Raw genomic sequence first — 144,179 nt, forward strand, 5'->3', positions numbered from 1 at the left:
TTGCTCTGGAATATTACCTAAGTGATGACAAACATTTGCAGCAGGCAAAGTCCTAACCAGGTTGATGTTACCTCTGTTTGTGAAAATGGTGAAAAGGGTAAAAAGATATATGACAAGATCAGTAAGAGAAGCATATCTCCTAATGAAAAAGGAGAACCTGAATTTAAAAATTGGTCTCACAAAATTCTGCTTCTTATGACCTGAATCGGTAAAATGCCAGCCAGTGAAGAAAATATGCACATGTATTTCCCGCACCAATTTGAAACTTGTTTGTTTCGTCATAAGCAGTGTCACAGGATAGAAGTACACAGAGATGGACGTAATGCTTTTGTGTATATGTCAAGAACTGTAAGATAAATGTTGGTTACAGGAGTGTGCAATGTGTCCTGGTGCTGAAGTGATGACTGTTAAGCATTACACCTTCAGGATACTGACAGTGATGTAACCTATGTGTTGTGGAAGGGAGGAGAGTTGGTGAAGAAGACAGTAGAGCCAGAGAAGTTTGTTACAGAGGATGGGCATTGGCTTGCTAAAGGAGTAGCTTACCATCATATCTGGAGGGCCCAGACACAGGCCATGGCAGAAGTAAAATCAGCCAAATCCCAGAATACTGACACTTAGTTCTTCAGTTCGACTTTGCTGAGAACTGGTCTGTTACGTTACAGGACGGTATTCAAAGTTACCATTAGTACACATCACAGGTATCAATATTCATGTGTTGCTCTCTTCCTTGGAACATCACACTGTTTTGTTATTGTCAGTGATGATCTCATTTGTGACAGTGCACATGCATGCTACATTGTCATCATGAAAATTCATGACATAGCACCTAGAGGCCATGCATTTCCTAAACATGTGTATGTGACTGACCATGCAGCATCTTATTTTAAAAATGGTTTTCAGCTTTATGAGCTTGGTCAACACTGAAGTGCAGGAATTGAGACAAAAAATTGACATTTTCAGCTACAGGTCATGGAAAAAGTGCATGTGATGGGGTAGGAGGCCTCTGTAAACATTTTGCAACAAGATTTAATCTCCAGCATGGCAGCTGTTGATGCTATAAGATATGCTGCTGAATTTGTACACACCATACCAATATTAGTAACAAACATGAAACTCTTAATTCTAAATGAAAGTACATTAAGGGAATTTCGTTTAAAAAAAAGAGAGAAGATTGTTCTGCTATGAAGCCTGTGGTAGGAATTCAACCAAGTCACTACTGGGTTGTATCCCAGAATGGCACATACAATGCAAGAACAGCTCTCCACAAAATGCAGCCTGTTACTGTATGTGAAATGCAGAGACCACAGTATACATCAGAAGACTCTGTAATGAGCCACTTTATATTTTATGTGTATGACAATCAGTGATGGGTGGGACAAATAATAAGTGTCTCTCATGAGCTGCAAGATATAACTGTCTCCTTAGTGACAACCCCATAGTCCTGCTAATGCTTTCAAATGGCCATCATCAAATGATCAGTGTGCAGCTCCCATTTCCCAAGTACTGCTCTTGGTGGATCATACTTGTTTGTGTGGAAATTCAGCTTGTCTATAGAAGTTGAATGAGAAGCAGATGAAAAAACAAATGAACTCTTTTTCAACAGTGCAGTGTTGATTGTTACATTATAAGCAATTTTAATTCATGGGAAATTTTGAAGAAGTAAAATCATGATAGAAGAAAATAATAATTTGTGAATAATACAGGGTGGGGTGTGGTAAATTGCTGATTTGCGAATGAAATAAAAAATAATGAATGCTTAAAAACTTACATTTTTATTTTCTCATTGTGGACAATAATGGAAGTTTCTAATTACATAGTTTAAACAGTGTATGTGGCAAATGTCGACCTTCACAATCCACGCACTGCTGCAGTCATTTTCTGAAATTCTCATGCACTCTTTCAAGCATGTCTCCTGGTATTCCTGCAATTTCAGCCTCTGTATTGTTCTGTGGGTCTTGCAGGATGCTCGGACAGTTGCAGTATACCTTTGACTTCACGTAACCCCAAACAAAAGAAATCGCATGGGGCTAAGTCTGGTGATCTTGCAGGCCAGTTGAGATCCCCCATCTGAGAGATAAGCCTTGCAGTAAAAGTCTGCCCAAAAAAATTCATGGTAATGCCCACTGTGTATGCAGTGGCACTGCCGTTGTTGAAATCAGGTATTGCCTTGAAAGCTGGCTGGAAAAACTCTTGTGGCATAGTTAAGTAACGATACGAATTCACTGCTACAGCACAACGATTTTCCTGGAAAAAGTAGGGGCAAATGATACCTGTTCATGATATGACACACCACACAGTGACATGGTCTAAATGCAGGGGTCTCTGCTGAATTTGCCTGGGGTTTGTTGTCACTCCAGTACCGCTCATTCTGTTTGTTTACACAGCCACTGAGGTGAAAATGTGCCTGATTAGAAAAGAACACATTTGTGTCACAGGGTATGGTTGCAAGCATGTCTTCACAAGATGTTCTTTGTGTTACATAATCCCGTACTGACAATTGCTGGACCACACACATTTTATACTGGTGAAAATTCAGTTCATTATGAAGAATCTGGTGGAGAGGTGTCTTGGAATGCCAAGAATAAGCACGTTTCCGAGCTGAGCATTTTGGAAATTGCAGTACTGCTGCTCTAACTCGTTTGACATTTTGTGGAGTTATAACGCTTCTCTCAGGTCCTCTTCATACCGATGACACATCCCTTGTTTTTTTGAATGCATTCACCTGCATGGGGTACTACATATTGCAGACAAAAGGCACACTGCACTGCAATAATCTAGTAGGAATTCGAGAAATACACTTCAACACAAAATGAGGGCACCACACGTGTCCACTGCTTTATCGCAACTGAACAACTGAATACTAACCTCCCGTCAGTCACCATAAACCCCCCCCCCCCCCTCCCTCTATTCGACCAACAGTGCTGCCACAATGTGAATTTTAAAAAAGCAATTTACCATATTCCATGCTGTATCATAAAAAGAAAAATGAGTACAAATATTCTATATCTCATTTTTGTTATAAAATTCTTTCGAACAGAATTATGAATTGTTTTCCCACTCACTTACAATGTTGTGAAGTAATTATTTTGATTCAGAAATACCAGTTTTGCATGACATTTATTTAAATCAATGATCAATTTAAATATTTTAGTGTACATGATGTTTTGACCTTGAGAGTAGAGCTAGGCCTACCTAAAAAATTTCTCACATTTTGTACAGACAGGTATTACCCACTGTGTACATTCCCTAAGTACAATGACCAAATAATGTACCATGATATTTTCAGAACATTTAGGATGGGGTTTTTGGAGAAATTAATTTCTAAATAACCAAAAAATTTCAGATTCTTTCATCTTTATGTACAAATATTTTAACAGTTTGAGAATTTCATGCATTAATGTCATAGCTGACAGTTAGCAGTCCTTCCACTTAATCAATTCACAAGACAGTTAACATCCTGTGACTATTCATATTTTCAAAAAATAATTTTGAAATTCACAAAAGTTACAAATTTTCATAGTTTATTTAAAAAAATGAAAAAAAAAACCTCAGAAGGTATATGTATTAATCGTGTCTCATAGCACTGGGAACTAAGTATTTATTGAAAATAAATTGAGATCTCTATCACTTTTGGTTTCTTTATTACAATTTTTCAATTTTCCCTTTCGTTATGACATTTTCACAAATAATCCCTTTCAGAGCGGTCTGTAGGGTTTTAACAAATCACCAGAAAATCAAAATATTGTAGTTTTGGAGAGGTATCAAGTGGAACTTCAAGATATATATTTTTTTCAACATACTTTGAAATAGTGATGTGATGCATTCACTCTTGATCTGTATGATTTGAGATGAAATAACCCAGGGGATTGTAGCATACTCCTAGACTCACTATTTAAAGCCTGTTCTTAAAACTTTGTTAATAGACTTTCTTAGGATAGTTTACATCTGTCTTCAAGAATCTTTCAGTTCAGTTCCTTCAATATCTCTGTGGCCCTCTTCCATGGGTCAAACAAACCTGTGATCATTCATGCTGCCCTTCTCTGTGTACATTCAACATCCTGTGTTACTCCTATATGGGTACCACAGACTTGAGCAGTATTCTAGAACTGGTCGCATGATTGATTTGTAAGCCATACCATATCCACACAGTGTTACATCCAGGTATTTGTATGAGTTGGCCAATTCCAACAATGACTCATTGATATTATAGTCATAGGATACTAAATTTTTTCACTTTGTGAAGTGCACAGTTTTACAGTTCTGAAAATTTAAAGCAAGATATCAGTTTTCTCACCACTTTGAAATCTTATCAAGATCTGACTGAATATTTATGCAGATTCTTTCAGATAGTACTTCAAAATAGATAACTGAATCATCTGCAAGAAGTGTGAGATAACTTTTGATATTGTCTGCAAGGTCATTAATATACAACGTGAACAGCAAAGGTTCCAACACGCTTCTCTGGGGCACATCGGAAGCTCCTTCTACATCTGGCGATGATTCTCCATCCAAGATAACATGCTGCGTCCTTCCTATCAAAAAGTTCTTAATCCAGTCACAAATTTTACTTGATATTCCATTTGTCATACTTTTGATAGTAAGTGTAGGTGGGGTACTGAGTCATGGGGTATTGAGTTAAATACTTTCCAGAAATCAAGAAATACTGCATTTACCTGACTGCCTTGATCCAAAGCTTTCAGTATGTCGTGTGAGAAAAATGTGAGTTGGGTTTCACATGATTGATGTTTTCAGAATCCATGCTGGCTGGCATTGAGGAAGTCATTGTGTTCAAGATACTTCATTATGTTTGAGCTCAGAATATGTTCTAAGATTCTACAACAAATTGCTGTCAAGGATATCGGAGAGAAGTTTTGTGGATCACTTATACTACTCTTCCTGTAGACAGGTATGACCTGTGCATTTTTCCAAGAACTGGGCATGGGTTTTTGTTCAAGGGATCTATGATAAGTTATAGTTAGAAATGGAGCTAACTCGGGCACAAATTTGGTTAGAATCTTACAGGGATTCCATTGGGACCTGAAGATTTGTTCAATTTTTACCATTTCAGCTATTTATCAACACCAGCGACACTAATATTTATTACATTCATCTTTTCAGTGGTACAAGGATTAAATTGGGGCAATTATCCTTTGTACGGGAGCATTTGAAAACAGAGTTAAGCATTTAAGCTTTTGCTTTGCTACCCTCAATTTCAGTACCTATCTCATTTGCAAGGGACTTGACATTAATTTTTGTGCCTCCAACAGGCTTTACATATGATCAGAATTTCTTTGGGTTTTGTGAAATACCATTTGACAATATTTTGCTATGGCAGTCACTGAATGCATCATGCATTGCTCACTTGACAGCCAAATGCGTATCATTCAGCATCTCTCTACCTATTACGAACTGTTCTACTTGGTACATATCTATCCAGTGAATGGTCAGCTATTCTTTTAAACTTTTGCCATAGTTCCTCTACAATCTCCTGACCTGTGCTGAAAGTTTCAAGTTCCTCACTGAGATATGACACTACTTACTTTTTTTATAGTTTACAGAAACTGCTTGGTTTAGATGTCCTTTGTACTTTGGTAATCATTTTTGCCACAACTGCATCATGATCACTGATATCAGTTTGATGTGGATATCCTCATAGAGGTCTGGTCTATTTGTTGCCATTAGATCGAATATACACTCCTGGAAATGGAAAAAAGAACACATTGACACCGGTGTGTCAGACCCACCATACTTGCTCTGGACACTGCGAGAGGGCTGTACAAGCAATGATCACACGCACAGCACAGCAGACACACCAGGAACCGCGGTGTTGGCCGTCGAATGGCGCTAGCTGCGCAGCATTTGTGCACCGCCGCCGTAAGTGTCAGCCAGTTTGCCGTGGCATACGGAGCTCCATCGCAGTCTTTAACACTGGTAGCATGCCGCGACAGTGCGGACGTGAACCGTATGTGCAGTTGACGGACTTTGAGCGAGGGCGTATAGTGGGCATGCGGGAGGCCGGGTGGACGTACCGCCGAATTGCTCAACACGTGGGGCGTGAGGTCTCCACAGTACATCGATGTTGTCGCCAGTGGTCGGCGGAAGGTGCACGTGCCCGTCGACCTGGGACCGGACCGCAGCGACGCCCGGATGCACGCCAAGACCGTAGGATCCTACGCAGTGCCGTAGGGGACCGCACCGCCACTTCCCAGCAAATTAGGGACACTGTTGCTCCTGGGGTATCGGCGAGGACCATTCGCAACCGTCTCCATGAAGCTGGGCTACGGTCCCGCACACCGTTAGGCCGTCTTCCGCTCACGCCCCAACATCGTGCAGCCCGCCTCCAGAGGTGTCGCGACAGGCGTGAATAGAGGGACGAATGGAGATGTGTCGTCTTCAGCGATGAGAGTCGCTTCTGCCTTGGTGCCAATGATGGTCGTATGCGTGTTTGGCGCCGTGCAGGTGAGCGCCACAATCAGGACTGCATACGACCGAGGCACACAGGGCCAACACCCGGCATCATGGTGTGGGGAGCGATCTCCTACACTGGCCGTACACCACTGGTGATCGTCGAGGGGACACTGAATAGTGCACGGTACATCCAAACCGTCATCGAACCCATCGTTCCACCATTCCTAGACTGGCAAGGGAACTTGCTGTTCCAACAGGACAATGCACGTCCGCATGTATCCCGTGCCACCCAACGTGCTCTAGAAGGTGTAAGTCAACTACCCTGGCCAGCAAGATCTCCGGATCTGTCCCCCATTGAGCATGTTTGGGATTGGATGAAGCGTCGTCTCACGCGGTCTGCACGTCCAGCACGAACGCTGGTCCAACTGAGGCGCCAGGTGGAAATGGCATGGCAAGCCGTTCCACAGGACTACATCCAGCATCTCTACGATCGTCTCCATGGGAGAATAGCAGCCTGCATTGCTGCGAAAGGTGGATATACACTGTACTAGTGCCGACATTGTGCATGCTCTGTTGCCTGTGTCTATGTGCCTGTGGTTCTGTCAGTGTGATCATGTGATGTATCTGACCCCAGGAATGTGTCAATAAAGTTTCCCCTCCCTGGGACAATGAATTCACGGTGTTCTTATTTCAATTTCCAGGAGTGTATTTCCATCATGAGTGGTGTTCCTAACTCCCTGTTCTAGGAAATTTGCAGAGGAGGAATTTATTAAAGTTTCACAGGATGTCTTCTCATGCCCACCATTAACATAACTGTAATTTTCCCAGTTAAATTTTTGGATGTTTAAAGTCTCCACTGATGGACCTTTTTTTTAAGTGAACTGAGGTTTTCTCTAAAATTTTTGGCTACATGAGGAGGTGAGTCTGGTTGGCAATAGAAGGAGCCAATTATCATTTTATGCCCACCCCTGATACTGAGTCTTGGCCAAATAATCTCACATGCAGATTCAGTCTCTATCACAGTGGATTTGAGTTTATGGTCTACTGCAACAAATACACCATCACTATTTCCCAATCCTTTTGATATACACATAAATTTTCCCTAAAAATCTCACTGCTATAAATTTCAGGTTTCAACAAGCTTTTTGTACAAAGTGTTATGTGAGCTGTACTGCTTGTCATGAGTGCTTCAAACTCTGGCACTTTGTTGTGAATGCTCTGACAGTTTACTATTGGGATTTTAATACTTTCACCTATGGGAAGCATTTCTTTTGGTCTTATGCTGATATTTCTGGGTTTCCTACAGCTATTGTTATCTAGATTGGATTAAGAGTCACCTAATCTAAAAAGCCCTTGTATGCACCTCACACACAGTCAGCTACCTGAATAGCAGCCTCTGATGTGTAATGCACACCTGACCGATCTAGGGGGACACTACTGTTCTCAACCCTATGGCGCAAGTCTAGAAAGTTGCAGCCTAGCTTGTCACAGAACTTTCAAAGTCTGTGGTTCAGTCCTTCCACCCAACATGTACCACAGTCTACAGTTGGTTGCATCATGTTCCCCTAATGGCTGCCAGAATAACTTCTTCAACATTTGAATGTGGTCCCCAGGTATACACACTGAGTGCACCTGGTGTCCTTTCCTATCCCTTGCTGCCATTTCCCTAAAAGGGGTATTGTACTTTTGAACTGCTGAGGCCCTTACCTTTTCACATTTGTCTCCTCTTGGCATCAGACAAAACAGTTTCCTCAAAACAAGTGAAGTGAATTCCACTGGCTCAGTTTTGATTTCAGTGAAAGACAGTACCTCAAACTTGTTGGCTAGGGTGTTCGGTACAACACCCTGAGTCTTCCCGGGTCCCCATCCACCCCATACAGGACACCTAGATCTACCACCGACACACCACTCACAGTCAAGTGGACGAGTATGACAGATCCTACACTTTCTGCAGGGGAGACAGAATCAACAGGAGAGGATAGTGCTTGAGGTACCTCTGATACAGGTATCACAGATACACAACTCTTGGGAGCTTTTCCAACATAACAGTTCACAGCAGCAGCCAATCATTTGACAGTAGTCAGGACACCTGATTACAATTGTTGACCAACTCATCCTGTGTTTCAGAACAGCATTCACAATGTGGCTGCATTTTGGGTGGTACAATATGTTATAAGGCAGTGAACAAATAACTTTAAATTAAGCCCACTGGTTATCTTTTAATTTGTTGAGCTAAAAAGTTGCTAATTCCCTGCAAGAATTGATGTAAATATACAAAACAAGATTTCTATTAAGGCAACACAAAAACCTGTGGTAAAAATTACGTTTCCTAAAATGTTTTGAGATTAATTATAGCCTCTAGCAAACTCAAAAACAGTTAATTTATGATAAATGCAGATAATATATAGGGCTACTCCTCTTTAGAGGAAAACTAGATGTAACACAATATGTTAGTTAGAATATCTGCTACAGTAACTAAATCACAAACACCGATTTACTACAGATTGCTTGTAGATTATGCCAGGATAATGCTAGCTTCTGCAAATTCTCAAAATCGTACATTTATTTGCATTGAAATTCAGGGGTGCTGTATTCTTTAGAAGAACTGTGAACCACAAATGCTGATTTGCTATGAAATACGTTATGTATTCAGAACAATCATTTTGGTAATTTATGACAATATAGTTTCATTAAGTGTCTGAAAATTCTCAAAAAATTCTATTTCTCACATAATTCTACAATGAAATAAGAGAATGACTGTTTTGTACGAGGACAAGCCTACTGTCCTCATATATTTTAAAAGAGCACAATTAAGTTTAAGCCTACAAATGACTCACGGCACTCACAAATTTTCAAAATTTTGCAACATATCACAAAACAAATGAGAAGTGACACGATCAAACTAAAGATTGTGCAGAGGCAATGGGAACAGTAAAATGTGCAAATCTAAAACTTCAAATCAGCACATGAATCTTGTGCATTTGGTCTCACACAAAGGAAAATATTGAAGTCAGCTTTTATACATAAATAAATGTGCGTATTGCACGGATTTTTCGTGTAGCTGTTTCTGTGCACACTTCCTGTGTATTCCAGAAAATCCTAGGATATAGTAATATTGTCTGATATTACAAAACAGTAAATGTGTCAGCCTTTGTCACATAATGCAAAAAATTGCTTGACAGGCAACATTTACCACAAAACAACTGAGATGTTGAGGGGTCAACTGAACCTACCAACACCGGATGTTGGCTTTATCCCATAACCTTATGATGATGTGGCATGTGACATCAAAGCGCACAAACAGAAAGAGACTGGGACACAGACAACATTTCTTCTACATTTATATTAGTTTTTGACATGTAGGTTGTGGTTGCAGACTGAAATGTAGCGTACCCCAAAGACTAGTGTAGGTTAGAAGGTGACAATTTGGTAGTGAGTTGGCAAAGGAAACAAACATGATTACAGAATCTTTGATGTGATGATATACTGATCTGTAGTGTAGCCCAATGTCTATGCTAGATTGAAGGATGACAGTTTTGTTGTGAGTTGGCAAAGTGGTATCAAATAACTTTTGTTAATTCCTAGAAAGTGCTGATTTTTTTTCATCATTATCCCTCAAAAGAATCTCTCTACTTCTTTCTACACTGTAGTTTCATACTGCTTCCTTATGACAAGTGGTTGATTATCCTCAGATTACTTTTTTCTTCTGTACAGAATTTCCTGTCACTATATTTACTTGTAGTGTATATAGCTGAATCAGTCTATGCTATTTAAGATATCTTCTGTATGTATAAGGAGGGATAAAAAGTTTCTATTTGACGATAGCACGGTCCAAAATTGGTATGCCAATCAGGCAAAATCGTCCTGATCTTTAAGGCAATCATCCCAGTGACACACCAAGGTGAAGATAACCTTTCGGTAAAATGCCGTGTCCAGCGTGTGAAGAAGTGCCTGCTGCACATCCTCTCCGTGACAGAAATTGTCTACCCTTCAGTGCCTTTTTTAGGAAGCCAAAGGTGTGTTAATCACATGGAGAGAGATCAGGACTCTAGGGCAGGTGCTCAGGCATCCGTAATTTATGAGGGTGCCTTCCCAGATCGATGGGCGTCTTATGTCGAACTGTGACCAGCATGGAACTTGGTGCGCCTTTCCACAGTGGCGGTTTTTGACAGACATGCTGCTCCTTACACATTCTTCAATGGATGTTTACCAGTGTCTGTCCTTCAGCAGTCAAGGAAAAAAAAAATAACAGCACAGTGTTCCTGTTTGGATGCATTTGATAATAACACCGCCATAGTTCACGTTTCTGTATTTACCACATGGATGTCAGAAAGACATGAATCTCACACTAGCCCCATGCCTACATATTGGTGCTTATCTATCCACAATAGAGTCAGACTATGTTGCATATATGCTGCAGCAATGTTCTCGACTTTTTGATTGCCCCTTATAGACATTAGTGCATGCAGCCTGACCAAAGCAATGGCTTCAAGGCCACATAGTTGCAGTACCTGGGTTTGTCCACCTTGATAGTGTCAAGGAAAATAAATTTTCATTTTCAAAATGCACAGTTTTGTCTTTATCCTGTTATTTATACCATTGATACTCTCATAACATTCAGCGATACTCTTGCAAAGTCATGTTATTGATTTACATTTATCATCATTATTTCTATATAATTTTGGTTTTATTCTAAATGTGTGACTTCTTAATAATGTAGCAATTTCCTTTTCTATTAACTGAATAACTGTATAGCATGAGCATTTAATGAAAACAGAGTCTGGCAGAAAGTTTAGTTTAGTTTGTTTTCAGTTATTCAGATCATGCTCTATTAATTGTCATGTGTAAGAGGGGTGGGAGGACTGTGCAGTTACGACCCTCCGCCACACACCGTCTTGTGGAGTATGGATGTAGATGTAGATGTAGAAGTGTAGGATAAGATGGAACAGTTTTTTATGTGCTGGTATAGAACAGAAATTTGACAGAGATAAATGTTTTAATTTGCTTCTTCAGAACAGAAATTTGATGGGGATAAATGTTTTAGTTTGCTTCTTCAGAACAGAAATTTGATGTGGATAAATGTAGTTCACTGTTCTGTCATCAGTCTTCATGACCTGTTAGAAAATAAAACACCAAGGAGATGGAGGAATTATTTTCAAGTCAACTGTTTAAATTTCTTTCATCTTTTTAATTAATAATAAGGTCTATGTACAGTTAGTATGCAGATTTGTCCAAGTGAACATACAGTACACTCAGCTATTACTTTTCCTATACACAAGGGCATAGGCCAAACAAGTACAACATTGGGTAGGAATCAGTATCCCATTTCTGCTTAGTAATAAACAGTTCTAAAGACAAAGGAATCCGTGGACCCACTCACAGGCCTTATATTGTTGCAGTCCAAGGCCTTTGTGCATTGTCTCGGATGCCTGTTACATAATAAGAATTGCACAGTTTTTATAAATGAGACTTACAAGTTATTAAGTATTGCTTCCTTCTTAGTCAGGTAAAAACCTCTGAAAAAATATCTTGTCTTCACCATGGCATAAAGCGCCACACTCTTCGCGCGCTCTTCTTTATATATTTACATATGAGAATCAAAGGGCATGCATGTGACTGTACAGAACATTACATATGTATATATATAGTTTTGCTTTTGACAAACAATTATAGTGTGATACATTTAAAAAAATAAAATATAGGGGCATAAAGTGACAAATAAAAATTCGTAATCAAACATCTACAATGAAAGGTACATATAATTTTTTATAATACACATTAAATGAAAACTTTCGAAAATTTCACTTACAAGAAAACATTAGCATATAAGATTTATTAATTAATTTCACATTAAAACAGTGATAAAAATTCACTGAAATGACAATAAGAGACATATCTGTCACATTATTAAGCACCAAAGGCAGAAGCTTTTATGGATACACAGTAGAAAATAAAAGGCTTAAGCCTCTTCATATTCATACTAGAGCACATACAAGCTCCGTAACCTAAATGTCACTGTTGCAGCTAGACAAATTCCAGCATTATTTCCTCCTTACAACAAAAACAACTTTAACAGCACTGAGGAAACCATTCAAGGAAAACAATGTCTCACTATGAAATTTTGCAGTTGAGTCAATTCTACAATATTTCTAGTGCAATGCAAAAAATCACAGACACTGAAAGTTTCCATTGTCTATATATTGCAGAGACATAAGCACAATGAGGAACAGTTCCACTTTCTTCCTTGAAGTCTTTGTATGTGGATATATTCCACAACCTCACTATAAACAGCTTGCTATCAAATGTACATGCCTGAAGTATTCTCATTGCACGTCATGTTGTGTTAAATCTTGCAGACAATTTATGCATATTTGAGGAACTCACAGTGTTTATATTTTGCACCACATTTAATTTTGTTCCTCCTGCATCAACATCTACCCTGTTTCTGCATGTCAGCATAATATTTATTTTACACCACAAGACACAGTGATTCCTGCTTTTGCAATCCAGCCTGCATAAGTACGAAACACTTTCACCTTACATAAAATCACTCTTAACCAGTCTTCTTAATTGTGTTAATGTTGTAGGCCTATACATTCATTTTTTTAAAAAATGCGATTAACAATTGCCATTGTGAGATTCCAAATTATTTAATGTTTAGTATGCCGTGATCTGCAAGAAAAGGGCTCATAAAAATGCAATAATGGTGTTAAAATGTCCACCATATCCATAAATAAAAAATAACTTTAACATATTTACAGTCTCAAAAAATGTTCCTTCCAGTCTGTACAATTATTTGTTTTTCAGTCATACATGGAATATTGCTTTTTTTCTAGTGTGATTTGAATACCATTATACTCCATGTGTCGCACATATTAAAGTTCTTGCACACAAAATCATCAACAGCCTTATTTAAAAATACTTATTACTTCTGTGAAATTCACACACATGCTATTCAACAGTGTCTGCTTAGTCCTAAGCTATTCATTTAGCAACAATTAAAGTTTGATCATGATGCCTGTTGGTTACAAAAAGTGAACTGTGAAATGACTAGTGGTTGAATATGGAAAATATGGACAAGACTTCAAGTATGGTAATAACTGACCTCAGCTTTATTAAGTGTCCCAATTACTTGTGGCATTACAAAAGGTCATTTTTTCTTAAATGGGTGTATCATTAACATCTTCATGGATGAGTTTGTATTTTCTATCCTGGCACTACAAAAGTTTTGTGATATTAGAGTTTTTCAGGGGGATCAGCTTGTGGTCACTGTCATGGATTTTTTACTTGACCATCCCAATAAGATGCAAGGTACAAATGGGAATTGGGGGAGGGGGGGGGGGGGGGGGGGCAGGTAGCAAGGGGTTTCAGATAACTGCAGTAGTTTGATGAATCTTCAAGTTGGAACAAAATAAATGTACCACTACACTACTGGCTTCCAAACTAATGTATTATTGTAAACAAAAAGACAGACCCTTTCACTTGTGACTTAAGATGTAGAGTGTCTGTTTGTGTTGTCTGACTTTCAAGATTGATGGTCACAACACCAAGCATTAAGTGCAGATGTTTAAAGGAATTGATGATTGTGGATATTTTGTGCATCACGAGTCATGCCTGTGCCAGCGTAACCTGCGATTTCCACTCTTCCGTCGTTTACGTTTTGTATCTCGACGGAAAGCTACATTTCCAGGATCATCAGCAAGTTGTGGGTAGCGGTGTACACTATGAATATCAACCCCTTCATAGCCATCCACTCGTCCATGCAGTACTAAATCTTCCTTTTCTTCTTCAGTCCAATCACCACGACCCTGGAAGCCGGCAGCAACAAGTTGTTTCTCTAGTTCCCATGCTCTCTCCACAGCTCTCTTATGGGCATGTTTCAGTATTCGATGTCTTTCTTGTTCTGGATCTGCACCATACCTAATAAAGACTGCAGCATCAGGATTGTGAAGTCTCAGTTCCTTAGTGCCACTAGTACCATGTTCTGCTGATTCATGTGCTGAGATATTGAACATACCACCTAACCTTCGCAGTTCTTCTTGGTCATCTCTTATCTTCAAGATATTGTCTTTGACAAAATAAAACACATCTTGATCATGAAGACTGAAATGCAGATCAAGAAAGTAAGAATTGTTGAAAACTGATGTCACAACATCCTGCACAACGCTATTGACGCCTTCAACAACACTGACAATAGCACGACCCGACACACGAGAGATGAGAACACCTTCTCCAAACACAGCTCTTCTGTACGCTACTCTTGGGAGTAAGTTTCTTGTCTTTGGCTCCATTTTGAGCAGTGGCTTGGGAACAAAACCTAAGTCCCGGAATTTTTCGTTCACTCTGTCCACAATGCATTGCAATCCAGACATTACACCAAATTCAGGGGACAGTTGGCGTGAAGTGACCATTGCTTGTGGTTGGTACACTGTGCGAGCTGTGTAGGATGATCCAAGCATACTGTCGATGTCGTAACCATAAAGTTTTAACCAACTTGGAAGATCTGAAAATATAGTTGGAATATAGTTTTTATTTTAACAACTAATAAAAACTAATTAAATACTTTTTTTACATCAGTAATAACAATTAGATCTAGTAAAGAAAAAATAAAAAAACCATAACAATTATTACTTAACTTCATTTCTTGTTTTATTTTACTTTACTTTTTTAGGGGAAAGAGTAGGGAGGTTCTACATGACAACCAGTTTTCGATTATAAGGCAACAGAAATTGTTTTGTAAAACATTTTGTTATGCAGTTACAGCTTTCACTGGAAGTAAAACATCCATATCAGGAATCAATATGGGAAATATATTGTAAACTAATGAAACAGTGTCATATGAATCAACAGATACATGTGTGTGTGTGCAGATATTAAAGAGCTTGTACATGAATGACGGGCTTGTTGCAACTTCTAAATCTATGTAGTTTTATTTCTGAAAAACTTACTAGAGATAACAAAAACTGCACGTATTGCTGCAACTACATTCTAAGAATGTAACAGTACATTTGTTTTATTGTAGTCTGCATATCTAAGGTGTCAAGTCTGTTTTCCCGTTCATTGTTTCCTAACATCTGATTACTGCACAACTTGCTAAGCAAGTTAGGATTTTTTAAATAAATTATGGATCTCATTATTGTAGCTACACATTAGTTAAGCATAATGCTAGATTTCTTTTCTGATTTTATTTCAGGGAATTATCGAAACTTTACTTACTAGTGCATTAGTAATTGTTTTGAATCAAAGGAAAATTCAGTTGAGAAAACTAATAAATTAATAAATAAATTGCATTGCCACTTACCTGTCATGTAATTGATGACATGCCTGGGATTAATCGGGTCATTGTTATTAAACCTGTAGATGAAAATATCAGTTGGTGTTGTGAGTTGGTTTGCCATTTCTTCCCACGCTGGAGTCATCCACTGGCCAACAACTGGATCATAAAGTCTCTTCTTTATGTACACAAGACCAGTATTTGGATCAAAAAGGCCACCATGGAAGTCTACAGGAAGGTAGAAGTCTGGATTTGAATCCTTGGTTACTTTTCCAAATGGTGTACGTCTAATTTCCTTAATTATGTTTCCATTTGTGTCATACAGTGCTAGAGGGGAACCATTTTGATCTGAAGCAACATAGAAGCGCTGTTCTGATGTTTCAACGGTTATTAGAATTTGCCGTTCATCATAAAGTAATCTGAATGTGCGTCCAGATTTCGGAAAATGAACATGAGAAATTAGATCTGGTGTGCTTGGATTTGCATAGAAATACTGAGTAACATTGCCACGTTCATCATGCCAAGACACCATTCTTCCTCTATCATCATAAAAGTACCATGTTTGAAATTTATCTCTTTCAAAGGCGTGAATTAATTGGGCTCGTGAATTATAGCGATATTTCTGTTCCCCTCTCCTCACAACAAATCCTCGACCATCATAGCTGTTGAATTCAACATCGCCATACTGCACAACTCTGTCTCCACTGTCATAACCAAGTGAGATCTTTTCTCCTTGTTCAATTACACCAATAACATTGCCATTTTCATCATAAACATATTTCCAGTTGCTGTCACCTACAACTTCCATTACATGTCCATCTGCGTTGTAAGTGACTTTGTCTGTGATAGTAACTCGCCCAATTGTAAATTTTTGTGCCTTAATCCTGTTCCGGTTGTCATACTCTAGTTCCATTCTGTAAACATCAAATGTTTTAATGTTTATAAGTATTGACTTTATCCTTCCATGATTGTCATAATCAGTGATGCTGAAAAACTGTTTACTTGTATCCTGCATCACAGAGCGATTGAAAGTGTTCCTGTAAATACGCAGATCTGTCACTCCTTCAAGCATGCCCAAATTTTGATTGTATTTCAATCTCAACTGTGGAAGCTCTTTTCCATTTATTTCAACATCAATGCCTGATATTCTTGCATTGCCATCATATTGATAGCGAAAATGTGCATTGTCCAGTCCACTTTTACTGCCAAATTTAAGTCTTTCATCTTTCAAAATTCCAGCATGGTAGCGATATTCTTGTTTCAGTTCAAAGTTTGGTTCCACAATGTCAATACTTTTCACCAAACTTGTAGTTTCTTGGTAATTGTAATGGATAGATGACAGACCTGCAAGAACTGTTTCAAGTTTGCCGCTCTGGTCGTACACATAGGCAACTTTACCAGACTGATGTGGGTAAACTTTTGCTAGAATCTGGCCATCATCATTATATAAAATTTCATATGGGTGCCGATTCATTGGTGAGAAATACTGATATTTGAAGAATCCAAGGGATGTCTGTAAAGAAAAGGCATGGATATGGCCTCTGGGTGTTGTAAGTGATTGCAGTGCTCCGGCTTCATCATACTGCAGCAAGTAATCACTTCCTCGTGGTGTTGTGACTTTCAGTGGCTGTGAAGAAAATGAAAACAGATTAATTATAGATTTAGTAAATTTATAATACAGTGTATATTATGTAATGCAAATTTTATATATTTTTTTCATTACTTAATATATATCACATTAAATTTTTTAAGCTCTTTGTGAAATACATAAAAAACAAGTAACTCAGTTTTCATACCAGGCTGCTAAACATATCCTTGAATGCGTAAATCATTGATGATCCATCACCATAACGAATTTGATTGAGACGCCCAGCTCTGTCAAATGCGTAACTTTCGTTGAGTTCTCCCCATCTCCAGCTTGTAAGGCGACTAAATCTGTCATACTCAAGTTCGACACCAGCAAATATCCCATTCCTGCAAAAAATTTAGTGTTTTTTTTTAATATGTTGGTATGTTTTATTCTTGCATTAGCATATTTTTGGGTGATTGTGGCTGAAATAATGAGTTTCTTTAGGAAGAAAACAGCTGAAAAGGTTAGCAAAAGAGATTAGCAAATACAGAGGGGTCCAGAAAAATGTAGACACTCTTTGATAGTTAATATCTTTGGACCAGAAGACATATTTGTGTGGTAGTGTAGCCCATTCTTTTCTCAAAAGATCTTGATGCGCAATTTCCAGCAGATGACAGAGCGGCAATGAATGATGTAAGATTGTCATTTGAGCAATACCGGGCCATCGTATTGAAGTGGTACTGGAAGTCGGGTAAACATGATAGAGGTACAACCTTTAAGTGGCATAATGTATACAGAACTCAACCAACAACATGTTCAATTCATCATATTCGGGATAAATTTGAAGCCAAAGGTACCGTTCAGGATGTGCGTAAAGAAATGTCTGGCTGACTAAAAACATCCAGCTTCCTGCACTGCTGTGTTGCAACATTTTACTGGATCACCTCAAAAATCTGTGAAGCAGGGTGCACATGAAAGTGGGGTAAGCCAATCAAGCCTACAATGACTTCTAAAGGCTGCAAAGTGGAAAGTGTACATTCCAAGATGGCTTCACACTATGAATGAAGACAACCCGTATTGAAGGATCTAGTACTGCGAGTAGTTTGAAGGCACACTTCGCGAGGATGAACAGTTTGCAGGGATGGCTAAAACTTCAAATGGCTCTGAACACTATGGGACTTAACATCTGTGGTCATCAGCCCCTTTGCAGCTGGATGGTTATCTGATCTGACGAGGTGCAATTCAAACTGAACAGTACTGTAAACAGCCACAATTGCATATACTGGGCTCTTGAAAATCCTCACATTCATGTGGACAAACATGTTAATCTACCAAGTGCTAATGTGTGGTGTGGTTTGTTATCATGCAGTTTGACTTGCCCATTCTTCTTTAAAAGTACCGTAACTGGTGAGATGTATCTACATATGCTGAAAACATCGATTTTACCTGCCTTCTGAGAGGTGTTTGGAAATAAAAGATTTTACCTACAACAAGATGATGCCCTGCCTCATTACCATAGAGATTTCAGAGCCTACGTGGATGAAAATCTACCAGAGTGATGTACAAGTCAAAGAGGGGCTGTTGAATACCCACCAGTCTCCAGACCCTATGCTACTTGACTTCTACCTATGGAGGACCATGAAAAATGAAGTTTACTAACAGAAGCCAGCTATGCTAAACAAGATACAAGAAACCATCAAGGCGTCCTGTGTGGCTATCACACCGGCACCACTGACAGCCATAGTTCAGTCAACAGTTCAACACATCAAAGTTATCTAGCTGCTAATGGGGGTCACTTCGAACGCATAAAATCATCTTCATCCCCCAGGCAAGGATTGTAACGATATGTTACTTTGTTCCCTTCATATTGACTATCAAAGAGTGTCTACATTTTTCTGGACCCCTCTATATCTCCTATAGCTGTTGTAACAGTAACATCAGCTGGTAAAAAAAGTAAAAGATAACAGTTGGTTGCAGAGAGGAATATGAATCCCTAACATTACTACACAGTAATGAGGAAGAGAAACTGTTGTTACTATACTGACCCTCACTGCTCTTGCTCATTGCTGATTCTATAACGACAGTAAATTTTTGCAATCATGTTTCATAAATGTGAGGTGTATAAGGGGATATTGAAAGAAGTAACAATTTTACAATTAATGCAAACTAGTGATTTTTAATTAAACTATTTTGACAGTATCTATTTATCAAGAGACCTATGTAAATTCAAGGCTGTTTTAAAAATGAAGGCAGCCATGGATAATATAATGAATCATCCTGACAATGGCTGAAAGTGACTGACAGAAACCACAGAAACAAAAAAGAACGATGATTGGACAGGCATTCGAGTCCTACCTTTCCTGAATTCCATCACCTGGCTTTGATGACTTATGAAGAATGAAAACACTCAGTGGGCTGTTTGTCAATCACAAGCCACATGCCACTAGTCTTCAAAATGGTGCTTCTGTCTTAAACTAATTTAGCTAGGTCTGTAACACTCCAATGTCTGCTAGTGTTTGTGTACGTGTGGATGGATATGTGTGTGTGTGTGTGTGTGTGTGTGTGCGCGCGAGTGTACACCTGTCCTTTTTTCCCCCTAAGGTAAGTCTTTCCACTCCCGGGATTGGAATGACTCCTTACCCTCTCCCTTAAAACCCACATCTTTTCGTCTTTCCCTCTCCTTCCCTCTTTCCTGATGAATGATGAAGCAACCGTTGGTTGAGAAAGCTTGAATTTTGTGCATATGTTTGTGTTTGTTTGTGTGTCTATCAACCTGCCAGCACTTTTGTTTGGTAACTCACATCATCTACATTCCACGTGGGAAAAATATATCTAAAAAGAAAGATGATGAGACTTACCAAACAAAAGCGCTGGCAGGTTGAAAGACACACAAACAAACACAAACATACACACAAAATTCTAGCTTTCGCAACCAACGGTTGCCTCGTCAGGAAAGAGGGAAGGAGAGGGAAAGACGAAAGGATTTGGGTTTTAAGGGAGAGGGTAAGGAGTCATTCCAATCCCGGGAGCGGAAAGACTTACCTTAGGGGGAAAAAAGGACAGGTATACACTCGCACACACACACACATATCCATCCGCATATACACAGACACAAGCAGAGCTTTTGTTTGGTAAGTCTCATCATCTTTCTTTATATACACTCCTGGAAATTGAAATAAGAACACCGTGAATTCATTGTCCCAGGAAGGGGAAACTTTATTGACACATTCCTGGGGTCAGATACATCACATGATCACACTGACAGAACCACAGCCACATAGACACAGGCAACAGAGCATGCACAATGTCGGCACTAGTACAGTGTATATCCACCTTTCGCAGCAATGCAGGCTGCTATTCTCCCATGGAGACGATCGTAGAGATGCTGGATGCAGTCCTGTGGAACGGCTTGCCATGCCATTTCCACCTGGCGCCTCAGTTGGACCAGCGTTCGTGCTGGACGTGCAGACCGCGTGAGACGACGCTTCATCCATTCCAAAACATGCTCAATGGGGGACAGATCCGGAGATCTTGCTGGCCAGGGTAGTTGACTTACACCTTCTAGAGCACGTTGGGTGGCACGGGATACATGCGGACGTGCATTGTCCTGTTGGAACAGCAAGTTCCCTTGCCGGTCTCGGAATGGTAGAATGAACGGTTCGATGACGGTTTGGATGTACCGTGCACTATTCAGTGTCCCCTCGACGATCACCAGTGGTGTACGGCCAGTGTAGGAGATCGCTCCCCACACCATGATGCCGGGTGTTGGCCCTGTGTGCCTCGGTCGTATGCAGTCCTGATTGTGGCGCTCACCTGCACGGCGCCAAACACGCATACGACCATCATTGGCACCAAGGCAGAAGCGACTCTCATCGCTGAAGACGACACGTCTCCATTCGTCCCTCCATTCACGCCTGTCGCGACACCACTGGAGGCGGGCTGCACGATGTTGGGGCGTGAGCGGAAGACGGCCTAACGGTGTGCGGGACCGTAGCCCAGCTTCATGGAGACGGTTGCGAATGGTCCTCGCCGATACCCCAGGAGCAACAGTGTCCCTAATTTGCTGGGAAGTGGCGGTGCGGTCCCCTACGGCACTGCGTAGGATCCTACGGTCTTGGCGTGCATCCGTGCGTCGCTGCGGTCCGGTCCCAGGTCGACGGGCACGTGCACCTTCCGCGGACCACTGGCGACAACATCGATGTACTGTGGAGACCTCACGCCCCACGTGTTGAGCAATTCGGCGGTACGTCCACCCGGCCTCCCGCATGCCCACTATACGCCCTCGCTCAAAGTCCGTCAACTGCACATACGGTTCACGTCCACGCTGTCGCGGCATGCTACCAGTGTTAAAGACTGCGATGGAGCTCCGTATGCCACGGCAAACTGGCTGACACTGACGGCGGCGGTGCACAAATGCTGCGCAGCTAGCGCCATTCGACGGCCAACACCGCGGTTCCTGGTGTGTCCGCTGTGCCGTGCGTGTGATCATTGCTTGTACAGCCCTCTCGCAGTGTCCGGAGCAAGTATGGTGGGTCTGACACATCGGTGTCAATGTGTTCTTTTTTCCATTTCCAGGAGTGTATATATATATATATACCCAAAAAACAAAGATGATGTGACTTACCAAATGAAAGTGCTGGCAGGTCGACAGACACACAAACGAACACAAACATACACACAAAATTCAAGCTTTCGCAACAAGCTGTTGCCTCATCAGGAAAGAGGGAAGGAGAGGGAAAGACGAAAGGATGTGGGTTTTAAGGGAGAGGGTAAGGAGTCATTCCAGTCCCGGGAGCGGAAAGACTTACCTTAGGGGGAAAAAAGGACGGGTATACACTCGCACACACATACATATCCATCCACACATATACAGACACAAGCAGATGTCTGCCGAATTGCTCAACACGTGGGGCGTGAGGTCTCCACAGTACATCGATGTTGTCGCCAGTGGTCGGCTGAAGGTGCACGTGCCCGTTGACCTGGGACCGGACCGCAGCGACACACGGATGCACGCCAAGCTTATATATATATATATATATATATAGGGAAACATTCCACGTAGGAAAAATATATCTAAAAACAAAGATGATGAGACTTACCAAACAAAAGCGCTGGCAGGCCTGGAATGACTCCTTACCCTCTCCCTTAAAACCCCCATCCTTTCGTCTTTCCCTCTCCTTCCCTCTTTCCTGACGAAGCAACCATTGGTTGCGAAAGCTTGAATTTTGTGTGTATGTTTGTGTTTGTTTGTGTGCCTGTCGACCTGCCAGCACTTTCGTTTGGTAAGTCTCCCTTAATCTTTGTATATATACACTCCTGGAAATGGAAAAAAGAACACATTGACACCGGTGTGTCAGACCCACCATACTTGCTCCGGACACTGCGAGGGGGCTGTACAAGCAATGATCACACGCACGGCACAGCGGACACACCAGGAACCGCGGTGTTGGCCGTCGAATGGCGCTAGCTGTGCAGCATTTGTGCACCGCCGCCGTCAGTGTCAGCCAGTTTGCCGTGGCATACGGAGCTCCATCGCAGTCTTTAACACTGGTAGCATGCCGCGACAGCGTGGACGTGAACCGTATGTGCAGTTGACGGACTTTGAGCGAGGGCGTATAGTGGGCATGCGGGAGGCCGGGTGGACGTACCGCCGAATTGCTCAACACGTGGGGCGTGAGGTCTCCACAGTACATCGATGTTGTCGCCAGTGGTCGGCGGAAGGTGCACGTGCCCGTCGACCTGGGACCGGACCGCAGCGATGCACGGATGCACGCCAAGACCGTAGGATCCTACGCAGTGCCGTAGGGGACCGCACCACCACTTCCCAGCAAATTAGGGACACTGTTGCTCCTGGGGTATCGGCGAGGACCATTCGCAACCATCTCCATGAAGCTGGGCTATGGTCCTGCACACCGTTAGGCCGTCTTCCGCTCACGCCCCAACATAGTGCAGCCCGCCTCCAGTGGTGTCGCGACAGGCGTGAATGGAGGGACGAATGGAGACGTGTCGTCTTCAGCGATGAGAGTCGCTTCTGCCTTGGTGCCAATGATGGTCGTATGCGTGTTTGGCGCCGTGCAGGTGAGCGCCACAATCAGGACTGCATACGACCGAGGCACACAGGGCCAACACCCGGCATCATGGTGTGGGGAGCGATCTCCTACACTGGCCGTACACCACTGGTGATCGTCGAGGGGACACTGAATAGTGCACGGTACATCCAAACCGTCATCGAACCGTTCGTTCTACCATTCCGAGACCGGCAAGGGAACTTGCTGTTCTAACAGGACAATGCACGTCCGCATGTATCCCGTGCCACCCAACGTGCTCTAGAAGGTGTAAGTCAACTACCCTGGCCAGCAAGATCTCCGGATCTGTCCCCCATTGAGCATGTTTGGGACTGGATGAAGCGTCGTCTCACGCGGTCTGCACGTCCAGCACGAACGCTGGTCCAACTGAGGCGCCAGGTGGAAATGGCATGGCAAGCCGTTCCACAGGACTACATCCAGCATCTCTACGATCGTCTCCATGGGAGAATAGCAGCCTGCATTGCTGCGAAAGGTGGATATACACTGTACTAGTGCCGACATTGTGCATGCTCTGTTGCCTGTGTCTATGTGCATGTGGTTCTGTCAGTGTGATCATGTGATGTATCTGACCCCAGGAATGTGTCAATAAAGTTTCCCCTCCCTGGGACAATGAATTCACGGTGTTCTTATTTCAATTTCCAGGAGTGTATATATATATAGATATATATACAGCGAGTAGCAACTTTCCTTTTCATAATATTGTTATATTCCATCCTTATTTTCCACTGTTTGAATGTAACACACTGATAACTGACTATCAATTTAAGCATAAATAATGGTTGCACATAATGTTTTTATACAACGCACAAACATATATTACTTTCTAGATGCATCTTGTATAAATAATGTACTGTGGAAATCTCCACAGAAAAATCAGTTTTATAGGCTGTTGAACTTTTGACAAGAAGTTGAAAAGGATCTGCTCTCTTATTCTTTAAATAATTATCTGACAACAATTTAGGTTCTTTAAAAGAAATATAGAAAACCAGATTGAATGTTGTTCTTCCTTAGTGATGTGAAAAAGAAATGCCAAATTTTGAACACATTTCCTTATAAACACTACCTGTGAAACACAATCCCATATAAAACAAAAGAACCCTTTCAGAATTTTGTTTTCTATCTACCATATGGAGTTAACATCAGTACCATACTGAATTGGCAAAAACATGTTGATCATGACTGTGAAAGAATATGACTGTGAAAGAATATCATTAGTCCCTTCCCTCACATGGAATCTATAAGATAATTATTTGTCAATAATGAAAGCTATTTCAGTGTAAATAATAAGTGCTGGTTGAAGGATCTTGGTTCAGATATTTGTTTGAAAAAATAAATAAATAAATAAATAAAAGAAATCATTACACCTTCCCTAAACATCAAAAGACAAAAGAGATTACATTCCATAAATTCATAGTAAACCAGCTTTTGTGGGATAGGACAACAAGAAAATGAATAAGGCAGCCTCCTAACTACAGCTCAGTTGTGGCACTGATATATGTTATTAACATGAGGAATACAAGGTGTATTCAGACAGTGCTTTGCCTACATAACAATAGGTGTCCCAAAACTGAACCCAAGGTAATTTACGTATAAAAAAATATTGTGTAATTTTATTGGCAGCTGCAGTTATAAGATACAACATGTTAGATTTGGCATTTGGTATTTTATAACCTGTTTTGTTTGTGTGGCAGTGTAACATTCCATGTCTTAACTCATATGAAAGTACAGCATGATATTGAATAATTAACTATAATGAGACATCCCATGTTCATCTTGACAGAAATAAATTCACTTACTACCATATGCTGGATGCTGGAGTTATACAGAAATGGAACTATATCAGTACTGAATGTGGGAAACCTTGAACAGCACAGACAGCATATGAACCCTATATTTCACAAATGTAGATAATTTTCAGAAGTGATGTGCAACCACTGATTCTGTTTCCTATTATACTCATACTGAGCTGGTGTCTGAAATGACCTCTTGTTGGTAGAATACTATACACATTTAACATTGAGGAAATAATTCATACTCAACATAGGGAATATGTACGGTAAATGTTAAATTTATTGCACTAACCTGGAACCCCATTTAACAGGGCGTGCAGTACGATCATAAGTGACATTCAGCAGTTCTACACGATCATCCATGAAAACAGCAACAGTGCCAGTTTCACGATCATATTCCATTGTTAACAGGTTCTCTCCATTGACTCTCAGTTTGCGTCCAACCTGCACTACTGATTTACCACCACTACCGCTTCCACCACTACTTCCAGCTCTCTTTCCACTGCCTGATGCACGTCTCATAAAATATCTCCATTCAAAACGGTTTGCCAGGTCACCACCAACCTCTGTTCTCTGGCGTGCGGGAACAGGAAAACTTTCACCGAGAACTGGATCAATGTCAGATAATACTGGGTATGGCACTGTGTCTGTGGCTACAGCATGGGACCATGGTGTTGTACTGGCGACGCTACCATCTGCTAGTACCAGGATTCGATGTTCTGCATCACCTAAAAAAAGTGTGACAATTGTTAATCTTTTCAGAAATATAAATGAATCAGTGACTTGTTCAAATGCCTTGTATAAATTTTTTCATGATATTTTGAGTAATACAATGTAGAATAACATAGATTGTCCCACACTGTAATACTGTTCCTTAAGGAATTATGCAGATAGTTAAGGCAGGCAAAAACTTAATTGTAATGTAGGACTGGAAGTCAATAGTAGGAAAAGGAAGAGAAGGATAAATAGTTAGAGAACATGGACTAGAAGAAAGGAATGGAACAGGAAGTCGCATGGTAGAATTCTGCACAGAGCATTATCTAATCATTATTAATGCTTGGTTTTAAAATTATAAAAAAAGGTTGCACATGAAAGAAACCTGTAGACATAGGAAGGTTTCAAATAGGTTATATAATGGTAAGACAAATATTCTGGAACCATATTCTAAACTGCATAACGTTTGGGAAGTGGACTTCTGAGATGTAAGATAATACTGGGTATGGTACTGTCTCCGTGGCTCTGTTCTCTGGTGTGTAGGAACAGGAAAACTTTCACCAAGAACAGGATCAGTGTCAGATAATACTGGGTATGGCACTGTGTCTGTGGCTACAGCAGGGGACCATGGTGTTGTACTGGTGACACTGCCATCTGCTAGTACCAGAATTCGATGTTCTGCGCCACCTGAAAAAAGTGTGACACGAAGTGCAAAGCAGGAATGGATAGATGAGAAATGTAAGGATGTAGAAACACACATAATGAGGGGAAAGATAGATGCCACCTACAGGGAAATTAGGAAGACCTTTGGAGAAAACAGAAGTGGCAGCATCGCTATGAACTGCTGATGAAAACTGAAGAAATTGCAAAAATGTGGAAAATTAAGGAGATGGGGCCTGGATAAGTTGAAAGTACCAGAGGTTGTTGAGAGTTTCAAAGTAAGCAATAGGTACTGATTGGCTGAAACAGAGCAAAGTAACATACATGTGAGTAGCCTTGGTAGTTGAAATAGTGAAGGCAGCAGAGGATCAAATCAGGAAAAAAACAAAAGCCGGTAAAAATCCATGGAAAATGCACGAGATATTGAATCTAATTGAGAAAAGAAGAAAATATAAAAAATGCGGCACGTGAACTATTACAAGGGATTATAATTGTCTAAAATATTAGATTGACATGAAGTGCAAAGCAGGAATGGATAGATGAGAAATGTAAGGATGCAGAAACAACATAATTATGGGAAAGATAGATGCCACCTACAGGAAAATTAGAAAGACCTTAGGAGTAAACAGAAGTGGCAGCATGAAAATTAAGAGCTCAGATCGCAAACCATTACTAAGAAAAGCACGAAGTGCTGAAAGGTGGAAGGAATATACTGAAGAGCTATACAGAAGGAAATAAACTTGAAGAAAATATTACAGAAAGGGAAGAGGAAGTAGATGAAGATCAACTGGGAGCTACGATACTGAAGGAATAATTTAACAGAGCACTGAAAGATGTAAGTTGAAAGAAGACCCCAGAAGACCCTGTGAGAATTATTGAAATTCTTGGGAGAGCTGCCATAACGGAACTATTCCACATGGTGTGCAAAATTATGAGAAAGACAAAATACCTTCAGACTTCAAGAAAAATGTAAGAACTACAATTTCAATACAACAGGTGCTGACAGGTTTGAATATTACCATGCCATCATTTTAATAAGTCATTGTTATATATTGAAATAAATTATTTACATAAGAATAGAAAAGTTAGTAGAAGCTGATCTCAGGCATAGATTTTTTATACTATTTATATTAAGTAATCTAGATGATTTTATTCAGAAAATATTTGCAGTCTTGTGGACTCATACAGTAAATTAATTTCCTTTATTAGTATGCTATTCTTTAAAACATAACAATTCAGAATCCATGCAAAAATTACTTACCAACTTTTGTAACAACTGTTGACCCTTTTATTAACATTGAAACTGGTTTCCGGTTATTTTGTGTTACTTTCACTGTTGCTCCTTTCACACTGAGATCAAATGACAAACTAATAACTTTTCCTGTAGGAGTTATAGCAGAAGTTAGTCTTCCAAATTCATCATAGTTGTAAACATAGCTCCGGCCAGTGCTATCAAGTTTGGTCTTAAGAAGACCTGTTGGTCCATGATAGTCAAAAGTAACATTATAGTTGTCTGGTGTGCTTAATTCGTGGAGCATTTTCATGCGTGACATTCTCAATCTACACTTTTGGCCTTTAGTATTTTCTATAGAATTCACTTGACTTGAATAGTCTCTCAGGAGGAAGACCTTGTTTCCGGCAGCATCTGTCACTGTGCTAAGTTTCCCATTGCTTGTATTTACATTGTATGTAAACAAATAACTTGTTTCTCCTGTGAGAATGTTGCGAGTTGCGATATGCTGACCGAAGCGATTGAACACATAAATCTCTTGAGTGTCAGGAGAATATATCTCATATTCTCTTGAGACACTGGCATCTGGGATACTTGCTGTCACTGAACGAATCCTGTAGTTTGCTTGATCACATATGTGCAATATTCCATCGGGAGTAACTGCGACAGAAGAAATTGTATTGAACTTCGAAGTGGATGCAAGGAAATGATCTTCCTCAAAACAATCACAGCCTCTATCTAGGCAATTGCATTTTGATTCCGCTCCAGCATAATGAGAAATTTTTCCATCTGTACCGATGATTCGCACCCTGTTTATTCTTTGAGAATCACTCTCAGCAACATAAAGGTCTCCAGATGGTCCAAATGCTATACTCTGGGGCATTACCAAGGTTGCATGTGTAGCAAGTTCAGTGTCATAGCCACCTGCTGGAGAGGGACAATGCAATGGCCGACCAGCTACAACTTTCACTCGGCCATCTGGAGCCAACTGAAGGATCATATGGTCATCAATGATGTGAAGAGAATTGTCAAGAGGATTGATTGCAAGCTCTGTGGGCCAACGAAGATGAACCTAGACATAAAAAACAAAAAAGAGGTAAGTACATAATATACACAAAATATGGTTAGAGCATCTATTAATGCTTATTGTTTGAAATGTTGGTTTCAGGAGAAGGAAGACAGAGACAAGAATGTGGATGTGTACTGTGAACATAAATGGATAGCTAGCTAAAGAGAGAGAGCGAGAGAGAGAGAGAGAGAGAGAGAGAGAGATATTACCATTGTTGTTTATCAGTATTTAATTATTATATACTCTCATATGGCACCTATTTGATAGTCTCACTTACCTTAGAAATGTTCAGAATGTAACTGTATGTACAAATTAATTTGTGATGTGAATGTAAAAATGACTTGTTCCATATCAATACAATCTGTCGTGCAGAATGATGCATATAGCATGTAACTAACTAACTAACATAAACTATTACCTTAATTTAGCATGGTAATAATATATGACTTTCATCTACATCCACATCTACATGAATACTCAGCAAATCACACTGAAGTACCTGGCAGAGGGTTCACTGAACCACCTTCACAATAACTCTCTGTTATTCCACCCTTAATCAGTATGTGGAAAAAAAAATGAACACCTGTATCTGTCTGTGTGAGCTCTGACTCTCTTTATTTTATGATGATGATGATGATTTCTCCAATGTAGGTTGGTATCAAGAAAATATTTTTGCATTTTAAGGAGATATTTGGTGATTGAAATGTCATAAGATCCCTCCGCCATGAGAAATACCTTTGTTTAAATGATGTCCACCCAAAATCCTGTATCATATTCATAACACAGGTTTTACTGTTGCATCAGAACAAAACTAAGCAACATTAGGAATAATGAAAGTGAGATATGTATTTTCCATTTATAAATTTACATTATATTTGTTGATGCATAACTAGAGGGCCCATAATCTGCAACTTCAAGCTTGCATATATTCCATCTTAATTCAGTAATGCACTAATTTTCTCTTCTCTAGCATGTGCAACTTCATACAGCACAATAACAAATAATGTTAGTTTTAAAATGTAATTTTTACCTTGGCTTGGTTAGATGAAAGTTGTTTTAGCTGCTTGGTGAAGTGAATATAATACCCTGTTTGTCTGTTCTTCATTCTCTCCTTGAAATCCCCCCCCCCCTTTCCATACCTCAGTCTGTGAGAGACTGGTAAACTGTATGCATAACGTGTGTGCACTATACCTCAATTTTAGTCCAGTGCACTATATCACAATTTCATTACATGTTAGTTATTCCTTATCTGGTGAAATATTTCCAACACAGTATAATTCAAAGTCAACAAACCTCTTCCACATTTAATGTCCCTTCACAGGGAATTGGTTTCCAGTGGGACTTATGCATGTGATCACCAATGACTGTTGTCACAATTCCATCCCTGTCAACCATCCTGATATTGGTTCCATCAGCAAAGTATAGAACATTGTCAGCCGATACAGCAACACCTGTTTACAAATGACTTGATTTAGTAAATAAATCTTCCAATATCATGTGGAATAGTGTAAATGGATTGTACATACCTTTTGGGTATGCCAGCTTTGCATCACGTGCCAGAGCACCATCACCACAGTGTGCCTCGTCTCCCGGAAGACATCTTTCCCCTGAACCAACTGCTGTTTCCCAGTTATGCTCTGGATCTGAGTAATCATCAACACTCCTCACACGTATGATCTGGTGAGATTCAGGGTCTGATATGTATAGAACGTTGTCTAGTGGACTCAGAGCTAAGTGATAGCGGTAAGACACCCTCGTGGCACTGAAAATAAATCAGAAATGTTTCCTTAGACATTTAAAGTACTTCTGAAGGAGAATTCAGGAATCTCTGGGTGTAGCTTTAATAAGGTAGCTACTGATTTCTAATGAACATTCCTAGAGTATTATATCCTTCTGCTATGAACTGAATTTCAAGCTAAGAGTTTCACATGTGCCCAAGCCTGAACTGCATTATCATTAAATGTACAGCTGTTTTCCTCTTTGAGTCTCCAAAGACAGTTTTTTAAAAAGGTTGCCAATAATGCCAATAACTGTTTTTGCAGATTAATGGATCAATCATGTGTTCAGAATTCCAATATGATCTATTAAAGCCATGGCTGTAAACAAATGCGTCATTTTATAGCGCTTGATGTGAAAAATAATTATATGCATGGATAGCTGAGCACATTAAAGCACATTCCTCCGGGTCATGAGGAGCTGTGCCAGCCCCATATCAAACCTGCCTAATGGATTAATTATATGGGCTGGTGTACAGGCCAGCCTGGATGTGGTTTTTAGTAGTTTTTCCACATCCACTCACGTGAATACTTGGCTGGTTCCATTCCAACTACACGACGTGCAAGCAGAAGGGATCCATAGATTCTTAGCCTTAACATGCCTTTTGGAGCAGCAACCAACCCCTCTGTAACAGTATTCTCTATAAAGGTATGGTTCTCGACATTGGGGAACTACCACACCAATTCTGAATCTGGCACTGGCCAGATATACAGCACTGGTTTGGATTGCTGGATAGATGGATGGATGAACAACAAATATGCATTTTTACAATTTGTGTCAAGTTGAAACTTGCTACATTAACATGTGGCAAAACTTCTGGAAGACAATAAACAAATTTTGGAAGACTTTTTTTGCTGGACTGATTTTAGCTATCCCAGTTGGACATTGATTCTCTGATCTTGTCAGTTGTTTTACAGGAACGTCCTCTGGAAATCTGCTGTTCTGAATCTGAATTTAGTCGTCAGGGTGGTGGTTTCTCTTTAATTCAATATGGGAGATTTGGTATGTTTTCTTCCCCTGTCTAATATTTCTTCTTCTTCCTTGTTGCTCAAAAAGTCACTCCATCATTTTTAAAAACAAGGTAAAACCCAAGCTCATTTTCAGAATGACTGAGCTTGTACATGAAAGCAAAAATCTATTTTGAAGGAGCAAATCTGTCAACTACAACCACATTTTCAAACTCAGTATTGGAGGGTTTACATAAGTAATCAGAAACAAAATTATGACACTGATTTATGGATACTGGCTTTGGGAGTACACGTCTACTGCACCAGCACTCAAACCATAAGAATTATCATCTGCAGCGAGAGCTCTTCCAGTTGACCCACCTGAGTATACTTTGCTCCATCCTGTTACTTTTAAATGGCACAGAGACCCTAGCATGGTGCTGAGAGCTTCAATACTGTTACAGCCTCAGTTTTTCTTTTGGCTATGCATATGATATGTTGGTCACTTATAGAAAGTTAAAATTGCATACTAGGCAAGGACTTGAAATTGACTTTTACAGGGTACCCAAATTATTTATAATCTCTTAGAGATACTTTTTTGTGTTATTTAGTAATCACTGTCTTCACAACCACTTTTGGAACTGGCTTTGTACTCTAAAAGTAGGTATGCCACATAGTGAGTCATCTATAAAAGTATGTATCATTGTTAGGGGAGGAAAAAAATAAACTGCTGACATGCTTTTATAATGTAGTTTCAAACTGGATGTTCTGAGAGACTGAATATTGAAGCAAGAAAAATCTCTATAATTAGTAATAATATTTTGTTATTCTGGGAAAACAAACATAATGCTCTCAATTTTTAGAATAAGTTATGAGCTATTTGTTGCCCGTAAGAAGCTGTAATCAATATATTACAGTAGATCGGTAACTCATGCATGATTTGTAGAAGCAGCAACAACTGTGAAGCATGTTTTACAGTAGGTCAGTGACACTTGCATAATTTGCAGCAGCAGCAAAACAACAACCTCTTACACACACACACACACACACACACACACACACAGAGAGAGAGAGAGAGAGAGAGAGAGAGAGAGAGAGAGAGAGTTAATTTGTTTCTATAGTCTGAGCAGAAAGAATACTCACTTGAGTCTAACAAGTGTTCTGACAGTTCCATCAACCAATATTCGCCTCACTAAATTAAAATCACCAACAAATATTGATCCATCAGCTGCAGCAGCAAGAGCAACAGGAGCTAAAAGCCTTTGCTTAGATGCTTGGCCGTCACAGTCGAAACAGTCAAGGGGCCGCTGGTGCCCATCTCCCATTGTCGTCAGTATCACACGTGGCTTATGTTTTAAATAAATGTTGGATCCATCTCCCTTCTGCAGTATGCCTATAAAATTATGAGTTCAAATGATGTTCATACATCTGCTTGTTCTAGCATGAGATTTGGTCACATACACACACTTTTAATCTACAGTTCCATGAAAATTAAGGCAAGTCTTTAGGCAACTGAAAGTGAATTGATGTACTGAACAAAACTACATAAACATGTACCACATTGTGAAACAATTTAAAGCCACTAGTATGATTCACAACTTACGCTACAAAAGACAACAGTTGTGCTTCTGCTAATTTATAATAGTACATAAATATTTTGCTGGAATTATGGCTTGTTCTGAGAAATTCTGTTCCTTAGTTGGAAACAAATTAAAAAATAGAATTTTATGAATAATGGGAACTTTTACAGCATGTAGATGACATGCCAAGTGAATAATTTAGTGTGTTGAGGATCAAATGACTCTATGATAAAAACATCCTATAAATTGTCCAAGATACCAGCAATTTGTCTCAGTCACAAAAAGATACACAATCTGAATGTATTTTATGTAGTGGATCTTACTAACTAAACAAAACACCCAAAACACCATTTTTCACAGAAGTGACTCATTTAGTTAATACATTATACAGTTTTTCAATAAGAACCCACAGGAGACTCAGTTGAAACTGGACTTTCTGTATGGAAACACATATGTGCTACATATAGGCTGGATTTTCCTTTGTGGAGCACAGGTTACTGTGGAAGTCAAACTAAGTTAGACAGAGTATTTTACTTATGGCAGTGAAAGGAAATGGAACATTTACCGTATTTACTTGAATCTAATCCGCACTTTTTTTCCGGTTTTTGTAATCCAAAAAACCGCCTGCGGCTTAGAATCGAGTGCAAAGTACGCGGAAGTTCTGAAAAATGTTGGTAGGTGCCGCCACAACTAACTTCTGCCTTCGAATATGTGTAGCGCTGCACAGGCATGCTTTCCAGGCACAAAGATAAATACTGGCGCCAAAACCTCTGCGTCAGTAAAAAAATTAAAAAAAAGGTGGAAGACGAGCTTTTTTCTCCGCCCAGAGTTTCAACCAATTCATTTTCATACATTATCCAATGAAGCAAATACAATTTCCGTATTGTTCATCTCCGAATGTAGCAGCATTTCAATGTACTACGAAAATCCGACTGGCAAGACTGGGATGTTTGTCAATATGGCCAACTTTATGTTCTGAATTTTTTCCTACCTGTGAGAAGAGATGGTTGCTAATAGGAACTTCTATAAATTGTGAATCACACGCAGTATTCTCTTCACCATAAGAATAATACGAATATAAACATTTTACCATGCATTCTTTCGTATTTGCTGCTATCTCATTTAAATCCTGTCTGCCTAATAAACTACGAAACTAGAGTGAGACAACAACAAACGCGGAAGAATATACATATCATGTCATGTTTATATTCGTATTATTCTTATGCCTAATAGTGATACAGTCAGAATTGAAGCACGGCAATTGACTAGATTTTTAAATCTAAGATGACTAATTTCTGTGCAGAATATAATGTACTAAAGAGGCGTCTGCAAAGATTTTCAAACGGAGAAAAATTTTCGCTAAACTCTCGTTCAGAACATCTTCTATCATATGCAGCCTATTATTAGTTCTTCTTGATCATTATCAAAGAAAGCAGCAGTGTAGTAACAACAAATAGCAGTCTCTTGCCATTGTTTCTATAATGAGACGATTCCTCTCTTTTTAAAATTGTAAGCGGCGGTAGCGCGCACAAAAGCAAGCCATGCCGCAAGCGGCGACAGGCCGTGAGGCGTGAACTCATTATCAGAATGCGACAAACAATGCATGACTGTACAGTAATGCATTTTCAGCTTAGAGTGACGTAAACACCTATAACAAAGAGAACGGCACTTATCAGATCAGAGAAAAATAAGCAATCAATTCAAACCAGACGAAGCACGTGAAAAAGGAAGGGTACCCGTATAAATACGGACGGAGCGACTGACGCATAGCAATGGCTACCTGGTACAGCTTAACTGCTAAGCTTACGACTCGAACCAAACTACTGTAGCTGTATCGTCATTTATTCGACCTAAATTGTGTCTCATATTACAATGTACGAACTTTGTTTCGATTTGGAGGTGTGGCCTAAAACTTTTCTCTCCTCTTGAATTTCGAGTCTCAAACTTCAGGTGCGGCATAGATTCGGGAAATTTTTTTTTTCTTGATTTCGAGTCTCATTTTTCAGATGCGGCTTAGATTCGAGTGCGGCTTAGATTCGAGTAAATACGGTAATGCTGTGGATGATACATGAAGCAAATTGCTAAATGTAATGCTTCCAGACATGGTATTCCCTTTAAACAATTTCCTGAGGCACAAAAAATCCTGTTGATTTCATAATAGAAATGGCAACAAAGATACAGAGTTCCAGATAGAGCATACATTCAAATGGCAGGTAAATTACCAACAATTTTGTTAATAAATCAGAGATAGGTGATGTGTTCAGTGATGCAATCAGTCAAAGGATGTAGGAAAAAAGAGAGTATTATTTTTTGAAAGTTTATTAGGTATGTTTGGATTTATTTTTGATTGTTCTGTAAGGTAGTATTCATGACAGTATTATTAAAGAGAGATAAAAAGTGACTAGGATTTAGAGATGGCTGTCATTATTCCATTGTAGCCCTTTAGTACAAAGCATATAGGTCTCAGTTTCCTGAAAAGATCAGAGGCTGAAATTTTATATATGGAATTTCATAAATTTCCTACTAGTGAGATTAAATGATGTGAGCTCTATTCTTTGAATCATTCTTGTGTATTGGACCAATTTTCACCCATGTTGCATTGTAATTCATTACAGTCTGATCCTTAAATAAAGTGTTTATATATTTTTTAGTAGGTTCTTTGATTATTTTGAAAGATGAGCACATACATGTTAGCAGTAATTCTTAGTGATCAATATTTAAGTCATTTGCAGTGTTTGCTACAACACACAAACCATTATCTTACCTTCATGGAAATTATATCTATGGTGGATATCAAGATTCCAGCCTCCAACCTCTGATATGCTCATATCATGACCACTGAGCTTTGTTGTTTGCACATCCCAAATTATATCTTTGCAGTCACTATATTCATACCCAACTTTAACCATTGCAGTTGTGACTCCATAAACACGTTGCCTGAAAAGTATAAGAAAAATATTATCTACCATTTAAATTTTACTTTTTGCATTCGACGAAACATTTTTTATGCTCCGACAAATTGTAAAATGGATGTTGCAACAAGACACAGTGACAGTGACACAACTCTAGGAATATTCAGTCTTTTTAAATGTTTATAAATATGTTCATCGCAATATAAAACAAAAGAGAAGTAAAGTTTCAAAATTAATATGCTTTATTAAGAAGATGATGAATATCTTCCATCAAGGGAAGGTCCAAAAGAATCTATTGCAAAAAATATAAAAGTGGTGAAACAGCCAAGAAAAATAAAGTAAACATTGTATCTTGAACTGTATATGTGGAATTGTATACATCATCATCATCACTGGTCATGCGTCATGCGCTTCTGTTGCTGTCATACTGCCGACACCCATCCAGAACTTTACCTCGATAACCAAGTATTTGATGTAGTGGAGACTTACTGCTTTTTGGGACTGGTCTTCGATGCCCACTTATAACTTGGCTTCCCCATCTTCATCAGCTTAAGGACAAGTGCTAGCAGCCTCTTAACATTATTCAATGCTTGAGTCACACTGCCTGGGGTGCTGATTGTCCTACACTGTTACAGCTGTACAAAGCCCTCGTACAGTCCTGTATTGACTATGGGAGTCTGGTGTATGGTTCAGTATTGCTCTCTGCACTCTGTCTGCTGAACCCTATCCACCACTGTGGAGTTCAGCTCACGATGGGAGCTTTCCGAATGAGCCCAGTGAATAGCCTCTTCGTGGAAGCTGACGTTTTTCCATTGTGGCTCCAGTGGCATTCATAGTTCACCTCGTCATCCAAATTACTGTCTCCTTTTCCCTAATATGGTGATCCATCTCCCGCAATGGCAGCCCAGAACTGGGAATCCCCTTGCTGTCTGTGTCTGGTCACTTCTTAGTGAACTAGACACTTTCCCTCTACCACCTCTCCTGCGGGTCCACTTAGATATACCTCCGTTGTCCATGCCTTGGCCACTGCTTCGTCTGGACCTATCGCAAGGCCCAAAAGGCTCAGGCCCTCTGCTCTTCTTGGCAAATTCCAGGGCTCAGAAATAGTCTACACTGATGGAACAGTAGTTGACAGTCTTGATACTTTGCTTACACTCATGTTGGGCATACTGAACAGTGTTCCTTGCCTGATGGCTGCAGTGTTTTCACTGAAGAGTTGGTAGCCATCTATTGTGCACTTGAGCATATCTGCTCCTGCACTGGTGAGTCCTTCGTCATTTGCAGTGACCCCTTAAGCAGCCTACAAGCTCTAGACCAGTGCTTCCCTCAACAGCCTTTGGTAATGACTATCCAGAAACCCATTTATGCCCTCGGCAGGTGGTCATTCAGTGGCCTTCATTTGGACCCCGGGACATGTTGGGATACTGGGCAATGAACTTGCTGACAGGCTGGCCAAAGAGGCTACTGGTAAACCAACTCTGGAGATCGGTCTGCCAGAGACTGATTTCTGATTGGTCTTCTGCCATAAAGTTTTTGTGATTTGGGATACTGAATGGCGCACCCTCAGTACACCAAATAAACTCCGTGTTATCAAAGACACAACAAATGTGTGGCAGTCATCCATGCAAACCATTCGCAGGGACTCTGTTGTCCATTGCAGGTTCTGCATCGGCCATATTTGGCTAACACATGGTCACCTCATCTGTCACAAGGACCCACCTTGGTGTCACTGTGGCTCCCGTATGACTGTCGTCCATATCTTGTTGGACTGCCCAATTTTAGCTGCTGTGCAGCAGACTTTTAACCTTCCCAGCACCATACCAACAGTGCTTCAATGGCTGATTTAGTTCTACATTTTATTCATGAGGTTTTTTTTTTTTATCATACAATCTAAGGTTGGGCATCTGGCCTTCTCTCCCAGGCCTCCACCCTTCCTCCATTTTACATCTTCATCACTCTTTCTTTGTATTTTGTTTGCTTTGGTGTTTCTCTTCTTCTAGGCTAGAGATTTTTGTGTGTTGCATGGTGGCTGGCTCATCCTTTTTTATTCTTGCAATCAGCCAGCCCAGGCGATCTGCTGTATGATTTTAATACATTGCTCCATTTTTCCTTTTAATGTATGTTTCTTCCTTTTGGTTTGCTTCTTTTGTTTTCTCTTTCAGTGTGATTCCATGTTAGTTTTACACCCTTTTACTTTCCCTAACTCCTTTTTGGAGTTGTTCTACCATGAAACTTGTTTGGATGAGGAAAAAGGAACTGATGACCTTGTAGTTTGGTCCGTTTATACCCCAAACTAATCAAGCATCACGCAGTCAACCAACAACACTGACAGACATAGGAGAAAGATTCTCTGCAATGATGACAGTACTTGCAGTTTGCATTTTGTATGAATCATTTGTGGTGGAAATGATTCTGTGTAGACAAATTATATTGTGTAGACAAATTATATTGTGTAGAATATTAAAAAAGTACACTAATAAAGTACCCTGTCTAACCTCTACCAGAGATGATACAAACCAGTGTCTTGAATATATAGACCGCTCTTCACTAAATTTACACAAATCAGCCAGGGCATTATGACCACCTACCCAATAGCCAGTATGTCAACCTTTGGCAAGGATATCAGTGGCAATGTGTCATGGCATGGAAGCAGTGAAGTTATGGCAGGTCACTGGAGGGAGTTTGTACCACATCTGGACACACACATCACCTAATTCTTTTAAATTCCGGGGAGAGGGGACAATGAGCTCTGAGACCATGTTCAATCACACCCCAAACACGTTCGATTGGGTTCAGATCTGGCGAGTTGAAGGACCAGCACATCAACTGCAACTTGTCACTGTGTTTTGCGAACCACTCCATCACACTACTGGCCTTGTGACATTGCACATTATCTTTTTGAAAAATTCACTGTTGTCGAGGAACATGATCATTATGAAGGGGTATATGAAGTGTGTGACCAGTGTACGATACTCCTTGGCCACCATGGTTCTTGCATGAGCTCCACTGGACCCATGGATGCTCACATGAATGTTCCCCAGAGCATAATGGAGCCACCGCCAGCTATTCTCCTGTAACACATTTAAGGTGTCTAGGAGCTGTTTCCCTGGAAGACAACAGATTTGCGCCCTCCCATCAGCATGATGAAGAAGGTATCAGGATTCAGAAGACCATGCAACACTCTGCCACTGTGCCAATGTTCAGTGTGGATGGTCATGTGCCCATTTTAGTCATAGTTGCCAATGTCATGGTGTTAACATTGGCATATGCATGGGTCACTGGCTGCGGAGGCCCATTGATAGGAGTGCTCAGTACACTCTGTGTTCAGACACACTTGTACTGTTTCCAGCATGTCTGATGTTAGTTCCATCACAGTTTGCCACTTGTCCTGTTTTACAAGTCAGCCCAGCCTATGTTGTACGACATCTGTAATGAAGGGTGACCACCCAACCCCACAATGTATAAATGTGGTTTCACCTGGGTTTCACCATGTGTTGAAGACATTCACCACAGCATCCCTTGAACACCCAACAAGTGATGCAATTTCTGAAATTCTTGTGATGAGCCTCCGGGCCATCACAATCTGCCCTTGGTCAAACTCAAATAGATCGCACACATTCTTCACTCTACACACGGACAGCATGTTCACTTATACTAAATGCACTGTGTATGTGTCTGTCTAGCAGTCATTCATCACCAGGTGATGCTGCTATTGCTTGGATGGGTTTATATTGATAGTAGGTCGGTGGTCATAATGTTCTGGCTGAGCTGTGTATGTTCTCTAAATCAGAAGCCAAAATGTAACTTTATTGGATGAAAACCTTGAAAAATAAAAATATGAATGACATGGAATGACTGATGTATGACTCAAACACAAGTTTGGTACAATATGTAAAAGTCTTATTGGCTCCAGCTGCCCTAGTTCCACTCTGAATATTTCAAGAGATACCGTGAAATCTGACTATTGTAGAGTTTGCAATGTAATAAGAATTTTAAGTATCCAACAGGCTAAATTTAATTCCACATGAATTACTATGAGTAAGTACTACTCCCCACAAATACCTGAGGTGGACGACTTTGTACTTTATCTGCAATATATTAAGCTATATTTGTTTTGATTTTTAACTGCCTCTTCAAATCACGGTAATTATTATTTTTCCCCCCTTTGAGTCACATTTCAGGGGTGCGGCTTGCATTTGAGATTGGTTTACATTTGGGTAAATACGGTAAATAATTAATGAAAGCACTCCAATAAAGACCAAATTTGAACACAAAAACCCCTTTAACAGCCCAAGGAGTGGAAGGAGCACTCAAGGAGCTGAAAAATTACAAGGTATGTGAAGAAGACTTAAGTATTTCACAATATGTGTGATATGTCAGTGACACAGTTTGGACCTCACTCCACTTGGCTACATCAAAAATTTACATAACCGACAAAAAATTCCCAAAACATTTGACCATGGCTATAATCCATAAGAGCAGTCCAGATAACTGCAAAGATATATCTCATTTGGACTAAACATACAAGATTTGCTTTAAAATTCTACATGGTAGGATTACATGTTATTTGAGTTAGAATTAGACATATTACAGGAGAAGCTACACAGAACAAATTATCACTTTACAATTAATCTTGGTGTATTGAAGGAAACAAAACAAGCCTTTTGTAATAACCTTTGCAGATTTTATGAAAGCATATAATATATAACTGTGTCCATGTGTCTCCAATTCTGAAAATCTTAAAAAAAATTTTGAACTCTACCCAAAATTATACAAACTAATAGAACCCACTCTAACGGACAAACATTCCAGTGTCAATTTCAGAGGAGATTTACAGAACCACTACTCATAAAAACAGGCATGAGTCTGGGAGACTGCTTGTTACCAATCTTCTTCAACTGTGTGTTGGAATATATAATGAGAAAATGGCACAGGTTGACCTGAAAAGCATCAAAATTGGAAGACCCAAAGAAAACATAAAAATAAATCATTTGAGATTTTCTGACAACCTAGCTGTCCTAACCAACAACATTTAGGAAGCCCTCAACATTAAATCAAAAAATTACTGTAACTGATCCACCACCCATAAAAAAAAATTACAATAGAAAAACAGGGAACTAAAACCATAGACAAATTTAAATCCTTTGGAGAAATCATACCATAACATATTACCTTAATGTGAAACCTTTGTGGCAAAACAGAATAAACAAACTGACCAAAACACAACACATCACCAATTAATACACACAATAAGGAAAACCTCTAAATAGGTACAAAATTAAAACACTACAAAATAGTTACACCACCAGAAATAACATATGCAAGTGAAATCACTTTCAAAACTACTAACATTGTAGAAACAGACAGATACTTAAGACAGAAAAAAAGAATAGCCAGAGCATGCATAAACAGAAAAGACTAGAAGGATTACAGAATTCAAGGCAGGTATGAAGGAACTACAAATTGCAATAGAAAATTTTAAAAATTAAATAGTTAAAATTTAAAAAATTCAAAGACAAATAAACTAGATAATGAATAAAAGTCAACAAACATACAAAATTTCCTAGCAGATTAAAATTGTTTGCTGGACTGAGACTTGAACTTGGGACCTTTGTCTTTCGCAGGCAAGTGCTCTACCATCTGAGCTACCCAAGCACGACTCACAACCCGCCCTCACAGCTTTAATTCTGCCAGTACCTCATCTCCTACCTTCCAAACTTCACAGAAGCTCCCTGCAGACCTTGCAAAACTAGCACTCCTGGAAGAAAGGATATTGCGGAGACATGGCTTAGTCACAGCCTGGGGGATGTTTCCAGAATGAAATTTTCACTCTGCAGTGTTTAATTTGCCAGGAAGTTTCACAAACATACAGTCAGGAAGGTGATTTCAGAGGCAGACAGATAGTTGAGAGCTGAGAGAACAAAAAGGGCCATGCCAACAGAAAACTGAAAAAAAAAAAGCTTTTCATAAAATTACTCAAAATAATAACAATAAAAATAATTCTGTTTACCTGTAAACATTTAATCTGTTCCATGCATAAGTAAATTTGATCACGGGATCTGCTTCAAATGTTTTTTCAAAAAGTATGCCTTCAATGGTGATTCGCAAGTGAATCAGTTTCAAAGATGAAGGTATAGTTTCTGGTGTAAGCTGCAACTGTATTGTTGAAAGATAACCAGCAGCTCTTGAACTATGGTATACTAAATTAAGACCAGTACCAGGTATCTGGAGGCTTTCTTGTACAACCTGAAAAGTGAGAAGCAGTGTCTGTTAGGACTAAACTTTAAAGGTTTGTTTTTTCTTTGATGATGTCTTCAGGTTTCCAGCAATGATTCCTTGTTAGAAAATATACTCTAGATGTATTTATGTGAGAACAAATATAAGCCTACATACAATAACCTGGATACTAAGTGAGTAACAGCTATGAGAAATAACAACAAATGGGCACATGCAAATTCCACTGGTGATGTTATTGGCTGTCAAAGTACATTGTTTACTGAAAATATTTTGTCTAGTTAACATTAACTCTTCTCTTGGCTTGAACCAAGTAGTATGCCTTCATTAGGTGGTACAAACATGTATAAGTATTATTATTCCACTGATAACAATTAAACGAGCCTGTTTATGACCTATTAAAATGTCAGCTTTTCATCTATGCAAAATACTTGACCAGTAGGCACTTTTCATTTGAATACAGTATGTAGCATTTATTTATTTATATTCCATAAGTAATAATATTAGGGAAAAATGATGGTTAGCAACTGATGTGTTGAAAAGAGAATTATATGTTCACTAGCAATGTGAATTGTTTTCAAGTTCCAAAACACTGATTTTCCTTTGCCTCATGAAGACATAATAGAAACAGAGAAGGTGATACAGTGCTGACTTAATGAGGGAATGGAGAAGACTACTCTGACCAAAGTGACTGTGGTCTTATGGAAGTTTTTATAACCAATTAAATGTGGATATATTTTGTTATTTGAATCTGTGTACACAAAGAGCAATAAAGTAACACCTGGTAATATTTAGCACAGATTACATGATTCACATATACATGTGACAGCAACTTTCCTTCCCAGGTCACATTTAGGTGATGTAATGTTAGGAGAAACATGAACTTTTGTAAGAGCCCACAGTAAATAAAGGCACTATTGCCTTTTTCTGAAGAGTACAAACATAACATATCAGTTAAAATTTTAGCAGAATAAGGGATGTGTCATCGCAGTGATGTAATAAGATGTATTTGCCAAGAAACAAAAAGATTTAAATGTGGTAAAGTATAGTGTTATCAGTTTTCCTGTTAACTGTGATATCAAATCTTGACTTATTAGTGATTTACTATAAAGTTAATCAGAATAAATTAACCTACACTTATCCAGATAGTTTGTTCCAAATTCTCCTAATAACATACGATTAACACTGATGAGCAATGGATTTAGACACAGCACTTATTTTGGTGAGACAGTTTAATGGAAATGAGACCAATTTTATGCACTTGACATGCGTAACATGACAGTGCAGCATATTTTACTGGAACCAGATAAATTATCTACATTATTCAACAGTTTACTCATTGAGTAAAGTGGTACAGTGGTTAAGAAACAGATTACTGTAACAATCAGTATGAGTAGAGTTTAAATCCTTGTTCAACCATTCAGATTTAACTTTTCCGTGGCATCCTCAAGTCAAGTAAAATTAATGGTGCAAAGGATATGACCAATTTCTTATTCTGTCACTGTCCTATATGAGCTTGCGCCATCTCTAATGATCTTGTCATTAACACAGCTCTAACCCTTCCCAACAGTTTATTAAATATCATATTAGACACAACAAAAACACATTAAAAGTGCTCTTTGTATGTAAATATGATTGGTAAATTAGTACCTGTGATTCAGCTAAAATAGCACTCTTGTCTGGACATGCTCCCTGAAAGCCATGTTTCCACGTTGCCAGAACAACAGGCTTCATAAGATCATAGTCATGTGCAGCACATGAATGAGGCACAGCTGCAACTGGTTTCTCATCGCCAGTGCTCATGACCACCGTATCAATTATTACAACCTGTAAGATGAAAAAGATAATGGAATAAAAGTTTATATAGTAACATAATTTTCACACATTAAAATTTTATTGTTTCCCAATATAACATAATTATCATTTAAGTGTTGTACAGTATACACAAGCTGTTGGATACCTTCAGAACATCAAGTTCCAGAACTCGAACTGATTTAAATCTATATAATAATTTTTGACACATTTTGGGAGGAACACACTAGAAAGAAGACTATCAAAATATAGTGTGTTTGTGGCTGAAAGTCTTCTCACATGTCAGTAAACTTGCAATGAGAAGTACGCAAAGCACTCACAAACTAAGAAAGAGTCAGAAAATCATTATCAATAATATATCCTTACGTCAAATCCTAGTAATTCTAGCCTATCAGGAAATATACCAACTTGTATCACAATTCTGATACAAATTCTGGATTTGGGCATTCGTTTTGGTACTTTACTTGGTGGAGAGTTAACAAAAAGTTTACACATTTTTGAGAATGACCTAATTAGTTGGTGCCTGTTGTGTTTCTGTTCGAGTTAATTTGATAAGTGCTTGGGTGGAAGTGGATTAATTTTAGTACTGTGCCAACCCTTACATTTATTGGTGATGTTCTAACAGTACACGGTTTTCTGTTTATTGTTTGATCTATTAATGTATGCTCTTTCCCTTTTTAAACACAAACCAATATTTTACACTACTTAGTACAGCAGAAATTTGCTGCTCTATTTCTAGTAATGCTCCAATGTATACAGAACAACTGGAATAAATATATTTTTATGGTGTGATTACACACAGATTCCTCAATATTCTAACTTCTTTCCACTAAGTTGATAAAGAATGAGAAGATTCCATAATTACTCCTGTTTCCTCACTTATTGTAGGAGGACTGTAAGACAGGTCAGCAACACTGGTTATTTTCTTGACATATCTGCAGGGTTGGTTCAAGAACATCTGGTGTGCCCTCCCTCCCTCCATATCCCTCATACATTTTGACCAATGTCAGTTTTCACTACTAACTGTGATATACACTGTATAAAAGTCTTGCACTTGGATACCCCTCTACGCTCGGTGCCCTAAGCACCTGCTGCTAATTGTGATACATCCTGTACATAAATCTTACCATTGTGGTGCCTCTGATACATCTCTCAGCTTGGTGCTCAAAGTGGTGGCTTGTATCACTTGGCCTCAAACCGGCCTTGCACATCTTCAGTTTCCTATTTCTGAGTTAATGTCACATACAGTGCAACATCATCAGATCTGTTATTAACTGTTACAAAACTGTTTTACTGCAAACAAAATTCATGTGATTCTGCTGCTATGGAGCGTTTCTTGTCCAGGCCCACAGGATTCCCCTGATTAAATCTACTAGATTCTTGATAATTGTGGTATGCTTTCCCTTTAGACAAATTTGAAATTCTAATTTAGAAAAATATCCAGTCCACAGTTCTAATTTATATATATTTACTCATAAGATATTATTTTATTCCCAAAAAGATTTTCTGTACCTCATTCCATGGAACATTGACAATATGACTTTGTGGTCTGAAAGGGCTTCGTCCAAACTGCAGTGTGACTGCGCCTCCACCATTCACCAAAAGATCAAACCAGCCATCTTCTCGAGTCAGTGTAAATCCTTCCAGAGGGGTACTAGTGCTCACTCGGACACCCATCAGTCCCATTCCCATGGCTGTGACAACTTGCCCACGTACAACAGCAGATCGACTGAAACAATTAGGGATCACTTCAAAAAGAATGAAATAAAATGTTAGACTATGTTTTGACATCTAGTATTGGTTTATTTTAACTCTTGCATATTTATTGTCCATTATTATTAGCACAGCAGAATTTAAAGAGAATTTTATCTGATTGTTACACATTTTCAAAAACCTGTAGCTTTTGTGTTACTATTATATATATTTACAATTGTCATATAAAAGCCAAGAACTATTTGCATACTGTACTTCCTTTGTTAAAGTCATGTCTCATGTAACATGCATGATGATAGTAATTTTGTGTAACTGTATACTCAATTACTGATTAATATAGAAACAAATAATACCTACAGCTATTTAATTTGTGTTTAAACAAATTTGCTATAAGTCACTATATCATGACTAACTTTTTTCAATCTATTACTAAATATCTATATGTGAAATGACAACACAAGATACAGAGTGAGGATGAAGCAAACTTAAAAGCCACGAAAGACAACAGTAGGTCAAAATTTGAAAATTAACCATGCAACATTTACAAGTGTCAAACACTAAACACAAATTTATCAAACACTACTGTAAAAACAGTAAGTGCTTTCCCTAATTTTCCTAATATGAGAAGAAAACCAGAGATGCATTACACATGTTCAAAACTACCCCAGATCATTGACTGTATGAATGTGTAGGCCATCTGCGTATTTGAAGATCTTACCTTGAATTGAAGTGATTCCAGAACACACTGTGGCAGCACAGGGAGAAACAAGCCCACACAGTTAGCCAAAGTGGTAAGATATTACCCTCAGTTATCATTTACAGAATTAATTTACAATTACCCCTAAGTTAAAGTAAAGGGCAATATGGGTAATTAGGTTTACGCATCATGATCAGGACTTTGCGGCCATTTAATCAAGAATGGTTAAAATTGTGTATTAAAAAATTAGTTTTTTGTGTCTGTGTTTCATTATATTTTCATTAAAAGTATTTTTACTGTATCTGAACCCTGAAAACTGGTTGTTTATAAAAAACAGGGACAAAAAAAAAAAAAAATCTTTACCGTACTGAAAGGAACAAAATTCTGATGATATTATCTGGCCGATATTTTTCATAAAATTATAAAGCTGACGAGTGATAGTTTTCATCCAAAAATTACAGGGGACAAACAGCTGCAATAGGACTGTATCAATTCTTAAATGTGCTTCCCCAGTGTGTTTCCTTCTATCTCGTGTGGTAAATCTTGAATTTTTCTTAGTTTTCTGTGCAGTTCATCACAAGAAATGCGAAATCACAACTCCTGATCACAGTTAAATACGAAATCTTAACTGTCACTAATAGTTTTTTAGTGCCACATTAAAACAATGGCACTGAAACACAGTTTTCTTTAAAAATAAGAAACAAAATCAGTGCTGTCAGTTCTGTGACACATACACACATATCTCCTCTCTCACACAAGAACAGATAGACATATACTAACATACAAAACAGGATCGGTAATTTCACAATGGGCACAACAAAGCAGATGTAAAAACTGGTGAGCATCAAGTTCAAGTAAAGGGTCACAGAAGAAGAACACACAATAAGGACATGTTTATCACTTGACTATTGTTTGAAAAGAAGCATGTAACACAAAACATGAACTGAATGGTTACAATTGTCCTACCTTTCATTGAATGATTCCTGACGAGCATAATTCTGTAGGCTTCCTTCCTCAATGAGGAACTTCATTCGCTCAAAAAATGAAGCGGTTATAGCTGGAGGCTGTTTGCGCAGCAGAATATCAATAGGCTTTGGTGACATCACACACAACTGGCTACTGCGACAAATGTGATTTGTGCAACATTCTGGATCTTCACAGTCCACCAGGCCATCTAAATAAAGTTTGTTATTAATCATTCCTTATGACTTGCCAGACAGAGCAAAGAGTATGCTGCATTCAATAGAATTACTTTTGTTACACACTACATTCTTCAACATATGAAGAGACAAGAGAAAAAAATAAAAATAAAAAAAATAAAAAATTAATAAATGGGGAAGTTATGTAGAAACCATGTAATGAGACAACACTCAAAGAAATTTGAAGAAAACTAACAAATTAAATTATAAATTGTTGGATTTAATTATCAGTAGTTTTCCCCCTTACCCTTTTCTTCTTTTTAATTTACTTAAAAAAAGGTAGAGATTCAAATATCAAACTTATTCTCATAGACGTACATCACATTACTTAGCTTATGATGTGGAGTTATGTTTGTTTAGTGTTGGTCATCCTCTTTTTCCACATTTATTTACTGCAGAATTTTAGTCCAAAATGATTTACTCATTACAATAATTTTACTGACCTCTGTCATTATCCCGATTGTCATTGCAACTTTGTTCCAGTGGTACGCTGCAATCATGTCCATCCCAGCCATCATGACAGCGACATTCCCAGGCACCATCACCATTTACACGACACTGTCCATGAGCACTGCAGCTGTTTGGACATCCTTCCAAAGTACAGTGACGACCATTCCACCCCGTCACACAGAGGCATGTGCCATTCTTGCATTGACCATGTTCATTACACCTAAAAACAGTACTTCATGTTAACAATGGAATGTTTAATTTTTAAGTCCAATAATAATTAATATATCTTGTACAACAGTTAATCATTAACAGCTTTCACATCACCATGAAAATTAATTTTTAACTGCAGTTTGTGTGATGACATAAGTTGAAACAGAACAGAAGTGTCAGATGGACAAGAACCTGCGCATAATTTTCTGCAGAATTATCTGCTATAATTTACTGAAAGTACAAAAAACTAGTTCAAGGTAGTTGGATAGAAATCTGAGATCATATGCCGAGTATGGAGCTACGCACACTGTAACTAGTCTAATCCAGTCTTTGTTGTCCTTACGAGAGTGATATACAGTATAAACCCACTTTTACGTTCCTGGAATTAACGCTTTCCCTCCATTTACGACATTTGTTATTGTTCCTATCAAATTTTCCATGGTAATTTGTACCCAATTTTGTGTCAACATATTTATAATTTTCCTGCGATTAACACATTACAAAAAATATTTGTCAAGAGGAACAATGACACTGGCATGATATTGGCCACCCAGTGGTGTTTACAAATATTACATGGTTAAGTTTCTTGACACCAGGGCGCTCTACTCTGCAGATTTGACCCGGTAAACATGTCAAAATTGGAACAATTTGTGCCATATCTCCTGCTGCTGCCAAGCACTACTTGGTGTGATGGCCAATGGGAGTAACTAGGTTCGTTCAAATAAAGATATCATGACCATTCATAACCATTTCCAAACTCTCTACCGTGCAAATGCACTGTTGAGGTCATCGTGACACATTTGTCGAACCATATTTAGCGTGTTTCGACGTTCGGCATCTTGTAGCCCTAGTTGACACCGTCATCCACTTTGCATTGCTCAAATGTTTTTAGTTTAATCACAATGCCAGTTAAGAATTATTTTTTTTTTTTTTTTTTTGTGATGTTACACAAACAGTATGAGTGATAGTTTGTATGTACGAGTTTTTTTACATAACTGAGGAGGCACAGTACCCGATAACCTCAAAAAGATGACTACAGTGCACGAGAGGCAGAATAACACATATTCAAAAACCGCACAAAATACTTATGTACATATTTGCACCTGACAATGAGAAAAATTCTTGAAACACATCTTTAAGCGTGAAAAATATGTAACTAGTGCAGTATTTTACAATCTAAAAAATGAATGATAGCTGTAGGCTTTCCAAAAACATCGATTATGATGTCTGAAATTAAGTCAAAAGTTGCTACTTCCCAGAGAGTTGTCAATTCCAGTTACATCAGTGGTTTTTATTAGATAATAAACCTCTATTAGATAGTAAATCTTTATTAGATAATAAAAGTGTCTCTGACAAGTCTTTTGATGCCTGTTACGTACAACTATCATATATAAATAGCGAAAATGCAAGGGGGTATCCTATGCATAACTTTTATAGCTTAAAACGTTATTTCCCATGTGTTACATTTTCCTGCATTTTACACCATTATTTTGAAGTGTAAAAGCTGGGTTTCACTTTATATGAGGTTGTAGTATATTCCTAGACTCCTCACCGATTCTTGAAACTTCATAACTTTTTTGTAAGATACTTGGTGTCTGACAGTTCCATGTTTATAAGCAAGGTGCAAGGGTTGAACAAAGCTGTGATCTATAGGTTCTTTGTCCCTTGTTAGTCTTATCTGGTATGCATACCACACACTGCCTGCTTGCAGGTGGGCGGAATCTAAGATATGCCAAAGCAATTGCCTGCCCTCAGGCACTAGAGCAGCAGCAGAGCACCACTTAGCTGAATGGATGTCAAAATCTCTATGCAGGTACAGTTTTAAAGTGCTCAATGAAGGTGTGCAGGTGGCACTGAGGGTGTTGTTGAACTGGCAGGTCTTAGAGGGACACTTTGCCATTTTATTCATCCACATGCCAACATTGAACAATCCAGATTATGCCACAGGAATGTGTGAAACAGGAGGGTTGAAAACACATACACAGCTTTTGCTGCTTCAGATGATTTTGAAGGGTCTCTAGTGGCTCCACACCGTGTACCAAAGCGAAAATTGTAGTCACACTATACTCCAAAGGTATTGTTTTCAATGGAGAAATGTGTGGGAATAAGTTCCCCTTGGGAAGGGGTGGTTTCATGCCCTTAATGCCACCTCCAGGAGCCTATTCATGTCAGTTTTGAGCAGTGATGTGTCTGAAATGTTTTCCTCAGCCACCTATAGTAAAACTGTAAGATTTCAATGCTAGGCATCACAGTTCTGATCTCTGTAGCAGAAGGGGTGAAATATGGATAAGAGGAGTGTGACAACCTTCCTAATGTGTGACATGTCCACTGTGGCATTAGGCATAATCATTGTGAAGTTTGGTGCCAATGTGACATCGTAACACATCTTACACCTCACATGAACCTCTGTACCCTGGCCTTTTTTCCTCATGTGTCGACACCTTGCTGTTTGAAGTGTCACCATTCAGGGCACCACACTTTTTCACCATTACAAAGGCAGGTTGTAGACATATTTGAGCCAAATTTACAAACTCCTGCATCATACTGGCAGACAATTAGAGGGATTAAAGAAGTGACCCTATAATTGTGCTGCACCCTCTGTATAGAACCCGACAGGAATTCCACTGAGCCCTGTAACCTTTTACAATTTCAGCAATTCAGCTGTTTCTCAGTGCCACTAACACTACTATTCTGTAGCACTCATTTTTGTAGTGATGCCAATATTACGTAGGGCAGCAGCACTCTTGGATTTTCCTTTGTAAAGCACTGTGTGAAAATGGAGTTCATCAGTTCTGCTTTTGCTTTGATAACCTCAATTTTGGTTTCTATGTGATGTATGAGTGTCTGGACACTAGCTTACATGCCACTTACATCCTTTACCGACAACAATTGTAGAGATATTCTTCAGGATTGAGCCACAATAAACCAGTCTGTTTTCTTACTTACACAGTCCCACAGTATTTTACAAAGGAGAACATTATCCATCTGGAGTGGCAGGAAATATTGTTCTTTTAAAAAGAGTGTGATTAGTGTCTGTATCTATCTTTGTAATAAGAAAGACATTTTCGTAAAGAAGTGTTTATGTTCCCTGCAGCAATGGAAAGTCCTAGTTGATAATAATAACAATAATAATAAAAATAATTTGATGAGTAAAGGTAATAACTATTTAATTTTAAAGGCTGAAACAATCACAGAAGAAGAGAGGATGTTGTGACATGATATCGCTCCCATTTAATTTATGAAGGAGTACTAAAATGTAGAGAAAAGATGCTGAGATGAGTAATATATGCAACAGTTTCTTACTAAATTTCCTTTGAAGAAAGATTCCTGTCATCAAATCCACATTGTAAACATATGCTTGTGCTGGGCATTAGCAAAATAATGCAATCAGATTAAATTGCAAGCAAGAAATGAGATGCTTACTGGGCTCTCAAAGGTGATGGCTGTTAAGTCATGGGATTCAAGGGGCAATGGATCAAGAACTTTGTTGTTATCAGAAAGCACAAAGCTTATGGTTACATTTTTACAGGAGTTATATTTATGCAACAAACCATTCTGATTTAATCAATGGATAATAATAATTTTTAAACAGTTCATTTGATTATTCTCAAAATGATGTTAAGTCTCAGTTTAAAATACTAAATATCAAAATCTTCCTGTGGTAGGCAGGACTTCAGTTCTGTGAATGATATACACCTGGTATTATTCCACTGTGCTATCAGGTTTGCATCAAATTTAGCAGACATGAGACCTCAAAATTTAGCAGACATGAGACCTCATGTTGCTCTTGACATAATAGAATCAGTATGTAATTTAACTGACAATGACTCTGTAATATTACTACAATGAAAACATAAAATTTATGACAGAATTTGAACTAAGTTAATTAGTTTGCAATAAGACACAGTGTGTTGATTTTTTCCATCTGTGTTTTCAATAAATACCATTGTAACTTTCATCAAGCAGAAATGATGTGCTGATTATGAAAATGAATGAGTACATTAAGCCACACCAGAATTATTTTTTGTGTTACAAACAGAATTTATGGAATGAAAGTTTCTTTTATTAATTTCTAATGCATACCTTGGATCACACTGCTTTAGATTGCAATATTCCCCAGACCATCCAGCATTGCACATACAGGAATCTCCCACACAGTGGCCATGAGGTCCACAGTCAAGATCACACAGTTCTGTAACAAAATAAAAATTTATTTTACATTTACATGTATATTCCACAAACCAAAGTACAACACATGCCAGAAACAGTATCAGCTATCCCCTTTCACGTTGAGGGGGCAGTACAGCTTAAAACAGCAAAAATTTGTCAATGTTCAATTTTTTATTTTACCTACCACAGTAAACCTACAAGAATAAAAGTTGATCATTGTCTTCTTATGTGGAATAAATATATAATCTACCATAAATAAACTATGTGTACTCCCTTTTAAATATTTCCAAAATGGTAACTGTTCAACTGTCATACTATATCATTTCCCTCATATGTAGAGTAGTTTTAAACTTGTTAATGTTGTTTTTGGTTTACTTTATTGGTGAAATAAATGCTTACAAAACATAGCTCTTTTAATTACATAATAAAATAAATAATATTTTGAATTATGCTTCAAATCATGAACAGTAGAGTGACCTGATTTTGCTTGATTCTGTTGATATTACATAGCCAAATATACCCCAAAAAATTTCAAAGATTTATGTTACTTAGTTTTTGAGTTATGAGGGAAACAGATCAAGAAGTCTGGGAAATGAGTGTTAAACATTGCTAATGCATTTTTCATACCTTTGCTGTTGTAAATCAAAAACCACCAGCACAGTAGCTTGTCCCTTCTAATGACTAGTGGTCTGTCTTCCTATCTGAACATTCTCCTTCTTTTTCTTGTTGTTTGTAGCTTTCTTTTCTCTCCTGACTTTATTTGCACTGTATCCATTTCATCCAATGCAAGTTTACAAAACTTCCCAGGTTCAATTCCCAATTACTTAATTATATCCAGTCTCCATTTCATGTCTTCATTGAATGTAATCAGTGCATCATTAGTTGCAATCTTAATAATTGTTTTCCTACAAAATCTAGCTTTGAGACAACCTTTGTAAGTTTTTCTGTTCAGTAAGTCATTAAAATTTTGTGTATTGGCACCAACACATGTTTTTAAGAGCTCCATGGTAACTAAATTTTTAAACACTGGCTTGATAGGTTCCATCACTGCAGCTGGTAAAGTATTTTTGTGCCTATAGCTATTATCAGTTCCTTCAGACATAGCACGTTGATATAGACACCACAACTCATTTCCCGTGGAACAAAAATAAGCATCAAGTTGCAATCAGAAGAGCATTTGTGATCAGCACAGGATTTACGATATTTACGAACCGGGACTAAAACTTGATAGCAGCGACCCCCCCTCTCACTGGAGTGTTTGAAATAGGACATAAAAAAAAGATTTTTCAAAAATATGTTCATTTTGTGATGCACATATTTCGAAGAGTTTGATATATGATACATATATGTTGTATAGTCTTAAGTGTCTCAAAGTGCAGTGTCATGTGTCTTCAAACAGCATTTTTCTATCTATCACATGTCACTGTATTTCACTCTGTGGAATTCAAACATGTATATTTTGTAATGGAAGCCATCAAACCTATATTCAGGACAGTGAAAATTAAAATGTCCTGAGGTGCCTCTTTTACTCCCAGTCAGACAGCTATATTCTACTCCCACTTAAAAAGAAGCATAACTAATACTATGTGAGATTATTTGTGACTGGGATCATAAGAACTCTTCAGAAAATTTCCTCTCTTTATTGTCTATATAGCAAACATAAAACCAGTAAAGACAAGAGACAAGCAAGACAATATGCGTTTCTTCAATCCTTAGATCCCAGCATTCTTATCTCTCTAATCTTGCTACAGCTTTACACAGCATGCTTTCCTTTCTGCAAAAGAATCTATTACCTCATCAAAGCTTGTAAAACATTTTGCTACATGAAAATTGAAATGTTGTTGTCTAATACTGAAAAAGCTGTTAATATGAATAATACCCAAGACTTGTGGTTTCTCAATTTGATTACGTCTATTTTGTCACTGTCTGCTAGATAAAACAAAATAGGCATATCTAATACTGCAGCAATTGTAACAAAAGCCAAATAAGCAAGACTGTTTTGGCACAAATGTTCTTTTTATCTACCTCATTTACATAAATAACATGAAAGAATATAATTCACGGGGACCAATATCAAAGGCCTATTAGGCCTATTACAAGCAAAAAATTTTATGTTGGGAAGTAGTTTCACATTTCAGTCATATACTGCAGTTTCTCAAGCATGAGATCGAAAAGTAGTAGTAGTACTTTTGTATAAATTTTGAATTGTCCATATGATTTGTGTGATATCCCTGTTTCTCCTCCTTCCTTGTTCTAACAAACAATTTTGTCATAATTAATTCTGTGACTACTCCTGCCATTCACAAAACTTATTCTCCGGTTAACTTCCATAACTGTGCCAGAATCACCAGTTTAGTTATACCATGTTTATTCGCCTGTTTGGTGTTATTACATGTTCGTACAATGTGTTTTTTGCACTATTCCGAGAAGTAGTGTAAAGGTCGGGCAAAAATTTTCTGCCAAAATTTCATTTTCTTGGTTGCACCTAGAAGATAATATGTAATCTTTCTTACATGTTATTCCTGTTAGACATTTATTTCCACTCTGGTACTCTGACTCTATGAATTTTGGTAATAATTATAACAGTGTTTATCATTCACATACCCAAGCACGTAAACAAACAGCGACTGGTATTCACCCGTTTGTGCTTATTCATCTGAGTTCATATAATCCCGTCCCCTTTTGTCTGTGGCAAAGTTTTTTATTTCTTGATGTGATAGGGTTCCCCTGTCAGAAGCATCACAGACACTATGCAAACACTCAAAAATCAACTTATGATTCATTCAGAATTCAACTTAGAATGTGTAAAAAATATTCAAATACCAAAAAGGGGACATTTCAAAATAATCGATAGACCAATGTGTGCTGGAAGTGGGTACTTTGTGAAACATGGGTTTTCTTCTTCAAGAATATGATTTTGGTGCCCCCGAAATAACTGCCTGGGGAACACACCCCATTTTGCATCACAGACACTATGCAAACACTCAAAAATCAACTTATGATTCATTCAGAATTCAACTTAGAATGTGTAAAAAATATTCAAATACCAAAAGGGGGACATTTCAAAATAATCGATAGACCAATGTGTGCTGGAAGTGGGTACTTTGTGAAACATGGTTTTTCTTCTTCAAGAATATGATTTTGGTGCCCCCGAAATAACTGCCTGGGGAACACACCCCATTTTGCCCCCCCCCCCCCCCCCCAGTCCCGGCCAGTTTGTGATATCATATAGCCTAGCCCATGTATGGCTGCTGTCATGTTAATAAAACAATCAGAATTTTCCTTAATTACATTCCCATAATATTAGGCTGTTGTACTTATGGCAGCATGTCAGTCACTTTTTACCACATAAGAGGTTTTCCATCAGAGAGCTTTTTACCCTAACTTTATTTTTCTTAACTGTGCATCCATCCTCTTTTGGACATGGCCAACACAGTGCGGTTTAGTGATAGGGTTATTAAGTCCATGAGGCTTTAACTGAGAAACAATCATGAAGGATTTGGTATCACCATCACCAGCATAATTAATATATTGTGCACTTCGCCTGATCTCCAATTGTAGAAAAAAACTTTTCATTCTTTCCACTTCATAGCATCTGCAGTACCCCTATGGGTAAGTGAAAACATTAGTTCATGTCTTTCCATCCATTCTGCATAAGCCATATAATTTTTTTTATCTTTCTACCTTTCATAACCCTTGCAATAAGAATAATATAAACATGTGATCTGTTTAAAAATCATAAGGAAATGTTTACAGTTTACTTCACACAAGGTGGCTGCAAGTATGAGAAATTTAGCTTCCAACTGATGACTACAAGTATGAGAAATATAGTTTCAAAACTGTATGCAACAATATGAGAAATTTTGTGACACACAAAATTTGACTCGAGGAAAATAGAGAGTTACTCTCAGGGTATGTGGCTATGACTGACAAATGGAGGGCATGGCTATACTATTTAGTTAATAACTTCAAAACTATTACAGAAATTAAAAAAAAATTAAATATTGACTTTTTGAAGATTTTGGGATGTATCTGCCCTCTTAAATCCCCAAATGAAGGTATAGGAGAATGAAATTGTGCCCCTTTACACATCCTTATCTCCCCTGCTCATATGCACCTTACATGATAGATATGGTGCCAGTAAGATCATTGTATAGTTGAACCTCAAACACTGGCTCTCTAAACTAATTCAGCATTTCATTGAGAACTTTGTGTAGCTTCCAATAATTCTCTCATAAGTTCTGTCAGTGTTTGCAAAATGCTTTCATATTGGCTCAACCAGTTGGTTTATCTCTGGCAGTACACACCAGTATTCCTTATATTAGTTTAACCTTGTATGGAAGATAGCACATTTAAATCAGCGGAATACAAGAGTGTGGATGACTCACAACTGTGTTACTGATTTATTACTGCCATTCATTCTGGTTTTCATTGTCTTCAGAGAGTGTTAGTAACTTTAAGTACATTTGCTAAACTGTCTTGTGTACAAGTATTAATTTTCAAGACATTTTTCGAATGTAATATGCACAATTAGGAAAAATTATATGCTGCTATCCTGTGCTATGTGCTAACTTGTATTTAAATAATAAATAATACCCATGTAACACATGATCATAGTTTTCCTGGCAAATCAGTAATTTATATTGTTTCAAACTGTCTACTTATGTCACATCATCTGCACTTCATAATATTTTAGCATTGATACTTTTAGAGGTCTGAATGACTGCTGTTAGCATTGATAGAACTCAAATGTATGATTTCATGTACACTTATGAACCATGTAAACAATTTGCATGTAACTGAGTACTACATAATAAACCTCTTCAGCTTGTTTCATGAAAATTTATGTGAAGAAGTTGTGGAAATAATTGAAAAACTGTAGTCTCACCTCGTGAACAATCATCACCAGACCACATTGGTTCACAGCTACATGTCTGGGTCTCAAGATCAAAGTTACCATGCCCAGAACAATCTGGTAGACACTGAAGTGCATCATTGTCCATCTGACTGCAGTCAGCTCCTTTCCAGCCTTTCTTGCAAATGCACACACCCTCTGCACAAAAGCCATGTCCTGAGCAAGTTGGATGTGGGCAGTCCACTGAAAAAGATACCATTAATTGCAATAAATCTGCTAGTCTGTGGAGTAAATTATAAGATTTTATAGTGTTTCTACCAATTAAATGTACACACTCCTAGAAGGGAAAATGTGCCATCAAAGCCCATTGTATAAGAAAATACTGAACGGCTAATAAAGATTCTTATTCTTATTCTTATTCTTATTCATCAAAGTGGAGGCGGCGGGAGAAGCGAAGACAGAAAATAGTGGGCTAGGTCAATAAAATAAGAACTGAATATGAAAGATAACATCACGAAAGAAATGGTATAGCATCAGGGACTTGAGTTATAATTGGGTGGATATCGAGAATGCAGGAAAACAGGTTCATATTTGCAAAATTTTGTGGCATTCATGTAGGAAAGAAGAACTTAAAGGAGAGCTGATGTAATTCTGTGCTGCAGTCTTGCAGAAGACATTCTGTAAAAGAGTATTTCTTCTTTTGTATGTAGATCATCTACAAAATGTTCATGACTATTATGGGAGGAATCTAGTAGAACCACGAAGTCCTACAATTTTGTAGTGAAGGTTGAGAGAATGTTAAAAGGGTACTCACTGAGATGGGAGGAGATTTAATTAATTCAACTGGAGGTTATTCAAAGGCTGTAGTCAGTAACACACCTAAGCACCGACCCCTGGATCTTTTATATAAAGTTAGTACGTAAAAAGATATGCATGAATTTCAGGTAAAGTTGAATCTGGTTGTACACAATACCTGCTCTGGCAATGGACAAGTTAATGTTAATGAGAGGAAACTGATGCACTGAAGAAAGTTTACCATTCACCTAGTTCTCTCTCCCGATCTATGTCTTTTTTTTTAACTTTCCCCTTGTCTTTGTTTTCATGGTGTTTCTTAATTCAATATCTAATATGTTTCTGTTGTCACAATTTAGTACAGAAATGGAAGAAAAAGCAGAAATGAATGATGGTGGTATCATCTAACCACTTGTCTCAAACGTCAAGTAAGTTTCACCATACATAATTTCTTCATACTATTAATAGTCCATCATTAGAGGTGTGTTTTGTACCCACTTTTTTCAGAAGTTATAGACAATTTTTCAATCCAACCCAAAGCAATGTTGAATAATCTGATGCTCGGAAAATGTACTGGTAATCCTGCCCTCCTCTTGCTCCTCAAATTTCCATAATGGAAGTTCTCTCCACATCCACGATTTGATCATGCTATGAACATAGCCAACATAGTTCAGTGATATCAATCTAGGAGATAGATTGTAGTGAAATGGTCGGTTAGGAACTGAGAGAAGTAACTGAGTTACACTACTGAGCACCATTCTTTACTTGTATGTGGCTTCTGCAAAATACATTCAGTTAGTTCAAACAAAGAATGCAGTTCCAAAACACAGACAATTGCATCACAGGATTAATTTTAATGTGGGCACTAAAGGAATCAGCAAGGCAACACTATTTGGATCATGAAATATTGAAGTCCGATGACTGCAGTCCAAGAAAATGTGAGAGTAATGTTTATGGCTATTTGATGCAAGAGATAGTTTCTTATATCATTTAATAAAGCAACTTTACTGAACTTATTGAAACTGACATACCTTCCTCACAGAATTTTCCCATGTATCCACGCACACAGGCACATTTACCATTGACACAATGACCATGTCCATTACAGTCTGGTACTTCACATTCATCATGCCTTAAGCTACATTCCTTTCCCTTCCAACCTGGATTGCACTGACATTCTCCATTTATATATTCTCCTCGTTGACTGCAAAGTACGGGACAAACACCTGAAATAGAAAATATTCACTAATAAGAATAATGTGTTTGATGGAAAGCATACCCCACAAACATAAAACAAAATTATCAAGCTAGTTGGGTACTCATAAATATATGTTAAATTTTAAGCTGCAGTGCTATAATTCTGAATAACACTGACCTGCTGAACTAGAGAGCAAAATTTATATTCCCTCTCATTCACAGAGAAAGCATAGGACCACGAAAATAAACTGATTTATGTTATGAAAGGATTCTAAAAGTTGTGTGTGAAGTCTTCATATGTCCAGACAACATGACATATTTCATCCACTGGTTATCTCTAGGGTGTCCAGATCTTTAGTATTATTAATTACACAAGTAATAGAGGACCCTAAACTGAAATTTTTAAGATAAGCAAGCAATGGTCACAGATGAATATTTCAGGCAGTTTTGAATAAGCTATATGTATCACGCACATGTTTGAAAGCTGCTTGTGTTCCACAAAAAATGAGTGCCTAGAGCACTGACGTTGGTGGTGGTGGAAATAAGCATCACTACCTTTTTTAAGTGATCATATTTATTTATTTTCAACTAAATCCAGCGTGCAGCACTCATTTAATATCTTTTGGGACCATTTTCAATCAAAGTATGATTGACGGAGAATGCAGTATAAGAAATGAACTGTATGGCTGTAAAATTCCAATAAAATGAAGAAAAGTGGCATAATTTGGCCAGTTACAAGTAAACAAGTGTTAACAGATTTATTCACAAACAGATGGGAACCAAATGCTGGCTTTCAGAACTAGAGTGTCCTTTATGTGGCAAAAGACAGGGTGCTGTTGAAGGAAATGAACTGAACTATAGATCTTGAGTTAATGATGAAGGAGTAGAACAGGTCAAAAAGGGAAATTAACAATGGAATGTCAGACACAAATGGGATATGTAAATCAGAGAAACTAGATAGAAGGAATAAAGATTAGGGTTTAATATCCCATCTACATTGAGGTCATTAGAATGGAGCAAAGACTCATGATGTTTCAAGGATGGGGAACAAGTGTCTATTGTGGAGCTGCATGGGACAGCACATGCATTTATATAAAACTTCCTCCATACAGACGACACAAGGGCCAACTTGCATGGAGTATTGCTGTCCACCTGACACTGTCATTACTGACATTTCATTACATAGCTAACATGTTGAATTACAGTTGTATGGATGGAGAAAGCACAGGCATTGTTATCTGGTCACAAATCAGTGATCAGAAGGACTTTTATCATATTATATGACTAGTTTTCAAGCAGTACACTGAAACTAAAAAAACTAGCAAATTAGGCCTACTCAATGTTTTCCACTCTTGAAAGAAATTATATATGTGCCCTAAAACTTGGAAGGGTAAACTGATGTAAGCAAAATGTATGTGGGGCAAACTTTCCCTTCGTACACTGCGAACTGTTCGTCGGAAAATGATGAGCATGACAGAAAAAAAAAGTTTCTCCTTGTGCACGTCACAATCATATACCTGCAGTAGTATATGAAAGTGTCCAAGTGGACAAGAAAAAAAATCCTGCCTTTTCCAATTAGAAATACATATTTTCTTGCATGAAAATACACTATACCGCAGGCAAAAGTACATTTTTTTCCATGTTCAGTGACAATATACTTCCCACCAGAGCTGTTAAATTTATCAATCATTTGTATGGTAAAGATTATACACACTAGCACAGAATTTTCTGACATTTTACAAAACAAGCCCAGCAACAACAATGGATTTGGTAAGATCTTTGATGTGTGGCAACATGTATACTACGTACTTTCACAATATGAAAGCATAAATATGAATTCCATCAAACGCAGTATGGTAGATCCAAAAGCACTGAAATCGAGATTGCATTGCACGATGCGCTTTTGTCAGCCAAATCATGGCTCATGTCACATGATCTCGCATTCCAGTGACAGCAGATATTCAGAGCATAGCACATGTGATGTAGTCAGCCAATAGCAATATCATTGTTAAGTAGTGCAAACACATAAATGCAAAACATTAATGGTTTAAATTAACATACATACAGTACAGTTGCAAGAAAAGCTAAGCTTTTACATATATTACTGGTTATCAAAAAATTTTGCTGTTTTTTCCAAGGGGTTGATTAGGCAGGATCCTAAGGGCACAGCATAAATCGCAGCAGGTAAATATTTCTGACAAGACAATTATAAATTTCACTGTTGTGCACCGAACAGTTTGTGGGTTACTTGGCTGAATACATGTTCTGCTGTGGTGCGGTCTACCACACAGCATGAGTGACCGAATGTCTGCTGCCCACAACATTCAAATGAGTGCAGCTCCACTCATATTGCACAGATCAGCACTATGTCCTGCTTCAACGGGACTGCTCTGCAGTCAGCGAAAACGAAATAATCCTCTGTGAAGTGAGTATTTAAGCTCTCGCTGAAGCAGCAGAAAGAGTGACATTGCTTGCCTGGAACTGATGATCATCACCAGAGCTGCCGCTACTGGAGCTATCATCATCCAGTCCACCATTCACCACTGCTATTCTGACCAAGACATCGTGCTACAAGGGACCAGACACTACCAGCTACGTGGGTCTGGACTAGGACATCATTTCGTGGATTGTACTGAGGAAATTTAACTCGACATCACTCATACTCATAAAAGAATGTTGCATTCAATACGAATGGACCAGTAGTGTTTCAGAATTAGTTGTTTCAACTATATAATCTAGCAAGTCACTTCATTCTTGACAATAGCAAGAATAGCCTTTACTGCCACCTAAAAATTACAGAAGAAGTGTACGTTTATTTGGTGTTTACTCTGGAAGAATCTCCAAGCACATGTTAAGTTGTTTGTTCCAATAATCAGAATTGTGTGAACAAACAACCAGTCAAGTCAGTCAAGCATGTGTTTTGTGTTGGGCATAAAAAGATTCCATCATACACTTCAACTTTTCCATAGAAAAGCCAGTTACATGGGAAATTGCTCAAGAACTCAGCAAATACTTTTTTTTAAAAGAATATGTATGCTTTATGTCATCATTATTGTACAATTTGTAATCTGTGAAAGAACTAAAATGGCTTGTCTTCCGGGCCCAAAATTTTTCTAAGTGGCTGCCCTCAAAGTGTTATGTTTTGATTAGAGTCACACACTACACAATTTATGAAATTCATCACACATTCTTACACTTAACACAATTCATATAATTCATCTTGCATAAAAGGAAATTTACTTTTAAAGTAACACTTCTCAAACCACTATTCGCAAGACCTGTTAAAGATGTGAACAGTTGTGACATCACGCTCATTGAAAGTAGTTAGTTGTTTTGAAGTGTTGGACAGTCTTCGTCCTAAAGCCTTTTAACACATTTTGCTATCAGTAGACACTTGTGTGTACACTGTGTTTCATTGTTAAAAATGACACAATTTTTCTCATTTATGTTTTATTGCTGGACTGTTATTCTGCCGTAGCAGGCTAAAATAAAATTCTTCATTAGAGCATCAGTTTCTTGTCAATCAAAATTTAAAAAATTTTAACTGAAAATTAAAACAGTGAAAAGTTCCTGGAATTCTAAAAAATCTCAGGTTTTTCTCAGATGAAAAAATTTCTTGGTTTTTCGTGGATTTCCCAGTTGTCCTGGGGTGTATACATCCTGTATAACAATCTGAGATGTAAACAAAACAAATAAGATGAACAAATCCTAATGTAGCAAACTCTTGAATCACTGTTGAATTACATGTGAAATTAGTATGGATTTGCCATAATTACTTTTATTATAGACTTAACACTAATAAAACAATGGAAAATCAAGGATGGATTAACACTAAAAAGTATAAACTCACTTTCACTGCAGTCATCTCCACCAAATCCAGGATTGCATTGGCAATGTCCTAACAGACACTCTCCTTTGCCACTACAGCCACTGGGGCAATTCTGTGTCATTTCTTCTGCAATAACTGCAATGAATGACACTTCACGTGCATCTCCATCGTCATTGTAAAGTGACAAAAACCAGTGTCCTTGTTCCATGTAATGTGTTACATCCTTTTTCACTGCCATCTAAGCAACAAGGAACAAATTATTTGTTATTAGAATTAAAATATTTAGATGACAATAAAATCATCAGATCCTCCATAGACAAAGAAGAATAATGATTAGAATACTATAGAATTTTCTGTGCAAAATAAAACATGACAATAAATCAAGTTTTCCCTGCTTTTTAAGAACCTCCTTCAACAGTGCCGTTTGCTGTACAGATATGACATTTGTGCTCTAAATAACCATAATTTTCAGTTATTTAAACAAATAGTAAATGAATTTGAACAATATAAAATGACAAGGAGACAGTATGGCCAGCCATAACTTTCCTTCAGGAAGCAAAATTCCAAGTACTGCTGATAGATTCATATCAACACAGAAAACACTTCCTAGTTTTCAGTACTGTTAGTTCTGTCATTAGGAAGGAAAGAGCAGTTGGTTGGGAAATGTTAGAAGGGAGGGGAAGGTCATTCAGACCTCAGGATGACAGGAGAATGTGTGCTGTGAGGACAGGCATCTGAGGCAACAGTGTCTGCTCCAACACTGTATGCCTCAATGCTTATGCCAACAACTCCCAAGACTTCCTCTCCCTGTTGATACTCAAAGCTCTTGTCCACAAACAAACCTCCCAGGCAATCTCATCCTCTCACCATCTGACAAACACAGCTCCTACTTCCAGAAAACTCAGAAGCACCACACCAGCATACAGTACTACCCAGTCTTTAAATGCTTTAGTACTTTACTTTGCCACAACTGTGATTTTCTCAATTGTAGTCATGAAATGAAATTGTCTCTACTGATGCCCTTTCCAGACCACCCACCAACATCTTCCCTCACCCTCCTAATCTATATAGGTCTTTGCTTATCCTCAGAACAGGTGTGTCCCTCCCAACCTGGTGTCTAAGTAACCTAACTCTCCTTTCCAAGCATCCCCAACCTATCCCTCTTTCCTCTTTGAGGAAGAAACTAGCAGATCTGAAAGCTACAATATCTTTTCTACCTTTATATATCTCTGTTTCCCACTATTTACAATTTTGTGTTTTGAAAATAAGTAGTTGCTAACCATTCTGTCTCCTTGTAATTTTCAAAACTGAATTTTTCTTTTGACACAATTATCCCAGAATAAGATAGCTAGTCTCAATTTTTATTTCAACCATGTCTTTCCAAATACCGTGCCATTTTTAAGTCCACAAATAAGATTCTACAAAATTTAAATGGTAAAATTTGCTAAGTGGTATTTTCTGTGATATGTCAAAAGTATCTGGTTGTGCAGTTCCAAGAGAAACTCAAATACTTTGGGTGCAGACATCTTGCTTGTAACTGGTTTTCTAACTGAAATAATGCAGTGTTACATTAAAGTACCAACAGAGTCTAAACAATTTAACTGCACTGTCAGACTGAGGAATAATCAATGCAGATTTACTACAGGGATTGAGATTGGAACCAGTGTTGTTTTTGAATGTGCCATCATAATCCAACTACTTGTAATAGTTTGCTGATGGTACAAGCATTATAATCAAGCCTAATGGCAGAAATTCAAAACATTTTAAAAGATAAATAAAATTTACTTAGATCTTATTAAGTTGTTCTGTGCAAACACACTGTCATCAAAATTTGATAAGACACAATATATCCAATTCTGTACTGCACAAATCCTGGCTACATATTTAAAAACAATGAGTAAGGGGGAGTCAAATAATTGAAACAGAATATTCTACATATTTAGAGTTTATATTACCAAAAATATGAACGGAAGTCACACATTACCAGTCTTCTTAAATGTCTAAATTCTACAACTTTTCTGTTATGGGTAATAGCAGATTTTGAAGATAAAATTGTCAATAAGTGGACTTACTTTTCTTGTTTTCATTCATAATGCCTTATCATATTATTCTGGAGCAACACTTCATCGAGGAAGAAACTGTTTGCTGTACAGAAGCATGTAATGAAGATAACATGCGTTGTCCACAATAGATTGTCTTGGAGACAGCCCTTTAATAGTTGGGCATACTGACAACTGCCTCACAGTATATTTATTCGCATAGTAAGTTTGTTGACAACAATCAATCACCTTTAGAAATGTAATACTAGAGGGGGGAATGACATACACCATCCATCACTCGAAACACACTATGGGATGTAAATGAGGGAGGATGATCACTGGATATGAAAAATCCAATAAATGTTAAAATTAACTTCTAACACAAACTAAAATCGTGTCTGATTGGCAACTTATTCAGAAAATGCATTATATTTGTAAACTAAATGATTTGTTGGACCACTCAATAGTAAGAGATAGCACCAATGCTTCACGTAACACGCAGATAACTAAATCCACTTCATGTGGACATCTGCAACATTTCCCATGCCAAACACTTCTTGTAGAACAGTCTCTTCAACACAGAGTCCATTTCAGATGCAGAATGACTAATTACACCACTTTTCTACTTTTATTAAGGCAGATGACTCAGTTGTTCCTTTGAGAAAGTCACTACTGATTTCCTTCCCCATATTTACACAATCAGAGCTTTTGCTCAGCTTTAATGACCTCATCATCAATAAGACATAAGATCCAAAGCTTCTTTCCTTTTTTTCTTCTGAATGTATTCTCTTCTAGTAGTTAGTGTGGTAAACTCGGTTCATCATAGGCTGAGTCATCTGAATGGAGACTTGCCTAAATGCTAGTAGACTAGTTTTGTTCTTTTTATTCACTAATAGCTGACAAAACCAGCACTGCACAGGTATTCAGTTTGCCAATTTTCTATCAGAAACGAAAACAAAAATGAACTTTGTTTGAATGTATCATAAGTAACCATAGACTGTAGTAGTTTCCTAACAGTCATGATTACCTTTATGTTAAGTGTGTTGCATACCTATTGGACAGTAACACATTTCAATTGCTTTGTTTGCACATGTAATCAGTATCTTACTAGATTCCCCCAGAAGTGGTGAACCATCCAGAAACTGTGTAAAGATATACATAGGGCCGCATAACCTACAGAACACTTTTATTCTCCATAGTTATCCTCCTGTCTGTTACTCACAAATGAACAGTACCGTATTTATAGCAAAACTGAAACTGCCACATTTAATTCAAGTTTTATTCAAAAATTGTTGATATGTAACATGAGACTTGAGGCTGTTGTAGCAGAAATAAAAAATGGTATACATTTACTATATAGTACTGGGAAACACAGTTTCCTAAAAAAAGTAAAATTCAGAAAAAAACCCAAAACAAAAACGTATCAAATATCACTTCTTTATTTGGTTGAGCTTCTAAGAAACATGCTTCTGTTATTTATGAACAGTGTTCACACTTATCAATAATAACAGGAGACTCTTGCCTTTGATCATGATAAAGAACATTCATTGATGCAGACTTTACTTGTGTCAAAAGTATTTGCTTGATTACATGAAAGTGCAGAAGTTAAGCAATCAGTTAATTTTTACCACTTATAAAATGCAATTTATATTTTATAAGGATATAAAATACACAATGGGCTAACACTGAACAATGTGCAGTTCTAAGCATGTGCAAAACAAAAAACAAACAGAAGACATCTGCTCAGAGTTTCTCTCTCACAAATTTATTGTTTTTTCCCTATCAATGCTACCAATACATACTACATCATTTATGCACTGTATCAAACCTACTAAACTGTAGCTTTGGTAGAGCGCAACTCTAGCAATTTCTCTCCACAGCTCAGTACACAGCTATTGTTTTCATCTACAGCCGTTTGTGCTTTGCAGTTGAAAGCTGTCAAAAGTGCTGCCAGATGTCAGGGATTTCCTTAAGATTACTTGACTGTAGTTGTATCTTAGTAGTAAAGAATAAAGGTATTCAAACTTCATGCACAATGTGGCTTTTTTCACACATTTCAGTGTTTATGGCTACATATTTCTTGAATTACGTGCCGTACAGTTATATATTTGTGTAGGTACATTCAGTGGCATATGTGGATACTGTCTATGAAATATGTTGTGAATACAGATAGTAGGAAACAATTAATAAATTTAAATGTCATGCACAATGTGGCAGATTTTCACGCGTTCCAAGTATTTATCAGGTCATATCTTCTGAACTGTGATAGGTAAGTGATTTACACGCAGGCTGATTGTTGCCTGACAGTAAAGGGTATGTATATCAAGTTTGGTTGAAATTGGTCCATTTGTTTAGGAGGAGATGTGGAACATACGCACACACACAACATACTTCCATTTTTTATAATATGTATTGATACTGACTGTATTTTAAGCAGTTTTCTTCACAGAGAAACAACTTTTCAGCTTTTAAGTAATCCCTTTAACATGTTTGCCAAGTACTATAAATGTCCAAATTACATGTCTTGTTTGTGCTTGTATGACTGCTTGTATTACCATCACCACTGCAAAGTCTGTTCCTTGTAACCATTTGCCACCTCCTGCTTCAGGCAGTAGGTACTCGTATTATCTGCCAGCACAAAACAGAGGACTGGCATAGTTACTAAAGCACTTTTTATATGATCTAATAGCCAAATAAATGTTCTATTATCAAGAATACATATTCTGGGTGTAGCAGATTGTATTACCAAATGAATCACTCATTGTGCATCCCATTATACACTGTTAGTTGAAGATAATCTGTTCTTGTTTCTTTCTTGTTTCACTGTTACTGCTAGTATGGAACTATTATTTCTACTCCACCTTAGCATGTTTTCTCCTTGGTCTGTTTGCTGATGCACTTGTTTATTCATTTTTTTCCATCAATTCTCTGATGATCTTGTCATCCACTACAGGATATTAAAATTTTTAACCCCCTTTCACATTCAAACTGATCCCCTACCCATTCTCTTTTCTAAATTATATGTTGATAATTATCTTTTCTTATATTACTGCCTACACTCCAGCTATGATTTTTCCATCATTGTATTTTCTGCTTATCATTGTCAGTATCCAGTGATCAGCATTAGGTATGGGATATATGTAAACAGCAATGTTTAAGACTAATCAGATACAGCAATGCAAGATGGACACACACACACACAGGACTTCCAAAATAATGAATGCAAACCACTAAAAGGAAAATGATTTATTTTATAAGTGTTAGAAGCAAGGATAATACTGGTATATTTTTACAACATATAGGAAATATTACTGAATTTATGTCTGTAGCAGTTGGAGATTGTATCTAACATTATAGGGTGATTATATTTTGTCATACACAAGCATGGGCATCTGAACACGATTCATTGATATGAATGCAGAATGGCTTCATTGGAAAACATTAAAGCCTTCATTTTCAGTGTGAAGTCACTGTGCAAATGCTCATCAGGTATTATACTAAAAAAATAAAATATTTATCATTTATGCAGAGGGAAAAAGAGAAGTGTAATCTTTAAAAAATAGAACAGTAATGTGTCAAAATGTAAAGAGGGAAATATGGGTCTAAAGCATCCATATCCGTGGATTCTGAACTCAGAAATCACAAAGAAAATGAAGAAAAAAAGTGAAGCATGAGTCCTTTCTAACTCTGATGGCAGTGTGTTTGTGTTTCTGTTGGTAAACTATTGTGTTTCTCAGCACTTATTGCACTCCTTTGATTTGTTAATTTCACATTTTGTATTTTAAATCAAAAAAAGACTCACAGTCTGTGGTTCAGCATTGCTACCAATGAAGTCACTTTCTTCTCACAATTCAGTACATTCATCAACTTATGACTGCGTTTGCATTTCACTTTTATTTGCAATAATTTGTATACAACCGAAATCCAAAACTATATGTTACTAAATTCTAAATTCAATACTTACATGTGCTCCTCTTGTCGTCCTTGCTTTGAATCCACTAAGAACCTCCAGAATGTCATACTGAGTATGAGTTGGAAGGGCATTCCTACGGGCATACACTCCTATACTTGCACCCCTTGGGATGCTGTAATCAAACTTGACATACGCGGCTTCAGACTGGTAAAACTGCATGTTCCAGTAACTGTATGGAGGTATATCCTTAGATAGTTTTTGGCCAAGAGAGATTTGAGAAAAAGTTGTCCCATCAGGTGGAAAAGTGATCCCCGGAAAAGTTCTAGCACCTGAAATATTCCATGAGATATAAATGTACCACCACATTTACACATTAATCTCAAGAGCTCCAGATTGCAACACACCAAGAGACCGTTATGTCAGTTAGCAGATATGAAACCACTGGATTAATCTATTGCAGTGAACAGAAATAATTTTAGTTTAATATCTAAATGGCTTGAAATATTTTTCATGGAGTTAACTCTAATTTCAACTCACTGTTGAATTGCTGCTCTTGCATGCATAGTATTGAATATAAGTAAATTTGTAGCAACTGTTACAGAATTGAAAATATAATACGAGTTGCTGTAGCGTTATCCTTATGTTAAACATCACTGATGCCCAGAAATTTAAAATAGAAGCCTACAAACCACATAAAAATTTATATGTGCAGAAACAAACTACAAAGCAAGTGAGATAAAACTACAGAAATTACTGAATATTATAATTTTTTTAAAAGTAGTAACATAATAACTTACAACTATCTACTAAAAAGTTTTACTTATTCAACCATAACCAAAAAATTGCTTCTTATGCGGCATGCAGTTTCTTACAGTGTAGGAAAATAAGTATTTGTAAAGAGAAACGCCATCATATAAATTTGATTCCGTAGTATAAACGATGGCTTTTCTCTTTGTTTCTGTTTCAGTGCAGCACCAAAGCAATGCCCATTCCCGATAAGTGAAAGTTAATTTACTCACATTTTGCATGCAACATAGAGAAGTCATCACTGAGAGGTTTCAGAAATAACATTGAGCAATTTCTCAAATCACTGGCATCAACCAATATAAATTTCTAATTAAATACTGTTCACAAAAACTACATACACCAAAGTAAGGGAACTGTTTTTGTATGTGTTGATTTCTTTCTCCTTTTTTCCTTTCTTTTTAGCACATTTGAGGATTAGTATTTTCAAAATATTAACAGTGAAGAATAATGACTTTTCCTACAATTCAGATTTCAAATTAGTGGTGACTTTTCTTTAATATATTTTGTTATATTGTCCTTTCCTTTCTTAAGGGTAAGGAAAGATCCCTCTTGTAGTTTAGTACTGAGAAATATTGAGTTATTGCTTGCTCTTGCATGACAGCCGAGGAAGTTCTTCCTTGAAAGCTGCCCAATTAACATGTTAGTTAGTTCTGATTTGCGAATTATCATGTCAAATCTGAGCAGTTATGTGTTCCTACCATATACACAGAAGTGAGGCCCATTGATCACTAGGACTGAAACCATGATCAATCTCAAATCTTCACATCATACTGCCCTTGTGAACAGAAAAACAGTAATTACCAGTAGCTTAAATTCACCTTTTTAATGTGTTTTGTTTAGTTTTTTTTTAGCTAGTGGCTAAGAATACAAGCACGTCTTATGGAATGTAAAGTGATATGGATTAATAATGAGTAGGAATACTGCTAGTACCTATCATTTTGGTGAAAAAGGTGCAATATCTGTTTGATAGGGAAAAAAAAGGAAAGAAGTTTAGGATGTAATGTCTTGTCAATGACAAAGATTGAGTACAAGCGAGAATAGAAATAAATAGTGGGTTTCAAAGGGACCATTTCAGCAGTCCCTTAAAGTTTAGAGAAGACACAGAAAACTTTGATAAGTATGACTAGATTGCGATTGAGACTAGGCTGCTCCTGATTGAGAGTCTGGTCCTTTAACAATTGTGCCACTTGCTTGGGATTTGATAGGAAAGAAGGTGATAATCAACAGTGAGCACTTTGCACCATGAACTATGCTGCACGCTGTCACTTGAGTCAGACAAAGAAATGTTTCATATGAAAGAGACATGTACATGTATACTTATACTCTGCAAGTCACTGTGAAGTGCATGGTAGAGGGAGTGACCCATTGTACCAGTGGCAACAAATGATTCTGCGGGATAAAGCAGCAAGAAACAAAGGTTTAAATGCATGATGAATGACTTGCTTTTTCCTGTGTAATTGTTGGTATAAGGAGAACAGCAAATTCATTAGCTTTGAAACTTTAATAAAATAGATAACCATGTCACTGCTCTTAATAGCAGCACTAAAACCTCTATTTTGACTGGAAATGTAGTGTGGTGATAAGAAGGGAATAGAAAAACAGCAGGAGTAACAACAACAAATCTGAGGTGCAATAATATAAAAATGAGGAACAAGAGATGAAGAATGAAAAGATCAAATATGAAAGATGTCTTTTTGAACAGAAATAAATGGGTGATCTGAAAGCAAAATAATGCAAGTAATAAGAGAATGTGAAGGATATGAAATGTTAGCCTATACCTGTCAGTTAAGCTACAATTATTTTCCATTTATGTGGATATTGGCTACCATAATTACTTCCTTCTCACTTCCAATTCTTATAAGCTTTCTATGATATTCTTCATCCAGGATCCCTTGCCAAGCTTAATGGAATAGTTATTCATGGTTATTATCAATGTAAAAATACCAAATTTTGTTTCTGAGCACAAAGCAGTTTAGTTTTATTACATGCTTATCAGTATGGTGTTAGGAACTGACTGTTTATAGAAATATAGCCTCACCTTCAAGAATTAAGATGGGTGGAGTAGGAGGCGTAGTGTTCACCAGCAATGATCCACAGTCCCGACTCGTAGAACTCGCTAAGCTGCTTGTCTCAGTAGATGACCAAGTTGGTGCGCTATTTGCCTGTGTTGTTACTGTGGTGACAGTAACAGTCTCTGTCTCTGTTCTCTCTCTGGATGGAAGAGGGTCTTCAGTATTTGTTGAATACATTGTAGAAACAGTACCCTCATTACCCTCATATGAAGTACTCGTTGGGAGATCTGAAGTATACTGTCCTTTCTCATCACTTTCAGTGCTTTGAGTTATGGCTGGAGTTGAAAAGAACTGATGATATTCAGAACTCTCTTTGAGCGTAGTATGTTCTTCAACTGATGGTTCAGTCCCATTACTGATTTCTCTTCCTGCAATTATTGAAGTGTCAGTGTTGATAGAGGTGGGTGTATTTATTTCTGTGTCATCATAATCAACTTCCTGATCCAAGCATGGGCAAGAGCACTCACACACGGCTCCATTCAGATGAGGTGGTGCAGTTGTGGTGGTTGTAGTGGAGCTAGTAGTGATGAATGGGGTCGTGTGAGAGTGCTCCTGATGTGCTAACAGCATTTGGGTGTCATCTGAAGTGTTCAAGCTGAGAAGCACATTTGCCACCTTTTGAGCAGGATGAACAACATTTACTTTTGTTGCATCACTAGTGGCATTGCCTGCAGCAGATACAGACATGGAGAATACATATACTGACTGATGTGAACCAAAAGTTTCATCCTGCATAGCTACTGTTACGTTAACAAGCACTCGTTTTGGTGGTTTAGGTAAAACACTGTCAACAACAGGCATAGTCACAAGGCGCACATCTGATGAGCTGTTTGCAGGATAGTTATGCGATGTATTTGGAGAAACTGTAGTAAGAATTTCTATACTATAGTTGTTAGGATCACTCATTTTTATGGGATGCAGTGTTAATAAAGAACCATGCTTCAGGGATGCACTTACTTCTTCATGCTCTGTCAAATTCTCTGAGAAATTTTCATCAAGGCCAGTGAAATAGGTGCTACTTTCTGTCACATTTTCTTCTGCTGGGTCACTGCCATTGAAATTAGAAAAAAATGAATTTTCCATACGATGTTCATGACTAGCATTTTCATTTTGAAGTGCCAGAATATCTGAATGGTGTTCGTGAGTTGATGTTGTAGTAAGGTTAGTTGTGCTGGCATTAACTTTCACAGCTACTGAAGGCTGTTTCTCATTTTCCATGTTCTTATCCCACAAAACACCAGGTAACACATTTTCACTTTTATTTTTAAGTTTTGGTGCTTTCTCAGTGTTATTGTTTTCATCAGTTTCGTCTTTGTCCTCATCTTTGTCTTCCTCTGTGAATTTACCTATAATGTCTTTACTATTAAAATCTCTTGGGTGTTGTAGAAGAGGTATGTTACCGCGAATTTCATTATTCAGTTTGTTGGCATCAGGACTGGTATGAGGAGGAAGCTCATTACCACCTGGTTTCAGAGTTACAGAATCATGCGTTAATCTAACAATCTTCACTTCATCTTGCCCATATGCAAAAACACCATAGTCATTTTGGACAGCACTTGGGACAGCAGTATCCATAGATGCTGCATCACTGCCACTTTTATTCTCAAACACCTGTTCACTGGATGGGGAGTTAGTGTTGACTTGTTTCAAAGACAGTGGAACAGACACATCAGCATGCTCATTTGTGCCAGTTTGGGCTGTCAATTTTTCAACATGCACAGAACCCGGAAGAGCAGTTATATTGTCATCATGCACAACATCAAGGTCTAGAGCTACTTCACCACTTTGTGCTATAACATGAGGATCAACAAGAGAAATGGCAGGGTGTGGTGCATGCTGGGTGACAGTTCTACGCCAACGCTTCCGTGCTGGCTCTACTGGACTGGCGTCATTGGCAGTGGAGAGAACTTTACCTCCTCCTGGAGAGGGCCGAGGACGAGAGGATGAGCGGTTAACCTCAGCAGAGGCTTTAGGATATACCTCAGTGTTCTCCCCAACAAGGACCTTGCAGGTTTTGGCACTCTGATATGACCAGTTTAGTAAGTTAACAACTGAAAATAAAAGCAAAAGAAATTAGTCACTCTTTTACTCTATAAAATATTATTACTCTATCACAACAGAATACTACAGCACTTTTGCTGCACTTTATTTCTAACTGCTAATTAGTCTTGTATGTGTTATATATGAATTATAAGACTCAGACAGTAAGCTAAATATGCAAGTGAAATACAAAAAAATTTTCCATCACATGAATACTGGAATGCAACTACGGAAGTTGGAGAATTATTATAGATTGATCTATTCACTAGTTCATGAATAAAGTTCAAATATAGCAACAAGATAAACAGTGCAATAGTTACAAATTATGATTTAATAAAGTAATTATACACTCACTGTGGTTTTGTTACAAATACTACACATGCTCGATATACCCATTTTTTATGATACAGCACATATTATGTCATAACGTATTTCACTCAGTGTAGTTCTTCATCAGTTCATAGGCAACAAAGCTACAGCAATCCTGACACATTTTGAAGACATACTAAATTAAAAAATGAATGGAAATCAACAAACAGTAGATTGTATAAAAATAAAACAAAAAAGAAAAGAACGAAATAAAACAAGAGAGTTAGCTACATTTGTATCTGTTTATTGTGTGGAGCCAGATAGTTGTCTTGTAGGAAAATTAAAAATTTATGCCCTTCAATAACTGCAACACCATCCCGGCTACCATCTACATCTTCAGCTACATCTATACTCTGCAAATGACCGTGAAGAGCATAGTAGAGGGTACGTCCCATTGTACCAGTTATTAGAGTTTCTTCCCTTTCCATTCAAATATGAAGCATGGGAAGAATGATTGTTTGAATGTCTCAATGTGTGCAGTAATTACTCTAATCTTATCCTCACGATCCCTATGTGAGCAATAAGTAAGGGGTTGTAGTATATTCCTAGATCATCATTTTAAGCTGGTTCTTGAAACTTTGTTAACAGACTTTCTTTGGATAGTTTACATCCACCTTCAAAAAGCCTTGCAACTCGGTTCCTTCAGCACCTCTGTGACACTCTCCCATGGATCATAAGAAACTGTGACCATTTGTACTGCCCTTCTCTGTAGACATTCAATATCTCCTGCTAGTCGTATTTGGCATGCTTGAGCAATATTGTAGAACTGGTTGCACGAGTAATTTGTGAGCAATTTCCTTTGTAGACTGATTGCACTTCTCCAATATGCTAGCAGTAAACTGAAGTCTACCACTGCCTTACCCACAGCTGAGCTTACGTTATCAATCTATTTCATATCCCTACAAAATGTTCCACACCGGTATTTGTATGTGTTCGGTGATTTTAACAGTGACTCGTTGATATTACAGTCATAGGGTACCACATTTTTTTTCATTTTGGGAAATGCAATGTTTCACATTTCTGAACATTTAAAGCAAGTTGCCAATCTTTGCACCACTTTGAAACCTTGTCAAGGTCTGACAGAATATTTATCCAGTTTCTTTCAGACAGTACTTCATTACAGATAACTGTATCATCTGCAAAAAGTCTGAGGTTACTAAAAAATGTGGTCTGCAAGGTCATTAATATACAACATGAACAGCAAGGGCCCCAACACACTTCCCTGGGGCACACCTGAATATTCTTCTACATCTGATGATGATTCTCCGTCCAAGAGAACATGCTGTATCCTCCCTACCAAAAAGTTCTCAATCCAGTCGTGAATTTCACTTGATATCCCATATGATTGTACTTTTGACAATATGTGTAGGTGTGGTGCTGAGTCTAAAGTAATGCTTTTCGGAAATAAATACTGCATCTACCAGACTGCCTTGATCCAAAGCTTTCAGTGTGTCACGTGAGGAAAGTGGAAGTTGGGTTTCACATGATTGATGCTTTTGGAATCCACACTGGTTGGCATTGAGGAGATCATTCCGTTCAAGATACCTCATTATGTTTGAGTTCAGAATATGGTCTAAGATTTTACGACAAACTGATGTTGAGGACACTGGACGATAGTTTTGTGGGTCACTTCTACTACCTTTCTTGCAGACAGGTGTGACCTCTGTTTTTTTCCAAGAATGGGCACAGTTTTTTGTTTGAGGGATCTATGACAGATTATAGTTAGAAGAAACGCAGCTGCAAATTCAGTATGGGTCCTGGAGCTTTGTTCAATTTTAACTATTTCAGCTGTTCCTCAACACCACTGACACATACTTATTTCATTCATCTTTTCAGTGGTTTGAGGATTAAACTGGGGCAATTCTCCTGGATTTTCCTTTTTAAATGATCAGTTGAAAACTGAGTTAACCATCACTAATACCAGTTTCGATGTGGACATCCTCAAAGATGTTTGTTGCCATTGGATCTAATATATTTTCATCAAAAAGGCATTTACTAATCTTATCCCACCAACCACTAACAAACTATAATTTTCCCCACTCATTGTGTGACAACTAAAGTCTCCACTGATGATTACAGAGTGACTGGAGAACTTATTGCACGAGTGAACTGTGGGTCTCTCTAAAGTTTTCAGTTACATCACAAAATGAGACCGATGGGTGTTAGAAGGATCCAATTACCAACCCCTGATACTGAGTCTTGCCCAAAAAATCTCACATGCAGCTTCAAGTTCCATCTTGATGGATTTGAGTTGCATTCTTTCAATATACTCTTGAATTTTCCACGAAAATCTCACTGCTGTCAATTTCAGGTTTCAACCAGCTGTAGTACCTAGTATTTTGTGGGCCTCACCATTTTTCTGGAGCACTTCAAATTCTGTCTCTGTGTTGTGAATGCTTCACCAGTAAGCGATAAAGATTTTAATACTCTCACCAGTGGAATGCATTTCTTTTGATTTTACACTGATACTTCTGGATTTCCTACAGCTATCATTATCAGGACTGAGGGAGAGTCACCTAATCCAAAAAACCATTGAGTAACTGATCCTTATGATGTTTGGTTTCCCTAAACAAAATGTCATGAACATTTCCCCTTTCAAAAATTGCAGAAGTATATTTCTAGATGAGTTTCACAAGTCCTGTACAACTTACGACACATTTGCAGTTGCCAACATACACACAAGGAGTCCTAGTTCATGTGAAATGATTGCTCACATTTACCTACTGCATACCTATAATTACACAATGGAGCTTTTCGTTGTAGACATGAAAAAGAATGTGCCTCAGTTGTATTTTATTTTTACTGCTGTTGTAAAGCGACATTTAAGAGCCTTTAAATAAGATACACTACCAGTACATTTACTGTATTCTGTAGACACTGTGAAGGCGAATCTTCAGGAATGTGAAATGAGTCGAGATATAAGCTGAACAAGTGAAACAGCTGTTAGAAACAGCATTAATAATTTACTATTATTAAATATATCTAAAAACAAAGATGATGTGACTTACCAAACGAAAGCGCTGGCAAGTTGATAGACACACAAACAAACACAAACATACACACAAAATTCAAGCTTTCGCAACCAACGGTTGCTTCATCAGGAAAGAGGGAAGGAGAGGGAAAGACGCAAGGATGTGGGTTTTAAGGGAGAGGGTAAGGAGTCATTCCAATCCCAGGAGCGGAAAGACTTACCTTAGGGGGAAAAAAGGACAGGTATACACTCGCGCACACACACACACACATATCCATCCGCACATACACAGACACAAGCAGACATTTTATTATTTTATTATTAAAATGTTATATACTATTAGTTCTTGCTTCAGTCAGGTTGAACAAATAAAATTAACAGGAAAGCTAGTAAAAAGACTCTTAAAAAGGAAAAGAAGTTACTGTATCCTATTATTGACAAAAAGAAGTTACTCTGATTATACTGTGGAATATTCGTAACAGGAGAAGTTACAGAGAAATTTCATCAATGTGTTCAAAATTCTAGTGAGAAGAGTAGTGATTGTCGGACAAATAATCATGAAATTTGATGAGAAAAGTTGCAAATGTGGTGAAAGGGGAAAAACAGAAGAATAAGGAGTCACCCCAGATTCCAAATGACAGAAAGGAGGCTCTCAGCTAACAGAAGCATTCAGTCTTCAGTAAATAACTGAATAAGTAAATGAAAGCTACACTGTTGACCAAATGGCATTAATTACTTAATGATATGACTATATTATGCAAGTATCAACAACACATACACTGCAGCACTTCATAATCAAAACAGGTTACCAGTTCGTATTTCATTCAAGAAATTAATTACCTGACATGTAAGTCAGTGCAGTAGTTAATACAACTGACAAAATGATGAAGACAATTGCTGTGCACTTCCATGTACATTTCGATGTGATGCCTTTCCTAAACTGAAATCGTGACGGTGGGAAATGACTGGAGTTTGGGCGGCGCAGGTTATTCCGGACGGGCAGAACAGGAACAGGAGTCCCAAATGGCAATGAACACCTGCAATAATTATGATATTGTTTCAGTTACTGTATTTTCTGTTTAGCTCTGTTTTAACACAACTAGAATATCTACATTACAATTTAAATTTACATGAAAATTAAAATTAAAATATTCACAAAGTATAATAGTCTTATGACTCTGAAATTCATGCAGCTTCTTAAGCATGACTGAGTATGAATTTTTTAAACTTTAATGTTGCAAAATATATATACCATGAATATGTTAAAATATATCTTTTTATTCACTCAAAATAACATTGTCTGGACAGTGACAGAAGTATCCTACACATGCTAAGGTAATTATATTATATAACTGAAAGTAAATAAACTATACAGAGAGAACATAATGAGACTTCACAGTGTTTGTAAATACAATAATTATGAAACAGTGCAAGGTACTGGAACTTAATACCATTTTTACAGAACAACATAGTCTACTTAAGCATAAAATAGTACTCAGCTTCTTTATTTATTTATTTTTTTTAATAGTGGTTAACACTGATCATTTGAGGACTGTGGAACTCTTACATTTTACATAGTGTCTTCAGTATTGCAGCAGAATATGTACTATGCACAGCAGAAGTCTAGGTGTCAGTAACCTTGAATATACTGACAGGGTACATATTGTGGAATGGATGCGATGTGACAGTGATTTCAAATAAATAATCCATTCAATGGATTGGGCAAGCACTAACATTGGTAAGTTTCTTCTGTTCAGTGAAAAGAGACTAAACCGTTATAGCACAACTTTATATAAGTGTGAAGAGGGTACAAGCCAACACATCCATATATTGGGAAATTGTATCTTTGATGAGTGCAGACAAACATAAGCAATTATTAGGAAATGGTATCTTTGTTGGGTGCAGACAAATTGTGTCATACATATAGCAGGTAAACTGTGCTAAAAATATTATACTGAATGAGAATAGTAAACCATGAGTAGAATGAGATTTTTCACTCTGCAGCGGAGTGTGCGCTGATATGAAACTTCCTGGCAGATTAAAACTGTGTGCCGGACGGAGACTCGAACTCGGGACCTTTGCCTTTCGCGGGCAAGTGCTCTACCAGCTGAGCTACCCAAGCACCACTCACGCCCCATCCTCACAGCTTTACTTCCGCCAGTACCTTGTTTCCTACCTTCCAAACTTTACAGAAGCTCTGCTGCGAACCAAGGTGAGCTTCTGTAAAGTTCGGAAGGTAGGAGGCGAGGTACTGGCGGAAGTAAACCTGTGAGGATGGGGCGTGAGTCGTGCTTGGGTAGCTCAGTTGGTAGAGCACTTGCCCGCGAAAGGCAAAGGTCCCGAGTTCGAGTCTCAGTCTGGCACACAGTTTTAATCTGCCAGGAAGTTTCAAACCATGACTAGTTTATTCATGATCAGCTAATACAGACAAAAGTAAAGTAGCTGGGGTGTGATATGGGACCCCACCCCATCACCCTTCATTTCCTGAAATCTTGGTTGTTGTCATAGACTTATTAATAGCATAACCCATTGTCTAGATTAGCCTGAAAGGTAATAATTTGGTTTTGGGTTGCCAAAGCCGAATGTGAATGCCAAATAAAGGTTGTTGATCTATAGCACCATATTTATGTGCACACTGCCATATTTAATGCACTTTTCATCATGAAAACTAATACTGCAAGATAAATTTAGAAAACATACTGGTATTTATTTAATGGAGAAGTCTAACAAGTATTTTGATGCACATTATGTACATATATCCTACAAAGAATGCAAGCAAGGTTCAACATGTAAATTTACAAAAAAAAAAAACAATAATCGTATTTGGTATTTTTAACAATATGAAAGAACTACATTACTGTTTGTTGAATAATACTGAACTGGATAATGTATAAATGCCATTTGCTTTCCTTTGACTGATTGCAATTCATTTCATGAGGATCCGAACTTAGGCAGATCCACGTAACGAGTAAATAATATCAGTAAAACACTGGGAGAGCACGAATCAAGGTTGCTCGTGAGAAAAATATTACGGACTGTTTAGTAAATCTTATGTTACATACCTTTCTGAGTTCTTTTGTATGTCTCCTTTCGATGGGCTGCTACAGGAGGAGTTGGATTTGTAGTCCAGGGCAGAGTTCTTTGGTATATCTGAAATGTTTTACAGAAATAAGTTCACTAATACTATTAAACAAATGAAAAATAGTTTGCATTAGAATTTTGAGTTGATTTATAGTACTTCAACAGCATAAATGGCCAACTTAACTGTAATCAAGAAACATAATGAAACGAATGAGGCACAGAATTTTAAAACAGTTCGATATTATCTCACATTGAGCACACCTTACACATGAGGGATCCTCGGTAATGTGCGCAGTATTCTTCAGTGTTTATTAAAGTTTTTTCCTACTCCTACAACTCACTCAACTGTGGGATTAACTGATCTGCAACCGCTGTTTTTTTCTAATATTTTTCCGTTGCATGCGATTTTCAATGGTTTCATTTCAGTCTGTTTCAAGCCCACAAATTTTATTTACTCTTGGAAGAAAGTCACAGCTAAATACCCTCGCCCATCAGTTTCAATAGGTCTTTTATCTTCCTTATTAGAACTGTGTGAAACACGACATGAAAATCCAGGAAGTTTTATCTACCTCAATTGTTTCTCCAGGCCATCATTTCTCAATAATGTCTGTTTTTGCACCCTGAAACTCACATTTCAGTCCTCCACAACTAACAGATTTTTAAATAATTGTACTAATTGGTCGACTTCCTCGTATAGTTTATCTGCTCTGTCAGTAAGTTGATAATCTCGGCGTTGAGTGCCCGTAAGCTACACACACAAACACAAGCGCGCGCGTGCGCGAATGACCACCGTTACACAATAGTTCATTCAACAGAGCAAACGTATCTTCCTTCCTGCTGCTGGGTCATTTTACTTTCTCGTTCAAGTCTTTCATTCTACTGCTGTGCGCAACTAGTTTGGTCATGTGGAATACCGGTACATTGTTTTCGATAAACAGGTCCGTAGTACAGCACTTTGAAGTAAATGTCACGGCACTTGTTTATACGCTTTGTTTTGCTTACAAAACGTGTACGAATCATATTAGATTTCTACACACAGTACAACAACGCATCTGTACACTTTTCTGGGGGAGGCAGAGTCGATTGAAGTCGGATGACTTCGGGTCGGTACGAATTGTTTCCGTTGCCAACATTAGGAAATAATACAGCGCGCCGAATCAATATGGATTGCAGTAGACATCGAGAATGCAATCACGATTCCAGTGTTTTGTGTACTGGAATAGAATTGTCTTCACTGATGATTCCCGCTTCGAATTGAGCCCCGATGACCAGCGAAGACGTAACTGGAGAAGGCCTTGACAGAGGTGGGGTACCAACCTGTCACCCACCATACGGCTCAACAACCAAGAGTGGTCTGGGGTGCCATTGGTTTGTCATTCGTGGCACCGTTACAGCGGAACGGTATGTCGACGATATTCTACGAGGGCAGTTCAATAAGTAATGCAACACATTTTTTTCTCGGCCAATTTTGGTTGAAAAAACCGGAAATTTCTTGTGGAATATTTTCAGACATTCCCGCTTCGTCTCGTATAGTTTCATTGACTTCCGACAGGTGGCAGCGCTGTACGGAGCTGTTAAAATAGCGTCTGTAACGGATGTGCGTTGCAAACAACGGGCAGTGATCGAGTTTCTTTTGGCGGAAAACCAGGGCATCTCAGATACTCACAGGCGCTTGCAGAATGTCTACGGTGATCTGGCAGTGGACAAAAGCACGGTGAGTCGTTGGGCAAAGCGTGTGTCATCATCGCCGCAAGGTCAAGCAAGACTGTCTGATCTCCCGCGTGCGGGCCGGCCGTGCACAGCTGTGACTCCTGCAATGGCGGAGCGCGCGAACACACTCGTTCGAGATGATCGACGGATCACCATCAAACAACTCAGTGCTCAACTTGACATCTCTGTTGGTAGTGCTGTCACAATTGTTCACCAGTTGGGATATTCAAAGGTTTGTTCCCGCTGGGTCCATCGTTGTCTAACCGAACACCATTAAGAGCAAAGGAGAACCATCTGTGCGGAATTGCTTGCTCGTCATGTGGCTGAGGGTGACAATTTCTTGTCAAAGATTGTTACAGGTGATGAAACATGGGTTCATCACTTCGAACCTGAAACAAAACGGCAATCAATGGAGTGGCGCCACACCCACTCCCTTACCAAGAAAAAGTTTAAAGCCATACCCTCAGCTGGTAAAGTCATGGTTACAGTCTTCTAGGACGCTGAAGGGGTTATTCTGTTCGATGTCCTTCCCCATGGTCAAACGATCAACTCTGAAGTGTATTGTGCTACTCTTCAGAAATTGAAGAAACGACTTCAACGTGTTCGTAGGCACAAAAATCTGAACGAACTTCTCCTTCTTCATGACAACGCAAGACCTCACAAAAGTCTTCGCACCCGAGAGGAGCTCACAAAACTTCAGTGGACTGTTCTTCCTCATGCACCCTACAGTCCCGATCTCGCACCGTCGGATTTCCATATGTTTGGCCCAATGAAGGACGCAATCTGTGGGAGGCACTACGTGGATGATGAAGAAGTTATTGATGCAGTACGACGTTGGCTCCGACATCGACCAGTGGAATGGTACCGTGCAGGCATACAGGCCCTCATTTCAAGGTGGCGTAAGGCCGTAGCATTGAATGGAGATTACGTTGAAAAATAGTGTTGTGTAGCTAAAAGATTGGGGAATAACCTGGTGTATTTCAATGCTGAATAAAACAACCCCTGTTTCAGAAAAAAAATGTGTTGCATTACTTATTGAACTGCCCTCGTACATACTGTTTTGTTGCCCTTCGTGGTAAACCATACTGGGTTTACATTTCAGTAAGGTTCTTCAGCACACAGCAAGTGTTTCTACTGCTTGTCTTCGTGTTTGCCAAACCCTACCGTGGCCAGCAAGCTCGCCAGGTCTCTCATCAACCGAGAACGTTTGGAGCAATATGGGCAGGGCCGTCCAACCAAGTCGGGATTTACCACTACCTGCCAGTAGTATGTAGACATCGAGCCAAAAGGGGAAACGTGTTCAAGTGGGTACCACTACCTGTTAGTGTGTAGGCGTTAAGCCACAGGGAGAAGAGGGCTGGGGTGGCTACCGCTGCCTGTCGGAATGTAGACGTCAAGTCAGAGGGAGAAACGTGCTAGAAAGGGTACCACTACCTGTTGGTATGTAGACGTTAAGCCAAGGGAGAAGCGTGCTGGAGTGGGTACCACTACCTGTCGGTATGTAGACGTTCCCGGAGGGCGTGCGGACGAGGCAGGACGGCTCGAAGTCGCCGTCCCTGTCGGCGGGGTTGCCGGCCGCCACTCCGCTCGCGATGCGCCCGTTGAGCCGGTTCATTGACGGGTTCCTCGGGGGCACATCAGGGGGAGCGCTGTCCAGCAGGCAACCTGTAGGCAACAACGTAACCAACCCACACATAAGCTAGAGCACCAGCAGTTTACGGGGTCAGTATTAAGTGGGAGATGAAAGAAATAATAATAATAATAATAAAATCATAACAATATATGTACGGAAACGGACGGCGAGTCACTGATGAAGCAGTTAGAATTGGATAGTGACAATCCAGATTACATGGCATTAAGGTCTTCCACATCATACAATTTATTAAAAGAGGTCGCTGTGGGATGCAATGCAAGTGTCACCCATCGCGTTTTGGATTGCCTCACACTTTCGAATGTTCCAGGCCGCAGCCCAAACCGCGTCAATGACTACACAGACACGCTGTGTAAGAGTCTACAGAGTAGACCCTGGTTCACCATATACAGATGTGTCCCACAGTTAAAATGAAGGGTATTTAGGTCTGGTGATCGACGTGGCCAGGCACAAGGGGCTCCTTGCCCTGTCCATCTGCTGCTGCTGATGATGTTGAGGTGTTGACGTGCAATGAAAACGACATAAAGCACTTTCTTTCCCAACTTAGGAGAAATGAATATATGGCGACAGAAATGGCATCCAATCACAAATACACTCAGTGGTCCACTAGGGTAAAAAATAAGCACATGTTGTTAGATAGTGGCAAATGTTTCTTATATCATTGTGGCAATCTGGGTCTGCTGACTACTGTTGGCAAGTGGGGTGCACTCAGCCCTTATGAGTCCATTAGAGGACTGACAAGTAGCAGCTCCGGTCACGAATGACCGGAAGAAGCGGGGATATTGGTACCTGTGATTACTTATTCAAGAGCGTTATCCAAGACATGTTACGTGAACTCCAAACGGAAGGAACATTGGTCGCATGTCACGAATTTTGGAAGAAAAGTAATTTATTCCTACCGTCAGAAGGGATATGAAATATTGGTGTTAACTTTCGGTTAGCTATTCGTCATAACCTTGTCTTTCACAATTCCGTGATTCGTTCATGTAGTTTATTTTTACCTCGATTTTAATAGCTACCTCACGTTTGTAACACTGTCGTGTCATGCAACGTTTCGTAGGAATTTCGTATCTTTTTGTCGCGATCGGCACTTATCTTGGTGAATGGACGTAGGTGCTTTCCCTAGGTCATTGAGATACGACATGAATCGACTCGTTTTCACCGGTATCAAAATTCTGGCAAGTTTTTACGTGGTTTAGGCACGTAACATCAATCTGACATCTCACGCTTGTAAACTGATGACTAGAAATTTATTCAGAAGTACGTAGAAACAAGCTGAAGAAGTGCTGGACTGAAGGTAAGGCTCTGGCACAACAAAAGCAAATCAGATGTTGCGCTTAGTGAGGAAAGGGAGAATAAAAAGAAAGAACAGATTTGAAACTTCCTGGCAGATTAAAACTGTGTGCCAGACCGAGACTCGAACTCGGGACATTTGCCTGTTCAAAGAACATATTGTTTTGCAACGTTTTTTGAGGTAGAGAAAGGTGTTGTCAATGTACAAAGAACTAAGATGTTCGAAATATGGTGAAATGCGGCAGAAGCACTGAGAGGGAAAGTAATCTAAAGTTTGCTAAACTATTTGGGAGTTCAAAACGTGGAAAATTAAAAAAAAGGGAAGCTAATTTTCGAGAAGATATGAGACGCGGTTGCAGTTTTTGTCTCCATTAATGTCTAGCTCTTACGTCGAAGAGGCAGTATTACAGATGTAGTAAGATTACAAGGACAAGAGATACCACTATTAAATTCATTTCATCCATCGTGCACTTTGTGGAACTCCCTGACTGTGAATTTGATTTTAGATTTCGTTTCAGGGAGCAGCAAACAGTCACTGTTTAATTTTGTGATTTGCTTATTCAGAACCACAAACTAGAGCACTTTATTTCGCATATTCACGTCACTAACGCAACACATGGTGGACAATGTTGGTACAGGATTTTGTGGGTGAAAACACACATACACTAATACAAACAGTAGCACAATTCAGTAATTACCAACAATTTTACTTTGTGTTTACACTATAAACAAAACTTAAAAGCTTGGTTGTATCACTTGCACGTATCTCTTACTTTATCCAATACAGCAATGGATGATATGCATACAAGCTGCTTTTGTTTTTTATTTATAACTAGCTGTTTCACCAACTGTGTCCAAATACTAATTTATTTCAATTTCCTGTTACACAGGAAAAGACATAAATCCTATTTAGAGTTGTATATATATAACTCGCATTTGTATCGTATTAGCACCAGCCTCTGTACTTAAGCGCACCTTAATCTGAAATATAAAAACGGAATGAAAAGATGAGATGAAAGTGTAATGAAAGAATTTTACAGTTCGTGCAACTTGTTCAGAAAGCCTTGGGCCGATAATGTGGTTGATAGTGCGTACACGGTAACGATCCGGCTGGCCACAATAATGTGATGGATGTTACTGTACGTGACTATCAAATTTCGGTAACGGTCGGAAGGAAGGATATGGAACGATATGGAGGGATCACAATATCTAACGAACGGGAATAGGCGCCACGGGGGAACATGGACTTGGATTATAGGAGGGAGTTGTGGCCGAGCGGTTCTAGGCGCTTCAGTCCAGAACCGCGCTGCTGCTACGGTCGCAGGTTCGAATACTGCCACGGGCATGGAAAGTGTGATGTCCTTAGGTTAGTTAGGTTTAAGTAGTTCTAAGTCTACGGGACTGATGACCTCAGATGTTAAGTCCCATAGTGTTAGAGCCATTTGAACCATTTGAACTTGGATGATACGAAAAGCGAGCTATGAGATTAGGAGATGCTGTGGATAATGGAGCATTGACATATGGGCAAAATAGGACCCTTGCGACTCTGTAATTGTTAGGACGGTCTATGGGACGTTTTGATTACATGAAGATATTCGTGGAATTTCAAGGGAGGAGGGAATCTGATTAACGGATTAAAAACGTGCACAGGAGAACGTAAACGAATATTAAAAGTGAGATGGAATATGGGAAAAATAGGGTTTAACGTCGTATATACGGTGATGTAAAGCAAGGCGAGATGGATAGCGTCTTGAAAAGAGGTTACAGGATGAACATCGGGTAAAGTAACATAAGGGTAATGGAATGTAGCTGAAGGAATCTGATTGGGGTATGAGACATAAAAGCAGTAGATTAGTTTTGAAATTTGGGCTATAAAATAACTGATGATGACCGAAGACAGAGAATATAACACAGAAAGCATTTCTGAAGGTATCTGTCTGGAGTATAACGAACGACAAACAGCTCAGACAATATTGTACTACAGAAAAATGCTGAAGATTAGAAGGGCAGATGGTGTAACTAATGAAGAGGAACTGAATTCAATTGGAGAAATCAGAAATTTATGGCGCAGCTTCATTAAAAGAAGGGATCGGTTGACTGGACACATCCCGAGACATCAATGAATGGTCAGTTTGGTAATGGACGGAAATGTGTAGGATAAAAATTAGAGCTGAGTACAGTAAACGGGTTCAAATGTATTTAGGTCGTAATAGTTATTCGGAGATTAAGAGGCATGCACAGGACAGAGAAGCGTGTAGAGCTGCATCAAACCAGTCTTCGGACTGAAGACCATAAGGACAATTAGAGACAAATCTAAGTCAACAAGGATGGGGATGGAAATCGCCTTACTCTGTTTAGGGAATCCACGCAAAGTTTAAGTCTGAGCGTCTGACGGATATTTGATTCCCATTCCTCACAAATGTACGAGTCCAGTGTCTTAATCATGGCAATGTGGGGAGTGAGATCTGCCTGCATGGGAATGTATGAAATACAGACAACTTGCCGTTCCCTTCGCAGGCTTTTGTGGGATTTTAGTAGTCGTCGGGGGTGAGGAGGGGGGGGGGGGAGGGGGGCAAAGGAAGTTGTAAGCTGTTTTTCTTATTACCAAACAGTGGGATAACATGCAACATATATCACAGCATATGTGTTAAAGTGCTTTATAAAATGACAGGTGCTTATAACGGTCTTTATTGCTATAGACTATCAAGAATGTCAGTTTTCACAGTTAAAAAGTAGAAAGATTGAACAATAGCGCTATGTCTGTTCATATGCTGAACTAATGTTAATCCGGAAGGCTTGGTGACCACTGATACTTACTGTTTGGTCCAGGTCTTCTGACATTAGCCGATCGAGCACTAGATCGACATCTACATACAGGGGGTTGGACAAAAGTACGGAAGCATCGTTTGCTTGAACAGAAATGCAGATGCTGGCTGCCCAAGCTTGCATATTGCGCTGTTGTTTTAGACCATGAACGGCAGCTGTGTAATGTCCTCAATTCGTTGCAAGCACCAGTCATGGTCAGATCAGTTTTCGGTGTAGCTGTGAGAGCTAAGCGAAGTTCAAAAACGGTTCAAATGGCTCTGAGCACTATGGGACTTAACATCTATGGTCACCAGTCCCCTAGAACTTTGAACTACTTAAACCTAACTAACCTAAGGACAGCACACAACACCCAGTCATCACGAGGCAGAGAAAACCCCTGACCCCGCCGGGAATCGAACCCGGGCGCGGGAAGCGAGAACGCTACCGCACGACCACGAGCTGCGGACTACATTTTCCACAGATCAAGACGATTCTTTTATTGAAATGATATGGAGCGACACAATTTACAGGATGTGTATAAATATTAGTGCTAACATTAATGAACACTTTGTTAATCTTACTCTTAGTGATGCCACTACACTCAGTAATTTTTTATTAATTTTTTACTGGTTATGAGTTTTAAGCAGAAATTCGTCAATGGAATAGCAGGAATCGTCCAGCAGAAATGTTTTTAAATTGGATTTAAAACTTGCTTTGCTACCTGTCAGACATTTTATGTTCCTTGACAAATGATTAAAAAAAAATTTTTGCTGGATATTGAACACCTTTCTGAGTCACTGACAGCTTTAACACTGGTTAAGAAAGGACATCACTGTTATTTTTTTTCTTTTCAAATTGTGATGGATTATTTAAGACGAATTTCATTACCGAATACGCCTATATGTATTGTGACGGCGCAGTTCAAATGGCTAGCTTCTTCATGAGGTATCTACATGACGTTCGTGGGTGAACTCTACATATTATTCTTACTGATCATAACCAACTAATTACTGGCCTGTACATTATGATTCTGGTTGAGTAATTAGAAAATGAGTGAAACTATACTTTCCAAAATTTCAGATCTCTATCTGTCAAAGGTTCTGATATATTGGATCGTCAATACTAATTGTTTAACACTACTTGTATAGGATGTACGTACTTCCCTGAAGCCGCAACACACAGCAACAGGGGCAGTGTTGTCTCAGCAGTGCTTGCACCAATTCTTATGCCATGTGTTTGTTGGTCTCTTCTGTCGGTGTTGTTGTTAAAACAGCACTCATCTCTTATACCATTTTCTATAATAACGCAATATTTCAAAACAATGCAAATTGACCGCATAAAAGTTGTCCTTTTTTAAGAATGATTTATTTAAAAACGAAAAATTTTAGCACTGCTGCTAAGCCTAATCGATGTTCGGTTTTTTACTCGGTTATTGGTAAAAACAATGAAAAAGTGTCTATTGTAATCGAGACCAAACAAATAACGAAAAATATTGGCTGTTCAGAACTAAAATAGAGATATCGGTTTCAAGCGGTCGGTTTTTCCGGTCCCTATAACAGCCACCCTTCGGCTGGGCGGTCACACCGAAAAGGAACGGGAACTACGTTAAAGGAGAGGCAGCTAAAGTGTGCACAGCACGCCGAGGTGGACGGTGTTTGCGGATGAGCGTGCAAAACGGACGGAGCAAAGGCGAGTCGGTTGTTGCGTGGCGGCGGGCCATTAGAGCTGGGTGAGCGCGGCTGTGGCGTGGCGACTTCGCGACATCCGTTGGCTCGGCCCGCAGCGGGTCGGTCGCTTTGATCACGCGACGCATTACCAGCGCGCCCGGCGCTCCTCACGCGAGACTCGCCCTGCCGTACTCTGCTGTACGAGCCGGCATTCCTGCACGATGAGCAAATCGAGATCGCGGTCAACTTAACGATCACGCGGTGCTGTGCGATCGAGGGATTGCTGTACACAGCTGATGGAGGGAATTATAAGGGGCGATCAAAAAGTTTCCGTTTGAGGGTGTTGCTGTAGAGCGTATGCAACGTAACGTAACTCCGATAGAGTATTTACACATCGGCATGTAAGCAGGGAATTAGTGTGGCGATCGTGACTTTTCGACATGCGGTAAATGCGGAAGCGTGAACTATGACTACGTTATTACCAATTGCGTCCAAGCAGGAGCAATAGCTTTCTATTCTTTTCTTGGCTGCCGAAGGACAAACACCGGTAGGCATCCATCGAAGAATGAAGAATATGTACACTGAAGAGCCAAAGAAACTGGCACACCTGCCTGACATTGTGTAGAGCCCCGAGAGCACGCAGAAGTGCCGCAACAGGACGTGATACGGACTCGACTAACGTCTGAAGTAGTGCTGGAGGGAACTGACACCATGAATCCTGCAGGGGTGTCCATAAATCATAAGAGAACGAAGGGGTGGGGATCTGAACAGCACGTTGCAAGGCATCCCAGATATGCTCAATAATGTTCATGTCTGGGGGAGTTTGCTGACCAGCGGAAGTGTTTAAACTCAGAAGGGTGATCCTGGAGCCACTCTGCAGGAATTCTGGGCGTGTGGGGTGGAGTATCGTCCTGGCGGAATGCACAATGGACATGAATGGACGCAGGTGATCAGACAGGATGCTTACGCACGCGTCACCTGACAGAGTCGTATCTAGACGTACCAGAGGTCACATATCACACCAACTGCACACGCCCCACACAATTACAGAGCCTCCACCAGCTTGAACAGTCCCCTGCTGACAGGCATGGTCCATGGATTCATGAGGTTGTCTTCATATCCGCACACGCCCATCCGCTTGATACAATTTGAAACGAGAGTCGTCCGGCCAGGCTCAATGTATCCAGATATCAATTGTCAGTTGTAGAATTTTGGAACACGTATTTTGTTCGAGTATAATGACTTTTCTGGAGACTAGAAATCCACTCTGTAGGTATCAGCACGGGTTTCGAAAAAGACGATCGTGTGAAACCCATCTCGCGCTATTCGTCCACGAGACTCAGAGGGCCATAGATACGGGTTCCCAGGTAGATGCCGTGTTTCTTGACTTCCGCAAGGCGTTCGATACAGTTCCCCACAGTCGTTTAATGAACAAAGTAAGAGCATATGAACTACCAGATAGAGCATATGGACTATCAGATCAATTGTGTGATTGGATTGAAGAGTTCCTAGATAACAGAACGCAGCATGTCATTCTCAATGGAGAGGAGTCTTCCGAAGTAAGAGAGATTTCAGGTGTGCCGCATGGGAGTGTCGTCGGACCGTTGCTATTCACAATATACATAAATGACCTTGTGGATAACATCGGAAGTTCACTGAGGCTTTTTGCGGATTATGCTGTGGTATATCGAGTGGTTGTAACAATGGAAAATTGTTCTGAAATGCAGGAGGATCTGCAACGAATTGACGCATGGTGCAGGGAATGGCAACTGAATCTCAATGTAGACAAGTGTAATGTGCTGCGAATACATAGAAAGAAAGATCCTTTATCATTTAGCTACAATATAGCAGGTCAGCAACTGGAAGCAGTTAAATCCATAAATTATCTGGGAGTAGGCATTAGGAGGGATTTAAAATGGAATGACCATATAAAGTCGGTAAAGCGGATGCCAGACTGAGATTCACTAGGAGAATCCTAAGGAAATGCAATCCGAAAACAAAGGAAGTAGGTTACAGTACACTTTGTCGCCCACTGCTTGAATATTGCTCACCAGTGTGGGATCCGTACCAGATAGGGTTGATAGAAGATATAGAGAAGATCCAACGGAGAGCAGCGCGCTTCGTTACAGGATCATTTAGTAATCGCGAAAGCGTTACGGAGATGACAGATAAACGCCAGTGGAAGACTCTGCAGGAGAGACGCTCAGTAGCTCGGTACGGACTTTTGTTGAAGTTGCGAGAACATACCTTCACCGAGGAGTCAAGCAGTATATCTCGCGAAGAGACCATGAGGATAAAATCAGAGAGATTAGAGCCCACACAGAGGCATACCGGCAATCTTTCTTTCCACGAACAATACGAGACTGGAATAGAAGGGAGAACCGATAGAGGCACTCAAAGTACCCTCCGCCACACACCGTCAGGTGGCTTGCGGAGTATGGATGTAGATATAGATGTAGATGTAGATGTCGGTGTTGACGGGCCCAGAGGGGGCGTAAAGCTTTGTGTCGTGCAGTCATCAAGGGTACACGAGTGGGCCTTCGGCTTCGAAAGCCCATATCGATGATGTTTCGTTGAATGGTTCCCACGCTGACACTTGTTGATGGCTCAGCATTGAAATCTGCAGCAAGGGTTGCGTTTCTGTCACGTTGAACGATTCTCTTCAGTCGTCGTTGGTCCCGTTCTAGCAGGATCTTTTTCCGGCCGCAGCAATGCCAACGATTTGATGTTTTACCCGTTTCCTCATATTCACGGTACACTCGTGAAATGGTCGTACGGGGAAATCCCCACTTCATCGATACCTCGGAGATGCTGTGCTCTATCGCTCGTGTGCCGACTATAACACACGTTCAAACTCACTTAAATCTTGATAACCCGTCATTGTAGCAGCAGTAACCGATCTAACAATTGCGCCACACACTTGATGTTTTATATAGGCGTTGGCGACCGCAGCACCGTCATCTGCTTGTTTACATATCTCTGTATTTGAGCCGGCCGCAATGGTCTAGCGGTTCTAGGCGCTCAGTCCGGAACCGCGGGACAGCTACGGTCGCAGGTTCGAATCCTGCCTCGGGCATGGATGTGTGTGATGTCCTTAGGTTAGTTAGGTTTAATTAGTTCTAAGTTCTAGGCGACTGATGACCTCAGAAGTTAAGTCGCATAGTGCTCAGAGCCATCTGTATTTGAATACGCATGCCTATAGCAGTTTGTTTGGTGCTTGAGTGTATTATCATTATGAGAGGTGTCTGTTTTGCTAAACTAGTGTATAAAACATAAAACGAAGTCTGCAGACATCAAAAGATGTAAATGTAAAAAACTGTATGATGACAAATACAAATACTTGTAGAGTACGATCACCTTCATCATATTATAACCAACTGTAATCACACGCCTGTCTCCAGAAACTTGCCAAGCGAGTTGGCGCTGTGGTTAGCACACTAGACTCGCATTCGGGAGGACGAGGTTCAAACCTGCGTCCGCCCATCCAGATTTAGGTTTTCCGTGATTTCCCTAAATCGCTCCAAGCAAATTCTGGCATAGTTCCTTTGAAAGGGCACGCCAGACTTCCTTCCCCATCCTTGAGACAAACCGAGCTTGTCTTCCGTCTCTAATGACCGGTGTTACCACTGTGACAAGGCCGTTGGCTGTTAAGCTCAATTAGTACGCAAAAATTTGGTCAAATGCAGAACTTATTTAGACCATCGCGTAAAGCTTATAATGTCATTTCGTTTCAGAAAATCGTAGTAGTATCACACACTAACTTCATGACGCCGCCATCTTAACTCGCCAAACATCAGGTTTCACTAAATGATGCGCCTTTGCCAGTCTAGCAATATGTGTTTGTGGTCAAAATTTTGAGAACTTTCCTTTATACAGTGACATGCGCAATGTGTTTCTATCCTGTATAAAAAAATGGCTCTGAGCACTATGGGACTTAACATCTGAGGTCATCAGTCCCCTACAACTTAGAAATACTTAAACCTAAGGACATCACACACATCCATGCCCGAGGCAGGATTCGAACCTGCGACCGTAGCGGTCGCACGGTTCCAGACTGAAGCGCCTAGAACCGCTCGGCCACGCTGGCCGGCTATCCTGTATAGTCTGTCTGTAATAAACAACTGAAATCTGTTCTTTCTTTTTGAATTACCTGGTATATAGGTCCAACAGGGAAAAAAACCACGAACAACTCATTACTTTAAAAGTGAATACAAAAATTATCGTAGTGCAGTTTTTCTGTGTAGTTCATAACCTGATAGTGCAGCTAAAATGAGAAGTGGTATTTTAATCATTTCCTTTTTCGATTTGTGTCTGTGAAATGCGGAAACAAACCGTGAAAATTTCCAGTTAATTCACTTTTTACTTCATTGGAATGTCTCCAGGATGGAGCCCTGCGAAACCACTCCAGCTCATTTGAATGTTGTGGAAATATGCATTCAGCAACAAAAGGAAAGCTGACTACGTCCGAAATGGCGGTACACGACTGAAGCTGAAGCGAATTACGCATTCCATTAATAACATCCGCTCTCACAAATATTTTAATTTTGCAAGTCGTTTCTAACGAACAAAGCCCGACGGATTCCGCTGGTACTTCATTAGAGATAAATTAAGCCCAAATTAAAAAGTCGTAATTGGAAATTTTTGAAGAAAGACTTCGTTCGGGCTGTTACTCGTAGGTCTTTAATTGCTGTGGTCTGTTCGGGAAAGTTCACTGCCTAAGGCTATACCACGAGGACTCTGCAAATTTTTCCGTGAAATTCCGTTTGTAATCGATGTTTGTCAGTGATACACTCGTTTCGGACGACGTCTAAATAAAATACATTCTGAAGAAATTTCCCTCGAGTCCACTGATCTGATAGAGACTGCTTCTTTTCGGTTCACCAAAGTTTTTTTTCTTATTTACTTTCTTGTGTACACATTTGTTTACGACTTAGGATGATGAGGAGAGGGGCCACGATAGTAGACAACACTGTTCTGTTGGTGAGGCTCTTGTGGAAATGATTTAGACACTGTACGGAAAAACTAAAATAGCATAGAAAAACGAGGTTCAAATCGTGCCGTTGTCTTCGTTCAACCTGTTCGTTCAACACGTGTGTCGCATACATACTGTGTTTAGTGTTTGCACAGAACTATGGTCTTGTTGTTGTGGATGATTGTGAGTATGCAAGGAAGAGAAAACAAAAACTTCTCTTTGTGACATACATAATTGTGTTTTGATTTGTAATCTTGTTACTCTAGTCTAGATATTCAAAGCAAACTGCGAGGATAGATGCGGCAGGATTTTTGTTTCGCTGTACTGTGACGTCCATCAGTACATTGAATATGAGACGCAGAAACCGTTGGCCCTTTTTCTCTCGGCGCTTCTGTTGTAGAATCCAGAGTGTAAAGACATTTCCAGGCCGCGACGAGGCGCTACGGCGGTTGGGAAAGCAGACGAAAAACATTATAATGAAGCTCGTATCCAGAGATTCGATGTTCGTTAGGTTGAAAATAATTAAATTCATGTTTTAAGGATACGTTATCACAGAAGTGTGGTGATTTCGACCTGTCCTACTTGCTGGGTTGACGTATCATGTTAAAACTGTACAGGAAAGCGAATGGCTCTATAGTATACCTCACTGAACTTTGGTGTCTGATCTAGGCAGCAACATCTTAAGAAGTCTGCCAAATGCCTCCCTGACAGATACCTCGGCAAAAACAGTGTCTCCTACGCAAGAAAGAGCACAGACAAGAAATAAAAAACTATACATGTATCAATGTGCTCTCTCTAATGTACAAGATACGAAGTCCGCGTTCAGAACATGAGGACCATATGATGCCACTGCCGTGACATCCTCTGCCGATGGCGTCATTTGGATGTGCTATGGATGTGCATACAGCTCTCCGAGGCATAATGTACAAGAGATTTATTAAAATCATTACCAACCGCATATGAAGAAAATCATTAGATTTTAATCAGATAAAGGGAGAAACTGGCTTCAGAAAAAAATAACTCAATTGACCGTTTGCAAGTCGTGAACGAAATTATACAAATTATAAAATTAATAAATTTCAAGAATGTTTTTGAAATCATTTCAAGAATGTTTTTGAAGCCATTTCAACGAAATCAGTACTGACAATCTTTTAGAAATAAGGCATTGTTTCAACCTATGTTAATATACTCAAGAATGTACGTCGGTGCTACATCTTCCATGAGACTTCTTCAGAATAGTGAAAACTTCAGACCTTGAAGACAAGTCTGACAAGGAGATTCCATATCATCAAAACTATTCTCAGTAGGCTGAGAAGGAATTTCCAGATTCTTAAGCTATAAAACGAAGAAGGAATTCGTATTAGTGGGACATACCACCTTCTTCTCACCCGCTGACAGCGCGCATATTCCTGTAGTTCAGATATACTTCAGTAACGTATGAGAGAATTTAATAGGGGAAATTTGGAAGTAACCTTCATAATCAATTGTAATGATTCTAAATCAACTTACAACTCATATGTCAAAGAAAATTGTACAGATTAATAATAAAATCTCAGAAGCACTTGATGAGTTTTGTATTTAGGGCAGCTTAAGACGAAGAATGGGCGGACAGAAAATAATGAATCAGAAGCCTGATAAAATTAATAAGGTTTCCAAAAGCAAGTACCCATTATGTCTGAAAAGGGAAGTTTGAAGTTAGATTTAGCACTGAATTTTCATGCGAAAAGCATTCAGGGACTGATTTTTACTCAGCGAACAATGGAGAGGTATGTAACGGGAATTATTTGGAGGGACAGGGAGACAAACAAATCGATACCGAAGCAGTCAGGAGTGGAAGACAGAACTGTGGCTGTAATGAGAATTGACTGCAAGTGGACGGGGGAAGCAGCTACGAAAATGGGTGGCTGATGGACCAAGGAAATTCTTTAATGGAAACCAAGAGTTAGTAAAAGACTGAGACGACGAGTTAACGAAAGATTGGTAGGTGACGTTAAAAATATGCAAAATCAGCATGCATACACACACCAGATGACACAAAAAACAATGGAAGTACATGAAAGGGAAGCAGTAGTTGACAAGGGAGTGAGATATGGTTGTAGCCTATCCATGATATTCAATCTTTGCATTGAGCCAGCAGTTACGGAAAGCAAGGATAAGTTTCGAAAGGGAATTAAAATTCACGGAGAAGAAATTAAAACTTTGAGGTTTTCCGATACATTGTAATTCTGTGAGAGACGCGAAAAGCAAAGATCAATCGCACGGAATAGACAATGTCTTCAAAAGAGGTTACAAAATGAATGTCAACAAGAGTAACAAAATCTAGTAGAATTAATCCTTTCGTGTTTGGTGGTATACGTATGCCCCACTAAAACAACACGCAGTTTTGACCGTTGGGACGTCTATATCTCATATCTGTCTAGCGTTAGGATGTAGCGACATGCTTTCGCAACTTGGAGAGTGATCAAATAGGGGGGCGTCTGTTTATATTGTGTCTGTATCACGAAAATCAGATTAAAACGCCTCTTCTCCAATCCATGAATGTCTGAAGTGACTAACTGTGTTCTCTTATACATCATAGACATTGTTTTGAAACTTTACTACGCATCTCAATAATTCTGCTGGTTCATATGGCTCTGAGCACTATGGGACTTAACGTCTCAGATCATCAGTCCCTAGAACTTAGAACTACTCAAACTTAACTGACCTAAGGACATCACACACATCCATGCCCGAGGCAGGATTCGAAGCTGCGACCGTAGCAGTCGCGCGGTTCCGGACTGACGCACCTAGAATAAATGTGTTTTGCTATCGATTTGTTACCCTTTTCTCCATAATTGGCCTCCTAATAAAATCTCTCTAAAATTAAAAATTTAACTCTGAAAATCCTAGGTTCACAAGAAAACATGGATCTAATTAGATTTGTGGGACACGTGAGTTCCACTTCACCGATTTTCAAAATCTTTGGTCGTGAAAGTGTGTTATTTGTCAAAAAGGAAGACAGTTTTTGCTATTTTGTTTTTCAAATACATGCAAAATAAATTTTAACCATATAAGATTCAAGTAAGGCGATACTGAGGGAGGACTAACTTGAATTGGGGAGAAAGGATTACTGGACAATGTTGCCAAAAGAAGTGATCGATTGACAGTATGCATGATGAGGTATCAAGGAATCATAAATTTTATAATGGAGGGAAGTCTGGTAGCAACAATTATAGAGGGAGACGAAGGCATGACCACAGCACACAGGTTCAAATGGCTGTAGACTGGAGTAGTTATGAAGAGGCTTGCAAAAGATAGATTAGCTTGGAGAGCTTCATCAACCCAGCCTTTGAACAGAAAACAACAACAACAACAAACTGTTGAATGTAATGTGTGTAAAAGTCTAGCGGAAACCATCGTCAAGCGGTGGTTCCCAAAGGGCTTTGCTGCTGCTGACGATGACGATGAAATAAATTTTTGCTGCAACTCGGTTACCGACATAAATTATTTTCTTTCGGACAGCGGTTTTTGCGTTCGTCTGAAATCTTACTTGTTTATTGGTATTACAGCTTTCGTTAGTATCGGATACGTATTACGTCGTATTAATCCATCGAGGTTCTGCAATTGCTTGTCGCCCAGCCGAAGTTTCAGCTTCCTGCTCAGTGCCAAATACTACAAGCACATATTGCAGTATACCTGCTGCGCTTTCAATTCCGTTGCCTCCAGCTATGTCCGTGGTGCAGAACACCATGCGAAATGACGAGTTTGGTGTCCGTTTATGACGGGGCCGTAGCGTGAGACGTCAGTGTGTGCTGTTTCGGGAGCAGCGGGCCGCGCCATTAAAGGGATCACGAGCAAGATGTCTGGCCCTGGCAGCAGTAATAACAAGCGTGGGATGACATCGTTAAACCTCGACGACGGAGTAGCAGGGCCTCCTCATTAGTGCTGCCCTCGTCACGGGCACCAGCTGTGCGCTGTTTCTGTTGCCATCGATACCTGCGTTGTCAACGTCTGGCTCGCAGCACTGCATATCCTAGCAGTACAATCCAGTGAGAATAATCTGGCTGTTAGTTCTCGGATGAGCTGCAGGAAAGAAGTGTTCCCTCACACTATGAACACCTTGACCAAACGCTGCCAGAGTGGTACTGTACTCTCTTGGGTATTTTTAATGCTACTGGAACTTTTCGGGTTGAGGTCACAACATAGAATGCCATGGGGAAGTGCGCGTGCAGATTATCACGAATGTTTATGATTTAGGGGAAGGTAGAACCACTGTATGATAGATATAGGAACACTGGCAGATCGCACAGACGCTTGTCGGTAGTGAAATCACTGCGGAACAAGTGGTGTGGAGACGGTGTGACAGGAAGATTAGGTACAAGTCCTTCCGGAAAGGCTACACCACGAGAAGATGGTGGGATTGTTCGATTACTGTGATGAAAAGGCGAACAACAGCTGAATTCTGGGCAGAGGGTATGGGCAGTGTCACAACGAAACGGCGGAACAGACTACTAAAAGCTTGGTTGGGGTCTCGAGCTGCCATGTGTAATTTATGACTGTAAGCTAATTGCCAAGAACTCCCCTCCCTAATCTTTCCATATGGAAGTGGAAATGCTGTGTGGCTAGGGCCTCCCGTCGGGTAGACCGGTCGCCTGGTACAAGTCTTTCGAGTTGACGCCACTTCGGCGACTTGCTTGTCGACGGGAATGAAATGATGATGATAAGGACAACACAACACCCAGTCACTGACCGGAGAAAATCTCCGACCCAGCCGGGAATCGAACCCAGGCCGTTAGGTATGACATTCGGTCGCGCTGACCACTCAGCTACCAGGGGTAGACAATCTTTCCAGATAGTACTCACTACAGCCATTAAATAAAATATGGCGTTTCAGTCTTCGATCGCTATTCTTTATTTTCAATTACCGGTTTGGGGCTAGCTGCCCATCTTCAGATCTGTTAGACAAAGTTAAAAATGTAATTAATAAGAGAGATACAGTTAGTGATAGAAATATCTTAGTTTACAAAAAGAATTTTGGAACGTATTAAATGCCAACATACCATATATTGTAGTTGCAGAGTAACTTGTCCGCACAGAACACTCGGTTCAATCTGTTAAAACCTTATATCGCAGTTTTTAAGAGTAACCTGATTGGTAACAGTAAAAAGTGCCCTCTACCTATAACGATTGTGCATCTGTTATTATTTCACCGTATATATTAATGGCGAATATTCTTTTTAATAAAACAATTTTTAAGGTAATAACATATGAATAATCTTTTTTGAGTAGTCCATGAAACGAAAAATTTTTACATTAATTTAAAATTTCTTTATAAAGAAACATAAAATATAATTATAATGTAGATATTCTTCCGAAAATGTGCGTTTCTTCTTCTTTGTTTTGATTGGTGGTGTAGTGGATTTCCCTACGTCAAAACGTATACAGCGCCACGCCGAGTCCTCTTCCGCCGCGCCCAATTCACCTCGCCGCCAGTACGCTGAAGGCCGTTCCGCTGCAGCTGTTTCTTACTGGGGCGTGCTGTTGCATTCAAGAGTAAGCCTAAAACAGGTCTTTAAAAATCTCATAATAATTCCTGTGCATAAAATCACTTTGCTCATATTTTATTTAATGAACGATCGCGGAATTCCCATTGAGACAATCATATCTAGTTTTGACTACTGCGAAAAAAAAGTGCCTGTCAGATTTCGACATCCATTCACTTCAGTGGTGCCTTGCAGCTGCTCTATTGCCTGAGGCTGGGCAACTCCACCTGATAGATGTCAAAAGGGTTGCCTGCCCCAAGGTGCTAAGGCAGGTGCGATGCCACAGTTTCTGGCAGGTACATCTCTAATGTCCTCAAGAAAGGTGTGTGGGTGGCACCGAGGGTGTTACCAAACTGCGGTTTGTTAGACGGACCCTTTGCATTTTATTCGCACACATGTCATTGTTGCACACCGCCGTGATCACACTACAGGAGGGTACGAAACAGGAAGGCTGAAAATGCATAAGCGCCCTTGGTTCAGAGAAAAAAATTACGGTCCTGCTACACTCCAAAATGTTACAACAGCGTTCAATGGGGATGTAGTCCCACAATGTTCTTAGTGAAGGATGAAACGACTGGGTGTGTCAGCAATGTCTAAGGTCCAGAATGAGATTTTCACTCTGCAGTGGAGTGTGCACTGATAAGAAACTTCCTGGCAGATTAAAACTGTATGCCGGACCGAGACTCGAACTCGGGACCTTTGCCTTTCGCGGGCAAGTGCTCTACCATGTGAGCTACCCAAGCACGACTCACGACCCGTCCACACAACTTCAATTCTGCCAGTACCTCGTCCCCTCCTTCCAATCTTCACAGAAGCTCTTTTGCGAACCCTGCAGAACTAGCACTCCTGGAAGAATGGATATTGCGGAGACATGGCTTAGCCACAGCCTGGGGGATGTTTCCAGAATGAGATTTTCACTCTGCAGTGGAGTTTGCGCTGATATGAAACCTCCTGGCAGATTGAAACTGTGTGCCGGACCGAGACTCGAACTCGGGACCTTTGCCTTTCTGGGGTAAGTGCTCTAATGGTTAGAGTCTCGAGTCTCGAGTCTCGGCCTGGCACACAGTTTTAATCTGCCAGGAAGTTTAATGTCGTCAAGAATGTCGCCCTGTTGATCATCGCACTCTCAACTGTTATTTTCGGCCACAAGATATGTGGAAATCAATATCTGGATGGTTTCATTGACGCCCTTTGTGCCTTCCTCTGAGGCCTTTTCGTGTGGGTTCTAGGTGGTGCTGTGTTTGAAATGTTTTCCTCAGCCACGTATAAAAAAAAAAAAATATCGCGTGCTTCAACTCTGGGTTTCACGGTTCTGACCTCCATCACAGAAGTGTCAACAGAAGGAGTGAAATGTGAGTAAGAGAGAGTGTGACGACCTTCATATCGAGTCACACGTCCACGATGGCGTTGGGCAGAATTATGGTGAAATTTGATTCCAATGTGACACCATGGTTACCTTACACTTCACACGAACTCTTGTGGCCTTTTTTCGCACCTGTCGACGCCTGTCCGGAGCGTCGCCGAGCTTGAGACTGACGTTGCAGGGCGTCATGCTTTTGCAGCATTACAGAGGAAGGTTGAATGCAAATTTAAGCTAAATTTGAAACTTCTGCGTCGCAGTGGGAAACAGTTATGGGGCTTCGAAAAAGTGATACTTTTTTGTGCAGTGTATATAACGTCGACTGCAGTAACCATCGAGTAAGTCATCGACTTCACTGTCACTCACACGACATGCACACATTACGAACTGATGTTTTTAGAATAGCTCTAAGCCCTCCCCCCTCCCTTCTCCGCCCCCCCCCCCCCCCCGCTTCCCCAGTTGCAGCAGAGGCTTTCGGAAGTTGCTCTTAGTCGTTAGACAGATACAAAAACTGTTAATCCTCTCTAATGTAGCACCGTATTCCGTCATGGTAACTCCACGCCCCCTCACCTCTCTCTCCATCCCAAACTCAGTTCTCTGTGCTCTGCTTAAAAAAATCTCTATCACCATTTCTGAACTCTTTCTTTCCCATCACTTTGCTTCCTTCGCTTCTTCTGGTTTGTACATACAGTGACACTACTTTGTTCGACCTGCTATGTTCTGATCGCCGTGCTGTTCGGGGCGCTCAGTCCTGCGAAATCGTAACTGCTGCCTTAGGCGGCGATCACTTGCGGTTGAATATGAGAACAGTTATAGAGTAAAAGTCCTGCCGAAATGTTCTGATGAGCCAAAACATTATAACCACCGACCTTCTGTCGATATAAACCCGTCCAGTCGATAGCAGCGTCACCTGGAGAGGAATGACTGCTAATCAGATGCACGCACGGTGCGTGTAGTATCAGTGAGCGTCCTGTCCTTGTTTAGAATGGTAGATCTTAATGCTGGGCAGAGTACATATGTGTCTGAATACAGAGCGCACCGAAAATTTCGAACGATGGGCCTCCGCAGTCGTCGACCCAGGCTTGTGCCAATGTTAATCAACATCGGCAATTACGACTGATATGGGCACTGTACGTTGACGCAGTGGCAGAGCGTTGCTTGGTCTGATGAATCCCTATACCTTCTTCATCATGACGATGTTCCAGGGGAACAGCTCCTTGACATCTGTTCTGCGAGATGGAGAAAAGTTGGCGGCCGCTCCATTATACTCTGGGGAACATTCATGTGGGCATCCATGGGTCCAGTGGAGCTCGTGCAAGGCACCATGACGGCCAAGGAGTATCGTACACTGCTTCTAGAGCATGTATACCCTTTCATGACGATCATGTTTGCCGACGGCAGCGGCATTTTTCAACAAGATAATGGGCCACACCACAAGGCCAAGAGTCTGATGGTGTGGTTCGTCGAGGAACACAACGGCAAATTCCAAATGATGTGCTGCCACCCCCCCCCCCCCCCCACCGCTCCAGATCTGAACCCGACCTGCCAAAGCCTCATTGCTTCCTTGCCCCACAACGCATCGCCACTGTTTTCCGTGCCAAAAGTGGCCATACCGACTATTATGTCGGTGGTCATAACGTTCTGATTGATCAACGTATAGTTCGTGTTTAAAATGCTACCCATTATCTCGAATTCTGTAATCGCGACTACGTAAAAACTGCAGCAATCTTACAGTTTGATGTGGATTTGCTATTTGCTTCGATCAAGTACTTCACCGTATGACCGTTATTGACAAAGGAACTATCTCGATATTCATGTGCTCTCATTTTGGATGACGTCACTATTGTGCCACCTCTCTTGCTAGCATGATCTGATCGCTAATGATTTCAAGTTAGAACAAAAGTGTACACAGACAAATCAAAGTATGGAGTTCTCTATCAAGTGAAAGACTGAAACAACCACTCTCGGTTAACATCCAGCCTACACCACAACTATTAGATAACGAACATAATTTCATGATAAATTACAACTGTTCATTGGGAATATGGATTCTTCAGTTTTCAGTACAGAGCTACCGAAAAAATTGACCCCATTCGAAAAACATTCCCTACTAAACCGCCTCAGGGCACCGCTGGTAAGAGACGAAGTAGTGTGAGAGTCGTTCATAATCTATCAGGAGAGTCACGTTACTGGAATATCTTATGGGAGAACAGTCTACGGAATGACAGTGATCGGTGATCGACTGCCTGTCTGCCTTGATTTTAATCTTTGACACTGAACTGTTGGTAGTGGGAATCACTCAAAATTTTATTACAACAAAACCAAAGTAATGACGAAGAAGAAACTGCCACTACGTAAACACTGAATGTGATATCAGTACATCCATCCACGTCCTTTGGAGCACAGGCTTGTAGATTTAAATTTGATTTTCTGAATTTTGTCCTCGTACTCTCTAGGATAGCCTGCCAGGTATTCTTTGTGTTTCTACAGAAGGGTAAAAAGAAATGGAACGAAATACGAGTTACATATTGTGAAGGCAGTTTCACGCAATTATGTGTCCACTTATGCACTCATCCGAGCCGTCCTTTACGAAGCCACGCAAATCATCTCCTCTCTCCGATAGACTTGCTCATTTCTTTCGGACGTTCATACATTCTCTGAACACTTCTCACAAAACCGTTAATCTCATCTACTAGAAGTGAAGTTCGTCTTCCCATTATTTTTGTACATTACATACTCAGTCACGCCTGCAAGTACAAAGAAGTACGTAGGGAATAATCTTCGTTGTCATTTCCGGCTACGAACCAAACACACTATAGACGAAGTGTTAAAAATGTTGTTTTGTTTCTTGTTTATTATGGCGAATTAAAAAAGCAAACAAAGACAACTGTTGTGTTGCTGCTCAGAGGCAAAACTCAATAAAGCGCATAGTATGTATTAAATTATCAATAACGAACGACAGAAAATATATGGAACTGATTTACAGTACATAATGGGACGTAATAATCTAAACGAAATTACAGAGCGTCCCATCAATTTACATTTTGCAAGCCCGTAAAACTGTGTTAGGAAATAACATTCGTGTTTACAGTCCGCCAATTAAGGACAAAAATACACGCAACGAATCGAAACTTTATAGCCGAGTAAATTGGATTTATTAGATTTGACACAAACGACGAGTTCTTTCTATATTTTTCGACGTAGTTAACGGTAATGCGATTTACTCTGTGATGGTGCCTAATAGTTCGCAAATCCACTTTGCTACCTGTTTTGCGAACATCATGAGATCAATTCGATACGATAATAATTCACAACCGTTTATCCCACCGATGGGTAACATCGTTTAGTTCGTTAACCGCGTGCGTAGGAACTTTTGCAGGGCGCCACATTTCCACGAACAGTTGTGTTAGTAGTGAGGAATCCATCCGATATGCGACCTCGGAAATTCAGGAGTTAATTACGCAAATTATTGTAAACCTAATTACTTACGCGGGAAGTGCGTTCGTGGAATCACCCAACAAAGTAAATTTGCCGATTGACTGGCTTCATTGGGAGCGCGTTCAATTTTATGAGGCGTAGAAGTACAGATTGAAAGAGCGGAATTTGATTAAGCGATCGCCCGAAAAATGTCGAGAGTCAATAGAAATACTGCTCTACACTCACGGAGATGGGGAACAAGCGAGTATAGTCTGCTGTCAGTCAAGATTATACGCAGAAACATTGAAGAATCGGATTAAGACGCCTTGAAATTCCTGAAATAAATAGTGAAGGCCAGATTTTAAGGGGACCTGGACGTGAAGAGGAAGAATTTTCACCCCATACTTTGACAATAAAGTAATCTTGATCTACAACATCTAGAACGGTGCGGTTGTATGTGAACACTGAATTACATTAGATAAAGGTGTATTAGAAATCATATTTACTTATCTGTGACAGTTTAATTTTAACTACAGTCAGTCTCCGAGATGAATTTTGAGAACACGTTTACCTTTCGCTGGCATCATCTACCGCATCATACATGTAATATCACTCAAATTGTGGCACGCTAGATATCACCGTGGAAGGTATTTTTTTAAAGTATATAATGATTAGGTGAAATAAGTTTTTGTTATTTCCTCAGCTGTATTCCGAACTACAAGACGTGAGCCGTAACACATTTATGTGGACGTTGAGAGAAGCCAGACACAGTTTGAGTGATATTACACGCTTGATGTCCCAGATAAAGACGTTGAGAATTAAGCGTGGATTTAAAATTCATCTCCTAAACAAATTGTTGTAGTGATTGATTAAAATATCACAGATAAATATGCATAATGCTGATTTACCTAATTTTAAGCAATATTGACGTGAAACCGCAACGTCCTGAGCGTTATAGATCAAGGGTAATGTATTCACAAAGCGTGGTGAGAGAATGCTATCAGTTCACATCCAGGCTCTGTTAACTTCCCGTCGACGATGGAGGTATTAAAGAAGGAGCATTATTTCGAATTGGTGAACGATAGAGACGGATGTCGTCTGTGGCCTTGTCCCAGAAACCACTCCAAAACGAACTTGATGTGACTGATTGAAACGACGGAAAATCTAACACAGGTCTGTCTGGGATTTAAATCATACTGCTTCCAAATACAAGTGCATTACAGTAACAAATACATCACCAGGCTCAGTAAGTTCGAGAAATGTTACCTAAAATGTTTCAGTGACGAAACGACTTAACGTCCGAGTTACCTGTAGCAAAGTTTTGGTAATGAAGGAAACTGTAAACGAAAATTTGCGCATTATTAATTCTCGGGGAGGCGGGGCAACAGACTTAGTGGCAACAATGTAGAACTTGGTATGGTAATTATTCAGTTAATTAATAATCTGACAGACAATATTAATAGCAATCTGAGACGTTTTGCAAATGGTGCGGTTATATATAACGAAGCACTATATCAAAAACTAGCACAAACATTCACTCATATCTTGATAAGCTTTCAAACTGTTGCTGCGTTTGGCAACCTGCTTTATGTGTTCATAAATGTAAAATTGTGCATTATACAAAACTCCAAAATGTTGTATCCTGTATGTTTTACAATAGCAGTAGGCTACAAATGGCGTCAGTCAAATCATACAAGAGCCTGGGGGTAAGAAATTGTGGGGATATGAGATGGAATGATCACGCGGGTCAATAGTGTGCGAAACAGGCGGTAGCAACGTACACAAAGAAAGGCAACACGGTTTGTCTCAGGTTCGTTCGACCAATACCAGAAAGTCACGAAAATGCTGAGGAACCTGAACTGATATAAGCTTGTCAACTGTTCCTTATGAAGTTCTAAGAACCAGTGTTAGGTGAGGAAGCTGAGAAATCAGTCCCCTGCGTATCTCTTCTGTCTGGACTGCGAGTAACAGATTAGCTTAATTAAAACTCGCACAGAGGCATCTTATTAGTAATTATTATCACAGCCCACTCATGAATGGAATACCAAGAAGCCCTAATTCGTGGTGCAATGCTGAGTACCATCTGTCATACGCTTCACAATGGTATGCAGAGTACAGACATAGATGTAGTTAACCACCACATACGAGGACTAATTGAAGTAGGTCAGAAGAAGAGAAAGTGAAAATAATCATTTTCTCAATGAATGACTAGTTTTGTTCGAGCTCTCATCCCGAGTATGGATGTACAGGGTCATTCATAAGTAACTCTGGGGTTTCAGAAGAAGATAGAGTGAAAAATACACGATGTACAGAAAATAGAGATCTGTCAGTGGACAGAACATCTCTCCGAGATCTTAATTCACATTACACGCGGTGCAGTCACATTTATATGAACACCGCCTGTGTTTGGCGTCAACATGAGATTACCACTCACAGACGACAGATGTCAGCACTAACGTGGAGGGTATATAAAGCATTGGGGGTGGGGGCAGAAGAAAACAATCCAGTCGTTGCGTAATGCGGAAATGATGGAGCGATTTATCTGTCGTCCAAAAGGGTACGATCATTGACTTTCGGGGCAAGTGAGGAAACATTTCCGACACGGCTAAGTTTGTAAATTGTTCGTGTGCCGCTGTGGTTAAAGATTACCGTGCAGGGCAAAATGGCGCTTCCAAAATTGTCGCCGAAGCATCACAGGACATAGGCGACGGGGGTGAACGACGGCTGCAGAGATTTGTGCGGGCAAATAAACGTGCAACTGTTGAGTTACTGATCGCCCAGTGGAACCAATGGGCTACCAACAGTGTCTCCTTAACGATCGTTTAGTGAACGTTGCTGCGTAAGGACCTCTGCAGTAGGCGCCTGGTTGATGCATCCATCCCGTCCGCTTTTCGTCAGCGACGAAGGCTGTAATTTGCACGCCAGTACCTCAACCGTACATCCACTGAGTAGCGACTGGTGTCCTTTTCAGATGATTCACGTTTTAAGCTCCATCGGACAGATGGCTGTTGGCGTGTAACGCTTGAAACCTCGAAAGCAAACATCCGTTAACAATGATCGGAAGAGTCCATGAGGAATGTTTTCGAGGCATTAAAAAAAAAAAGGTTCAAATGGCTCTGAGCACTATGGGATTTAACTTCTGAGGTCATCAGTTGCCTAGAACTTAGAACTACTTAAACCTAACTAACCTAAGGACATCACACACATACATGCCCGAGGCAGGATTCGAACCTGCGACCGTAGCGGTCGCGCGGTTGTAGACTGTAGCGCCTAGAACCGCTCGGCCACCCCGGCCGGCTTCGAGGCATTCCCTGGGTGATCTCCTCAAGTCACAATGGATCAACACAAGTATGCATCTGTCCTTGGGGGCCATGTCCGCCCTACATGCAGTTTGTTTTTCCTCGGCTCGATTTTATTTACCAGCAGGACAGTGCAATGTGTCATACAGCTCGCAGTATACGTAGTTGGTTCGAAGAGCACCAACATGTGTTTACCTTGCTCCCCTGGCCACCAAACTCCCCATATTTAAATTCAACCTAGAATTTGTGGATCACCTCGATCAAGTTGTTCGCGCCATGGATCCTCAACCGCGAAATCTAGAGCATCTGGCCACGGCACTGGCTTCACATCCCTGTCGGTACCTTCCCGAGCCTGACTGACTCTACGAGAACGTCTTGCAGTGGTCTGCGCTGCAAAAATGTGGTTATTCAGGCTTTTGACAGGTGGTTACATTAACGTGACTGGGCAGTGTAGGTGCTCAACGCGGGCACAGTTTGTGACGTACAAACGTCAGTAAGTGTATGCAGTTCATGAAAGTCGCTGCTGCTGCCGTGTGGGAAGGCACAAGGACAGAGCTCGGATTGGAAGTCTGTTCGTTTGGTTGCCTATCTTCTGGCGTGAACTTATTCGATGCGACTGTACGGAGCGGATGATTTGTCTAGGTTGTGTGACACGGTTGCCCCCTAGTGGTGCACTCTGCAGCTACGTCACGGCGGGTATTACGAAGCGAAATTTTCAGGGAGGTGCTCTATCCACTAATACGTGTCATTTTGCTGTATTGTGGTCCATTGATAGTGACCGGGCCAAATATCCCACGAAATAAGCATCAAACGAAAAAACTACAAAGAACGAAACGCGTCTAGCTTGACGGGGGAAACCAGATGGCGCTATGGTTGGCCCGCTAGATGGCGCAGCCATAGGACAAACGGATATCAACTGCGTTTTTTTTTTAAATGGGAACCCCCATTTTTTATTACATATTCGTGTAGTGTCCGCAGCTCGTGGTCTCGCGGTAGCGTTCTCGCTTCCCGAGCACGGGGTCCCGGGTTCGATTCCCGGCGGGGTCAGGGATTTTTCCTGCCTCGAGATGACTGGGTGTTGTTGTGTCGTCTTCATCATCATCATTCATCCCCATTACGGTCGGAGGAAGGCAATGGCAAAACCACCTCCACTAGGACCTTTCCGAGTAAGGTGGCGCGGGTCTCCTGCGTCGCTACGCTCTGTAAAGGAGTATGGGACTCATCATCATCATCATTCGTGTAGTAATAGTCACAAACATACGGCTCACAATTTTAGACGAACAGTTGGTAACAGGTAGGTTTTTAAAATTAAAATACAGAACGTAGGTACGTTTGAACATTTTATTTCGGTTGTTCCAATGTGATACATGTACCTTTGCGAACTTATCATTTCTGAGAACGCATGCTGTTACAACGTGATTACTTGTAAATACCACATTAATCCAATAAATGCTCAAAATGATGTCCGTCAACCTCAATGCATTTGGCAATACGTGTAACGACATTCCTCTCAACAGCTAGTAGTTCGCCTTCCGTAATGTTCGCACATGCATTGCCAATGCGCTGACGCATGTTGTCAGGCGTTGTCGGTGGATCACGGTAGCAAATATCCTTCAATCCTTCAACTCCCCCCCCCCCCCACAGAAAGAAATCCGGAGATGTACTACACGAATATATAATAAAAAGTGGGGGTTCCTATTAAAAAAAAACGCAGTTGATATCCGTTTGACCTATGGCAGCGCCGTCTAGCGGGCCAACCATAGCGTCATCTGGTTTCCCCTTCAAGCTAGACAAGTTTCGTTCTTTGTAGTTTTTTTCGTTTGACGCTTATTTCGTGAGATATTTGTCTCGGCCAGGATCAATGAACCACCCTGTATACGAGTATTATAGTTTTCGCGCAGTCTTCTGAAACCGCGGGGAAACTAGACGAAGAATCCCATACAGTGCGTTGCGGTCACTCAGCCCAGACATTACTTGTTAAATACTCAGCTCAGCAAATACCGCACCTTATCGTAAGGTTTGGGACGGATCGCAGCCTCATTAAAAATATGGCACTAAGAGGAGAAGTTTGATTTCAGCAAGAAACTCTACTGCCACCTTCCTTCCCGTTCCGGTTTTCCCATTCCACACGGGTCCTTTCTTTCTTCTTTTTCCCCGTTTCGTTTCCGTTTTTACGTCGAAATGAGTAACTGATTGTCGTAGCAAATTTCAGTTTTTTTTACCGACAATTATCGGCAACATGGCGTACTGGGTGGTGGTCGGCGGAGAGGGTGGCACGGGCGCGCGCTGCTCCAGTGCGAAGACTGAAAAGAACCCTTCAAATAAAACGTTCCCGTCTCGCCAGTAATTGCAAGTTTATTGGCGGCGGGAGCGGTAAGCTGCCCGCGGGCGGAAATTAATGGTTCACTGAACTTGAGGAACGGGCGCAACTACTGCTGCCTGCCGAATGCTTAGCGTTGGCGTGCCCGGTCCGACACGCGAACCCACCGACTGCGCCTGCCCTCCGCGGTCGCTGAAGTGGCTCGAGCGTGAAAATGCTTGACGCGCCACGCCTCAGTATACGGCAGGATCTCACAATGTGTACCCACAGCAGGATCTAGCCGTAGCATACATGTATAGTCGATAGGTAAAATTTAGCGGAGAGTTGTGAAACTACTGTAAACAAACCATAAGCAAGCGTACACTAAGATAGTTTTCCAAGTGGCCTTGGTCAGTTAAGCTCATACATGCGTTACCTGAACGTTAGGTGTGCTGTGTACGCATTGGGCGCTACAACATGTCGATCGCTTTGTTTGCGTGTGCGATCAATGTCCTGCTAGATTCCCCTAGAAACCAGAAGCTGTGAACTGTCTAGAAACTGAGTGAGGATTCATAAATGCCGGTGTAACCTACAGAACATTTTTGTTTTACGTAGTTCTTCTCCTGTGTGTTACTTAGGAATAATTTAAAGCAAAATTGAAATTTTCAATGTTTGATTCACGTTTAATCCGAAAATTCGTTTATTTGAAACGTATGGGATGTTGCAGTAAGCCTCGTGATGACTGGGTGTTGTGTGATGTCCTTAGGTTAGTTAGGTTTAAGAAGTTCTAAGTCCTAGAGGACTGATGACCATAGATGTTAAGTCCCATAGACTCAGAGCCATTTCAACCATTTGATGTTGTAATAAAAATAAGAAACAATACACATTTATGATACAGCGTTGGAAAACGCAGTTTCCTCAAAAAAGGGTAAAATTAAAAAAAGAAACACAAAAAACCGCCTCCGTGGGAAAGGTCGCTAACGCCCCCTTGTGCAGTGGCGCTCGTCCTGGGAGTAAGCCGGTTCGACTCCTGGTGGTGAAAAAAATTCTTACTGCCAGTATTTGCACGGCAAGGGGAGGAAAGGTGGTGGCGTTCCTAATCACTTTGCGTCAACGTCTCGATTTAAATACCAAACGTCTCCGCAGTGACGCTGTTGATTGTGATCTGCCCGTCGGATGGGGACTTTAAAGTTGGTGGTATCTTTCGTACTACTATCGTGGAGTAGGCTGTGTGCCGGCACCGGGTTTCACCCTCTGCCTCCTATCATCATCATCATCATCATCATCATCATCATCATCATCATCATCATCATGGTCATCAACATCCTCATCATCAACATCATCATACAGTACAAACTTTACATTGCACCACACACACACACACACACACACAATACATACGTGTAGTATCATAAATAATGGAGCATGTTGTAAACAAATAAACAAAAATGCAAAATAAAAACATATCAAACATCGCTTCCATATTTCGTCGCGTTTCTATAAAAAGTGTTTCTGTTATTCGTAAATAACTTTTACATTTATCGGTAATACCAGGAAACTCTCGCCTTTGATTATGATGCATAGATTTTTTATGTTTGTTCATGTAAACTGTACTTGCATCAAAAGTAATTGCTTTGAATGCATAAAAGCGCAGAAGTTAAGCGATCAACTAATTTTTATTACTTATAAAAGGCTGTTTATATTTTGTAAGGTTATAAAACACACAATTATCTAACACTGAACAACCACAACGGAGGGGTATCTGTTGAGAGGCCAGACAAACGTGTGGTTCCTGAAGAGGGGCAGCAGCCTTTTTAGTAGTTGCAAGGGCAACAGTCTGGATGATTGACTGATCTGGCCTTGTAACACTAACCAAAACGGCCTTGCTGTGCTGATACTGCGAACGGCTGAAAGCAAGGGGAAACTACGGCCGTAATTTTTCCCGAGGGCATACAGCTTTACTGTATGGTTAAATGATGATGGCGTCCTCTTGGGTAAAATATTCCGGAGGTAAAATAGTCCCCCATTCGGATCTCCGGGCGGGGACTACTCAAGAGGATGTCGTTATCAGGAGAAAGAAAACTGGCGTTCTACGGATCGGAGGGTGGAATGTCAGATCCCTTAATCGGGCAGGTAGGTTAGAAAATTTAAAAAGGGAAATGGATAGGTTAAAGTTAGGTGTAGTGGGAATTAGTGAAGTTCAGTGGCAGGAGGAACAAGACTTCTGGTCAGGTGACTACAGGGTTATAAACACAAAATCGAATAGGGCTAATGCAGAAGTAGGTTTAATGATGAATAGGAAAATAGGAATGCGGGTAAACTACTACAAACAGCATAGTGAACGCATTATTGTGGCAAAGATAGATACGAAGCCCACGCCTACTACAGTAATATAAGTGTATATGCCAACTAGCTCTCGCATTCGGGAGGACGACGGTTCAATCCCGTCTCCAGCCATCCTGATTTAAGTTTTCCGTGATTTCCCTAAATCGTTTCAGGCAAATGCCGGGATGGTTCCTTTGAAAGGGCACGTCCGATTTCCTTCCCAATCCTTCCCTAACCCGAGCTTGCGCTCCGTCTCTAATGACCTCGTCGTCGACGGGACGTTAAACACTAACCACCACCACCACCACCACCAACTAGCTCTGCAGATGACGAAGAAATTGAAGAAATGTATGATGAAATAAAAGAAATTATTCAGATAGTGAAGGGTGACGAAAATTTAATAATCATGGGTGACTGGAATTCGGTAGTAGGAAAAGGGAGAGAAGGAAATGTAGTAGGTGAATATGGATTGGGGCTAAGAAATGAAAGAGGAAGGCGCCTGGTAGAATTTTGCATAGAACATAAGTTAATCATAGCTAACACTTGGTTCAAGAATCATAAAAGAAGGTTGTATACATGGAAGAATCCTGGAGATACTAAAAGTTATCAGATAGAGTATATAATGGTAAGACAGAGATTTAGGAACCAGGTTTTAAATTGTAAGACATTTCCAGGAGCAGATGTGGGCTCTGACCACAATCTATTGGTTATGATCTGTAGATTAAAACTGAAGAAACTGCAAAAAGGTGGGAATTTAAGGAGACGGGACCTGGATAAACTGACTAAACCAGAGGTTGTACAGAGTTTCAGGGAGAGCATAAGGGAACAATTGACAGGAATGGGGGAAAGAAATACAATAGAAGAAGAATGGGTAGCTCTGAGGGATGAAGTAGTGAAGGCAGCAGAGAATCAAATAGGTAACAAGACGAGGGCTAGTAGAAACCAGTGGGTAACAGAAGATATATTGAATTTAATTGATGAAAGGAGAAAATATAAAAATGCAGTAAGTGAAACAGGCAAAAAGGAATACAAACGTCTCAAAAATGAGATCGACAGGAAGTTCAAAATTGCTTAACAGGGATGGCTAGAGGACAAATGTAAGGATGTAGAAGCGAGTATCACTAGGGGTAAGATAGATACTGCCTACAGGAAAATTAAAGAGATCTTTGGAGATAAGAGAACCACTTGCATGAACATCAAGAGCTCAGATGGAAACCCAGTTCTAAGCAAAGAAGGGAAAGCAGAAAGGTGGAAGGAGTATATAGAGGGTCTATACAAGGGCGATGTACTTGAGGACAATATTATGGAAAAGGAAGAGGATATAGATGAAGATGAAATGGGAGATACGATACTGCGTGAAGAGTTTGACAGAGCACTGAAAGACCTGAGTCGAAACAAGGCCCCCGGAGTAGACAAAATTCCATTAGAACTACTAACGGTCTTGGGAGAGCCAGTCCTGACAAAACTCTACCATCTGGTGAGGAAGATGTATGAAACTGGCGAAATACCCTCAGACTTCAAGAATAATATAATAATTCCAATCCCAAAGAAAGCAGGTGTTGACAGATGTGAAAATTACCGAACTATCAGTTTAATAAGTCGCAGATGCAAAATACTAACGCGAATTATTTACAGACGAATGGAAAAACTAGTAGAAGCCGACCTCGGGGAAGATCAGTTTGGATTTCGTAGAAATGTTGGAACACGTGAGGCAATACTGACCCTATGACTTATCTTAGAAGCTAGATTAAGGAAGGGCAAACCTACGTTTCTAGCATTTGTAGACTTAGAGAAAGCTTTTGACAATGTTGACTAGAATACTCTCTGTCAAATTTTAAAGGGGGTAGGGGTAAAACACAGGGAGCGAAAGGCTATTTACAATTTGTACAGAAACCAGATGGCAGTTATAAGAGTCGAGGGGCATGAAAGGGAAGCAGTGGTTGGGAAGGGAATGAGACAGGGTTGTAGCCTCTCCTCGATGTTATTCAATCTGTATATTGAGGAAGCAGTGAAGGAAACAAAAGAAAAATTCGGAGTAGGTATTAAAATCCATGGAGAAGAAATAAAAACTTTGAGTTTCGCCGATGACATTGTAATTCTGTCAGAGACAGCAAAGGACTTGGAAGAGCAGTTGAACGGAATGGATAGTGTCTTGAAAGGAGGATATTAAATGAACATCAACAAAAGCAAAACGAGGATGATGGAATGTAGTCGAATTAAGTCGGGTGATGCTGAGGGAATTAGATTAGGAAATGAGAAACTTAAAGTAGTAAATGAGTTTTGCTATTTGGGGAGCAAAATAACTGATGATGGTCGAAGTAGAGAGGATATAAAATGTAGACTGACAATGGCAAGGAAAGCGTTTCTGAAGAAGAGAAATTTGTTAAAATCGAGTATTGATTTAAGTGTCAGGAAGTCATTTTTGAAAGTATTTGTATGGAGTGTAGCCATGTATGGAAGTGAAACATGGACGATAAATAGTTTGGACAAGAAGAGAATAGAAGCTTTCGAAATGTGGTGCTACAGAAGAATGCTGAAGATTAGATGGGTAGATCACATAACTAAGGAGGAAGTATTGAATAGGATTGGGGAGAAGAGAAGTTTGTGGCACAACTTGACTAGAAGAAGGGATCGGTTGATAGGACATGTTCTGAGGCATCAAGGGATCACCAATTTAGTATTGGAGGGCAGCGTGGAGGGTAAAAATCATAGAGGGAGGCCAAGAGATGAATACACTAAGCAGATTCAGAAGGATGTAGGTTGCGGTAGGTACTGGGAGATGAAGAAGCATGCACGGGATAGAGTAGCGTGGAGAGCTGCATCAAACCAGTCTCAGGACTGAAGACCACAACAACAACATGTTGTTCTAAGTATGTGCAAAACAAACAAAAGTCCTCGACTTCCAGTTTCTCTTTCACACATTCATTTGTGTTTCTTTCCCTACCAATACTAACGGTAATCTTAACATTTACTACGTCATATGTATGTTGTGCGAAAACCAGCGAACCATAGTTTTGGTAGAGTTCGACTCTAATGAAGAGTGATTTCGAGCAAGTCACCGGCTACATTCACTACAGCCATAAACAAATTCACTTTCATACACACTAGGCTTGGTTCTTTTGTGTCAGAGAAATTTCGCAGCTTGGGGTGCGGATCCTTGGGGAGGGGGGAATTATGGTGGTGATGACCCCATAAACGAACATAGTACTAGAAGCGTTAATGCAGGATGTTTCGAAGTCTTTACATCAATAATATGTGGGTGAGGAATAACTTTTGTTGGAGACAAAATTTTCGCTGACGCTTCCCGACTGCGCTAGGCGTCCTTTGTGTTGGTTATTTACCTGAGAGGCGGTCGGGCGTAAGCACTCTGAGACGTGCATATTGAATGTTTATAATCCAGTCATGAGAGGGGGGGCGGATAGGTCGAGCCAGTTACAGTTACTGTTTTGCTTTTAAAATATCTTTCTCCGCTTAGACACACTGATTCTTAAGGTTTTCTTTTTGAAAATCGCTCTATCAGTTTACTGGGGTGAGCAATAAGCAGCACACTTGGTTAGTAGGTTGGTTAGAGGACCTGCTACACTGCGCGACACAATTAAAGTATTACTTTTTTGAAAACCCCGTAATTATCACCCATTGCGTTTCAGAAGTTTGAAAGTCGGCTAAAAGGTGCCTACAATCTTCCTCTGTATTAGTGCAAAAGTGTGCCTCCCTACGACTTCACCATCGAGCTCTAAGACACTTCAGACACCAAGGTGTCGCGAAATATACTTGAGAAAGTTTAGAGAACACGCTGCAAAACATTTCTACTGTCACAAACATACATCTTGCTTATGAACCACTAAGACAATATCAGAGATACCAAGGCTCGTACGAAAGCATCTAGACAGTAGTTTTTCCCTCACTTTATTTGCGACTGGAACAGGAAAAGAAATGACTAAGATTGGTACAAGCACTATATGGCGAGTTGCGGAATACGTACAGGAGCTGGACAAAAATATAAAAATACCATAAACTACGCATTACCATGCCTAATACGGTGTATGAAAGCTGTTGGCATTCAAACAGCTTAACATATGTAACCCGATGAACTGCCTTCTAGGATACGAATTAGTTGTTACATAAATTATTTACAAGAGCAGCCTAGCGATTATTATTCAAGAAGCTTTCAGTCGTCTGAGCATAGATAAATACAGGACCTGTATTGTTATTAAGCGAATCTTATACCATTTTTCCTTAAAATAGTGATACATTCAGGTAACAATGATGGAGGTGGACAGGGATCACGTATCCTCCTCTCAAAAGCAGACCGCAAAGGGTCGACAACTTTGAGAGCCGGTGACTGTGGTGGCAAGGAGAGATTCGACAATTGATCCTCGTGCTCGCAAAAACAGTCCTGAACGATGGAACACAGCATCATCACTGGGGGACAAACACTGTACCATGTGACGGTCACGATCAGCCAAAATAGTGAGATAATCCTTGGCAGTAATGCCAACTTTCAGAGAATGTGGCCCATGGAACAGCGCGATATGGTTGCTCATATCATCACCAAACTCCTGCCACAGTTTGTTCTAGGGACGTAAACTCGGCCAGCATATGGCAACGTTGTGAAACAAGACTAATTCGAACAAATGATTTTCTTCCACTGCTCCATAGGCAAGGTCTTATGGCTTCGGCACCACGTTTACCTGTTACGGGCATTTGAATCACTGACGAGTGATTGTGCTTATGGAGCTCTCTTGGTACTGAAAGGGTTCGCGAGTACCAGAATCAGTCCTGCAGTGACTTCTGCAGCTATCGACCTCTTATTTTTAGTGACAGTCTTCATCAATGACCGTCCGTCACGATAATTCAAACACATACTTTCATCTGCAGTGTGACTTAGTGGATAACATTTTTGCGCTTTCGCTGTATCCCGTATAAATCTTCAATACAATGCCCCTTGAAACATCAAACAGTTCGCTCTCATGGTTACGGAAGCATCCGCCATACGAGTACCAACAATTTGTCCACGTTCGAATTCACTTAGTTCCGACACAATGCGTTCGCAACTACGCACCACACTCTTCTGACCATGGTTCATACTTCCAGTGTGTCGAGGACATTGCTCAAACTCAGTCAATGGCGTGCCTAGCATCAGCATTTATGTTCGAGGTACATCCATATTTTTGTCCAGTCCCTACATACAGAAACAATCAAATTATTTGAGATATGAGGTTGTGCGGGTGCAACAATTTAACGTGGTAAAACCAAAAGCAAAGTTAAAACGAAATGGAATACAGCATTATAGATAGAAAAGTATGGATCTTTTTTTGGTTAAGATTTTAATATTTAGGCATCGAATAAAATTTTAAAAATGAATGAGGCTACGATAGAATTTGAGAAACACGCGCGGGCAACGAAACAGAAGAAGAATTGCACTTTCATTAAAAATAATCTGTGGTTACCTCTACCTTCTGTAGGTACAAAATATTTTTATTGCATGTGTACGGCCAGAGGTTGAGAATTATTGGAAAGAGAAGCGAAAGAGAAGAACTGATAATGAGCGGCAGCCGATCGTTTCCGAGGACTGACAGCTTCGGCGCGGATTACGCGAAGAGCGACAGTAGCCGTGACCGCCCCTCCTATAATTACTGCCTGCGACGTCAGCGGCATGGCGTGACGTCACGAAGATCAGCTCTTGCACTTCAAACCTGACTCATTCCCTTTATTCCCGGTGCAGCGGTGGCCGCTCCCTGTACTTTCGAGGGGCTGTGCGAGGACAGCATTAAAAAGAGTTAAAAAAAAAGAAGGAGAAGGGTAGGATAAGAGAGATGAGGTGGGGCCCAAGCGGCTGTGGGTGAGAGAGAGAGAGAGAGAGAGAGAGAGAGAGAGAGGTGGGGGAAATTTGGGAGGAGGAGAGAAAACCGCTTACGTTTCCTTTTCACCCTCCGGAGACTGAATAGCTTACGATAGACTGGGAGAGCTTCGTTTAGGAAAATTGCCTTCGACAGTCATTGCGAGCATTCATCTGGTTTTTGCAGCAGCATTACCCCCGGCGGGAGCCGTCCGGCGCCGCGGCAGAACTGCAAGTTTTGCAAATTGACGCTGTCTGCCCGCGCCTCCCGCTGCAGCCGAGTCGCCACCGTGCCAACTGGCACCAGAGGTCTCCAATTCTTCCTCCCTCCCATCAACCCCCTTCCTCCCTTCTCTCTCTTTCTCTCTATTTCTCTCTCACCCTCCCCTTAGAATGGAAGAGCTGCGGACGGCGATTCCACCACCATTGACACAGAGGTAGACAGCGGCCAGAGAAGTGACCCATTTTAATACCTCTGGCGCCAGCATTTCCTTGCGTATGAAAGTAATGGCCTTGCCGCACAATTGTCTCCTCGGCGGTTTCCCTTGCAGTGGTTTACAACTCTGGACGTCCTTTGTTGGCTTCATTGCACTGCATCTACACCTGTATCTATTAGGTTAGTGCATGAATTAGTAGAGTTTTTGTTTTGCATGTTGGTTGGTATTCCTGTTACTGTGGATTTGTTCATCGACAGTAATTTTTATGTGTATTTCTCTGTTGTTAAAAAAAATGGTTAAAATGGCTCTAAGCACTATGTGACTTAACATCGGAGGTCGTCAGTCCCCTAGACTTAGAACTACTTAAACCTAACTAACCTAAGGACATCACAAACATCCATGCCCGAGGCAGGAACGAACCTGCGATCGTTCAAGAGGAGTCATTTTTAGTAAACCGCGGTGAATCAGTGTGGTCGTATCTTTACTGGGACCTCGGTTATGTTGCTTCTGAGGCATCAGTCCAGAGACTGGTTTAATGCAGCTAGTCTCTCTTGTAAAAGTGTTTTCATATCGTCATAAACACTGCATGATACATTCATCTGAACCTGCTTATTGAAGGCCTATTCACGTTTCTGCAATTCTTAGCTCACTCCTACTTTCCTCCATTGCCACGTTAACTGTTCCGTCATGCCTCAGAATGTGTCCAATCAACACTTTGTCTGGCCAAGTTTTGCCACGAAGCCCTGTTCTCTCCATTTTGATTTAGAACCTCTTCTTTAGTTATGCAATATACACATCTGTTCTTCAGCACTCTTCTGTGCATCATATTCCAAAAGCTTCTGCTCTCTTCTTGTCTGTAGTTTTTATCGTTCACGCTTCGGTTCAATGTTAGGCTACACCTCAAACAAATACTCAAATTTATTTTCATATATCTCTTTCTCAAGAAACTTTTGCTTGCTATTTCCAGTATACATTTTACATCGTCTTTACTTCTGCTGTCGACATTTATTTCGCTTCTTTCAGCACACCATTTCCTAATCTAATCCCCTCAGTTATAACCATTACGAAAGCGTAGTTTTATTAAATTATATAGTCGATTATTTGACAGTTTACGATTTTGGAATAGACCGTTCGGGACCATTTTTACATCGTACCAGGTACCTTACATTTCACAACGTGGACAAACGATTAATGACAATACCATATCAAAACTAACGATGAGAAATATAGAAAAAAAGAAATGAGAAAAACAAACACGAGATATAAACCTCATTCCCATCTAAAACTTTCCGTAGCCATTTGGAGATTGTAAGCTGTGGTCCACAGTGAAGCAAGACTTATTTAAAGCTATGAACTATGTCAGTTTTTTTAGCTGGAGAAATGGAGAACTTTTTTCATGATACAGGGAAAGTTATTACATAGTCGAGTGCTAGCAAATGCAAAAATCTTGAAACTTCCTGGTAGATTCCAACTGTGTGCCAGACTGGGGCTTGAACCTTTGTAACCTAAAGAGCTTAACTAGACAGAAAAGTCTGATCATTAAAAATACCTGGACCGCAGAGGTCACATATTTACGAGTGGCCATTCCGAATGACACAAATGCTAAATATTTTGATGTGGCAGGAAAATTATGTCCAACGGGAGTAGTGAGAGTTAGTATCCATTGATGTGAGTTACCTCCTTCGTTGGTTCCTGAGTATAGTTTGTTTGCTTGCGATAACTACCAACTGAAATTGTTACTAAGTCAGAGAAGATACCATCCTCTGTACACATGTCGCTTGTGGACCATGATGAAGGACCTACAGGAAGGGACAAGCACCATATATGAATAAGATAGTAAGGCAAAGAATTGAAACTGGCGCTAGATTCTTTGGACTACATAGCTTTTGGAACAAAGATATATATATCTGTACACCATGCAGCAGATGCACAAATAACTTTTGCCAAATGCAGAGCCGTCGAGACGTAATACCTATTATCCTGAAATCTGTCATAATACGACTCAGATCAGATAGTACACTTTACGGCAGTTGTAGGTATATCACTGGTAAAAAGAGTCAATACGGAAACGCATCTACCGATACAAAACACCAAATAGAAGAAATAGGTTAATATTTTGAGACCACGACAAGAAAGAATAATTGAATAAATTTATGGCGGTTGTTATCGAGGTTTTAGTGCCCGTTCTGTAGGAAATGCTACTCCAGAAATACTTTGTAAAAGTTCGTGACCTGCATGTAACCCTGCTAGTTATAGAACCTAAGCACGCAAGTATTTATAACTAGCAGGTCCGGCGCTGTTTATTATTTGTCGTCACGATGGGAGGAATAACAATGAAAACGTTCCGTTGGGATCGCTAAATCCAGAGCAGGTAGGTCCAAATATCGTATAAATTGTGCTCTGTGATGTGCCCAAATTTTTGTAATTAATGTGTAGCGCTTCGACAGTGTGCATGGAGACTGCCGAGCGTAGATGCTACCTCACTGCTGACACATGTTATTAAGTCCAACCGATATCTAATGACCTCTTCGTCGATGGATTCTCAACGAAGAGAAATCTTCACACTAAAAGTAACTTGGGCGTACCCCAATGGAATGTAATAGGACCGTTGGTTTTCATATCGTAGATACATGATATAATGGTAACTCCGAAAGTTTCATGAGGCTTTTCGCTTTTGTTATACACAGAGACTTTGCAACGTTATATAATTGTACCGAGCTGAAGGAAGACCTGCAGATGATCGGCGCTTGGTTCAGGGAGTCCCAGTTGAATCTCAGGATGAACAAATGTAATACACTGCATATAAACAGAGAGAAAAGACCCACATTATATGATTACACGATTGCAGAACAATCGCTGGAAGCAGTAACATCTATAAAACGTCTGGGACTATGAGTAGGGAGCAATTAAAAGTGAAACGACCACATAAAGTAAACGCAGATAAGCCATATCGCAGACTGAGTGAGATTCATTGTAAGAATCCTGAGGAAGTGCTGTCCACCCAGAAAGGAGGCAGTTTTAAAAGAAACCTTCGTTCGGTATATTTGAATACTTCAGTATTGTTCCTCAGTCTGAGATCCATGCCAGACATGATTGGTAGAGAAAACGGAGAAGATCCAAAGAAGAGCATTGCCTTTCGTTACAGGTTCATTTAGCAAGCGCGAAAGCGACACGAAGATATCCATCCCAACTTCAGTCTCAGACACTGCTAGAGAAGCATTCTGCATCACGGTGTGGCTTATTGTTATCCTGCGCATATATCGAGAAAAGTCCATGAGGGCAAAATTGGAGAGATTCGAGCTCACACCGAGGCTTACCAACCATTGTTCTGCCCGCAAACCAACTGTGACCGGATCGGGAAAATAACAGCTGTGCACAAAGTACCCTCCGCCATACACTGTAAGGAGTCTTGCGGAGTATCGATGTGTAGATAGATGTACCAGGGAACTTACGTCCTGGTTTTCCTTCTTTCTCGCCATAAATCGAGGAACGAACGGCCTTGCCGCAGAGGGAACACCCATTCCTGTCAGATCACCGTAGTTAAGCGCTGTCGGGCTGGGTTGTCTGTTGGATGAGTGACGATATTGAATACGTTGTTAGACGTGGATATTCGTACACATAGTGCCCCAATTATTTGTACTTTTCAGAAGTAATTACAATGAAATGAACACCCTTAGCTGCTTACAGGCGTTGACATACGTCAACGGGGACAGATGAAAATGTGTGCCCCGACCGGGACTTGAACCCGGGATCTCCTGGTTACATGGCAGACGCTCTATCCATCTGAGCCACCGAGAACACAGAGGATAGTGCGACTGCAGGGATTTATCTCTGGCACGCCCCCCGCGAAAGCCACATTGTCAACGTATTGTCCCGCACTACATTCGTAGTGCCCCCGCCCATTATACTCATTACTCGCGGCGCGTTGCCGATTCCCTTTTCAGAAGTGCTGTTTGAATCAAGTCAGTTTGTCAGTCAAGATTGTTAGTAATCATTTTTGGTATATATTGGCGCAAAAGCGCGAAAGGTACTACCATGTCGTAATAAAATCAGCGAAGGCAGAAACTGCACCATATTCCACGTTTTCATACCTTACGAGTTAGGAAAGACATCTTTGTATGCGTCTTTGGGTATCGAAAAATATTAGCAGCAATAATGAACACAACAAGCAGAATCGTCTGTGTATAACAAGAACCAAAAAACAATTTAGAGTCCTTCTCTTATTGAGGGAAAAAAATTTGGACCACACTCGCAGGCGAAAGCAACTGGACAGTTGTGTGGTAAACATTTTGGTTTGGCATTGACGATTCCGTTAATTTAATCTAACCATTAAAAACTTGATAATGGGAAGGCCAGTCGTAATTTAATCTAACCATCAAAAACTTGATAATGGGAAGGCCAGTCACTATTAATAACTGTTGACGATGCTCTACTGTCGTTAGCCGTAGGTTGCAGGTAGAATATATTGGAACTAGTAATAAGCTAATTAACGTCATCCCATATTATAATATTAGTTAGATTTTGTCAAATTAATCTGTTCATTACAGAATTAATAACGAAAAGTCCAGTCACCATTATTACAAAGTGTGGACGATGCCCTCCTGTAGTTAGCCGAAGGTTGGTGGTAGAATACTTTGGAACGAATAATAGGCTTATTAACGTCATCCCACATTACAAAATTAGCTAGTATAAACTATAAGTTTCTAAAATTTTACAGGTGTCGATAATGTGAATGCAATTTTGCCACCAAGGTACAGGTAAGTAGTCGGAGAAGTAAAATAAACTACCATAGAGCAAAAGATCGATACAGTTATAAGTTATGATGCTAATGTTTTGTGGCATCGCGAAAGGCGTGGGTCATGGAATTAGATATTTCTTGCAAAACTTCTGCCAGTTCTGCATGTAACACCGTATATTACGTACAGGGTGGCATCGCGAACGTTTGGCTATTCCGAGGCGGAGCGTCCGCCTCAGCTACTTCGGAAAGGGCACTTGAACGCGGAGTGGGCGGGAGAGGTTAATATTAGCCGGCTGCTAAGCTGCGGAAGAGCCGTGTCCCGAAATTAATTCGCTATTCTTCCGTCCAATATTGCTTCCCGGTCGTAAGTCCACTCGAGAAACAGTTGCCTGCCGGAGATTAGCAAGCCCGAGGGCGCCCTCGCCACCCAGCCGCGCACAAATTAGCTGACGCCTGTCAGCAGTCAGCAAGTTAACCCTGCCAATGAGAAAGCACTTTCCTGCGCCTCAGGAACACCGACGAGAACTGTATTCTCCGTGCCAAACAGTTCACATTTGTACGAACTACCAGGTTTTATAGGCCTACAGAGTTATCGACGAGATGTCGAAGACTACCGCTGCAGTTTATGTATTGTCATTTAATATCTCAGTAAAAACATTGCGTATGCACCCAAAAACATTGAAACAGCTGCTTATTCATCATGTTGTTGTTGTTGTTGTTGTTGTGGTCTTCAGTTCTGAGACTGGTTTGATGCAGCTCTCCATGCTACTCTATCCTGTGCAAGCTTCTTCATCTCCCAGTACCTTATAAGCAGCTTTACTTTACTTATTCATCATATGCAATTGATATTCATGTGACATATTGGGTCTCAGTTTTATCTAACAAGGATCACCTTGAGCGCGAGATCGGAAAAGACCGATGATGTTTCAGAATTCGACGTCTTCCAAGCAACCGCAATGTTGGCTGCTAACGGCAATAGGGGGCGAGACTGGAGGTACCCAATGGTGAGAACACCATAAGGCTCCGGAGCGATGTTGAACTGCTCAGTCGACGGTTAATTCACAGCAGTGCTACAGTGCTAGTGGTGTTGATACAAAACAGAGCAATGGCAACGATAAACTAAGCAAACACTGCATTATATCTACAACAACTGCTGCCGACGTTGAAATTCAGTCAGACAGGAAGCCAAGGAATTTCGCAGAATGAGAAACAAATGGCAGACAAAATATTAGTGTCTCCGCAAGATGAGTCGGTGGGATGGGTGGCATTGACTGTGCGGGCAATATACGTGAGGAGTACGATGATGGTAGGTGCTTAGCAAGTGGAAGTGATACTGAAACAGGAGTCGAACCACGTAGTTTATAACCCTTGTCAGACAGGGAGCTACAGATCCCGTCTCTAGTGAAACGTAGTAAAGGACTGTCGTCCAAGGAGCAGGTGCTAAACATAATTACGTACTTGGAAGATCATCAGGAAGATAATAAAAAAAGACAATTATAAACAGGTGTAGAATAAGTCCGTAGCCATACGACAGTGCAGTGCACAAGAAAAACTTCGGATATTACAGGAAGGACAGGGCGCACTTGTTACAAAAACTGGTGTTTGAGCGTTCCAAAGATGCTCGATACCGTTTAGAGGCTGTGCATGATAGTGACCTAGGGAAGCAGTGGATGACCGCATAACTTCAAACAGCGCTACAAAATTGGAAGGCGTAAGATACCGGAATTTCAAACGAAGCGCCAACTTGACGATGCACAGCAAACTGCGAAATCGGCGAGAAAATTCATGAATGAGATAGACAAACGTATCCCATCGTTTGGTAGGGACCAATCGGGATTCGAACAGGAAACGCATATGAAAGGAACCCGGGGAATTAGAGGTACCAAGAGAATTCTGTAAAGTTCAACTAACATCGATGCCTTAACGCATTCGTGTACAACTGTGCCGACTGTTTAATCTGGATGGTGAATTGGCTGGAAAGTTATGTGTTTTGCTGCCAGGAGTTGAAGGTGCTCTGCCCCACACGATTCCTTCTGGTGTGCGTGATCTTGCAAGTGCAGTAGTGAATATTTACGTCACAGCAAGCAACTGTGGGAAAATGGGAATAAGAGAACTGAAACTATAGTATGAGCACTGCTTTTGGCCAATATCTCGTCACAATAAAGACGCCTGGTTTGCGTGCAAAACTCATACTCCTTTAGAGTAAACTATCCCTCCTTGGAAAGTGTGTGGCACTGCAACTCATAACACCTGGGACCACTGGACAAATTCAGCCTCTGGATGTTTGTTTTTTCCCGTGACTATAAAACACATTATCGCACTATCTGTAGCTATGTATTAAAGAATAGCTAGCTTCATCATAAGCCCCACTACAAATTGTTTCGCATTGGGTCGCATGCCATCACATTCCATCAGTTCTCATCACCCCGTTACACCAGTATGATTCAATATGCATTCTTCAAGAGTGGATATCTATCTGAATGTCCTGCACGGTTTGTAACTTCCGTGTTGTTCTCCTTCGATCTCGATGGTGCGAACCTTTGTGATCACTTTGGCGGCCCGTTTTTCATTCCGTGTTTATTGTGCAAGTTAATGGTTTGTTTTGAGCATTGCTTGACTGTCGACGATGTCCATTATGTGAAGTGTAGTACATATATTCCATGGAAGGTTGACCTCTGCACCTCCCGCCCTCCTGATGCAATGGTGAGTCATCAACAGCTAATATTTTTCCTGTCATAAATGTTAACCCACCACTTTCACTGAGCATTAGTAAAGAGTGAACTCGCGATCTCGCACTCAAGGGATTCCTTGTAAGATAATGATGTAGGCTAAAGAAATGGGTTAAAATTTTTACCTTTGCCAGATTCGAACCTGAGCCTCTGCATACTAGGCAGATCCGCTAAGCGTTGCCAGTGTGGCACAACGGTTAGAGCATCCGCCTAGTAAGCAGGAATGCTTGGTTTAAATCCCGGCGCTGGTACAAATTTTAATTTATTTCTTCAGCCTACATTATTGTCGTAGATGCATATTAGTCATGGTTCATCACGAAACTACTGTACTCTCTACCTCGTTTTTTCTTTTTTAAGGTATTTCTAATTTCTTTTCACCTAGACGAACAGTGACCATAACGTTATATAATCGAGAACCATGTGTTTTCTTAGCTCATGAGACACTGAGACGCAAGCCCCACCATTGTAAAAATCCGATCTAAAGAGTAATGTTGAAGAAAATCCTCTAAAGGGTAATGTTGAAGGAAGTCCGCTACCAGAAAACTGAAGGCGGCCCACTTAAAACACGGGCAGGTGGCTAACTTCAGGTAATTACGTTCAGTTTCGCCTTTACACTTTCAGTGTTCGAGTTCATCGTTTAACAAAAAAGGCAAACTGTGCGTGACGATCAACAAGAAGTGAAAGCACCGGAAGCGGCAGATTGAAGAGTTGTCTGTAGTATTGTACTTACGAAACTAATCATTCCAATTAACGGAGGAGGTAGAGACTATCAAAACAAACGTATTTCGATAAGGAACGCACCGTCTCTGAAGTCAACTTGTAATGTTAGGGAACATTTTGTTAGGGGTGCTGACGTAAGCTATTGTGTCGGTGTAGCTGACCGGAAGTATGTACTGTCATGCAAAACTGCTCTGTGTACGGATGTTTGGCTCTGAGGTCCCTGCTTGGAAATACACCGACGCAAAGGATGTACTTCCAGCACGATGGAGAGCCTGCCCATTTTTAGCATTGCTGCGAGGAATCCTCTGAGAGCCGCCTGCGCGAATGGATGGATTGCACCTGACCTCACGTGTCTGGGGGCGTATGAAGCAGCTGGTGTATAAAACCGTCGTGGACACAGAAGAAGACCTCGTCGCTGGAACTGCCGTCGCTGCTGGCACCATTGAGGACATGCGAGGAATCTTCAAACGGACACGACAGCCCATGGTACGACGATGTACTGCGCGCATACAGGCCAATCGTCGCACATTCGAGCAGTTCCTCAGTGCCACTGCTGCAATTAGCATGATGAGCTATCATCTGTATAATTCGTCCGTAGCATGCGAAATTGCAATCAGGGACCATACGTACGTCAACTAAATGTATTTATTTTGATGTTCTCTACCTCCTGTTTTAATTTGAACGAATATTTTCAGAACACCCAGTGCAGACAGAGCATCCAAACAGCAGTTGCATATTTGACTCCAAAGCACAGTATTTTTATATATAGACCTACACACGAATTCCGATTAAAATGTTGTAAACTGTGGGCGAAACGTCAACTAACAGTATCCAACAACTATACATTAAAATAGAGAAATTATGCTCAAATGCTGCAGGTTGACATTTCGTCCACAATGCATAACATTTTAATTGGTGTTAGTCTGCGAATATAAGACCTTAATTGGAGTTAGTGTGTCAGTCTAGGAATATGGTACTTAAAATGTCTACTATGGAGTAAAATACACAAATCTGGAGACTCAGTCTGTAAGTAAGTACACTATGTGATCAAAAGTATCCGGACACCTGGCTGAAAATGACTTACAAGTTCGTGGCGCCCTCCATCGATAATAATGGAATTCAACATGGTGCTGGCCCACCCTTAGCCTTGATGAAAGGCATACGTTCAATCAAGTGCTGGATGGTTTCATGGGGAATGGCAGCCCATTCTTCACGGAGTGCTGCACTGAGGAGAGGTATCGATGTCGGTCGGTGAGGCCTGGCACGAAGTCGGCGTTCCAAAACATCTCAAAGGTGTTCTATAGGATTCAGGTCAGGACTCTGTGCAGGCCAGTCTATTACAGGGATGTTATTGTCGCGTAACCACTCTGCCACAGGCCGTGCATTATGAACACGTGCTCGATGGTGTTGAAAGATGCAGTCGCCATCCCCGAATTGCTCTTCAACAGTGGGAAGTGATAGTACCACGAAAAACAACAAGGGGTGCAAGCCAGCTCCATGAAAAACACGACACCATAGCACCACTGTCTCCGAATTTTACTGTTGGCACTACACACTCCGGCAGGTGACGTTCACCGGGCAATCGCCATACCCACACCCTGCCATTGGATCGCCACACTGTTTACCGTGATTCGTCACTCCACATAACGTTTTTCCACTGTTCAATCGTCCAATGTTTACGCTCCTTACACCAAGCGAGGCGTCATTTAGCATTTACGGGCGTGATGTGTGGCTTATGAGCAGTCGCTCGACCATGAAATCCAAGTTTTCTCACCTCCCACCTAACTGTCACAGTACTTGCAGTGGATCTTGATGCAGTTTGGAATTCCTGTGTGATAGCGTGGGTAGATGTCCGGCTATTACACATTACGACCCTCTTCAACTGTCGGCGGTCTCTGTCAGTCAACAGACGAGGTCGGCCTGTACGCTTGTGTGCTGTACGTGTCCCTTCACGTTTCCACTTCACTATCACATCGGAAACAGTGGACCTAGGGATGTTTAGGAGTGTGAAAATCTAGCGTACAGATGTATGACACAAGTGACCCCCAATCACCTGACCACGTTCGAAGTCCGTGAGTTCTGCGAAGCGCCCCTTTCTGCTCTCTCACGATGTCTAAAGACTACTGAGGTCGCTGATATGGAGCACCTGGCAGTAGGTTGCAGCACAATGCACTTGATATGAAAAACTTATGTTTTAGGGGTGTCCGGGTACTGTTGATCACATAATGTATGTTAGTATAGTCAACCCCACATCTCCGTTTAATCTGCGACAGTTCTCATGCTTTCACTTCTCCTTGCCTTATTATTATTTTTATTTTTTTTTACTGTGGAAGTAGAGAAAAAGGGCAACACATTTCATTACAGGTTCATTTAACAAGCGCGAAAGCGACTCAAAGATGCTCATTTAACTCCTTCACTGACAGGCGCTAAAGGAGAGGCGTTCTGCATGCACTGTGTTTTATTGCTAAAATCCCGAGAGCGTTCATTTCTAGAAGAGTCAGTCAGTATATTGCTTCCTTCTACGTATCAAACAGACGACGCTCGTAAAATTGGGGAGATTGAACCTCATAGGAGGCTTATCAATAATCGGTCTTCTGCCGGATCGTTCTTGACCGGCAAATGAAAGGGGAGAAGTGACTGTGGATGCGCAAAGCACGCACCGTCACACACCAGCAGGTGCCTTGCGGAGTATGTATATAAATGTCGTAGCGTCACATTCAATGGCTGAGAGACGCGTATTTCACTGTCGTAGAAAAGGCAGTGAGTGATTCGGCTGCAAGAAACCAGACGAGGAATGAGGGTTCGCTAATCTTCCGGCAAACGAACCGCCGCTGAGGCGTGCAGCTTTTAATGGTCTCCCGGGCAGACCACGGACTGTCCGTTTGCTGTGCTAGCGCTGCCCGTCTTCAAAGGAGAATATTACGGGGATTAAGTCCCGTCCCCTTGGCAGGCAGGTGCGGTGCAGAAACGTTTTGAAGGGAAAAAAGGACGTAGAACGGAAGCAAATGCCATGTCTCTGGAACCAGTAAAACCGGAACCATTGTAGTGGCGTGAAGTGTCGTATTCATTCTAAATTACGGTTGACATCACAAAACTAGTACACCCATACCCATACTCTGCAAACCAGCGTACGGTGTGTGGCGAAATGAACTTAGGAAAAAGGGAATATGGCAGTTGAACTTTTATTTACACGTTACTCTAATGAACGGTCGAAAGGGCATAGGCTACATATTTCTTAAATACGAGGGTAATCCCAAAAGTAAGGTCTCCTACTTTTTTAGAAGTACAGAACTCTGTTTGTGTGGGAACTGTTATGAAGAGTGCTTCACGTGCTGTGTGTAAACATGCGCACGCCGCGCTGAGGCGCTCAGTCTTGGCTTGGCAGCCGTTGAGAATGAAGCTCCCGTTGGATGTTACCGCCAAGTTTTTGAACGCAAAGGGCACTGCGCCGATTGAAATCCTTCGCTAATTGACGGAACTGTATAGTGAGTCGTGTATGTATGTCAAAAATGTTCGTAAGTTGTGTAGAGAGTTTGCAACTGGTCGGACCGAAATCCACGACGAACAAAGCAGCGGCAGACCGTCAGTTTCTGAGGAGACAGTGTTGAAGGTTGAGCAAAGCATGCGTGAAGATCGGCGGATCACACTGGATGATCCTGTACGTTGGTTCCTGAGGTTTCCCGAAGCACCGCTCGCAGAATTTTAACGGAAACATTGAACTACCGGAAGGTGTGCGCAAGATGGGTGCCACGCATGCTGACTGAGGACCACATGCGGCAACGAGTTGATGCTTCCCACGCATTCTTCACCGACTTGCAGCCGAACAGGACAATTTTCTGGACTCAATTGTCACGGGTGACCTAACCCGGGCATACCACTTTATACCTGAGACCAAGCAACAATCACGCCAGCGGCGGCATCCTTCTTCGCCAATGCCGCGGAAATTCACTCTGCAGCTGAGTGTGCGCTGATTTGCAACTTCCTGGCAGATTAAAACTGTGTGCTTGACGGAGACTCGAACTCGGGACCTTTACCTTTCGCGGGCAAGTGCTTAACAGAAGTTTGGAAGGTAGGACACGAGGTACTGGCAGAAGTAAAGCTGTGAGGACAGGGCGTGAGTCGTGCTTGGGTAGCTCAGTTGGTAGAGCACTTGCCCGCGAAAGGTAAAGTTCCCGAGTTCGAGTCTCGGTCCGGCACACAGTTTTAATCTGCCAGGAAGTTTCATATCAGCGCACACTCCGCTGCAGAGTGAAAATCTCATTCTGGCTCTCCTCTTCCGGTTTTTCCACAGTCCATGTTTCACTATCATATAATGACGTGCTCCAAACGTACATTATAAGATATTTCTTCCTCAAATTAAGGCTTATACTTAATACTAGTCGACTTATATTGGCCAGGAATCTCCTTGTTGCCAGCACAACCAGCACAAGAGCTGACAAGTGCGAGAATAATCACACAGTCAGCTTAACAGGTCATGCATCCAAGTTGCTGACAATATACAGCAGAAGACCTGTTCGTAAGATTTCTCGACCTGGAAAAAGCGTTCGACAATGTCAAATGGTGCAAGATGTTCGAAATTCTGAGAAAAATAGATATGCTATAGGAAAAGACGGGTAATAAACAATAAGAGGGAAGAGTAAGAGTGAAAGACCAAGAACGAAGTGCTCGAATTAAAAAGGGTGTAAGATAGGGATGTAGTCCTTCGGTCTTACAGTTCATTCTATACATCGAAGAGGCAATGACGGAAACAAAAGAAATGTTGAAGACTGGGATTAAAATTCAAGGTGAAACGATATCAATAATAAGATTCGCTGATGACATTGCTATTCTTAGTGAAAGTGAAGAAGAATTACAGGATTTGCTGAATGGAATGGACAGTCTAATGAGTACAGAGAATGGACTGAGAGTAAATCGAAGAAAGACGAAAGTAGTAAGAAGTAGCAGAAATGAGGAAAGCGAGAAACTTAACGTCAGGATAGGTGATCACGAAGTAAGTTACGAAATTCTGCTACCTAGGCAGCAAAATAACGCTTGACTAACGGAGCTAAGAGAACATAAAAAGCAGGCTAGCAATGAAATATTAGATACCACATTAACCTCACTTTGTATACTGTACCTCACTGAAGAGTTTTAGGTTGAAATGAATTTTGTCCTTCTGTAAAGTAGTTAGCGCCAGGATCAGAATCGCAATCAAACGTATTTAGTAGCGTCTCATCAAAATCAGTAGGAAAAATATTTCAAGTTCTAGCACATAAGCCGATTATAATTTTTCCTCTGCGTCATCGCCATCCACTTGACACGCGCCACTGACTGCGGGAAATTTAGGGTCGACAATAAATTATGGCATACGTTTATTTTTGTTACCAGATTATGAAATATGAACAGCAAAGCTGCATTTAATTATTTTGAGTCACAATACCTTTCCGTGAAACTATTTTCAGAGCCAAAAATACCGTCCCAACAACCCGTGGCATTTTACTCGTATGAAGCTACCGTACTGATCGTTGCGCTGCGCGAGGAATTCGAACTGCAGCAGGGATCGAAAAGCGTACCATGTAGAGCAGACGTTATATCAGCTTTCGTGGCTTTGCAGGTAGTGCTTTTGGCAATTAGATTCGAACCGAAAGTGGTCCAGCTTTGAGAGCGAAAAAGAATCAAGGATTTTGAAGTTACTCTTCTTGTTCTCCGTATGACTGGCATTACTGTCCTGCGAGAGAGTGCACTCGCTATAAACGCTGGACAGATCAGTTCGGTTCTGTCACAACAACGTTTCTGAAAACAGTTCCGCGGAGGTTATCGTTTGCGACCCACAACAGCTAAACCTCACGCGAGATTTTGTTACAATTATAAGTCGTTAGACAGTGAATGAACTCTCAAAATTGTTTCTTTCACTGTTGTTTAACTTTTAAAAAGAGTCGTTAATGGCTAGAGACACACATGTAGTGTGCGGTCGTCGTGTGATGCATTCCTGTCTTTGGCGACAGCCTTTACGTTTCATTGCCCGTTTGTCGCCCGTTTGTATTTTTCGTATAAATCTTTTCTTGCTATAAATTATGATTCTTTTCAGTTTCTTCATCTTACTGGGACTCAGATACAGGCTCTTTCTATCTGTCACCCACAGAGAAACACATACATCGATATGTGGTGCCTGTTCTGCCGGACACGTGCGACTGAACAGATACCAATGGTGATACAGCAACTACATCTGCGTACAGACATTGAAATAAATCAAAATGAGGAAGGCTGAAAATTTGTACCAGATAGGGACTGCAGGGACTGGAACCTGATGCTCTGCTTCTCTAGAACGATTACGTTAACCACCTCGGCCATCTGTACACGCTCCCAGTCCAACCCAACTTCTAAACCTGCCACGCGTAAGTATCGCCCCGATGCGTTGGCCACACTGCTCGTAGCATTCGCTAAGTCCCTCAGGGGCTCGGAAGGTGGGGTGCATCCACACTGAAAATACCTAGAGCCGTTCTCGCTCATGTGTATATTGATACGTGGTGTCTTCTGTAGGACATGTCCGACAGAGCCGACACTACGTATCAACTTACACTCATGTTGAGAAAAAAACAGAACACCTTGAACACTGGAGATAGGACATTCATATTTACAGAAAATGTACATTAGTATGTTCTACACTGTCCGCCCCTCGTGGTCTCGCGGTAGCGTTCTCGCATCCCGAGCGCGGGGTCCCGGGTTCGATTCCCGGCGGGGTCAGGGATTTTTCCTGCCTCCAGATGACTGGGTGTTGTTGTGTCGTCTTCATCATCATCATTCATCCCCATTACGGTCGGAGGAAGGCAACGGCAAACCACCTCCGTTAGGACCTTGCCTAGTAAGGCGGTGCGGGTCTCCCGCATCGTTCCCCTACGCTCTGTAAAGAAGCATGGGACTTCATTTCCATTTCCATGTTCTGCACAAATGATTATCATTTCAAACCTCGGTTCAGCATGTAAGCTGTTGCCTAGTAGGTACTAGGTCCGCCAGGGCCACTGATAACTTGTTTATGCGTGATGGTATCGACGCGTACAAGCCATCTATGCTGCACTCACCTGGTACCAAAGTTCATCTGTGGTAGTTGGCACTGGGTCACAGTGCTGCACCCGTCGTTTCACCATATACCATTCATTTTCGATTGGCAACAAGTCTGGTGATCCGGCGCGCCAGGGCAAAAGGCTGACATCCTGTGACACCAAGAAGGCACGCGTTCGTGCAGCGACATAGGTCGTACATTGTCTTGCTGAAAAATGGTGTCTGGGGTGTTGTGCAGAAAGGGTATGACTACGTCTCGCAGAATGTCATTCACGTAGGTCGCACAGCTCACAGCCCCCTGGACAGCCACCAGCTGTGATTTGTGGTTGTACCCAGCAGCACCATGCATCATAAGGTCTGGAGTTGGTGCTGTATGGGCAAATGCAGTCACTGTGATGCTGCTCTCCCTGTCATTTTCAAACAACCAGAGACTGGAGTCGCCCAAAAACACTATCTGATGCCATTCCTTTCCCCACTGACGCCGTTCCTTATATCATTACCACCTAGCATGTTTCTGCACATTCGTCAAAGGTAGGCGAAGTGGACGACGCGCTCGTAACCCACGCCGTAATAAACAACGACGGACTGTCACCCCTGACAGAGTACGATGTGTTACACTGTTCCACAGTTGCGCCAGAGCTGAGGAGCACGCAGATCTGTCCTGCAGTGCCATTCAGATGAGGTATCGATCTTGTCGGGGTGTGGTCTGGGTGGTGCGACCTGACCCATCTCGTCGTGTTGTACGGCCTTCCGTGAACCATTCTGCACACACACGTTGCACTGCCGAAACACTTCGTCCCACACGAGCAGCTATTTCCCAGATGGATGAATCACATACTCTCATGCCAATAATGCGCCCTCTTTCAAACTCACTGACTTGACGGTACGGTTCGCCCATACATCTGCGAGGCACCCTGCACGTGCCGGCCAGTGTGGCCGAGCGGTTCTAGGCGCTTAAGTCTGGAACCGCGCGACCGCTACGGTCGCAGGTTCGAATCCTGCCTCGGGCATGGATGTGTGTGATGTCCTTAGTTAGTTAGTTCTAGGGGACTGATGAGCTCAGATGTTGAGTCCCGTAGTGCTCAGAGCCATTTTGCACCCTGAACGTCTGCTCAAGTCACACTGCTTCACTACGTTCGGTTTATAGCGACAACGAGAGCCACAGGAACATTTTGCCGGTGGGTGGTGTCGCACCGCGATATGGATGTTGACCTTGAACCCGCGGTCCAACGTGGTTCAAAAGCTAATCATTTCTGCAGAACATAGTAATGAACATGTCCTCTGAATATGAACGCCCTATCTCTAGTCGTTCAAGGTGTTATGTTTTTTTCTGAACATAAGTATATATATGAGCGAGGACAGCTCTAGTCACTTTTGGTGAACCCCTGAGAGACTTAGAGAATACTAGGAGCAGTACAGCCAGTGGAAGGGGCACTACTTTTGTGTAACAGGTTTATATTTTGGTTGGACAGAAAATGTGTCCGAGTGGCCGAGGTGATTAAGGCAACCTTTGAGAGAAGCGGAGCATCCGGGTTCGAATCCCAATCCGCCACAAATTTTCAGCCTTCACCACTGATTTACTGCAGTGTATGTAGGAATCTGAAAACCTGATTTCTCATAATATAAATGTGCTTGCAGCACAAATCTCTCATTGCCAAGGAGTGGTTCTGTTGAGGGTGCAGAAAGATTAGGCCAGTTCTTGCTGAACTAAGATGGTTATACTTACTCTTATAGTAAAGTGATAGCAATATTTTCATTAATGTACATCACATTCACAGCACAAACATAATGAAATGAATATGACAGCTTGCCCACGTACGGTATTGCTTTTGTTTTCTTAAAAATACTTAGCTGTGTACCGAAGAATTGCATTTACCGTTCGCAGCTGAAGGGCACAAGAAATTAGAATTTCAGTAGATGAGGTAGATCGAAGCGATATATTGGACCCATGAAGACGTGAAGAAGTGAATTTCTGGACACTATAAAGTCATGATTTCTGTGTAATGCCACTATGCTGCTTTAATCATTACAAAAAGTTTGCGTCATATTCAGAGACAATTTTATTTAGTTTTTATTACAATTAACACTTGCAACTGGGTCCGTTTGACGTGTACAGCGTCTTAAGCTGTAATCACTGTCATTTCTAGATGTTTATCAACTTCAAATTACCTTTTATTGTTCTTATACAGTACTTTATGGTAACGAAGTATGTTTGCGTGAGGACACAACTCTGTAATGTTTCGGAAGGAGGAAAACGAACGGAACACTACAAGCACGTGAGCGAATTTGCGGAAATCCAGCAATCGCCCGTAAAACACAAGTTGATTTATTTGGTTAATGCTTTTCTAGAGCTGCTTCATCACGCCACTGATTAATGTTGTACCAGTCCTGATTGGACGCGCCGACACGAAATGTCAAATAACCGCAGTGGCGCGTGTGCAAATACCTGTAGCGCGGCTCAACGGCTGACCAGCAAGCACGCGGTGGAGTGAGCTTTTTGGAACTCACTTATTATTACGTTTCGTCACCATAGACAGAGATTGTGAACATCACGTGAGCTGCCTACCCTGGCATCATCGTGTCGCAGTGTAGCCAGCAGACAGATTCGTGCAGCACCTCGAAATTATTAGTGCGGTTCAGGTTGGAGTGTGTCGAAATAATATTTAACATCACAAACAAAAAATTGGTTTCAGTGTGATTAGAATAGCAATGCAGCAGAGCGACGACCATCTACGACGAGTCCAGTTCCTTGAGCTGGTTCTCAGTGGTAATGACTGCCCTCCAACTCTACAAGCTGTGTTCGTTGCGAAGTTACGACTGGAGTAAGTTATACATTATTAGGTCAAGTCTAGTAAGTTATATTGTATGCTGTACTACACTTTAAGTTTCCTTAGGTACGTGTTACAAAGCAGCCACCAAGCCACAGCAAACGACGCTTGGAACATTCTACCAATCGTTCAACTTCTCGACGACAGAAATATGTTCTTTGATCATGGTGCCATTCGAGTACCGCTGTTGTGTGGTCACGGCCTCATTGCTGGTCAATCTCTGCTCCCTCTTCCCTCCCCCTTCACAAGAGGGAGAAGAGGACAATGAAAAAAGCAAATAATCCTAATAGACATCGGTCCGGAAACCAATGTTTCCCCGACACGACTTATTAAAAATGGTTCAAATGGCTCTAAGCACTATGGGACTTAATATCTGAGGTCATCAGTTCCCTACACTTACAACTTAAACCCAACTAACCTAAGGATATCACACATCCGTGCCCGAGGCAGGATTCGAACCTGCGACCGTAGCAGCAGCGCGGTTCCGGACTGAAGCGCCTAGAACCGCTTGGCCACAGCGGCCAGCCGACTTAATAAGATTGAATATATGAACGTCTCACAACACAGTCCCGAAGGATCCAATCTGCAGATATGCGCTTGAGGACACACCGGTTACTGCAAGAGTTCCACATGGTTAACGTTTGTGTGACGGGAGACTTCACCATGTATCTTCATCGATGTCCAGGCGTGTCCCCAATGCTCTGACAACTATCCAAAATGCGATCTTGCAGTCTATCGACACTATCAAGGGGGCTCGAATAGACGAAAGCTTTTTAATATCCCCACAGAAAAACAATCCAACTAGTTCAACTCGGAAGACCTGGGAGGCTGTTATATTGTCGAGCCACAACCAATACACTTGTTATCGAAGATTCATGCTACGATTCGTGAAGAGCCACAGGAAACTTTTCCAGTGCATCATCATGCATGTACCAACGCCTCCTTTCACCAGAAGGAACATCATCCAAAACGTGGCCTTAGGACATAACAATATTACAAGATTGGCACGACTGCAATGGTGCATAGGTCGAATCGGGGAAACTATCGGCTTCCGGGCCGAGGTCTGTTAGGGTTATTTCTTTGTTTCATTATCCTCTTCGCATCCTTTCGTCTGTACCTATAATAGTCAAACACACTGCGTACTGTGAAAATTAATAATCCCATGACACTCCACTGGTGTACGAGGGGCGTTCACTAAATAATGCGACATATTGTTTTTCTGAAAACAGTTTAGTTTTATTCAGGATTCCAATGCAGCATATTGCCTACCACTCATTTGGCTACAAAACACTGTATTTCAACATAATCTCCGTTCAACGCGACGGGTTGTCGCACCTTACTGGGAGGGCATGTATGCCCCCTGGTACCGCTCTACTGGTAGACGTCGGAGCCAAGGTCTTGCTGCATCAATAACTCCCCATCATCCACGTACTGCATCGTTGGCCGCCCGGGTAGCCGCGCGATCTAACGCGCTGCTAGCCGAACGGAAGGAGTGCCGCTCCCCGGCACGAGTCCGCCAGGCGGGTCAGTGTCGAGGTCCGGTGTGCCGGTCAGCCTGTGGATGGTTTTTAAGGCGGTTTTCTATCTGCCTCGGCGAATGCGGGCTGGTTCCCCTTATTCTGCCTCAGTTACACTGTGTCGACGATTGCTGTGCAAACACTGTCTCCACGTACGTGTACACCATAATTACTCTACCACAACATTGGGGTTACACTCCTCAGGTATGAGACGTTCCCTGGGGGGTTCAATTGGAGCCGAACCGCACAAAACCTTGGGTTCAGTGCGGGCGACGGTGGGGTGAGTGGACTACTATAGTCCGTTGTGGGGTTGTGAACCACTGAGGGCTACAGCGGGGACAGAGCCACTCTGTCGTTTCTAGGTCCCCGGATCAATACACAAAACACACTGCATCCTTTATTGAGTTAACTCATTGCACTATATGGTCTCCTGTTAGGCGACAAAGAATCCAGCGGGCACACACCTTTGAGTATTCCAACTGATGGAAGAGTGTGTCAACACTGCCAACAGAGATGTCGAGTTGTGTAGCGAGGTGTCTGATTGTGATGCGTCCATCACCTCAAATGAGAGTGACCGCACGTTCCAACAATGCAGGAGTCACAGCTGTGTGCAGCCGGCCGGCAACATTGTTGCGATGACGACATACGCCTCGCCCACCGACTCACCGTGCTTTTGTTCACTGCAATGTCTGTGTGGACATTCTGCAAGCGCCTATGAGTACCTGCTATGATCTGGTTCTCCGCCAAATGAAACCATGACAGCTCTCTGCTTAGAACGCACCTTCGTTACAGAAGCCACTTGGAAGGCTACGTATAGCGGCGACACCTATCGGAACTGCATGAAACTACAGGGGATGTTGCTAGAAATTTTTCAGTCCAGTCGCACAGCTGGGCTGATAATCCGTACTCTCGTGTCTTGTTCATTAGGCAGCAGTGCGGAACTGTATCGAACACTTCCGGAGATAAGGAACGCGGTATCAACCGGAGCGCCGGTATCTGCTGCATTGTGAGACTCGCGGACGAGGAGAGAATGCCGAGTTTCTGACGATCGTTGCGTAGCCCACTTCCAGTATCATTCGAGTTATCGATGCCCCTGGCAGGAGTGTCACGAACTGTTTAGTGCTGATAATTTTTTGTCCAGCAGTGTACGGCAGAGCAGCGGTAGCGGCACACGGGACGAGGAACTGCGCGAAGGCAGCGGCCTCACGCAGTCGTAGCGGCCGGCGCTTGCTCGGCTATCTGTCGGACGCAGGCGGCCGGCGCGCGGTCCGCCCGCGGTCTGAATGGCCTTCGGATTACCGTCTCGCGTCCGCCCTCGCCTCTGTCGCGCCGGGCTCCTAAGCCGCCCATTCAATCCCGGTCCGCTCTGCATACAGACGGTCGCCAAATTATCCGGCCTTTCTGCCGCCGCACCTAGCCGCCGATCCGCCTTTGAAAAACTGCCAAGGACTCCATAATACAACTTGCGCATTATGCGAATTGATTCCCTTTTTTGCGGGCGGCGGTCCCCCCTCTCGGTGGCTTCATCTCGCAGCCACTGGCCACGTCCATTCCAGCTATCACCCCTCGTCGGACCTCCTCGGCGCCCTACGGATCGGCCGCTCTTCGACGCTGCCAGGCGGAAAATGTCGGGGCGCCGGGCCCCGGACGACGCCGGCGGCCATTTTCGCTGTAATCTGTTCCCTCCAGGGTCGGCGCGATTCCCCAAGGTCGGCTCCACCTCTTTTTTCCCTTCCCTCCCTCCAGCTCGAGAATGGGACGACGCCATCTGTCTACTACAGGTAGGGACGAGAAAGTTTTGTGATCGCCTACCAGAGACGATGCACTCATATTCGCATCGAGAACTGCAGATCAAATACAAATTGCAGCAATCAGGTAACGATACTGTATAACCTGTGAACCGTTGTCAGTGGTAGCGACACAAAGTGATTGTGTACGACCTGAGTAGGGTTGTATTTACGGCAGGACTCGCTATTATACACTGAAGAGACAAAGAAATTGGTACACCTGCCTAATATCGTGTAGGGCTGCCGCGAACACGCAGAAGTGCAGTAATACGACGAGGCATGGACTCGACTAATGTCTGAAGTAGCGCTGGAGAGGACTGACACCACGAATCCTGCAGCGGTATCCATAAATCCGTAAGAGGACGAGGGGGTGGAGCGCGTTACAGCGCATTCCAAATATGCTCAATAATGTTCATATCTGGGGAGTTTGGTGGCCAGCGGAAGTGTTTAAACTCAGAAGAGTGTTCCTGGAGCCACTCTGTAGCAATTCTGGACGTGTGGAGTGCCGCATTGTCCTGCTGGAATTTCCCAAGTCTGTCGGAATGCACAATGGATATGAATGGATGCAGGTGATCAGACAGGATGCTTACCTACGTGTCACCTGCCAGAGTCGTGTGGCGGTCGCGGTGGTCTAGCGGTTCTAGGCGCTCAGTCCGGAGCTGCGCGACTGCTACGGTCGCAGGTTCGAATCCTGCCTCGGGCATGGATGTGTGTGATGGCCTTAGGTTAGTTAGGTTTAAGTAGTTCTAAGTTCTAGGGGACTGATGACCACAGATGTTAAGTCCCATAGTGCTCAGAGCCATTTGAACCATTTTGAACCAGAGTGGTGTCTAGACATATTAGGGGTCCCATATCACTCCAGCTGCACACATCCCGCACCATTATAGAGCCTCCACAAGCTTGAACAGTCTCCTGCTGACACGCAGGGTCCATGGATTCATGATGTTGTCTCCATATCCGTACATTCCCATCTTAATTCGTCTTTTAATTCTTCTCCGCCTTCAGGCCACGAGTGGCCTACCGGGACCATCCGACCTTCGTGTCATCCTCAGTGGAGCTACTCTAAACAATTTGAAACGAGAGTCGTCCGAGCACGCAACAAGTTTCCAGTCATCAACAGTCCAATGTCGGTGTTGACGGGCCCAGGCGAGACGTAAAGCTTTGTGTCATGCAGTCAGAAATGGTACACAAGTGGGCCTTCGGCTCCGAAAGCTCACGTCGACGATATTTCGTTGAATAGTTCACACGCTGACACTGGCCCAGCATTGATACCTGCAGCGATTTGCGGAAGGGTTGTACTTCAGTCACATTGAACGATTCTCTTCAGTTGTCGTTGGTCCTGATGTTGAATGATCTTTTCCCGGCCGCAGTGATGCCAGAGTTTTGATGTTTTACCGGATATATTCACGATACACTCGTGAACTGGTCGTACGGGAAAATCCCCACTATATCGCTACCTCGGAGATGTTGGTCCCATATCTCGTGCGCCAACTATAACGCCACGTTCAAACCCACTTAAATCTTCTTAACCTGCCATTGTAGCAGCAGTGACCGAACAACTGCGCCAGAGACTTTTTCTCTTATATAGGTGTTGCCGACAGCAGCGCCGTATTCTACCTGTTTCCATATCTCTGTATTTGAATACGCATCCTATACCAGTTTCTTTGTCGCTTCAGTGTAATTTGCTACAGAATTACTGTCTACTGGAAACTTCATGCTGCGTATAGAGAGTGAGTCGCATAACATTTAACACCCCTTTAATTTAGTGAACAGTACAACACATCGAAACAAGACTTACTGAACACTGAATAAATTTTCAACTGCCAAAATCGCTAAAATATTTACACAGATTACCTGCTTCAGCCGACTCCTAGTATAGCTCACGATACCAACATAGAAATACATTGTATATGTGCCGCCAGAAGACGTCACGCAGCCGTCGCACGTTAAAACCCGCGCCATTGCGCGGCATATATGGTTGAGCAGCCCGATGGCGGCGCTGTGCTTCGTGGATCGCGACACAGGCGCCACCGAGCGAACCTTCGCAGTACAGCTAGCAGTACGAGTCTGGTTTCGGTCGGCGAGCGAGTACCTACCGGGGCCAGAGCTCAATAGTGGAAGCGGCCGTTGGGTTTAACGGCTCGGCGTGGCTTTCGTAGTGGACGGCAACAACAAGGAACAGGACGTTGGCCGGGGACTTACAATACGGCGAGACTGGGCGCAGTTTGCTTCAGAGCTTTCTGGCTGGCTGTTACCGAAGCAGAAACTGGAGACAGCGGAACTGCAGATGTTATTAAGTGGCGTCCGCTGCCGTGTGTACTGAGTGAATTCAGCCTAATAAGCATACATTATATAACCAGTACTTGCTTTCAAACTGTGCTTCGTATCTGTCAATTCTAGATTCCCTAAGTTTTTCAGATGCATATTATTTTGGCCACTAGATTTGATGTCGTCTGATTTTTCGTTATGTTCTATGCAATCAACCCGCTCCTTATGTCACTGTCACGTTGCAGGTTAAGCTTATTTGGATCGCATTTTTATTATAAAAATTGTCCTAAAGATCTGAAGTAGAATTTGCTCCTTGCGTAATGCTTATGTGTGTAACCTTTAATATGCATGTATTTGAATCCATTTTTTAACTACGAAGTAGCATAGATACTTCTCGTGTTTTCACTGCAATGGAATTTCGAACTCTTACATGAGCATTTTGCTGATGAGTGAATTCTTCTTCTTGAGTCGCTACAAAGCTTATTTATTATCCCATACTGTAACAGTTTCGGCCTGAAAAAATTAATTGTCTTAAATTTCTGAACTGTGCTTTTTTATGAGAAAATGAATATTCAGAACTCGTTTGAATAAAATAAAAATTATTTTAACAAGGAACAAGAACCGATCACATCTCAATCCAATAATACCATTCGCTCTACGGCACAGTATAGCACTATTTACTGTACTAAAGGAGAAGATTGTGTAATACTGTAAACATATATCCGAAGATGGCAACAGATAATTGTCGATACCGATTATCTGTGTGAATGAGCGATTTTAGCGACCTTGGCAGTTGAAAATTAATTCAGTGTTCATAATACTACTGATCACCCCCACGCTGACGGTATAAGAAGTGTATAAAGATTTACTACTAATGATAGTACGCAAAGAGGCTCGTAATTTTGTTGCATGTTGACTCTTCTTACTTCTTGTACGAGTAGACATATTGAAGCAATTTTTTAATGGAAAATTCGTGAAGAAAAAGTAAAGGAATACTGTTATAAAAGGCTTGTTAATGCAAAGTTGGAACTTTTTGGAGAAATATCCAACGAACGTACTGAAACTGCATGGGAACGGCGCTTCAATCGGCTGTTGCACTAAAATATATTTACTGTTGTAACAAATTTAAATTTAAAATCCAAGATTTAAGAAACACTCTGACCTTTTGAGTGCCTACTTTCAAGCTTACGACATATGCAGTTTCAAAGTACTATTAGAGAAAACGGTTACGTAATGTATTGAAAGTTTATTACCACTTCTGTGAAATTGCCAAGGTTGACAACTGTATTTAATTTTCCGTGAAGACGGAAGAAAATAGGCTAAAAAATAAAAAAGCTAAAAAGTCAATCGACTGAAATGGTGTAAACAGTTCATTAACCTATGGTCTTGGAATTTACACACCCAGGCATTTACAGGATATAGTCATACCCGCAGTAACGAATTACGCAGAGAATTGGAGGTAAGTACGTACTATTTCTGTCGTACAGA

The 144,179-nt window shown here is 40.7% G+C and overlaps 1 protein-coding gene across 4 annotated transcripts; it reads right to left on the reverse strand.

Moving 5' to 3' along the window:
* Positions 1-11,578: 11,578 nt before the first annotated feature.
* On the reverse strand, positions 11,579-83,840 carry LOC126095206 (teneurin-m). Of its 4 annotated transcripts, XM_049909942.1 has the most exons (25): positions 83,669-83,840; positions 80,452-80,539; positions 78,230-78,426; positions 73,923-74,060; positions 71,976-72,377; positions 69,182-69,459; positions 63,200-63,416; positions 59,184-59,378; positions 57,394-57,603; positions 52,419-52,527; positions 48,119-48,345; positions 47,443-47,650; positions 46,498-46,524; positions 45,579-45,795; positions 43,905-44,081; positions 42,031-42,266; positions 35,873-36,045; positions 32,672-32,921; positions 30,332-30,567; positions 30,099-30,256; positions 27,767-28,808; positions 25,424-25,859; positions 17,482-17,659; positions 15,713-17,312; positions 11,579-14,914 (listed from the first exon to the last, which is right to left on the reverse strand). In XM_049909942.1, exons 1-25 carry the CDS (start codon positions 83,793-83,795, stop codon positions 14,013-14,015), a joined length of 8,028 nt encoding a protein of 2,675 aa, XP_049765899.1. In that variant the 5' UTR covers positions 83,796-83,840; the 3' UTR covers positions 11,579-14,012. The 4 variants fall into 4 exon arrangements, with proteins under 4 accessions (XP_049765899.1, XP_049765897.1, XP_049765896.1 ...); XM_049909940.1 differs by having other exon boundaries at positions 71,976-74,060; positions 83,672-83,840; XM_049909939.1 differs by having other exon boundaries at positions 71,976-74,060.
* Between the last annotated feature and the right edge of the window lie 60,339 nt (positions 83,841-144,179).

This window comes from Schistocerca cancellata, chromosome 8 (genome assembly GCF_023864275.1).
Source record: "Schistocerca cancellata isolate TAMUIC-IGC-003103 chromosome 8, iqSchCanc2.1, whole genome shotgun sequence".
Lineage (NCBI taxonomy): Eukaryota > Metazoa > Arthropoda > Insecta > Orthoptera > Acrididae > Schistocerca > Schistocerca cancellata.

Bases quoted from the DNA above. Each gene is read 5' to 3' on its own strand.
- LOC126095206 (XM_049909939.1), bottom strand. From the start codon at position 83,795: ATGAACCGGCTCAACGGGCGCATCGCGAGCGGAGTGGCGGCCGGCAAC. The intron at 30,257-30,331 runs GTATGTACAATC...ATTTGTAAACAG, and splicing joins AAAGCTGGCATACCCAAAAG to GTGTTGCTGTATCGGCTGAC. The intron at 14,915-15,712 runs GTAAGTGGCAAT...CTATATTTTCAG, and splicing joins TGTCATCAATTACATGACAG to ATCTTCCAAGTTGGTTAAAA.